Genomic DNA, 144070 nt, shown 5'->3' on the forward strand with positions numbered 1-144070 from the left:
TGTGAACAGAAGCCACAGCAGGGGCTAGCAGGGCTTAGGGAGATCTCCTCATATAGTACTGCAATGCCTTCAGGATCCGGTACAATCAGGAGGGCTCTACTGTAGGGATTCTCAGAGTACAGCTGGTGGGGCTCTACTGTAGAGATCCTCAGAGTACAGCTGGTGGGACTCTACTGTAGAGATCCTCAGAGTACAGCTGGTGGGGCTCTACTGTAGAGATCCTCAGAGTACAGCTGGTGGGGCTCTACTGTAGAGATCCTCAGAGTACAGATGGTGGGGCTCTACTGTAGAGATCCTCAGAGTACAGATGGTGGGGCTCTACTGTAGAGATCCTCAGAGTACAGATGGTGGGGCCAAAGGGAGATGTTTCCTCTGTTTGTACTATAAGGGAGTGTGATGGAACTTGTGATGTGAATGATGCTGTGTTCACAGATGTCACAGAACCTTAGCAGCAAACAAGACTGATTTACCACAGAACTGTTAGGGACAAAATATGATATGAACCCTGTTCAGTAAAGAATACAATATAACATTGGGGTTGAGGGGATTGGTGCGAAGCCCAGTGCTCTAGTGGCCCACAGCACACTACTAAACGGCGTCCACAGTGGTCGTTCTGTGCTCTGTGTTCTAAATGCTGCCAGAGAAAAAAAAGAAACCTGGCAGAAACCTGCTCTACTGGAAAAAAAGCTGTCAACAACAGGAACTCAATCATAACTGCCATGATTTCCGGTAAGTACTGCATTCTGGACTGCCCAGTCTGCCTCTGACACAGTCTGGCTGCTTGGCTGGACTCTGGCCTCCCCCACTGAATGAAACCTCAAACTTGGCTCTCCGGGACCACAGTCATTTGTATTTCATTCTGATGGGGTTTCTCTAGTCTTCTTATTCCGATGATTCTGCTGCTTGCAGCAAAGTAACAGCTCAACATTTTCCCTTGATTTTCCCATAGAAAGTACAGTGTTCCAACAGTGCAGGCAGGTTAATGTAACCCAAAGTGGATTTTTGATTTTCGAAGCTTGTTTTCCAGACACTTGCAGTGATAAAAATAGAATATTATTAAAAACAGAGCAGACACACGCAGGGTTTTGACTCATTATCTCATACTTTTGAGAATTTATCATAGATTGAGTCTAGAGCTAGACATCACTGTTTCTTGATGGACTCAAATGCTTGGGAAAGTAAACAGATGCACTCTGCCTGTCACAGCACCTAATCTTGGAAACACAGCACAAATCAGATGCTTGATTAAAGGCCCAATGCAGCCATTTTTATATCAATGTCAATCATTTCTGCGTAACAATTGACAGGTCAGTTGTTTAGCAACCAAACCGACGCGTGTGCAACTATGGGGCAAAACAAACTGTGTTGTTTTTATTGAAAACATACATACATTTGCACAATGAGCACTTGTTGTCTCTCAAATACATCGTTACAGTTGTTGGTTAGCTAGCTAGTGAATTTTAGCCATATTAGCATTGACATGAAATCGGTCAAAACATCTTAAAACAAGACATGGTATCAAGAACAAGATGAAACTAGTTGAAACGAGTCACTTTCGATTCCCCACATGGCAGTTTCTTGTCATTGTTATTTTTTATTATTGAATATTTAAACGTACAATCTACTTGCAGTGAAGCAGCTCAACAACTACACCACATTAGTCATCTAACAGACTCCCATCCAGAGCGACACACAGAAGCAACCAGGGTCAGCGTCCTGCTCAAGGGCACGTCAACAGATCTCCCACAAGGTAAAAAATGTGGACCCGAACCAGCGACCTATCAGCCACCGAACCACAATCCCAACCACCAGGCCACCAGCCCTCCAAGATCCCCCCCACAGTTCCCCAAGAGCTGCCCATTAACCATCCGAGACGCCCCCGTCCTCCAATGCACCAACAAATAACAAAATGAACAAAAGAGAAAAAAGAGAAAGACAAAGGAAAAAACTGAAAACAACTATGCAAAAAAAAAAAAAAGACATCAAGGCCAACTGAATATGTCTGAGTGCATGTATAGCACTATTTACATGTGTGTGTGTCCTTGTATGTGCACGTGTGCTTTTGAATGAGAGTGTGTGTATGTGAATGTGTACAAACAACTGCACTGCATCAGCCTCAGGCAAACAGGTATTATCTGTAAAAACACTGTCCCTCAGTGTCACTCAAACTTACTTCTTGTTCTGTTTTATTGTGACTTTATTTCTTTACTTTTATCTTTGACCGTCATTTTATCCCCCGCCCAGCAACTCCCACTCGTCTCCAATTAATTCCACATCCCAACCCTCAGCTTCCCTCAGCCCATCCCACCTATTTCTGCTGGCCACCCTCTTCGGATTTCTAAGCACCATACAGTTGACGTCGGAAGTTTACATACACTTAGGTTGGAGTCATTAAAACTCGTTATTCATCCACTCCACAAATTTCTTGTTAACTAACTATACTCTTGGCAAGTCGGTTAGGACATCTACTTTGTGCATGACACAAGTCATTTTTCCAACAATTGTTTACAGACAGATTATTTCACGTATCATTCACTGTATCACAATTCCAGTAGGTCAGAAGTTTACATACACTAAACTGACTGCCTTTAATCAGCTTGGAAAATTACAGAAAATTATGTCATGGCTTTAGCAGCTTCTGATAGGCTAATTGACATAACTTGAGTCAATTGGAGGTGTACCTGTGGATGTCAAACTCAGTGCCTCTTTGCTTGACATGGGAAAATCAAAAGAAATCAACCTGCTTCATCCTTGGGAGCAATTTCCAAACGCCTGAAGGTGCCACGTTCATTTGTACAAACAATAGAACGCAAGTATAAACACCATGGGACCACGCAGCCATCATACCGCTCAGGAAGGAGACGGATTCTGTCTCCTAGAGATTAACGTACTTTGGTGCAAAAAGTGCAAATCAATCCCAGAACAACAGCAAAGGACCTTGTGAAGATGCTGGAGAAAACAGGTACAAAATTATCTATATCCACAGTAAAACGAATCCTATATCAACATAACCTGAAAGGCCGCTAAGCAAGGAAGAAGCCACTGCTCCAAAACAGCCATAAAAAAGCCAGACTATTGTATGCAACTGCACATGGGGACAAAGATCGTACTTTTTGGAGAAATGTCCTCTGGTCTGATGAAACAAAAATAGAACTGTTTGGCCATAATGACCATCATTATGTTTGGAGGAAAAAGGGGGAGGCTTGCAAGCCGAAGAACACCATCCCAACCGTGAAGAACGGGTGTGGCAGTATCATGGTGTGGGGGTGATTCGCTGCAGGAGGGACTAGTGCACTTCACAAAATAGATGGCTTCATGAGGCAGGAAAATGATGTGGCTATATTGAAGCAACATCTCAAGACTTCAGTCAGGAAGTTAAAGCTTGGTTGCAAATGGGTCTTCCAAATGGACAATGACCACAAGCACACTTCTAAAGTTGTGGCAAAATGGCTTAAGGACAACAAAGTCAAGGTATTGGAGTGGCCATCACAAAGCCCCGACCTCAATCCTATAGAAAATGTGTGGGCAAAACTGAAAAAGCTTGTGCGAGCAAGGAGGCCTACAAACCTGACTCAGTTGCACCATCTCTGTCAAGAGGAATGGGCCAAAATTCACCCAACTTATTGTGGGAAGCTTGTGGAAGGCTACCCGAAACGTTTCACCCAAGTTAAACTATTTAAAGGCAATGCTAGCAAATATTAATTGAGTGTATGTAAACTTCTGACCCACTGGGAATGTGCTGAAATAAATAAAAGCTGAAATAAATCATTCTCTCTGCTATTTTTTCTGACATTTCACATTCTTAAAATAAAGTGGTGATCCTATCTGACCTAAAACAGGGATTTTTTACTAGGATTAAATGTCAGGAATAGTGGAAAACTGAGTATAAATCTATTTGGCTAAGGTGTATGTAAACTTCCGACTTCAACTGTATCTTTCAATTATACTGTGATGTTTAACATACAATTTGAAACTATTCGAAAATAATACACAGATTGCGAGTTGAAGATAAATACTTTTACTAAGAGTATTAGTATATTAGTCATTGACTGACCAGGTCTCTCCAGATCTCCCAACAAAACTATTTATAGGGTCAATTTTAGATCAATGTTATGCATTTTCAGCCATTCCTGAACCTGAGACCAGAGACAGGCTACCTGAGGGCAGTACAAAAAATAAATGGTCTAATGATTCTGTATCCTGTATCAAAATCTGCAGAGCAGCAATGAATGTACGCTCCAAATATTCAACATTTTGTTGGTGGCAACAATTCTGTAAAATAATAAGAGATATACTTTGAAAAAAAATCATTTTCAATTAATCGAAAATGAGACATGGCAATCTACACAAAGGTAAAAAGGCAATTTTTAAACAATGGATGGGCTTTTCTTAGTAATCTACTTGAGAACCATTTAGGGTTCAAGTAAAACTTTTGGATAAGCAAAGCTTTTAGAGAGAGGTTTAGTGCTTTTATATTTAATAATATCAATCCACCAAATTCATATTCATTATATAGATAGGCATGCTTTATTTTGTCTGGTTTAGCATCCAAGATAAAGCTCAATCTTTTTGCTCATATGATTTGAAAAATGAATCATCAGAAGTAGGCAACGCCATAAGTAAGTGGGTAAACTGAGATATGACTAACGAGTTAATCAGGCCAATTTTCCATAAATATACAGGTATTTACCTCTCCATGGTTGCAGGATCTTGACTATTTTTAAAGTTTTCAATTAAAATTCATTGTGGAGTGCTCATTTATATTATATTGTGATATGAATACCAAGTATGCCCATTTTATAGGTTAACTGCAGGGTAATGTAAAAGTTTTTTTGAAAGATCCAAACGTAATATTGTACGCTTATCATAATTAGGTTTTAGTCCAGAGAGTACAGAAAAGTTATCTAGATCTTCTATGAGACATTGCAGGGATCTAGCTTGCAGACTTATATAAAACTTGAGTCTTTGGCATACATGGACAGCTTTGTTTTTAAGCCTTGGATTTCTAATCCTCTAATGTTGTTATTGGATCTGAATGTAACATTTCGATGGCCATAACGAATAGATATGGTGACAGCAGACATCCTTGTTTAACTCCTCTTGACATTTCAAAACTCTCTGAGAAATAGCCGCTATTTACTATTTTACACCTGGGGTTGCTATACATGACTTTTACCCATTTTACAAAATTGAAAAAATCCAAGCATTTATAAATAAAATCCAGTCTTACTTTATCAAAGATATTTTCAAAATCCACTATAAATACCAGGCCTGGCTTCTTAGATGTTTCATGTTGTTCTATTATTTCTAGTAGTTGTCGTATATTATCTCCAATGTATCGTCCATGTAAGAAACCTGTCTGATCAGGATGAACAAAACCCGGAGAGCTATAGATTTCGCTAGTATTTTTGCATCACAACATTGAAGTGTAAGGGGCCTCCAGTTTTTTAGATAGACCAGGTCTCTATATTTGCCAGCTGGGTCTTGTTTTAATAATAGAGAAATCAGACCTTCCTGCTGAGTACCTGACAGACTACCATTTCTATAGGAGTAGTTAAAACAATCTAACAATGGAGCATATAAAAAAGTATATAAAAGTATATAATAGCCTCAAAAAGTTATTCCTCTGTAATTTATCATTCGCACTGATCTTTTTGTACATTTGTTAATTTTCCTTCTTTTATTATTAGTAAATAATTCCTTACAGTAATCGTCACTCAGTCGGTGAAGGAAAAAGGAAAATATTTTGCTTCTCTTTTAAAATATAATTAGGAGAATCAGAGATGACAAATGATTTCTACAAATTATTTTTGGTAACGTTCCTGTGTTGGAGATTCAGGAAGAATTTGGTACATTTTTCTCCATATTCCATCCAGTTTGCTTTATTTCTGTAATTGATTACATTAGATCATTCTTGAAGAAGTTCCTCCAGTTCTTTTTGTTTTTCCTCTAACTTCTTTTGTATCTCTGTAGTATTGTTTTTATTGCAATCTACCTGTACTATTAGTTAATGTATTTCCCTTGTTAGTCTTGTCTCTTTAGACAGAAACTGCTTTTTATTATTGATGAATATTGAATCGAACGACCTCTGAAGGTACATTTAAAGGTATCCCAAACATTAAGGGGATTTGCTGAATCTTCATTGTACTGGAACAATTCAGTTATAAATGATTTTGTCTTGAGTTATAAATAAATTATTCTCCAGTAAACTGATCAAATTTCCAATATCCCATCCATGTGGAAATTCTGTAAGAGTTATGAGAAGGCCAATTAGATGATGATCCTATTAATACTTTTATTTTCATTGTTGCTAGCTATTTGTACAGACTTCTGCCCCATTGAAATGTGTGCATAGTTTCTGTGACGTTGTCAGCTGACCCATCTATTACAGTTTTTTCCAACTGCTTACACACAAAATCTTTTCATGTCACACGATTTTTGAAACCTCTCACTCAAAGTGCAAAACTACACACCAAATGTGAAAAACAATAAGCTATTTCTCAGCCTTTGACTCAGTTGTCAATTGCATAAAACACTTTTTTCAAAATACTACACACAATTCTCAACCTAAAACACAAAAATCTAACAGGAAGTGACTTGCTTTCCTTTTCCAAACACAACCAATCAAAATGCTACACTTATTAACCAGGTCAGACACACACTCCTCACATGTGCAAACACTAATAGCTTAACTGATCACTAACCAATCACTGCTTTACTGTAGTATAGGCCTATAAATAGGTCAACGGTCAGATTACCTGTTTTGAACAATGGATGCCAACAATGGACAGAGAGCAAGAGGAGTAGGAGGGAGAGGAAGAGGACGAGGGCAAAGAAGAGAAGGAAGGAGAGGCATCTCTAATGAGATTAGGGCAAAATGTGTTGATCATGTGATCAACCACGGTTTGACCATGAGAGAGGCTGGACTGAGAGTCCAGCCCAATTTGAGTCGATTTACAGTGGCGTCCATAATTCGAACCTTCAGAAATGAGAACAGGTATGCAACTATCTAATGACTATTTTAGCATTACAGTAATGTACTGTAAAATACGTATGACTTCATAGTATTGCATAAACATTTGTAACTCTAAGCCATCCATTTCCTGCACTGCATTGAATGAATAAGGTTGGTTATCATGCTGTACTAAATTTTTTTGTACATTGTTTACAGTTCCTATGATGAACACATACTGTGTTTGAATTCTGTACAGAGTGGAAAGGCAAAGACATCATGGAGGACGAGGTTGCTTGTTTACAGATGTACAAGAGACTGCAATTATAAATATGGTCTATGTGGGGACATAGAGGCTGCCTCTGTCCAAGGTTGGATACGCCAATCTAGGAGATTCTTCCCTCGATGTTTGGCAAGAGAAAACCTATCTTGTGATGTGGACGAAGTATCGTGGCCAGACTCAGGCCGGAGAAGAGATGAAGCGTAGCTTAGCACTGGTGACTGCCCCCCCCCCCCCCCCCCCCCCCCTACCAATTCCTGTACTGCCCCCTTGGGACGCCACACACACAATTGTGTTCTTTACTGTATTCTAAAGAATATACTTTTGGTTTACATATGTCTATGGTTTTGTTGTATGCTACTGTATACAACAGTAATGTTTGGCCTAATAAATATGTTCTGTTTCTACATTGCATTGGTGTTTACAGTGTACTTGTTACCCCTCTCAGCAGATTACTTTCACTGTAGAACATTGTATTGAAATGTAGATATAAGCCTATGAAAGACCAAAGAGCTTTAGATTTAGAACAACAGTGTTTACATGGTATATCCAAAAATGTACTATTATGAAAGCAGTGTTTGCCATTTGATGCAAATGCTTCATTCTGACATGTGTTTATGGCATTTTGAATGCAGTGTTACATTTTGAAGGAGATGTGAGGCATTTTGCATTTTGTGTGTGCAGTTTTGGGAATTGTGTGTAGAGTTTTGAAAAAAGGAGACAGTTTTGAAAACTTGTGTAAGCAGTTGGAAAAAAAAACTGTAAGTACCTACTGTAATAGTTTTCCATTAAAATTTACAAAAATAGCTTTTTAGCAAAAAAAAACTATTTCTCAAGCAAAACTTGAATGTCTGGGAGTGGTCTGAGTGCAGAAAGGAAAACGTAAAATTAGCTGTTATTGGTCTATTAACCAATTTACCAGGCAAGCCGAAACTCCCGCCCAGGCAAACATTCTGTGTAAATTGTATATTCAACCAACAGCTGTCCGGAAATAACACTGATTATAAAAATCACACTTTAAAAAAATGAATTTTGACTGCACTGTTCTGTGGGCAGAAGCGTTTGAAAATATATTAGAATGAAGAGCGGAAACAGGGCGGTAACTTTGCCCTCATGTCTATGCAAGTTTCAGGCAAGTCTTCGGGCCAAATGTTCCCTCCGCTTCCGAAATTCTAAAGATGCGAGCATCTGCGAAATCGTGACGAAAAATCTGAGTACCAGAACAAAGTTCCTTGTTAGTCGTCGCATCTCACAGTCTATTGACAGGCGCTACGATGCCATTGATTGTACGTGCGTCTGTCCACGAAACATTACGTGCGTCTGTCCACAACATATTTTGTGCTATAGCAGAGGTAGGTAGGTATACGTGGCACAGGACAGCTAGAATGCCACGGCCATAGGCATTTATTTACCCATACAGTGACATAGACCGGTGGCAGGCAGGATGAACCATGACCATCTACGGTCAGATTCTACAGACCCTGTCATCACCGCAACCTTGTTTAGTCTAAGTGTCAATGTCTATAAATTCATTGTCCGTTGCACAAGAATATTCATATTTTTCCTACAGGCAGCGAAAGAGCAGACCTTTGGCAATGACATCCAGGCTGAGACAGTCTGTGTGTTATAGTTGGGATGTGAGATTGGCTGTTGGCTGAGGTGGGAAAGCATGGGAAAGCATTGTTTTTATATCTTGCTATTCACATCCTATTTGGTGTTTCAGGGTGAAGTCTAGAACTTCCCCTGAGAAAAAAATGGAACCTCTCTGGAACCATCTCTAACCAAACTATATTAGATTCTCAGGGGTACAGTATAAATGGGATTACTGCATTTAAAACTTCTAATTCTGAATCACAGATGACGAATATTGTAAACTGCAATGTCTGTGTATATAATTATATAATTGTCTTCACGTGTTCTTTATAATCTGGTGGATTTCGCAGAAGGAAGAATAATGTTTTGGTTCTTGGAATCAGTGCACCTCTCATCATCTGGGCTTTGAAGTCATAAACAGCCAGTTAACATGTGTCATCAAAGCGCCACCCTCTGGTTACAGTCCCAACCTGCACTGGGTAATGACTGATATGAGACAATAGCACATAGCTGAAACCAGTGCTGCAGTGTATGACAATGGCATGATATACAGAAGACTCTAGTAAATATTATCAAGTCGTTGACCTAAATTATTGCCAGAAAAAAGTATGTTTTCTCTGTAGTTTGTAGGTAATACCAGCTTAGTTATACACATCCCCAGCATTCTCTCTGCTCTCGGCTCCTCTGTTCACTCATCGCTCTTTAGTAAAAATATAAATAAAACCACACTGAACATAATTTTCAAACTGCCCACCCACCACTTCCCAACCCGCCAATTTCTCCACACTATCTCTCCTCTCTCTCACACTCTTTCCCGGTCCCCCCTCCCCTGTTCTGTTCAGTTTGGAGCCAGTTTGAGCTGGAGTCAGTTGGGAGCTGTGGAGCCGTGGGTTCAGGACTAATTGAATAAGCAGTGACCCTGTGGACCACCTCCCTGTGGGACCAGATACCATCTAAAAGAGCGCTCCTCTGAGGGCAAACACGGCCAATTTATAGTCATTTCATGCTCGCTGCTTCAGCATGCACACCAGGGACCAGTCCAGCACAGACCCCACACACGAGAAAGAGAAGTAATTGATGTGCTCTCTAATCAGGCATGCCTCAAATTCTGCTCTTTCTCCTATGAAACACAGCTGTTAATTTTCCCTGACTCTCAAGCCTACCCCCCTCACCCCACCAACCCCTCCTCTCCTTCCTCTTTCCTGAGACAAATGGATGAAGCAAAGACAATTGTTAACTGGAAATGATCTCGACAGAAGGTACTAACACACCTTAACTGCAACTGCATGCTTATCTGGAACAATGGTTGGATGTCTGTGCTTATTATGGGAATACGTACCGCTATCAGTGATTGTTGCACACTGTGCATAACGGAAATCAATTCAGTTGAAACATGTTCTAGTATTTACGGGGGGATCAAAGTGGACTTATTAGACTAATCAGATCCAGTGGTCAGTACGGTGGCCCTAAGGGGAAAAGTATCTCAGTGTATCATTTGCTTTAAAGACAATATAAACCTAGGACGTATCAATGCCATTGATGTAGGTAGGAAGGCCTACCTTTTCTATGCTATCCAAGTCAGTGTCTCCTGAATTACCCCACCATCAACTCTCCAGAGTCATAAACCCACTGGACACAAGCCAGAGCACTGTTTCATTAAATAGATTGCCCAAATCACAATCTTAATGACGCTTGCATCCATTATGTTAATTATGCTCCCTAACTGGACTGGTAGTGATTATGAAAACCTAAAGCTCTCCCCACTTACAGACATGCAGTCTTGTGGACCATAAAGCCATCTGGAGCAGTTGCTATAAGGTGAACTAGACGCATTCATGTTGCATAAGCCTTCTGATTCAGAGGGGTTGGGTTAAATGTGGGAGACACATTTCGTTTGAATGAATTCAGTTGTGCAACTGTCTAGGTATCCCCTTTCCCTAATTCATGTAACCTATTGTAAAGTGTTACCAATAATTGTATTACATGCTTTTTAATCCAGTTCGTTTTTCATCTCAATAAATACCCCTTTTGAACAACTTTTTATTATGGACAATAATGCCATAGATTACATACAAGCCTATATTATATTACTACTGATAATATAAGTATTATTAAGAATATGAATCCCTGTAATTTCTGAGAGGATATCAGCCACACTGATATACTGTAGCCACGCTGTAATCCCCAGATCTCCTGGCCCCTCTACCTGTCTACATGTCCTGCTACGGTTCTCTGCCCTTGACTGAAATATGGAATTCATAAAAGCATTCCCATCATATTACGGGCTGTTTCTGGGGCTGTAGGGTTCAGAGGAAGCCACTCTAACAGTGTGCCTTTTATTACACGCATCAGTAATCCTGGAAAGGGGAAGCACATGTCCGGGTGAAATAAGATCGATTTCAGATGAACTCGAACGGATCGTTTCTTCATCCATCCTTTAAATGTTTCTATGAAACACTCACACAACTACAGTAACTCTCTCCTGATTCACATACAGTATAATATCATTACTGTACTTTCTACACTGAGGCACACTGAGGTAAAATATATAAGTAATTCATTAGTCAACTAATTCACTTTCGGTTAATCAAACAACTCTCTCCTGGTTTTTAATAGCATAACTGTACTTTACACATGTTATATATACATCAGATGTTTTCTTTACAAGGTAGTGTCCACTGAAACAGTTTACCTTATGTCTCTATGTCTTCTAGCTCAACTGCCTATTGGAAGAGCAGCACACAGGCAACCCCCGTCGTGATGTATTTCTCCCTCCAGCTGGACGAGAAAGACAGGTGTGTCATTAGTTCATCAGGCTGGATATTACAGACGTACAGAGTATGTCTTTATTTCCTGGTTGAACTGGTTCCTTCTCTCGTCTCTCCCCTTGGCGCATTTAGCACAGAGACAAAAGCCAAATGACTGGTTCAAAATCTATGAAAACACAGAGTAAGTACACTGCTTTGGATGTGGATTCTGAAAGAAAAGAATAAAAAACCACTGGTGGAAAATGGTTTCTCCAAGGACATTAAAACGGAGAAGAAACAGTTTTGCTGTCATGCTCTGCTCTGTCGAATTGTGATGTGGTTGTCTTCTCATGTTTTTTCATTAATATCTATTATTCATTTTAGAACTGTTTTATTCTTGTATTTTCTGAGTTGTCACCAATTTGTGGCACTGAGCAATAAGAGATGATTTGCTTAGAAACCACATTATTCGTCTTAGAGCGTTAGCTACTAAAAGGGTAACACGACAATAAAGTATACTTCAAAATACTTCTATAATGTGGTTTATAAAAATGTTATTTTTACCAATGATCTATAAACAAATAATTGATGGTTTATAAATTACCCAGAAACCCCTTTATAAATCAATTGAAGTATACATTGTTAATGTTAACCCCCCCCCCTAAAATAAACATGTTGTAAAGAATCGTGTATTTTTTTGTTTTGATTTAACCTTTATTTAACTAGGCAAGTCAGGTATGACTAAGTACTGAATGTTATGAGAAATCATTATAATCACCTAAAGTCAGTGAGGCTAAACTAAACTGACCCCAACGTTTTTATAAACCAGTTTATAAGCACTTCATCCCAGGGATAGTTTTAGTCCTAATCCTCCATCTCATTCCACCTCATCTATCTCTATCTCTGGTGTCAGAGAGAAAGCAGTCGAAAGCCAACATGTCTATTTAGTATAGAACTCCAGCACCAGCCTGGAAAAGCCAGGATAGATGCCTTAAAGCAGCATAGGGAATGGTGCAAAAAAAGATTTGTAATAAAAGTCTGCTCCGGTAAATCACTTTTCAACCTGTCGTCACCCACGAGGGTCATATTATTGGAAACAGGCGGTGTGTTTAACATGTGAATACTGGCTACTCATTCTCTTCAACCAGTCCCTCTAGGCAGGAGAATGGGTGAATTCAAGACTTCTTTATAGATATAAAGTGTATTTTATTTGGTGGAGGACAGTGTGATATCAACAAAAATGACATAGTAAAATGACAGGGCTGTTTAGCATCCATCTAACCCTGGAGGATCCTGGACACAAAAGAGTATTCCAGTTAGTTGGTGTGATCTGATGCACTGTATCTACATCATTTAGGGGACAGTAATGAGAAAAAGGTTTTTTGTTTCATTCTTGGGTTTGGCAAGTACAGTGCCTTGCGAAAGTATTCGGCCCCTTGAACTATGCGACCTTTTGCCACATTTCAGGCTTCAAACATAAAGATATAAAACTGTATTTTTTTGTGAAGAATCAACAACAAGTGGGACACAATCATGAAGTGGAACGACATTTATTGGATATTTCAAACTTTTTTAACAAATCAAAAACTGAAAAATTGGACGTGCAAAATTATTCAGCCCCTTTACTTTCAGTGCAGCAAACTCTCTCCAGAAGTTCAGTGAGGATCTCTGAATGATCCAATGTTGACCTAAATGACTAATGATGATAAATACAATCCACCTGTGTGTAATCAAGTCTCCGTATAAATGCACCTGCACTGTGATAGTCTCAGAGGTCCGTTAAAAGCGCAGAGAGCATCATGAAGAACAAGGAACACACCAGGCAGGTCCGAGATACTGTTGTGAAGAAGTTTAAAGCCGGATTTGGATACAAAAAGATTTCCCAAGCTTTAAACATCCCAAGGAGCACTGTGCAGGCGATAATATTAAAAATGGAAGGAGTATCAGACCACTGCAAATCTACCAGGACCTGGCGTCCCTCTAAACTTTCAGCTCATACAAGGAGAAGACTGATCAGAGATGCAGCCAAGAGGCCCATGATCACTCTGGATGAACTGCAGAGATCTACAGCTGAGGTGGGAGACTCTGTCCATAGGACAACAATCAGTCGTATACTGCACAAATCTGGCCTTTATGGAAGAGTGGCAAGAAGAAAGCAATTTCTTAAAGATATCCATAAAAAGTGTCGGTTAAAGTTTGCCACAAGCCACCTGGGAGACACACTAAACATGTGGAAGAAGGTGCTCTGGTCAGATGAAACCAAAATTGAACTTTTTGGCAACAATGCAAAACGTTATGTTTGGCGTAAAAGCAACACAGCTGAACACACCATCCCCACTGTCAAACATGGTGGTGGCAGCATCATGGTTTGGGCCTGCTTTTCTTCAGCAGGGACAGGGAAGATGGTTAAAATTGATGGGAAGATGGATGGAGCCAAATACAGGACCATTCTGGAAGAAAACCTGATGGAGTCTGCAAAAGACCTGAGACTGGGACGGAGATTTGTCTTCCAACAAGACAATGATCCAAAACATAAAGCAAAATCTACAATGGAATGGTTCAAAAATAAACATATCCAGGTGTTAGAATGGCCAAGTCAAAGTCCAGACCTGAATCCAATCGAGAATCTGTGGAAAGAACTGAAAACTGCTGTTCACAAATGCTCTCTATCCAACCTCACTGAGCTCGAGATGTTTTGCAAGGAGGAATGGGAAAAAAAGTCAGTCTCTCGATTTGCAAAACTGATAGAGACATATCCCAAGCGACTTACAGCTGTAATCGCAGCAAAAGGTGGCGCTACAAAGTATTAACTGAAGGGGGCTGAATAATTTTGCACGCCCAATTTTTCAGTTTTTGATTTGTTAAAAAGTTTGAAATATCCAATAAATGTCGTTCCACTTCATGATTGTGTCCCACTTGTTGTTGATTCTTCACAAAAAAATACAGTTTTATATCTTTATGTTTGAAGCCTGAAATGTGGCAAAAGGTCGCAAAGTTCAAGGGGGCCGAATACTTTCGCAAGGCACTGTATATGTCACTATAATGAGGTACAGTATGTGCACCCCTGACGGAACCCAACACACAATTAGCTAGAAATACATTTATTGATCAGTCATTCAAACACACAACATTTTACACTATGATACAGTGTAATGTACTGTAACTCTTCTGGAGTTAATTCCCCAGCACTAAGACTGACTGCCTCCCCCTTCACCCACCTCAGGCCAAAGCCTTCTCCTCTCCTCCTCACTAAGCTCAGTGCGGCCCTCTCTGTTTGTGAGCACTGAATCTGTGGGCTTTGCCTTCTTTCCTCTATACCCCTGGCAGGCTGCTGACTCCACACTCTCATCCCTCCATCCCCCAGCGTCCTGTTTACTCTGTGCAGCCCTGCGGCCATGCCACCTCGGAGTCACTCAAGACCGCCAAGGTCCTAACAGCTGCGTGGGATTGGCCGGTTTAGCTGCCGTCGCCATGGGAATGGCAGGGAGAGGTGCCGGAGTGGGCGGAGGAGTGGCGCTGATGGTCGCTTAGTGGTGAGGTTGTTTTACGTTTTGGACCGGGGCGAGGACCAGGGAGGAAGGAAAGGTATGATTAAACTAAGACCAGTCCCTGACGTCCATAAAACATTGGGGATGGTATGGGAGTAGAGCATGTGGTGGGGTGACCTCTTGGTAGACCTATACGGCTTCACTATGGGTTCATTGTCTTCATCACGTGGCAAACACACAATGGCCAGTTCTGGAATTTATTGTTGAAAGCCAAGACATAAGTTAACAATTCAATTATTGAAAGATATGCCACTTTCCTGTCAATCTAACATTTAGTGGTTCTCTCTCTCACACAATCCTTCAATATGAGCAGATTTTATCCCCGACCTCTCCCATAAAATTTTGTTACAGCTCTCTGCTTGGTTGGCAGAAAGTGTTCATAACTCCCTGCTTAAATGTCCTCTTTAGTTATGAATGTAATTGAAGATGTTATGTTTGACACTAGGGGAAAACAGGAGGTCATGTTGGCTGTTATTCTTCCAGAGCCTTTGTCACCCTCTGCTGGTAGAAGTAAGAGGAGCAGTGTTGTGTGTTCCCTTCTCAGTCTGTCAGCATTTTAGTGTGTTTGTTCAGTGAGCTACCGCAAATGGGACCACAGCTAGCTCCATCGCAGCCTATCTATTTTTGCCTATATGGCCGAAGTCATGGGTGGTCCTGGCGCCTCTTTACATTGTTGAACTCCTGACAGCAGCAAAGCTCCAGTTCAGTCTTCTGAGTCTGCATTTCAGTCTTCTGCAGTGAAAAGAGTTCCACTGGGGTCAGTCTGTCAAGGACTCATCAAAGAAAACAGCCCTGGCCTGGGCAAAGCAAACGGAGCATGAAAATGTTGAGGACTTTCCTCACAACGATTCATTGCCAGAACATTCTATTCTCAACCAGAAGTTATGCTGCCATTGAGGAACTGACGAATGAATGGTGCTGCTAGAATAGGGGGGTGTTTAGCTTTTTGTATTGGAATGAGTTGTCCTGGATATCAGGGTGTTTGTAGCTAGGTTTAGGAAGAGGAGCCAGATATCCAAACAGACAGGGATGGTGGTGGGAAGGTTGCAGGGGGATAAAGGGTTTGAGGGAAGGATACATGTGTGGGTACATTAGCCCCTAACTCTGCACTCATTTCTGCTGAGTTTCTGTAAAGTGGGTTTCAGAGAGGGAGAGAGAGAGAGGTAACCAGCAGAAAGTTTCCCCCTCTCTGCTGATTGGTGCACCGCTGCGTGGGCCCGCAGGTCCTGATGTCCTCCTGATGGTCTGCCAGATTGGGCAGGGGAGAGAGAGGGGTCTGCTGAGACAGCGTTGGGGGTTGAGGGGGTTGGGGGTGAGGGGGGAAGGCAAGTGCCACAGGAGTGGAGAGCATGGAGGGTGGAGGTCAGAAGCAGCTGGAGCTTGTTTTCTAACTTACAAATCCTGCTTGTGTTTTACATACTTTCTGGGAGTACAGTGTTCACACCAACGGACTCTGACAGTGTCCCAAAGTGGTCCGTCTGTCTGTACAAGTGGACTGTATTCCCATTTTTGATGTTCTGAGAATATTCAACATTCCATTCGACTCCAAATACCCTGAGATTCCAGACAGGAAGCTTCTACTACTTTTACCTGTCATTGTGGTTGTCCTCTACGCAGCCTGGATGCTTTCACCCCGACTCTGACAAATTAGGGACACAAGACATTTTAAAAAGCTACAAAAAATAAACAAGATACTTTTCAGGGAAAGAAAAGCATTTGAGCCAAAGAGACAAGCCCAGCCAGTAACAGAGCCTGAAACAAATACCTGGAACAGTGGGAGAAGGGGGGACTTGTGTCTCCTGACTCACAAGTGTGTGTGTAGGGTGACTGTGAGTGTGACAGCCACAGGATCAGGATGTGTGTGGGCCATTGTTCCTCACTTCTACCTCAGTGCTACGCCTTCACTTCCTCCTCTTCCAGGGGTCGCGTGGTGTACCTTCCAGCCCACAACACACACACATGCACTGCCGTGTGTTCCAACTTGTTTGACATTTTCAAACTACCAACAATTAATGATTTGTAATGGCATTAAGGAATACTTTCTTATAAACTGCTTATAAAATGGTCAAAAACACAATTGCATGGTTTATTAAGCATATAATTAAGTAAGATACATGTAACACCTGTTGTTTATAATTTATAGATGATTATAGGTCATTTTAATCAAATGTATTTATTGTATTTACTAAATATATGAACACAAGGACGTAACAATTTCAACAATTATACTGAGTTACAGTTCATTTAAGGAAATCAGTCAATTGAAATAAATACATTATGCCCTAATCTATGGATTTCACATGAATGGGCAGGGGTGCAGCCATGGGTGGGCTTGGGAGGGCCTAGGCCCAGCCAATCAGAATTAGTTTTTCCCCACAAAAGGGCTTTATTACAGACAGAAATACTCCTCAGTTTCATCAGCTCTCCTGGTGGCTAGTCTCAGATGGTATTGCAAGTGAAGAAGCCAGATGTGGAGGTCCTGAGCTAGCGTGGTTACACGTGATCTGCAGTTGTGAGGCTGGTTGGACATACTGCCAAATTCTCTAAAATGACATTGGAGGTGGCTTGCCCCCCCCCCCCCCCCCCCCCCCCCCCCCCCCCCCCTTTTACGCTGCTGCTACTCTCTGTTAATTATCTATGCATAGTCACTTTAACTCTACCTACATGTACATATTACCTCGATCACCTCAACTAACCTGTGCCCCCACACATTGACTCTGTACCGGTACCCCCTGTATATAAAAAAAAGGTAGAATTACATTATTCTGGTGAACAAGGGTTTATTTAGTCTTGTGTCAACATGGAAGACGGGTTAGATTTTCATTTTATCACATAGGCCCATAGTAGGGCAGTTGCAAATGGGTCATTAGCAATTGCGGGTGAACAAACAGCTGACTCACACACCACTAGCATGTAGTAATAAAAACAGTATTTCCCAACAGTACTAAACCCCTCATCCCCATTATGTATAAATAACAGTAAGATCATCAACTACAACTGCCACAGAACAGACACACAGAACACTACATCTTTATGTATGTTCTGCCACACACACACAACACATAAATGTCTCTCTCACACAGGCTGCCTTTGTGTGGTCAAGTGAATATGGTCGAAAGAATGAACCGCAGAACTGTGTGGCTCTTTTCCTGTTTTCCTTGTATAAAAGCAGGGTGGACCCTGGTCTGACCAGAAATGCCAATCCAAGAAAAGACCAGCTATGAATTGTGAACCTGCTTTCACTCTGACAGGAGGGTATGGCCAAAGATCAGTGATCCCACCCAAGAGCCCAATCCACGAGCTGACGAGGTAAAATCTGTCGTTCTGCCCCTGAGCAAGGCAGTTAACCCACTGTTAACCCACGGACACTGATGACGTGGATGTCGATTAAGGCAGTCCCCAGCACCTCTCCGACTCAGAGGACTTGGGTTAAACGCGGAAGACACATTTCAGTTGATTGCATTCAGTTGTACAACTTACTACAGTAGGTATCCCCCTGTCCCTTTCCCACGACCCACACTAACCCCTCTACCCGCAGTGTGTGTGTGTGTGTATGTGTGTGCGTGTGTGTGTGTGTGTGTGTGTGTGTGTGTGTGTGTGTGTGTGTGTGTGTGTGTGTGTGTGTGTGTGTGTGTGTGTGTGTGTGTGTGTGTGTGTGTGTGTGTGTGTGTGTGTGTGTGTGTGTGTGTGTCCATCACTACAAATAGACCAATCACATCGAACATGGTAAACGTTCGATATTCTGTTTGGCATCTGGAACACAAAAGAATAAGGTTGTTTGGCTCCCCAATAGAACTGCAGGGTACAGTGCTTTAGTAACAAAAGCTGTGGACTGCGGTGCAAAAGGTTTCGTTCCAGTGAGATATCATTATGGCGTTTTAAGGCCGCAGTGCCAACAAGGGATAAATTGGTCTGAGGTAAAAACTAATGAAAACCAGTGATCTCTGACGTTACATCTCTCCACCACCTCAACCTATTCTCACTCTGACCCTGTCTCAACTTGTCTCATACCCATTTCAGACAGAAGATGTGGTATATTCCCTGTGAATGTTTATATGTTATGCTATGTTTATATGACCCCCTTTCAAACAGACCCTTATTTACCACTTTCTTGCATATTAATTGGTAACTGGCAATTTGGTAGGGGTGGGGGGTCTTTTTAAACCATGGGGGCTGTTTGTATTTCAAATTAGTGAGATGTTAAACAATGGAAGTGTTAATACACTTACCTGCAAAAAAAGCAGAGAACCATTCACACATACCCGATACCTGTATTTTGGTTACAGGGTAGGGTGTCTTCCCAATACATTTTGGGGGATGAAATTGCATTCCTTATGTTATAAAATACATTTTACCCCCCAAAATATGATTATTCATGATCTGAATCATACATCCGATAATAAGCACTGAACTCTGTTGACATAGTGGTGTAGCAACTTTTGAGGTTTTTACATTTTGTGGTCATGACTAGGTCCCTTTCATACTAAGACGTTTTCCTGCTAACTTTACCATACCTCCAACTATTTTCCTGCCTTTTCTTTATATCTAAAAGTTATTGTCAGTATCAAAGCCCAAACTTTTATTTCCGGCAAAGAACCTAGTAATCATTTCGGGTAAAGTTCTGCCTACGGCTTAATATAAATGCAGCCCTAATGCTGAGGTGGCATTTTCTGTTTAAACATGTATTAAGGATATGTCAATCTAGCAAGCAAGACAACTAAAAATAACTTTCTAAACATTCAACTTTCTAGCTTGTTCTTGCTAACGTTAGTTTGCTAACCAGATCATATAATTACCAGAATATATCTGACAACATTTTCAGTTTAACTGTGGCCAACTTTTTATTCAACAGGTAATTATTATTATTATTATACAAATTGTTTACAAATATGGCGAGCTGCTAACTTACTGTTGTGAATGTGAAGAAATGAAAGCAGGGCTGTATTTCTGTAAGAGAAATTTGCTGTCTGTCAAGAGCTTGTTGTCACTCAGGTTTCCATGACAACAGTCACAGCAACAGGGTCAAAGTTGAATGTCTCTTGCTCCTTCCTGGCAAAAGTAATGGTGATATAAAAGGTGAATGCCGGCAAGATTTTGAAAGAGGACCATGAACATTGCTCAATATTTTTGTTCAAGCAACATACGGTAAATCCTATGTGAATTAGGTATTCGTGGTTTTTAATTTGCCATGTTTTTTACCCCCAAACCCCTTTCAGAAAAAAAGCTGGTATAAAAGGCATGGTAAAATAGTGTGATATTGGTCTGTGTATGAAAGGGATACCAATCACCATGTCTCCTGTCTGTCTGTCTGTCTGTCTGGCTGTCTAGAAATTTGGAGGACCCTCCTCTCCTGTCTGACTTTTTTCGTGGGGAACCTTTTACGGCACAATAGCAGCGGCCGGTCAGGCCAGTCGGCTTGGGCTTGCCATTGGGTGCCTTACAGTACATGGTGTTTGTGTTGGCTGGGGAGATGTTTTTGTGAGTCATGCAGACAGAAAACAGACTGGAGCTAGAGGTTTTTTCCCTCCGTACTTACGGTCCCGGCAGCAGAGGGCTTCAGCTCATTGATCACTCAGCACTGGGAGGGAGAACAGCCTCCGTGGGTGGGATGGGAGGATATAGCAGAGAGATGTATGTATATGTACTGTATTTATGTAGCCTATGTACCAGTGTGTGTGTGCGTGCGTGCGTGCGTGCGTGTGCGCGCGCGTGTGTGTGCGCGCGCGCGCGCGCGCGTGTGTGTGTGTGTGTGTGTGTGTGTGTGTGTGTGTGTGTGTGTGTGTGTGTGTGATTCTACCAAACACAACAGAGGGGTATGTTTGTGGCCAGGATAAGTGGACATGGGTAGGAGGTCAGAGAGATGAGAGATGGCTACTTTATATGTCTGGTTCAGTAGTTCTGAGCTGAATACACACGAACACACATATTACAAGCATTTCGCTACACCCGTAATAAATATGCTAAATATGTGTATGCGACCAATAAAATTTGATTTGACACACACATAATCCTCTGGACTGCCTTGAGTTTGAGGATTGGCCTCCACTAGCATCCTGCCGCCTGGGCTCTTTTGATGAAGCAACCAGACCCATAACAGAGCAGACCAATGCCTGAACCTCAGCCCACATAACAGCTCATGATGGATGGAACCAGCTCTCCCTTCTGTCGTGCTGCTCAGAGGCCTCTCAACATGGCTGGCAGAACAGAGACCCCGGACAGGCCTAGGGGTTAGACAGGGGGACGGATAAACATTGAAAGGAGCCCCTAACACAAGGTAGGGCCCAGCTTAGAGATGATATGGAGCCACAATGGTGAGTGACCCAGCAGCAGCGACCCTCCCAGATCATTAAAGGGAACCTTGTCTCAACCATTTGATTAGCGCTCTGAAAACACTGGACACAGCAAGCCACTGTGTTTCCCCTAGGAATGCAAATCAATCTGTGTGTGGGTGGGGAGAGGCGGATGTTTTCATTTCATGTCATGTTTCAACCATTCTTGAAAGGCGGCTTGCTCATACATAAAAGTAACGCCATGTACTAACAACATTGAGGGTATGGGTAAAGTATGATTTTTTAAAATCCATCTTGCTAATGATGGTTAAACAAATATAATCAACAGCAATCATTCCAAGTTCAAAGGTTGGCCTAATTTTAACTTCTGCTGTCATGCAATATCTCAATTCACTGAGCAATGTATAGAATGCCATAATTCCAACAGTGATATCTTTATTAGAACACCGTGCTACAACACGGTTGTGAAAGGTGATAAGGTGAAAGGTGATAAATGAGGTTGTGGTCTGAAATGGATAATTGGACAGTGCTGTCTCATTGGTGGCAAACCTCAGCAATGTTTAAAACAGATCAGTCACCCAGCGTGTACCCAGCGCTGGACGGGACACGTGTAGTGCCATTAACTGAACATGAATGCTGTTCTGTCTGTTCCTGCTCCCCCCACGCAAATCAGAACCACCTTCCCTAGGGCCCTGAGAACAGAGCAGAAAGAGAGAGAAAGAGAAAGAGAGAGAGAGAGACAGACACACACACACAGAGAAAAAGAGAGAGAGAGACAGAGAGAGGGGTGATAGAAAGAGAGCGAGAGCGAGAGAGCAAGAAAAAAAGAGAAGGTGACAGAGAGAGAGAGATCCTGAAGGACGTCACCCTCAACCGTAGCCCCAGCACCTCACACAGGAGCAATAGAGTAATGGACACCCCGCCCAGACCAGCGAGACATCCTCCCAGACCTGCAAGACCCCCTCCTGAAGGACCCGAACCCGCGCTAAGAGGACTTACACCCAGGCCACAGCATCACCAGCCACACCCCAACTCGCTAAGACCAACCCAAGCAAACCCTGGCAACACCCTATATAGACCCCTCCCATATCAGACCTATACCCCTTCTGCCCACCCCATGCTCCCCACCCCTGCGGCAAGGACCGTAACATGACAGAAGGACATATGTCCATCAGCAGAGCAATATGCCAAACCCCCACTATTACACCCGCCAAGCCCCGTCCTGTGACCTTAGAGGTATGTATCAGATGCTCAACATGCTCTGCTCGCACCTACTGTGATGGTCCGGGCCTAAACCACACAAAAACAACACTATACAAGATGGAACACAAAGCTTATACTATCTCATCCTGGAATATACAAGATCTGAGGTCATCTGCCTTTGGCCTAAAGAGCAAGAACCCAGACTTCATCAAATAAATAAGAAATACAGACATTGTCATCCTAAAAGAAACAAGGTATAAAGGAGATGGACCCACTCTTTGCCCGCTAGGTTACAGAAAGCTGGTAGTTCCATCCACCAAACTACCAGGTGTGAAACAGGAAAAAGACTCAAGGGGTATGCTAATTTGGTATAGAGCAGACCTGACCCGCTCTATTCAATTCGTCAAAACAGGAACATTTTACATCTGGCTAGACAATAATAAGGAAATTATCTCAACAGAGAAAAATCTCCTCATGTATACTACTTATATCCCCCAATAGAATCCCCATACTATAAAGATGGCAGCTTGTCCATCCTAGAGGGGGAGATCAATAATTTCCAGGCCCAGGGACATGTACTAGACTGTGGAGACATAAATGTCAGAACTGGACAATAACCTGACACCCTCAGCAAACAGGTGGACAAACACCTACCTGGAGGTGACAGCATTCCCTCCCCATATTCCCCCCTTGACACAACTATGACAACATAACAAACAAAAATGGGTCACAACTCCTGCAGCTCTGTTGGATGCTGGGTATGTACATAGTCAACGGTAGGCTTCAAGTCTCTGAGTTCATTCACAGTCAGTCCATTGACATCCCTATCAGATCACAGCAAAATCCCACTTGAACAGAGCTATTCTCAATCATGAGGCATCAAAGCCAAAGCAACTGAATAATATTAAGAAATGCTATAGATGGAAGGAAAGTAGTGTGGAAATGTACCAAAAATCAATTAGCAAACAACAAATTCAATCCCTTCAAGACAATTTCCTGGACAACATGTTTCACAGTAATAGTGAAGCTGTAAACTTGGCAGTAGAACACCTAAACAGTATATTTGACCTCTCAGCTTCCCTATCAAATCTAAAAATTTCAAGCAGAAAACATAAGAAAATTACCAACAATGACAAATGGTTTGATGAAGAATTCAAAAGCTTAAGAAATAAATTGAGAAACCTATCCACCAAAAACATAGAGACCAGGAAAACCTGAGCCTACGCATTGCCTATGTTGAATCACTAAAACAATACAGAAATAGACTACGGAAAAAGAAGGTAAAGCAAGTCAGAAACCAGCTCATTGTAATTGAAGAATCCATAGATCTAACCACTTCTGGGAAAATTGGAAAACCCTAAACAAACAACAACACAAAGAGTTATCTATCCAAAATGGAGACGTATGTATAAACCACTTCGCCAATCTTTTTGGTTATATAGCAAAGAATAAACAGCAAAAACATATACATGATCAAATACAAAACTTAGAATCAACTATTCTCCAATCACATTAAATGAACTACAAGACAAAATACAAACCCTCGAACCCAAAAAGGCCTGTGGGGTTGATTGCAGAGGTGGGACCAAGTCATTGTTTTACAAGTCACAAGTAAGTCTCAAGTCTTAGCACTCAAGTCCCAAGTCAAGACAGGCAAGTCCGAGTCAAGTCTCAAGTCAAGACCGTCAAGTAGAAAGTCAAGTCTCAAGTCCTAAACTTTGAGTTTCGAGTCCTAAACAAGTGTGCTCTTCACCAAATCTAATACCATTTCATATTTTTAACAAGAGTAATAGTTAGTATATTACATTTACAGCAGTTCCTAAAACCATTGAGGGTATCAAGTTGGGGAAGGTATCAAGTCAGGTCGAGTCATAAGGTTCAAGTCCAAGTCAATTCACGAGTCATTGGTGTTAAAGTCGAGTTGCAAGTCATCATATTTGTGACTCGAGTCCAAGTCATATGACTCGAGTCCACACCTCTGGTTGATGGTATCCTAAATGAAATGATAAAATATACAGACCACAAATGACATTTGGCTATACTTAAACTCTTTAACATCGTCCTCAGCTCTGGCATCTTCAAAAATATTTGGAACCAAGGACTGATCACCCCAATCCACAAAAGTGGAAACAATAACTACAGTGGGATATGCGTCAAAAGCAACCTTGGGAAAATTCTCTGCATTATCATTAACAGCAAACTCGTACATTTCCTCAGCGAAAACAATGTACTGAGCAAATGTAAAATTGGCTTTTTACCAAATTACCGTACAACAGACTACGTATTCACCCTGCACAACAAGTGTGCGGTTAAAATTGTCAACAAAAACACACATTTCTTTTCACAGGGCTGGGGGGTGAGACTGGGATGCAGCTTAAACCCCACCCTCTTCAACATGTATATATATATATATATATATATACACTGCTCAAAAAAATTAAGATAACACTAAAATAACACATCCTAGATCTGAATGAATGAAATATTCTTATTAAATACTTTTTTCTTTACATAGTTGAATGTGCTGACAACAAAATCACACACAAATTATCAATGGAAATCAAATGTATCAACCCATGGAGGTCTGGATTTGGAGTCACACTCAAAATGAAAGTGGAAAACCACACTACAGGCTGATCCAACTTTGATATAATGTCCTTAAAACAAGTCAAAATGAGGCTCAGTAGTGTGTGTGGCCTCCACATGCCTGTATGACCTCCCTACAACGCTTGGGCATGCTCCTGATGAGGTGGCGGATGGCCTCCTGAGGGATCTCCTCCCAGACCTGGACTAAAGCATCCGCCAACTCCTGGACAGTCTGTGGTGCAACGTGGCATTGGTGGGTGGAGCGAGACATGATGTCCCAGATGTGCTCAATTGGATTCAGGTCTGGGGAACGGGCGGTCCATAGCATCAATGCCTTCCCCTTGCAGGAACTGCTGACACACTCCTGCCACAGGAGGTCTAGCATTGTCTTGCATTAGGAGGAACCCAGGGCTGCGCCAGTGGCGAATTTGCCAATCTTGGTGTTCTCTGGCAAATGCCAAACGTCTTGCACGGTGTTGGGCTGTAAGCACAACCCCCACCTGTGGACGTCGGGCCCTCATACCACCCTCATGGAGTCTGTTTCTGACCGTTTGAGCAGACACATGCACATTTGTGGCCTGCTGGAGGTCATTTTGCAGTGCTCTGGCAGTGCTCCTCCTGCTCCTCCTTGCACAAAGGCGGAGGTAGTGGTCCTGCTGCTGGGTTGTTGCCCTCCTACGGCCTCCTCCACGTCTCCTGATGTACTGGCCTGTCTCCTGGTAGCGCCTCCATGCTCTGGACACTACGCTGACAGACACAGCAAACCTTCTTGCCACAGTTCGCATTGATGTGCCATCCTGGATGAGCTGCACTACCTGAGCCACTTGTGTGGGTTGTAGACTTTGTCTCATGCTACCACTAGAGTGAAAGCACCGCCAGCATTCAAAAGTGACCAAAACATCAGCCAGGAAGTATAGGAAATGAGAAGTGGTCACCACCTGCAGAACCACTCCTTTATTGGGGGTGTCTTGCTAATTGCCTATCATTTCCACCTGTTGTCTATTCCATTTGCACAACAGCATGTGAAATTTATTGTCAATCAGTGTTGCTTCCTAAGTGGACAGTTTGATTTCACAGAAGTGTGATTGACTTGGAGTTACATTGTGTTGTTTAAGTGTTCCCTATATTTTTATATATATATATATATATATATATATATATATATATATATATATATATATACAAACAGTAGACATTTGACTTCTATTAGGATGTTCTAGTGCCCTCGCCAATTCCTTATATATATATGGTGTGGGGTGGCAGATATACTGTATTAAAAGGAAATGGCGAGGGCACTAGAACATCCTAATAGAAGTCAAATGTCTACTGTTTGCTGATGATCTGGTGCTTTTGTCCTCAACTAAGGAGGTTCTACAGCAGCACCTAGATCTTGTGCACAGATTCTGTCAGACCTGGGACCTGACTGTAAATCTCAGTAGGACAAAAATAATGGTGTTCCAACAAAGGTCCAGTTGCCAGGACCACAAATCCAAATTCCATCTAGACACCGTTGCCCTAGAGCACACACAAAAACTCTACATACCTCGGCCTAAACATCAGCGCCACAGGTAACTTCCACAAAGCCGTGGACGATCTGAGAGATAAGGCAAGAAGGGCCCCCTAATACATCAAAAGGAACAGAAAATTCGACATACATATTAGGAAATACTTCATTCAGTTACGTAAAACACAAAATAATGCATGCAGAGCAGAATTAGGCCGATACCCGCTAATTATCAAAATCCAGAAAACAGCCTTTAAATTCCACAACCATCTAAAAGGAAGTGATTCCCAAACCTTCCATAACAAAGCCATCACCTACAGAGAAATTAACCTGGAGAAGAGCGCCCTAAGCTGGCCCTGAATCTCTGTTCACAAACACAAACAGACCCCACAGAGCCCCAGCAACACAATTAGACCCAACCAAATCATGAGAAAACAAAAAGATAATTACTTGACACATTGGAAAGAATTGACAAAAAACCTGAGCAAACTATAATTATATTTGGCACTAAACAGAGAGTACACAGAGGCAAAATACCTGACAACTGTGACTGACCCAATATTAAGATAATCTTTGACTATGTACAGACTCAGTGAGCATAACCTTGCTATTGAGAAAGGCCACCAAAGGCAGACCAGGCTCTCAAGAGAAGGCAGGCTATGTTCAAACTGCCCACAAAATGAGGTGGAAACTGAATTGCACTTCTTCCAAATGTATGACCATATTAGATACATGTATTTCCCTCAGATTACACAGACCCACAAAGAATTCGAAAACAAATCCAATTTTGATAAACTCCCATATCTATTGGGTGAAATACCACAGTCAACAATCACAGCAGCAAGATTTGTGACCTGTTGCCACAATAAAATGGCAACCAGTGAAGAACAAACACCATTGTAAATACAATCTATATTTATGTTTATTTATTTTTCCTTTTGTACTTTAACTATTTGCACATCATTACAACACTGTATATACATAATATGACATTTGAAATGTCTTTATTCTTTTGGAGCTTTTGTGAGTGTAATGTTTACTGTTCATTTTTTATTGTTTATTTCACTTTTGTTTATTATTTATTTCACTTGCTTTGGCAATGTAAATATATGTTTCCTCCATGCCAATAAAGCGCATTAAATTGAAATTGAATTGAGAGAGACTCTTGCTTGGACAAACGTTGGGGGCTACCTCCAGGGCTCTTCTATGAACTGAACAGGGGGAGGTAAAGAGAATGTTCCCACTCACATTCAACCTGCCCTGGCCTCCCAGTCTCTCCTCCCTTATGAAGAGAGACAATATTGTTTAATTACGTACAGGAAACTCCTGTTACAAAGGACACTTAGCATATCCGTGGGAAGGCTGTGTGGGTTGAGACTTGTCCTCTCTCTCTTTTGCTCTTTTACTCTTTCTCTCCTCTCTCTCATTCCCTCCATATCTTTATCTCTCCCATTTTCTTTCTCTCTCTTCACCTTTCCCCTCCCTCTGCCCTTTCCTCCACTCCCTATCTTTCCTCTCTGTGTGTGTGGGCGGGTGGTATAGGCATATTGGCCAACAGACTGTGGACCATACCACCCAGGGGCCTTGGGTCACTGCTGACAGCCTGCTTTCTCAGTGCCTCCCCTCCACCTCCACCTTCAACCTGCACCCACACCACCACCATCCCCTGCCCTGACATAACAAACACCCTCCAGCCTCTTCAAACAGCAACCAGTCTACACACACAATAACACACACGCTACCCCGCAGCAGTTCAGTGGAGCTGGCCCCCAACACCCACCAGGAGATCATGGGATTCGACAGAATGAGCCACTTATATTATACCCCCTCCCTCACTCTGCTCCAGTGAAGACATTCAGACTTATTCACAGGAAGACATTTCTTATTTAACAAACAACGACAAAGAGGCATATATCATGTAAGTAAAGCTGCTTGTTTCACTCTTTGTGTCTTTGCTCCGGTGGTCTGTAACTGACAGGAACTCAGGCACTATTTGTTATCTTTAGGCCCAATAAGCACATCTGGTTCTGGTTTGGCTCCTCCACATCGCCCCTGGAGATGTGGATGGGGGGATGGAGGGGACGAAGGGGAGGGGGAGAGTGGAGGGGAGGGGGATTTCTGGGGTGGGAGTGGGGGGCTTTTTTCTCCTCAGTCTTAAATTGAATTTCTCACCATCCCAAGCTGGGCCTTGGACCAGGGATCTAGGGCTTCTTGAGTCTGTCACACAGAACTCTCTGTTTAGCTTGCTCCCAGCCCTCAGGCTCTCAAATGCAACTAGAACAAAAAAAACCTGGACAGAAATCAGTTTCACCTGTTTATCCAAATGACTGCATGTTCAAAGTAATATGACCTATTATCCAAATCGGATTCGCTCTGGTTTGCATATCTGAACTCTTTCTGAACCCTCCCTGTCTTGTGGTGAAATAATCAACAAATATGAAAACAAGTTAAATTAGGTTTTCAGTTGTCAGCTAGCGGGGAAGACAATAAGATATATATTGATATTCGTTAAATTATACTTATGATCTTGTCTTTGATTTCAATCAGGCAGAACTTTCCAAGTCGTTATCACAATTTAAAATTCAACTACATAATGTTATGGTTCTGGAGAGAGAGCAGTCATACTGGGAAGACCACCCTTGCCTGAGGGCCTCACTCTGTCTTGGTAGGAAAATTCACACTGGATGAATGGCAAAGATGGTCGCCAAATCAAATCAAATGTATTTATATAGCCCTTCGTACATCAGCTGATATCTCAAAGTGCTGTACAGAAACCCAGCCTAAAACCCCAAACAGCAAGCAATGCAGGTGTAGAAGCACAGTGGCTAGGAAAAACTCCCTAGAAAGGCCACTAGGGGCTAGCTGGCTAGCAGGTAGAAGATAGCTAGGCTAGCAGGTGGCTAGCAACAGGTATGTTTTTTTGCATATGTTTTTTTGAGTAGAGCTTCCTGTTGGTTAATTCTGATACTTTCCAAGTGGGAAACCCGTACCTCATCGTTCTACAATGAGTTTTTGGAGTTCGGAGTTGTCTTGAACGCAGCATAACATCGCTACAATGGTCCCATTCCCCTGCTCAGACATTGCATGCATCAACCAATGGTTGGGTGCCACATCATCGACTGTGCCGTTGGGTACCAGATTGCTATAACATATGATGTGGTTAGCTGATACGACGGAAAATACCTATCCAGGTGTTGAAAGATCTGGCATGTGTCAGCAACGCCTGGGCAGAGGAACTCACCCAATGTCAAGGCACTGATATTCAAACACAAAAATATGGCTAAGAATACAGACAACATTCAGATGATAACAATAACTACTATATAACCAATAACAAAAGGCTCTACCTTTTTCATTTCTTTCTTAGCTACCAGAGTATGAATCCAACAATGGTTGCCATTATCAGCATATTTCCCACTGTCCAGACAGCAGCCAGCCAGGGGAATGCCTCATATAGGAAGCATAAACACAGGCCAGACCAGACTAATCAATTCATAACAACAATTGGACACAGCCCCAGTTAACTAGACGCTAATGTTTCTCTCGCCTTGGCTGTCCTCTTAATTCAATCATGTTTCTCATGACATCATCAGGACCGACGAGCCAATCAGAGCTGGCCGGGCTAGCAGGCAAAGTGTTGGAGCGGACAGAGTTGATTGTTGTCCTTTGATTAACTCTACTTGTGTGTTACAGTCCGGCCGAGACGAAGAGCATAGCACATAACACTGAGCTAAGTGCCAAGTCCAGTTCTACTCAGGCACGGTTATTATAAGCTAAATTGAAATCCTAATTGTGGGAAAATGGAGAGAGAGAGATAGCAAAACTAGACGGAGGGGATCAGGTAGTTATGTGGATTCGATTAAGTAGCAGCAGATCGGAGAAGGAGATCTGAGATACCATAAGAACTCCTTCGACCTCCAGACCAACCTAGAGGCAATTTCTGTAACACACACGCATGCACACACCCTTGTGTGTGTGTTTTCATTACAGTAAAAACATTACCATACATATTTAAAAGTCTAGAAATGTAATGAAAATAAAACATCAAGTGGACATTTACAACACACACACACACACCTCTCTTTCTCTTTCCCTCTCTCTTTCTGTTCATTCTGTGTTTCTAAGCCCTTCCTCTGACCCCTGTTAAAAATCCCTGATTCCCGCTTTTTCCCAGCATAGCTCAGCTAAACCCCTTCCACCACCCCACCCCACACACTCTAGTCCTCTGTTTATTTTTTCAGGTGAACAAACTGTATCACATAGTGGCTTCCTCAGTTGCTTTTAATTAGGCTCCTGGAATCTTCTGTGCTTTAATCTGCTTGTGTGTGTGTGTGTGTGTGTCTGTGTGTGTGTGTGTGTGTGTGTGTGTGTGTGTGTGTGTGTGTGTGTGTGTGTGTGTGTGTGTGTGTGTGTGTGTGTGTGTGTGTGTGTGTGTGTGTGCTTGTGTGCATGTTCATTCCTTACAAATAATAAAATATCTACAGTGTTTATTAATGGTTTATATATAATTTGTTAATGCTTACTCATGAAAGTTATTATAAAGTGTTACCCAACAATGGAATGTAATTGTAGCCAAATAGCAATCCTAGCCACATAATCTGAACTAAAGAATGAAGAGGCATGTTGTTGCCTTTGATATATGATACATGCTATAGCAACGATAGCCATGCCATGAACAAATGTCTATTGACAACCCATTAAACAAAGGAGACCCTAACGGGTAAACAAACCTATACCATCAGACCTGGATTTTAAGGTACCTGCTGCAACTTTTCAAGATTGCTTTTGTTGACGAGAGCCTGATGAGCATGACAGAGTAGGCCTATGCTATACCATTTCAATGGTCTAAATCAGGGGTATTCAAATCTTACCCTACGAGATCCAAAGTATTGCTGGTTTTCTGTTTTATCTGATAATTAATTGCACTCACCTGGTGTCCCAGGCCTAACCAGTGCTTGATTAGAGGGGAATAATTTTAAAAAGCAGTGGAAGTGACTTCCATGTCCAGATTTGAATTTGAGGGACACTGAACAAAAATATAAATGCAACATGTAAAGCATTGGTCTGCAAATAGTCTGGGTAGCCATTTGATTAGCTGTTCAGGAGTCTTATGGCTTGGGGGGTAAGAAGCTATTTAGGAGCCTCTTGGACCTAGACTTGGCACTCCACTACTGATTGCCGTGCAGTAGCAGAGAGAACAATCTATAACTAGGGTGGCTGGAGTCCTTGACCATTTTTAGGGCCTTCCTCTGACACCGCCTGATATAGAGGTCCTGGATGGCAGAAAGCTTGGCCCCGGTGATGTACTGGACCATACGCACTACCCTCTGTAGTGCCTTGCGGTCGGAGGCCGAGCATTTGCCATACCAGGCAGTGATGCTCTCGATGGTGCAGCTGTAAAACCTTTTGTGGATCTGAGGACCCATGCCAAATCTTTTCAGTCTCCTGGGGGGAATAGGTTTTCTCGTGCCCTCTTCACGACTGTCTTGGTGTGCTTGGATCATTTGGTGCTTGGATAGTTTGTTCGTGATGTGGACACCAAGGAACTTGAAACTCTCAACCTGCTCCACTACAGCCCCGTCGATGAGAATGGGGGCGTGCTCGGTCCTCCTTTTCCTGTAATCCTATATCTTGATCACGTTGAGGGAGAGGTTGTTGTCCTTGGACCACATGGTCAGATTTCTGACCTCCTCCCTATAGGCTGTCTCATTGTTGTCGGTCATCAGGCCTACCACTGTTGTGTCATCAGCAAACTTGGTGTTGGAGTCGTGCCTGTCCGTGCAGTCATGAGTGAACAGGGAGTACAGGAGGGGTGCTGAGCATGCACCCCTGAGGGGCCCCCGTGTTGAGGATCAGCGTGGTGGAGGTGTTATTACCTACCCTTACCACCTGGGGGCGGCCCGTCAGGAAGTCCAGGATCCAGTTGCAGAAGGAGGTGTTTAGTTCAGGGTCCTTAGCTTAGTGATGAGCTTTGAGGGCACTATGGTGTTGAACGCTAAGCTGTAGTCAATGAATAGCATTCTCACATACGTGTTACTTTTGTCCAGGTGTGAAAGGGCAGTGTGGAGTGCAATAGAGATTGCATCATCTGTGGATCTGTTGGTGCGGTATGCAAATTAGAGTGGATCTAGGGTTTCTGGGATAATGGTATTGGTGTGAGCCATGACTAGCCTTTCAAAGCATTTCATGGCTACAGACGTGAGTGCTATGGGTTGGTAGTCATTTAGGCAGGTTACCTTAGTGTTCTTGGGCACAGGGACTTTGGTGGTCTGCTTGAAACATGTCAGTATTACAGACTCGGACGGGGAGAGTTTAAAAATGTCAGTGAAGACACTTGCCAGTTGGTCAGCGCACGCTCGGAGTACACATCCTGGTAATCCGTCTGGCCCTGCGGCCTTGTGAATGTTAACCTGTTTGAAGATCTTACTGACATCGGCTGCAGAGAGCGTGATAACACAGTCGTCCGGAACAGCTGGTGCTCTCATGCATGTTTCATTGTTACTTGCCTCGAAGCGAGCATAGAAGTATTTTAGCTCATCTGGTAGGCTTGTGTCACTCGGCAGCTCTCTGCTGTGCTTCCCTTTGTAGTCTGTAATAGTTTGCAAGCCCTGCCACATCCGATGAGCGTCGGAGCCGGTGTAGTACGATATGATCTTAGTCCTGTATTAATGCTTTGCCTGTTTGATGTTTCTTTGGAGGGCATAGCGAGATGTATTATAATCTTCCGGGTTAGAGTCCCACTCCCTGAAAGCGGCAGCTCTACCCTTTAGCTGAGTGCGAATGCTGCCTGTAATCCATGGCTTCTGGTTGGGGTATGTACGTACAGTCACTGTGGGGATGATGTCCTCGATGCACTTATTTATAAAGCCAGTGACTGATGTGGTGTACTCCTCAATGCCATCGGAAGAATCACGTAATATATTCCAGTCTGTGCTAGCAAAGGAGTCCTGTAGTTTAGCATCTGCTTCATCTGACCACTTTTTTTTAGGCCGAGTCACTGGTGCTTCCTGCTTTCATTTTTGCTCGTAAGCAGGAATCAGGGGGATAGAATTATGGTCAGATTTGCCAAATGGAGGGCGAGGGAGAGATTTTTACGCGTCTCTGTGTGTGGAGTACAGGTGGTCTAGAATTGTTTTTCCCTCTAGTTGCACATTTAACATGCTGATAGAAATGAGGTAAAACTGATTTAAGTTTCCCTGCATTAAAGTCACCGGCCACTAGGAGCATCGCCTCTGGATGAATGTTTTCCTGTTTGCTTATGGCGGTTACAGCTCGTTGAGCTCGGTTTTAGTGCCAGCATCGGTCTGTGGTGGTATGTAGACAGCTATGACAAATACATATGAAAACTCTCTAGGTAGATAGTGTGGTCTACAGCTTATCATGAGATACTCTACCTCAGGGCAGCAAAACCTTGAGACATCCTTAGATATTGTGTACCAGCTGTTGTTCACAAATATGCACGGGCCCCTGCATCGTGTCTTACCAGAGGCTGCTGTTCTGTCCTGCCGATGGAGTGTACAACCTGCCATCTGTATGTTCTAAATGTTGTTGTTCAGCCACGATTCGGTGAAACATAAGATTTTAATGTCCCGTTGGTACGTGCTTTCACTCGTCACCTGTTCCTTGCAAGGAACCCTGATCTTTTTCCACGAAATCTCAGCTTCCTTCTCCAGCAAATCACGGGGATCTTGGCCTGGTCGGGTGTCTGTAGTAGTATTTCCCTCCCGTCCGACTCATTGAAGAACTCTTCGTCCAGTTTGAGGTGAGCAACACAGTTCTGATGTCCAGAAGCTCTTTTCAGGCATAAGACATGGTAGCATCAACATTGTGTACAAGTCAAGTTACGAACAACGCAAAAAACTAACAAAATAGCATGGTTGGTTAAGAGCCGATAAGACGGCAGCCCTCCTCTCTGGCGCCATCGTTTCTGTCTGTAATAAAGCCCTTTATTGGGGTAAAACTCATTCTGATTGGCTGGGCCTGGCTCCCAAGTGGGTGGGCCTATGCCCTCCCAAGCCCACCAATGGCTGTGCCCCTGCCAAGTCTTGGGAAATCCGTAGATTAGGGCCTAATTCCTTTATTTCAATTGACTGCTTTCCTAATTTTACATGTAACTCAGTAAAATCGTTGAAATTGTTGCATGTTGCTTTTATATTTTTGTTCAGCATATATTGAAATTAGTTTCACTGCCCTCTGCTGGACATGTGGGCAACATTATCAGAAACCCATAGGAATTGGTTGAGCCTTGAGCTACAGGAGCTACATTCAGGAACCCACCAACACTGAGTGACGGAACTCAGATCTAAAGATGTATTCTAATTTAACATTGGCAATACAGCACAGTTTTGCTTTACAGATAATTTCAATGAAAAGACACTTGTGATAATAAAGGTGTTTTTCCTTTCTCTGTAATATTTATTTCATTTTTAATGCGACAACACTTCCAAATGCATATCGAATTCAAAATGCATTTCACTCTGTTGCTTGGATCAGAAAAAGGACATTGTTTTTTATAGAAAAGATTTTACAGAATCTATTCTACTCTAACCTTCAAAACAATGACGATCAATGTTCAGTGGACAAGAGAAAGCAATTTCACGGTCTATACATCTGTAAACCTGAGAAAATATATATATACCATAGAGGAAATGATAAAAAGTTGAAAACATTCAATACTAACAATATTTTAATCTAATAGGTAGTATACTTTCCAATAGCCAACCTTCATGGAAGGTAATAAAGTCGTTTTTATTTGATTACAATATGATAACATGCAGACAAGCATTAACAAACAACAATATTAACAATGCAAATTATTAAGCCCAACCCTACACATTGAAATAATGATGCATCATGTGTCATATATGTACTATTTTGGTTTTACTGAGCACATGCAAGACAAAAACATGCTTTCATCAATTAAAATTAACAACAAAGGCCAAATAAAAAAATACCTGCTTAATCTTAAACAAAGGTTTTTAAATAAAACAAAGAAAAAAACTGATAAGACTTGGATTATTTTAATTTAAAGTAAAAATGTTTGTTTTTTATACACACATGAACAAGTATAATGTAGGACATGACTACAGACATAGGAACATGTCACTTCTAACAAGGTATTTTTCCTTCAATGCTATGATTAGTTTGGTGAATTCATCTGATTGAAATAAATAACAATATAAAGTGGGCATACTAGAGCTTGAAAACAGACCACACCAATTGTTTGTTTATGAATGTGTGTGTGTGTGTGTGTGTGTGTGTGTGTGTGTGTGTGTGTGTGTGTGTGTGTGTGTGTGTGTGTGTGTGTGTGTGTGTGTGTGTGTGTGTGTGTGTGTGTGTGTGTGTGAATTTTGAAATCATAACGAGCTGTCTCTGGAACTTAACCCTTAGATGCAGACCCTGATTCTGGGAGGCATTTTTTTACTTTGCCAATCATCTTGTTACAAAACATTGTTCACAACCATTTCCATTTGTACAACTCTTTCCTTAGAGAAAGCACAGCTTTTCCAAAAATACAATATAGAATATATCAACAGCAATTAAAACAACAGATCAAATGATTTTAAGAAAATGAAAACAGGATAACAATGCCTTCCCAGACTAATGCCACCGAAAAAGTGTTAAGTACTCCAGATCCGCATTAAAGGGTTTAAGCACACATCTGCATATTTTATCTATTTACGCCAAATGTCACGAGAACAAAAAACAAACAACAAACATATGACATTTTTCTATCTATCAGTCAAATTAAACAGGAAAATCCCTCGGTTTGCATGAATACACTCACATTCAGAGGAAAAGTGGGGTACAGTACTCAACATGGAACCCTTTTACATTAGCAGAAAATGAAATTAAAAAGAGATCAGAGTCACATCGAAGCATATATTGTGAGGTGCATTGTGGATAACTGATGTGTGAATCAAAATGAATTCACACATGAAGGAAGAGAGCAGTAAAACTGTATGAGCAGGGAAACAAACACACTTCGGATAAAAGTTCAGCTAGTTTGTCTGACAAAATCCCCAAAGTATTTACAAGATCAGGGCAGTTAGGTGTTGGTGTTCTGTTATACTGTCTTGCATTGTAGATTACATTCACATATCTAGCTAAATATCTTTCACTACACCTTCCAGTCTTCAAGGGCTCTACGCTTTCACACTAAACTGTGGGAATAATACTTTTACTTTGTAAAAGTAAGATAACATGTATTGTCCATTCATCACACAGCTCTGGTAGTTCTACAGGTGTAGTTCAATAGGTGTAGGTTTTGTGAGCATCCGAGGGGTGTAGGGGTGGGAAAGCCGGCTTTAGGCCCCATCTGGTGGCTAAACAACCCATTACAAGGTGTGGAATCTCTCCACAGAGACTTAATTGACTGCAGCTGCACATCTTGTACAGCTGGCTGCAATTAGGGCGGCAGAACATGGGGAGGCAGTGGCATTCAGAGAGGGAGAGAGAAAGCCGTGAGGAGGACACACCAAAGTTTTATCGCAAATATTGGACCAGTTTGCACCCAATGCCGAAGGTTTGAAGTTCTCTCTGCCCTGGGGTAAAATATTATCTTCCCCAGTGACTTACGTTTATGTTCAGTTGCTGACATAAGGGCCAGTTGTTGATTTTGATTATTGGCCTCATTTCTTTGTGAGAACATTCTTTTGGGACATGAAGATTCCCCAAGCTACCTGTGAACCCTTTATTGATTTAATAAATCCTCTTTGAGTGCTGAATTGCCTTGTCTGAATTGCCTTGTCGGTTTTGCATTACCACACATGTGACACACTCCTCCATCTACGGAGTTGTTACACTGGTGGAGAATGTGAGTGTCCCCGTGTGGTAGTGAAACCTGAGACAACCATTTAGACAAGTTATGGTGCCCTGTAGGCTGTGAGGACAGGGTTTTTTAAGTCGGTTTTTACAAGAGAAAATGCTGCTGGCAGAAGAATGGATGTCAAGTCCCTCAACCTTGAGGTGGTTGGCGACGGAGGGGACTAAGCACCACACATAAGGGAGCTCTGAAGGTAGTCTTGAGTTTCTCACAGGCCATAAATAACTCTCGGCTCCCGGGTGGCGCAGCGTTCTAAGGCACTGCATCTCAATGCAAGAGGCATCACTAGAGTCCCTGGTTCGAATCCATGCTGTATCACATCCGCCCGTGATTGGGAGTCCCAAAGAGCGGTACACAATTGGCCCAGCATCATCTGGGTTTGGCCGGGGTAGGCAGTCATTGTAAATAAGAATTTATTCTTAACTGACTTGCCTAGTTTAGTAAAGGGGCTCCTTGTGGATCCAGAAATCACTGCAGCTATCAGTGACATGAAACATTTTGCTAGAAGACTGAACAGTGCTTAGCCAGACGTAAGTACCGCCACCTGTGGCTGTAACAAAGAAGTGCCAGCTGATACTTCAAGGGGGAAGGCAAAGGAAGAAGTGAGCAGATGCCTGTTAGCGGGCAGCAAGGGCACGAGGGCCTCCCTACTAGATGCTGACCAGGCCAAGGAAGCCTTCAAGAGGCAGTTTGAAGAAGAGAAGACCAGCAAAGAGGCCCTGAAGGAGCGTCTGTGCGCCGTCCTACAAGAAGAGCGTCATGGCCTCAAACGGCTCCATGAGAAGTCAAGGCAGCTGGCCACCTTGCAAGAGGAGACTTTCAGCAACAGGAAGAGGGTAACCTGGCTGAAAAGTCAACTGAAAGAGAATCAAGTATGGTCCTCAGCCTGCAGGAGAAGTGCAGGGACCAAGGGGAAGAGGTGAGAATGTAAAGATGTTGTAGTGACTTTGGAAAAGGGGTCACTGTTCTGAATCGTGAACATTTATCTTAAAGAGGTAGTTCACGCTGCCAATGAGCAATCTGAAAAGCTCATGAAAAGTAATGCTCGGCTCAGAGGAAAAGCTCAGGTGAGAAGAATTAGAGGCAGGAAAGCTGCAGCTGAAGAGGGTCCTGGAGATCTCTGAGGTAGCTCACGAGTGTGCAGAAAAGGAGCATAGGGAGCAGGTAGCCAGCACCCAGAATCTGATCTGCCGGCAGAGGGCAGAGCTACAAGGGGAAGCCCAGGCTTCCTGTTGGAAGAAAAGCTGCACCCCAGTTCAAAACGAACAGGGGTTTCCACAAAGGTGCTGGTAAAGCAGTAAGAGCAAGCAGACCGAGCAGGAACTGACATGAGAAGCAATGAAGAGGAACAATGTGCAGGCCTGTCTGGAAGAGGAGCAGGCAGCAAGAAGGCTTGAGCAGGAGGCAGTGAAGAGCCTCATAAGTGAATTGAAAAGGAATGAAGAGATGGCAAAGAAGTCAGCGATGGAAGCCAAGCAGAGAGTGGTGGAATTGATGGAGGAGAAGATGTCCCTGGCAGGAAAAGCCTCTGAATTGCAATCATAAGTGGAAAACGCAATGAGGTTCAGTAAATGCAGGATGTCGTTCACAGGCTGGAGACATCTAATATGGCCTCGAGGGCCAAGTGGGAGCAGATCTTCTTGTTGCTCAAAAAGGAGCAGGAGAGGCTAAGTAGCCTTGAGGTGCAACTGCGTGAAAAGCATCAACACAGCCATCTGCTGAGGCAAGTCCTGGACTAGGGGGGAGACGGAGCTCTGGTGGGATCAAATCCCACTCTCCATTTCAGGGGACATGTTTGCTCCTTCGTGTGAGTTGTTTACCCACACCACTGAACATCCCCTTGACCGAAGAGAAAACAGCCTGTATGTCCAGAACCCATGGTCAGAGAAGATTAAAGGAATCCCGAAAAAGAAAACCTGGACCAGAGCATGGTTACACAGAGGGTTCCCAGGACAACCACACCAACAAGAATGTCAGTCCAAATACATTCCACTGATGACTCTCCCACTTTGTTTTCCCCAGAAGAGGTTTCAAGGTCCCCTGATGGTGAAGTGGTGACAGGGAGATGGCGGTCCAAAGGATTCAGCAGCGACCAGGGAAGTTCCAGTGCTCCAAAATCAAAAACTGGTGGGGAGACTGGGGTGAGCCGGTAGAAGGGCACTACCAGCCAAGAGGGAAGCAGCCCAATACTCTGGTGAGTGAAGTTTCGTCATGAGTTAAGAGGTCTGAAGGAAGGTTGAATTGTGATTCAGAAGTGAAGAGGTTTAAAGTCTGAAGTGTCTAACCATGGTTGACGTGAGTCTTCTTTCCAAAACCCAGAAGACAGAACTGCCAGCAGGTGGATCACTTGCACAGAAGGCAGTGAGACAAAGAACCCAACAGGGCGGTTGAGGCAACTGGCTCACACTCAGGTCAAACCTCTGACACGACGCAGAGGAAAAAGTTACAGCCAGAGAAGAAGAATCCCCTTTAAAGACAGGAAGAGGCCAAGGAGGCAGTGGAGCTCTGCCAGTCATCCACCCAGTCAAACGTGAATGGAAGAGCTACAAGACATGGGTGAGCCTGACAAACCAACTATGTTACTGAGCCTCCCCAGGAGTGGTGGAGTGTTGGAGAGTGGGCCTGGGAGTCAGAGGGCCTACTATGGTCAGGCAAGTTCATTAAGATGGATGATGGTTATATGGTAACCCAAGACTTTGCCAAGCTCTTGGTTACCAGGGGGCCTCAGGGAGAGTCTTCCAACTCCACAGAAACTGGTCAACTACCATCAGGTACACCACCAGGGGACAGCGAGCCCCACCTTTACCATGAGGTAAAGGTCCAAGACGGCACTGTGGTGGTGAGTATGACCAATGAAAAGGGATGTTCAGAAATGGAGAAACCTCAAACTCCTGGCATGGACCTTCAAATGTTCTTTGACCAGAGCTGAGGCAGGTGGCATGCTGTCGGGGTGATCTATTTTGAAAATGTTGAAGAAGCATGGTTTTCCAAGAAGGGCTGGAGGTGACCAAAATAAATGCCCTGTGAAAGAAAAGGGGCTTGAGGGAAAACTGAGGTAAAAAAACAAACATTTCTGAACATTTCTGTGATAATAACCCAAGACTTTGCAGAAACCCTGAGGCCCAAGTGGAAAAAGGCGAGCCGCTGTCATTCAAAGGAGAACGGGAAAGCTGGTGAGGAGGCACAGACGCATGGAGGTGAGAGCCTTCCCCCTCTCAATAACCAGTTATCGTGTGTGCCCCAGAAGGTGGCCGAGAACCAAACCCATGAAAAGGGTGAACCATGGAGATGACGAACATCAACCTTTGTTGTATGACCCCTAGAGGTCCAGGGGTGTACCTCCATGGCCTTGGATTAGATGCCTGGTCAAGAGTTGACTTTATCGGGGCATTGGCCTGTACAAACCACGAGTTGAAGCAGGGATGGGCGGTGTGTGAGCATCTGAGGGGTGTAAGGGTGGGAAAGGCCGGCTTTTGGCCCCACTTGGTGGATAAACAACTCATTACAAGGTGTGGCATCTCTCCACAGAGACTTAATTGACTGCAGCTGCACATCTTGAACAGCTGGCTGCAATTAGGGTGGCAGAACATGGGGAGGCAGTGGCGTTCAGAGAGGGAGAGAGAGAGCAGTGAGGAGGACACGCCTAACCATTGGACCAGTCAGCACCCAATGACGACGGTTTGAAGCTCTCTCTGCCCTGGGAGAAAATAAATCACTGTGAAAGAATACTATTACATTCAGTTATTGCCATAAAGGGCCAGCTGTTGATTTTGATTATTGGCCTTATTTTTTTTTATCTGTTAATAAATCCTATTTGAGTGTTGAATTGCCTTGTCTGTCTCTTGGTTTTGCACTACCACACATGACACACTCCTCCACCTACGGAGTTTTAACAGTTTAAATGTGTTCATACAGGTAAGCTCTGGTAGTTCTACAGGTGTACAGCAGGCTTGGTCCAAGTGGCCACCGCTGGCTCCGTCAAGTCATCATGCTGCTCAAAACATAAAGGGATAGAAAACAGTTCAGTTTCAGCAATGTCAACATTTCTGGGCTAAATCTGATCTGACTTTCTTGTCATGGGAAAATATTGAAACAAGCCTACACCTGGTGGTCTCTAGGAAGACATTACTGTTTTGTTGAGATTGAAAGCTGAATCCTGACGTGGGATATAACAATATCTTTTAGGTAAAACATCCCCTTTGATTATATGAGGTATTTGCACAAATGTTCAAATATGCAGTAGGATTGTGTCATAGTGGAGAAAATGTGTGAGGTTTGATAAGGAAGGGTTAGAGACTTACCTCAACTATCTGTGGTGGGTACGCATGAAGATCTGCGTGAGCGGTTACACATGTTCTTCTGTAAAACCGAGGCAAAACACAAAGATAAGTCAATAACAATTTTTTTTAAACTTCTAAACGAGAGCAAACCAATCAGTAGAACTACACCACTTCATAATATGGTAGCAACATAAGAGCTGTGATCCCATCCTATCCTGTCTATAAGAAGTGAGTGGGTGCCCTGTACCTTTTCATGAAGACGGTGATGGAGGACTGCATCAGAGAGCCAAGGATGTCTCAACGCTTCAGAGGCACCTATCCTCCAACTGCAGAAAAACACACACAAACACACAGATATATATACAAACAGATGTAAAATGTCATAGAAGAAAAATAGATTTTAGATTTTTAATTGCAAAATATACAGTATACGTGGTGTAACATACTGTGCCTCAAGAAAGTATTCAGACCCCTTGACTTGTTACAATACAGCCTTGTTCTAAAATATATTCAATAATTGTTTTCCTCATCAATCTACAAACAATACCCCATAATGACAAAGTGAAAAGAGGTTTTGTTAAAATTTTGGCAAATGTTTTAAAATGAAAAAACAGAACACCTTATTTACATAAATATCCAGACCCTTTGCTATGAGACTTGAAATTGAGCTCAGGTGCATCCTGTTTCCATGATCATCCTTGATGTTTCTACAACTTGATTAGAGTCCACCTGTGGTAAATTAAATTGATTGAACTTGATTTGGAAAGGCACACACCTGTCTATATAAAGACGCATCTGACAGTGCATGTCAAAGCAAAAACCAAGCCATGAGGTCGAAGGAATTGTCCGTAGAGCGCCGAGACAGGATTGTGTTGAGGCAAAGATCTGGGGAAGGGTACCGAAAGATTTCTGCAGCATTGAAGGTCCCCAAGACCACAGTGACCTCCATCATTCTTAAATGGAAGAAGTTTGGAACCACCAAGGCTCTTCCAAGAGCTGGCCGCCCCGCCAAACTGAGCAATGTGTGTGTCCAAACTTTTGTGTGTGTGTGTGTATTACTTTCTAACCCTACCACCCCTCCTCTAATTGGAGTAAAGTAGTAAACAACAATGCTTAGGCCTCTACTTCCAGCTTATACATACTATATACATTTCATGGACACAGTCTATTTTATGATAGTTCTATTTTGTTTGTTTTTACTCCTGTCTTTCCTCTACCCTCAACCTCCCATTTATTTCTGATGTCCGTCTGGTTTGATTTCTATTTGCCATATCTTTCAAACTGTGCTCTTAACAAAAGTTCATAACCCATATACATTTCACGAACACACTGTTTTACATTAGTTATCTTGTTATTATTTGTTATTAGTTTTAACCTTCAGCTCCATTCAATGTGATAACTGTTTTTTACATTTTTAATACATTAGCAAAAAAAAAAAAAAATGTTTTTGTTTTGTCATGATGGTGTGTAGATTGATGAGGGAAAAAACAATTTAATCTGTTTTAGAATAAGGCTGTAACGTAACAAAATGTAGAAAAAGTCAAGGGGCATGAAGACTTTCCGAATGCACAGTATTTTGAAATCAAGCAGATGTATGATACCTTTTATTGATGATGAGGAGTTTGGAGATGAAGTCTTTGGCCTCCTCTGAGATGTCTGTAAATTCTGCCTCTTCAAAATTCCACTGGCAGGCCAGAATGTTATTCAAAGTCTCATTGTCGTCGTCACCTAGGAAGGGACACAGACCACTTAGCCTGTGGAAGAAGAGGAAGAGTCTTTATTGTGTGTGTGTGTGTGTGTGTGTGTGTGTGTGTGCGTGTGTACGTTTGGGCTCCTGAGTGGCGCAGCGGTCTAAAGTCACTGCATCTCAGTGCTAGAGGCGTCAATGCTATGGGAGTTCCATAGGGCAGTGCACAATTGGCCCAGCACCTTACGGGTTAGGGTTTGGCCAGGGTAGGCCGTCATTGTAAATAAGAATTTGTTCATAACTGTCTTGCCTAGTTAAATAAAGGTTAAATAAATAAATGAGTGTGCATGTGTACTCACAGCATATATGTAATCACTCCCAGGCTCCACATGTCGGTGTTGAATGACACAAAGTCGTAGTTGACAACTTCTGGGGCCAGGAACTCTGGGGTGCCGAAATTTATTCGTAACTTCTCTCTGGGCTTGTATCTAGGGGGAATACATGCTTATTTTTATTGGGAATCTATCAATACAAATACAATAGTTTAATGCTGCATGCACTGATACATCATATATGATATACAATTATGCTAATTCAAGTGGACAATTCATGTGAATATGAAACCTACTTTCTGGCAAGTCCAAAGTCGATGATCTTAATTTTATTCGTGACTCTGCTCACACATAGAATATTCTCTGGCTGAAAAAGGTGAAACAATAGCAAGACAGTAGTATATAGAAACCATTGTTGCCTGTTGTGTACAATCTGATATGCTATCAACAACATCAGTGGCTATGGAAAACAATGACCTCTGGCACATTAACACTGATCTGAAGCAATAAGTATATATATTTTTTGCTCACTGCCCCTATCAAACACAGTGTGGTAGTCTACCTTGAGGTCCAGATGGAGGATGTACATCTTGTGCATGTGCTGCAGGCCCTCACAGATCTGCCTGATGAACAGCACCGTGTCCAGCTCCATCAGAGTGTAGTTCTCATCGATGATCCTGTCAAAGAGCTCCCCTCCATCCACACTACAATCACACACACAAAAACACATTAGGATGCTGCAGAAACGTATGAAGCAAATTGCACAAAAACAGGACTTGATCTTGGGGTTGCTAGGAAGTAAAGACTGTATGTGCCATGGTCTGAATCAGAAGACTCAAAATGCTGCTGTACTTTCCTGAACACATTCACTATCATTTAATTTTATTCAAGTTTCCTCAAAATCCATTTATTTAAAGATACTACAAGACAGTGCACTGACCTATCGTGTATTCTCTATCTACAGTGGCATCATGGCATAAAAATGATGTCAAATGAATTTAAGCTTAAAGATGAGGGTTGAGAAAACATTGTGGGAAGAAACAGACAGCGAGGCAGAGAACCATAGACATACACTACATTACAAAAAGTATGTGGACACCTGCTTGTTGAACATCTCATTCCAAAATCATGGGCATTAAAATGGAGTTGGTCCCTCCATTGCTGCTATAACAACCTCCACTCTCGTAGGAAGGCTTTCCACCAGTGGAGGCTCTTTAGAGGAGGAAGGGGAGGACCATCCTCCTCAGTGAAATTTCATAAAAAATGTAATTGTAAAACATTTAAAAAGTTATCCTTTTTAGATAAAACTATACTAAAAATAATCACATCACCAAATAACTGATTAAAACACTACTTTGCCAAGAAGGTCTACAGTAGCCTCAACTGCTGTCTGTAGGGTAGCACGATGGTGTAGCCAGAGGACAGCTAGCTTCCATCCTCTTCTGGGTACATTGACTTCAATAGAAAACCTAGGAGGCTGATGGTTCTCACCCCCTTCTATAGACTTACACACTAATTATGACAACTTCCGGAGGACGTCCTCCAGCCTATCAGAGCTCTTGCATCTAGTACTGAAAGCATAAGCTTCAGCTAGCTAGCACTGCAGTGTATAAAATGTGGTGAGTAGTTGAATCAAAGAGAGAGAAAGGCAATAGTTGAACAGTTTTGAACAAAACAATTTCTTCCAAAATGAAGGACAAGCACTTTAAGCTTCACTTACTGAGCTAGCAAATGCAGCTAGCTAGCCCCAGACCATTATTCCTCATCCACCAAACTTTACAGTTGGCACTATAGATTGGGGCATTTACTTTTGTATATATAGTGTACAATATAATGCTGATATGTTTTATTTAGTTCTGTGGAGGGAACGTACTATTCCAGCACCAGGATGATGTCGTTCCTGGACTCGTAGGCAGCGTAGAGCTGGATCAGGTTGGCGTGGTCCAGCTGGTTCATGACCGTGATCTCATTCTTCACCACCTCCTACATGCCAAACACACACCAACCCCACAATGAGAGGTGTCAGATGTTCGCTTACAGCTAGCAAGCAGTGTACGGCTCTTCTATTCTGTGTCAAATTTAAAATGTATCAGAAAATGAGGAAGAAACATATTCCCCGTCCATCCACTTCTTTAGAGTGAAAAGGTTTTTAGAGTGTTATGTTCAGATGTCTAATTCCACATTTAAAAAAAAATAATAATACAGGACGTTCGCACTCAAAAAGTATTTCAAAATAACTTACTTTTTCAAGGAAGCTGCAAGGTGTGTAGAGGTTTTTTATATGCATGCAAAACGCACATAGCCTTCGAAGATACATTTTTAAACCTTAACAAGTGTAGTTTATTCAGTTTATATTCCAAGTACATTTACTCATTAAGAATTAGTACCTTCTCTTTCTGACTCCGGGCTTTGATGATCTTGGCAGCCAGGGTGAGACCCGAGGAGTTTTCCATGCATTTGTGCACCTGGCCAAAACGACCTCTAAGAGAGAGACGGAAAAATAAGTAAGGTGTCTTCAGTTTCTGACTCGTTTTCTTTTTTATAACGTAACCTTACTCCCTCTCCCTCTGACTAAGAGTTGGCACAACGATCACCTGTAAGTCACTAATCCTATAATGTTACTCATCCAGGTAATATGTCCCCTGAATGGAGGGGGATTGCACAGTCAGAAGATGAACTACTTGAACTATCAAAACTATTTCATCAGTATGTCCTCGGAAACTAAATCAGTTCTCCTCCAATACAAGAAAGTGATATCATTTTGTGAAGGTATTGTATTGTTCATTTCTCCTTTATTTCATTAAATGAGAGTAAGGGTCCTCTCTTTGAAAATGTAGATTAACACTTAGAGATTAGCTCCCAGCTGGCAGTGGGGGTATGGTTTCACATACCCCAAAGGCCTTCAGTAAAAATAACTGCCCTGACTCTGGAGTTATGAACCAGGGGAGAGGAGAAGAGAGGAGAGGAGAGGAGGGGAAGGTTACACAACTCAACATGGTTGAGGACCTCTGTTCCTCTCTGTCTATGATTTAGGTGAGATATAATTTGTTCCATGAGTTTGGTTCCAAAAGACAATGGAGAATCGACTTATAATTGACAAATGTATAATAACTCAGTACAATATAGGAAAGAGCTCGATGGAGAGGAGTCGTTGATGGCCTGTGCTCTCTGGGGAGCGATCGGCCTAAGCAGGCACTATTTTATGTTACTCTTTGGAACCTCACAATGGTCACAGCGGATGGATACAATTATTCTTGAATTTGAAGTTAAACAGTTGAAAAGTCATTTCAAATTTTACCTTGTGGTTCAAATCATTATGTATCGCTAGGAACAGGATAGGTACACTTACCCTCCGAGAACCTCTGCTCTGTTGATGGTGTAGAAGTTGCTGATCTGGTTCGGTTTGGCTGACACCATCCGATGGTTGAATGGAGCCGGAGGAGGAGAGCTTTTATCTTAAAGGAGATATGATACAAAATGATTTCATTTTTAACCATTTAACCATGGAAGTCACATAGAGATTGACATCTATTTTTCAAGTGAGCCCTGGCAAACAGTAGCATGGAGGGGAAATAGAAGCTGTATTGTTAATCAGTTAGCATGTGGCTCTATTAATGGTCCTGTGCTAACTAACACACTGTGGTAAACATGAGAAAGGAGATGTTGGTTATGCAGACTACAGTACTCTCCTACTTTGTTACTCCTAGGAAGCATGCTTTTTTATACCCTAATTCAATATTATTATGAATATTTTCTACAAAAAGAGAAAGAATAGCCACCATATCAAACATCTATTGGACTTCATATCAGGACAAATCCTAATATTTGTTTGCGTAACTCAGTTTTCCACTGAGATTAATGTGTGATTTATGGAATCGTTGAGTTGAGTGTGCGCATTTCAAGTTCCTCCCTCAGTACTTATCACCTTTCCCCCAGACTTAAAGCCACAGTGCCCCATAAAAATGCTGGTCCTCACCAATGAAGAACTGTTCCCCAGTAGACTGCCTGACTTCTGTAGACTGATCAGGCTTCTTCTCTTTTCCCATCCTCTCCTTCAGTTCCACACGGATATCCACCCCGTCTGCCTTGAAGATGCCCCATCCCTCATCCTCATCCTCTGGTCTTTCTCCTTCCTCTTCCTCCTCCTGCCTCTCCCCCTGCTCCTTCTCCCCCTGCCTCACATATTCCTCTCCTGCTTCTCCCTCCACCCGACTCTTCTTGTGGTCCTCCACTCCCAGGTCTTCCTCCGCCACGCGACGCTTACTGCTGGTGCTGCACTCTTCAATCTGGTCCTGTTCTGCAGCTTCCAGAGACTGAGAGGAGGCACTTCTGTTGTGGACTTCACAACTGGAATAGACAAACATAAACTCAGCAAAAAAAGAAATGTCCTCTCACTGTCAACTGCGTTTATTTTCAGCAAACTTAACATGTGTAAATATTTGTATGAACATAACAAGATTCAACCACTGAGACATGAACTGAACAAGTTCCACAGACATGTGACTAACATAAATTGTATAATGTGTCCCTGAACAAATGGGGGGGGGGGGGTCAAAATCAAAAGTAACAGTCAGTATTTGGTGTGGCCACCAACTGCATTAAGTACTGCAGTGCATCTCCTCCTCGTGGACTGCACCAGATTTGCCAGTTCTTGCTGTGAGAGGTTACCACACTCTTCCACCAAGGCACCTGCAAGTTCCCAGACATTTCTGGGGTGAAAGGCCCCAGCCCTCACCCTCCGATCCAACAGGTCCCAGATGTGCTCAATGGGATTGAGATCCAGGCTAGTCGCCTGCCATGGCAGAACACTGACATTCCTGTCTTGCAGGAAATCATGCACAGAACGAGCATTATGGCTGGTGGCATTGTCATGCTGGAGGATCATGTCAGGATGAGCTTGCAGGAAGGGTACCACATGAGGGAGGACATCTTCCTTGTAACGCACAGCGTTGAGATTGCCTTCAATGGCAACAAGCTCAGTCCGATGATGCTGTGACACACCACCCCAGACCATGACGGACCCTCCACCTCCAAATTGATCCCGCTCCAGAGTACAGGCCTCGGTGTAACGCTCATTCCTTTGACGATAAATGCGAATCCGACCATCACCCCTGGTGAGACAAAACCGCGACTCGTCAATGGAGAGCACTTTTTGCCAGTCCTGTCTGGTCCAGCGATGGTGGGTTTGTGCCCATAGACACTGATGTCAGGTGAGGACCTGCCTTACAACAGGCCTACAAGCCCTCAGTCCAGCCTCTCTCAGCCTATTGTGGACAGTCTGAGCACTGATGGAGGAATTGTGTGTTCCTGGTGTAACTCGGGCAGTTGTTGTTGCCATCCTGTACCTGTCCCGCAGGTGTGATGTTCGGATGTACCGATCCTGTGCAGGTGTTGTTACACGTGGTCTGCCACTGCGAGAATGATCAGCTGTCCATCCTGTCTCCCTGTAGCGCTGTCTTAGGTGTCTCAAAGTATTGACATTGCAATTTATTGCCCTGGCCACATCTGCAGTCCTCATGCCTCCTTGCAGCATGCATAAGGCAAGTTCATACAGATGAGCAGGGACACTGTGCATCTTTCTTTTGGTCAGTAGAGTCAGTAGAAAGGCCTCTTTAGTGTCCTATGTTTTCATAACTCTGGCCTTAATTGCCTACCGTCTGTAAGCTGTGAGTGCCTCCACAGGTGTGTGTTCATTAATTGTTTATGGTTCATTGAACAAGCATGGCAAACACTGTTTATACCCTTTACAATGAAGATCTGTGAAGTTATTTGGATTTTTACGAATTATCTTTGACATGACATGTCCTGAAAAAGGGACGTTTCTTTTTTTGCTGAGTTTATTTTAGAAATTAGTGTGTGTATTTGAAAGACAGGGATCACAGAGTGAATGGTACTGAAGTAGAGAGAGAAATAAAGAGAGAGAATGAGAGGGACAGAGAGTGAGAGACAGAGAACGAAACAAAGAAATACATAAAATAAAATAAATAGGAAGGGATTGAGGAGGGTAGAGGGGATACTCTACCTCTCTGGAATAGAGCCAGTCTCTCCTGGAGCTTCAGGGGAGGGTGGGAGAGGAGGGAGATCCTTAACTGACATATCAGCAGCTTCTGATGGGCCTGCACTGTCCTCCTCCTTTTTGTTCCCCTCTCTCTCCTCTGCTCCTCTAACCTCCTCAGGCTGCTCTGTGATTTTCAACAGCTCTTCCTCTCGCTCCTCTTCCTTGAACTTCAATTCACTGAGGTGGTCTTCCTTCTCTTGCTTCTTTATGACCTCCTCTTCCTCCTTCCTCTCCTCCACTTTTAGTCCATCTCCTGCTGCCTCCCTCTCCTCAGACAATGACTCCTCTTCGGTCACGGGGGCCTTGGGGCCCTTGAGGATCAAGTCCAGCAGGTTCGGGCTGAGGGACCCAGTCTGTGATGACCCCAAACCCTCTGAGGCCCTTCCAGATCCAGCCTCCAGGTCCAAGACGCCATCAGGGGTAAGCTGCTGCTGGTGACCTGATGATGATCTCTCTGCATTCTCCCTGTTGAGCTTCTGAACCTCCTTTAGCAGCAACGCCTGCTTCCTCAGGGAGATGGTGTCTGCATTGGAACAAACAGAATGGGCAAGGGGATACAGTTATAATTAATTCAACCACCTGCATGATTTTCACTTTAGTAACTATAATCAGATGATTGCACAATATCTCAGAATGTCAACACACTCCTAGTATCCTCCTAAGATGATGGCAGGTGGTTGTCTGAAGTGTCAGTCTGATCTTTTTTATTCTCTTTGATGTTTTGGTTTCATGATGTACTTGTTAGCGCAATACTGTTGTTTACATCTGACAGGAAGACTGCTGTGACTAGCCGGTTGGTTATCTTTTGTGTGGCTCCAAGATAGTATCATTCAAGGAAGTCTATTTTCTTCTCCCGCTCTCTAAGCTTTCAGAACACATGTTGTTTACATCTCACATGTTACATGTTGTGAGTGCTGCTGTGTGTGAGTTAGTTTGTTTTGACTGGTAAAGGTCACTGTGTGTGTGTTGTACGGCTGTGAGCTATTGTTGACACATTTTAATGTACTGTGAACACCTGCTGTATCTGGGGGTTTCTTCTTCTGTGTTTTCAGACCTTTTGTGCTCAGACTGGACTTCTCCTTCCCATCCTTCCCCTTGTGATCTTTTGACTAAAGGAAGGGAAGAACGAAAGATAAGATCATCGCGTTCTGCATTGGTTTACATTTCAACATTCTTCAAAACAAGGTAAAATATGTATATTTCCCTGAAACCGCTACCACTATGTAATTACAATATTTACTGCACAGAAACTTCATGATAAACATGTTTTCTTCAAGTTTACACGTACAAAGTTTCCGCAGAGTTTGCGGATTGTGAGAAAATGCTTTGGTCCGTGGAGCTTCGTTGTCTTGTGACTGTGAGTGGTCTCCGGTCTACTAGGTTTGGGTTCACATTTAGTGGTTATCATCCCTTGAGTCCCTTTAGTGGCTTTAGTAGAGGTAGTTTTCTGTTAAGGAGACAGACAACATGGCAATGCTAGTTGGACAATGGTGAATGGTATGCAACATGAGATGGATTATGACACTGTTAGAGAGGGTAAGGAGGAAGGGGAGTGGTAGTGAGAAAGGTAGGTTACAAATGAACATGAACATTTGACAGTATGAAAAATGAAAACACGTGTTACAATATGTGAAATTAATCAAATGAATGACTGAATGTGATGTGATGTTAAAGATGAAAGGAACATGAATGTAACCGTCAAAACATATAGCCTAGCCTGATTGTTGTTTTATTCAAGTTAGCATCCTTGTACTGTATTAATACAAACTACAAAGCCAAACTTGTTTCAGTCAAAGCATGATGTTGACTGTCCACAGCAGATGTATAGATAGGTTGGTACATATGTGCGAGGCTGTGAATTTATACTTAATCACTTGTCACAGTGAGCGATGGAATGCAATACTGACCCTAAGCGGAGAAATTGCCCGCAACCAACCAAACAAGTCTTCTCAAACAGACTTCGAACCCGAGGGGCTACCCAGTACTATAGTCAACACTCCAGTCCTTTAATGAGCAGGTCAACATCTTAAAAAATGTCTCAAGGCGTGTTGTTGGTTGTGAGGTAAGCACTGATCAGTAGTAAGGCAGAGGAGATATTTTGAGGATGGGGATTTCCACAGTGGTACGATATGTGTGTGGTTTGATATGTGTGTGGTTTGTGTGGTGTGTGTGGGGGGGACCACATTGACAAATGTCTGCGGTAGACAGTCATCTCACACCTTAGAGATGAATGGAGATGGCCGGAGGCTGGAGCCACCGCCTGGCGAGAGCTCTGACGACAACGAGAATTCCTGGTGATCTGAGTCATACAGTAGCCAATAGACAATCACAGAGGTATGTATGCCCTTACGTGTGGACTTATATGACCCCTTAGTTGCTGTTTGAGTTCTAACCTCAAGTCAAGCTGAAAATGTCAAGTCTGTATCGTAGTTTGAGGTGTTGTGCTAGAACTGTGTTGAAATGGAAAGACCCTTAACTCACCAAATAAGGGTCTGAATACATTGCAATTATCAGATACTGCACCAGTACCTATTTACAGGACCGCTTTCCTAATTTCCTAGTACACATACTCTACACTACTATGCACCATGACGTGGAAACTCTTACACTACAATGTATCTCATTCACCATCTAAATGAGTTGGTCTCTGCTTGCAGGTAATAGACCCTGGGCATGAAAACAGATACCAATCTGGCATCCACCCTCATGCCAGTAATGGAACGGGATGATAACTGGCTTTGAGGTACCTATAAGTCCCGCTTAAGGCTTTAATAACAGAAAGTACTAGCCATTGACCTTCAGTGTCTCTGTGTCTAAGACCACTCTCAGTGTGTTACTGCTGGTCACATTGAATCAACAACTTAAAGTGCTTGTTGAAGTTGGTAGGAAGTGACTGGGACTTAAGCCTAGAGGATTTGGGTTTAAGTTAACCTTCTACAACAAAATCAGTGCTACTCATTGTGCTTGGACTACTTAACCCAGTGCACTGGACAGTTGACATTATGATTCAAATTCTTCTCTTTCTGTAACCTAATCAGTCCAGTACCAAATGCTTCTAGTTACTTCCCTAAGATCACTGAGTCGTTAACTAATTTCACATGCTTACTAGTACATACAGATGTAATATCTTAATTTGATCACTCTGTCGTCACAGAGAACTTTCCTGCGTAGCAGGAAATGCAAATGTATAGTACATGCAAGGTTTAACTAGGCTTAAAACATTTTTAATTTCCACTTTAGAATTTCAGACTCAACCCCTACAAAAATGTCCTTGAATTATAATCCACATAATAATTTACATTCCTGTTGATGCAGGATTATTTAACTGCTGCGAGACACTGTTCAAATGAAGATATTTTATTTTACTGGCCCAACCTTCCATCCCAAGTAGGACCGATCACCTGAATAAAGCATCTACAGGGTACAACCACTCCACCGGTAAAAACACAGTGTCCTATACAGGTCAATCATCTCCTGCTTATTTTGTGCCACTCACATCTGAAGCAGTGCCAGCGTCTGTTCCAGCCTCTGTGCCAGCCTCTGTGCCAGCCTCTGTGCCAGCCTCAAATGTAGCACACAGTGTGAAGAACAATCATTTACTAGACCCTTTAAATCAATGGCTGTTTGACACTGTTGCCATGACTGGATTTCTAATGAAGAGTTATGAATAGATTTATCTGAAACAATGGGGGATGCTCTGAATTGTAATGCATATATAGGTAACAGATATCAATACACATCACTGAAACCATAGTACGTCTACAGTATATCCACGCTGGGACCTCTCAACATGCTATTACAGGACTGAGAGGGTGAGAGAGAAATACCGCAATAGAGAGAAAGATATACAGAAAACAAGAGAGAGAGACAGAGAGAAAGAGAGAGTGGGGAGTCCTTACACTCAGCACCCCAGATGCCGGTGGCCACATTATAGGCCAAGGACGAATGTAGAATGTTGGCTAATGTACAGTATGAGCAGAGCAATAAGTGTATTACTGTAGGTGGTGAAAGGTGGGGGCAAATTTGAGTTGTTGTTGTTTTTCATATACCACTGTACTTGATTGTGAGGTGGTGGAATGTTCCCCACCAATTCCAACACTGGGTATAAGTGTCAAGGCTTTGGCTCCTTCCATACAATATGGTGTGCTCTGCATGGCACTATACAAGCAGTGGAGATCGCTATGTCCCAAAGTCATATTGCTTTGACACATCTTCCACCACTTCATGAGGAAAAACAGCATGAGCCAAGCCACAATCCTTCCTTAGGAAACAGATCTCCACTTGACTAGCCAGCTTTGCTGCTCTGATCATTTTCCTCTGCAGTGCCAACATCATAAAACTAAACCAAATCAAAAACCAAACATGGAAACATGGAGCACCTTATCTCCGAGCCTGAATACAATGTGCACATTTTTGAAGGACATGTAATTTGCAGGAGCATGAGGAAACAGTGAACCCAGCAATTCATCTAACCTACGTTGCCCATCAAAACATCCATAACTTCAATCCATTCTAAATTAACACCTGAACATAAGTGTTTTATTATTAAATTCACATGAACATAATCCAGAGTTTTGTTAAGTAAAGAGTTCATAAAGTGTCTTAATAAAGAATCCTTAATACAGTCTACATAGACCTGCACAAACACACCTCTTTGGTTAGTGCAGTTTTAGCTTCCAGTCTCACCTTGTCGGTCTTCTTAGTAACTGAGCTCTCGCTCTTTTCTGCAGACGATTGCCTCTTAACGTCCACCTTGCCCTTACTGTCTTTGGACTTGGAGGCCTTGTGTGCTGCAGGACGCATAAACATCATCTCCATAACCCGGGAGCTCTTCACCGTCTCCCCAATGAATCTGATGACCTGCTGGATGCTGAGGACCAGATTCTCCATCCCGTCCAGCTTCTCAGCCTGCTTCTCCGAGCGCTGGTCCAACGCCATCATGATGGAGCTCATCTCATGACACATCTCTCTCACCTCGCCCACCACACCTGTACCCTGGGTTTGAGCCAGGGGAAGAGTTAGGGCTCTTGCAGGTATATGGATCTCCTCGTTGTCCACCTTCAGAGTTTCCACGTCCCTTTCGATACCATCGATGTCCTGGGTTATTCCGTCCAGCCGATTGAGGACCTTCTCCTGGATGTTGATGAGCCTGTCCATCTTACTGCTCAGAGACTCAATGCGATTCTGAATGAGGTCCAAGCCGGCACCAGTGCAGTCAGTTAGGTTATCCATCGTGCTTGGCTTTCCAGGGGATGAGTTAGAGTTCACTATCTTTGAACTCATGACCGAATCACGTTAGGACACCCAATCGAGACAGAAAAAGGGTCACAGAAAGGTTGATGACCAACGTCCGACTGACAGACGGGACAACTTTTTTGAAAAACGCAGCCAGCCTTATCCCTATGTGCTCCTCTTCAACTGTACAGACAAGCTGATTTAACGAAGTATATGTGAATAAAATGCTAATTTATCAACAACAAAAATGAAGAAAATCAAACTAACTAAATTCAAATCCATAAAGAGTGAAACCAGAAAAATACAGCCAGTAACTGTCAGTGTAACCTGTGGAAACACCTTCAGAGTTCTGACTTAACAGACATCCAGTCGTGAGATTGTCCCTGTCTCTCACCTACTGCTTGACACCTCTGCTCTTCTCCTTACTGGAGGTGGTATTAAGAATGGAATAAGCCTGTCTACATAAATGTAAACGGCACAGCCGACGTCAGCAGGGGACCGGCCAGGGGGGCGGGGGGCTGTGAGAGGCCGTGAGGGGCAGCAGTTTGGCTCTGGAGGGGCTGTCAGACATCTGAGCGCCTTTAAATGTTAAGCCCACCACCGTAGCCACTCTCTGGCCCACCTGCCAAGTGTCAAAATGGCCAGTGTACACAGTTCCTCTCTCTGAGGCAGAGTGGAAAGTTGTCTGGGACGACGCTAGACACTTTGTTTCGTTTTTTACTTTATTTGCATGTAAATGGTAATAGACTTTTCAGTCTCACTTGGTTGTTTCACCATGATTAGCCTGAACAGGTGCTTACAGATGGAGAGGGGGGTCACTGACCTGTTTTATTTATAAGCGGTCAGGGACATTTTTAAGTCAACTCAAAATATCCAACAATCATGTCAAAAGTGCCACTCTCACAGAACAGCTGTGTTTGCAAAAAAGGGAACTGTTTAAATTAGATCCTTATTAATGACTGGCATAGTAATTAACAGCTTCGCAGTGTTTACGAGTGGCTGGAAAAATAATGATTGTGATAACATCAGGGAAATAACTGCATGTGAGTATTGAGTCTCAGTATGTAAGACAGTTGTACAGTGCATTCGGAAAGTATTCAGACCCCTTAACTTTTTCCACATTTTATTACATTTATCCTTATTCTAAAATTGACTTTAAAAAAAAAGTTCCTTAATCAATCTACACACAAAACCCCATAATGACAAAGCAAAAACAGTTTGTATACATTTTTGCAAATGCATACAAAATTAATAACTTGAGATTTGTTGAAGCACCTTTGGCAGCGATTACAGCCTCTAGCCTTCTTGGGTATGACGCTACAAGACTGGCACACCTGTATTTGGAGAGTTTCTCCCATTCTCTGCAGATCCTCTCAAGCTCTATCAGGTTGGATGGGGAGCGTCTCCATTTCAGGTTTCTCCAGAGATGTTCGATCGGGGTTCAAGTCCGGGCTCTGGCTGGGCCAATCAAGGACATTCAGAGACTTGTCCCGTAGCCACTCCTGTGTTGTCTTGGCTGTGTGCTCTCAAGGATGATCAATGGAAACAGGATGCACCTGAGCTCAATTTCAAGTCTCATAGCAAAGGGTCTGAATACTTATGTAAATAAGGTTACAAAAAATTATACATTTGCAAAAATTACAAAAAGTTATTGTGTATAGATTGATTTAAAAATATATATATTTAACTTTTATTTAACTAGGCAAGTTAGTTAAGAACACATTCTTATTTACAATGACAGCCTACGGGGGAACAGTGGGTTATGTCACGTCCTGACCTTAGTTCCTTGTTTATGTCTCTATTTTAGTTTGGTCAGGGCGTGAGTTGGGGTGGGCATTCTATGTTTTTGTTCTATGTTTTGTATTTCTGGTTTTGGCCAGGTATGGTTCCCAATCAGAGGCAGCTGTCAATCGTTGTCTCTGATTCAGAACCATACTTAGGCAGCCTGTTTTCCCACTATGGGTTGTGGGTAGTTGTTTTCTGTTTTGTGTTGCTGCACCTTACAGGACTGTTTCGTTTTCGTTTCACTCTCTTTGTTATTTTGTTTAGTGTTTCTGTTCCAATAAAATAGCATGAACACTTACAACGCTGCGCATTGGTCAGATCCTTCATACTCGTCATCAGAAGAGGAGGAAAACCATTAAAGGTTAACTTCCTTGTTCTATGGCAAGACGACAGATTTTTACCTTGTCAGCTCAGGGATTTGATCCAGCAAACTTTCAGTTATTGGCCCAGTGCTCTAACCACTAGGCTACCTGATGAGGGAAAAAAATATATTTAATCAATTTTTGAATAAGGCTGTAATGTGACAAAATATGGAAAAGGTCAAGGGGTCTGAATACCTTCCACATGCACTGTATATTGCTACGGAAAGCTCTTTGCTGGCTGCGAAACGGCTATAACTTGCGCCCACCCATTGAAGGAGCAAGAAAAAGGTTCAGATTGTAGCCTGTAGTCCCCTGGCTGAGAAAGAGCTTAAGGTCTTTAGCCTCTGTGCTTAAATAGGAGAAGGGTAACAGCCATGATAATACTGTGTCTCTCCTCTGACTAACACATCAAGTCAGATCCTTCCCACACCATCACACACACTTAGCCTACTCATACAGAGTTAAGACAGTTAAGGATACATTTTAACATAGGGCCTGGTAATTGGACCTCTCAACAGTGTACCCTGTAAACCTATCCAAACGTGCTTGATGAAGTGGTCCGTCTGGGACAAACTGTCATAAACTATAATACATGAATTTAACCTTTTACTGCACTGTGCTAAATCAGGGTCAGAGAGTGTTTATTTAATTATAAAAAATGTATGGGATATATCAGATTTAATATTGCAGATAGATTGTAGCTTCCACCAATATAATTGTCTGGATCATATCCAATCCTCCATATAGATTTTTTTGAAATATATACAGTACCAGTCAAAAGTTTGAACACACCAACTTATTCAAGGGTTTTCCTTTATTTTTACTATTTTCTACATTGTAAAATAATAGTGAAGACATCAAAACGATGAAATAACCCATATGGAATCATGTAGTAACCAAAAAAAATACAGTTTTATATCTTTATGTTTGAAGCCTGAAATGTGGCAAAAGGTCGCAAAGTTCAAGGGGGCCGAATAATTTCGCAAGGCACTGTATATATGTATAAAGTATTCGGCCCCCTTGAACTTTGCGACCTTTTGCCACATTTCAGGCTTCAAACATAAAGATATAAAACTGTATTTTTTTGTGAAGAATCAACAACAAGTGGGACACAATCATGAAGTGGAACGACATTTATTGGATATTTCAAACTTTTTTAACAAATCAAAAACTGAAAAATTGGGCGTGCAAAATTATTCAGCCCCCTTAAGTTAATACTTTGTAGCGCCACCTTTTGCTGCGATTACAGCTGTAAGTCGCTTGGGGTATGTCTCTATCAGTTTTGCACATCGAGAGACCGACATTTTTTCCCATTCCTCCTTGCAAAACAGCTCGAGCTCAGTGAGGTTGGATGGAGAGCATTTGTGAACAGCAGTTTTCAGTTCTTTCCACAGATTCTCGATTGGATTCAGGTCTGGACTTTGACTTGGCCATTCTAAAACCTGGATATGTTTATTATTGAACCATTCCATTGTAGATTTTGCTTTATGTTTTGGATCATTGTCTTGTTGGAAAATAAATCTCCGTCCCAGTCTCAGGTCTTTTGCAGACTCCATCAGGTTTTCTTCCAGAATGGTCCTGTATTTGGCTCCATCCATCTTCCCATCAATTTTAACCATCTTCCCTGTCCCTGCTGAAGAAAAGCAGGCCCAAACCATGATGCTGCCACCACCATGTTTGACAGTGGGGATGGTGTGTTCAGGGTGATTAGCTGTGTTGCTTTTACGCCAAACATAACGTTTTGCATTGTTGCCAAAAAGTTCAATTTTGGTTTCATCTGACCAGAGCACCTTCTTCCACATGTTTGGTGTGTCTCCCAGGTGGTGACCATATGTAGTGTAAAATGGTCAATCTTCCAATGATATGCCTACAAATACGTCACAATGCTGTCGACACTATGGGGAAACGACAGAAAGTCTAAGCTCATTCGTGACCCATACACAGCCATATAAGGACTCATCGAAACACAGCGCCTTCAAAATCTGGGGGTACTTCCTGGTTGAAATGTCATCTTGGTTTCGCCTGTAGCATCAGTTCTGTGGCACTCACAGACAATATCTTTGCAGATTTGGAAACGTCAGAGTGTTTACTTTCCAAAGCTGTCCACTATATGCATAGTCGAGCATCTTTTCGTGACAAAATATCTTGTTTAAAACGGGAACGTTTTTTTATCCAAAAATTAAAAGAGCGCCCCCTATATCAAAGAAGTTCCTCTTGGCTTGGTTTTTACCCTGACATGCGCTGTCAATTTTACGGACACAATCTATTTAGCAATAGTTATCCTTTGTTTGCTTTTACTTCTATCCTTCAGCTACCCTCAACCCCTCCCATCTATTTCTGAAGTCCATCCAGTTCTATTTGCCATATATTTTCAACTGTGCTGTTTCACAAAAGTTCTTAACCTACTGTATATGTATTTTACGGACACAGTATATTTTACATTAGTTATCTTGTTGTCATTAGTCCTACCCTTCAGCTCCCCTCAACCCCTCCCATCTCTCTCTTAACACCATCCATATTGAATTTCTACTTGCCATATATTTTTCAACTGTGCTGCGATGTTTTACAAAAATTCGGAACCTTTCTATTCTCATAGTTTCTACAGATTGTAAATTAAAGATAAAATGTTTTGCTAAAATTATTATTATATTATTGATCGATTGAACATGACTTTTCAAATCACCCAGTAGTGCTATCTGCAGAGTTAGCTCCAGGTAAATTTTGCAATTCTTCAATCATTCCTGGACCAGTGACCAAAAACAAGCTTCATATGGGCAGTACCAAAACAAATTATATGATTCTGTGTTTCTTGGTATTCTTAAACAAATCTACTTTGAAACAAAAGTATACACCTCACACACATGATTATGGTCTTAACAAAAATAAGACACCTCTGTACCATGTCAGATATAGAGTTGAAATGTATTACATTTTGAGTTTGCATCCCAATATTACACTATATACATCTCAGAAGACTAAAATACAACAACATTTTGACATAGAAACACCGGATTTTCAGATATTTTCTTTTTAAATAATGTTGATTAATTATGAAAAATATCAAAAGCATAACACCCATGAGGCCATTAGAGGGCGATTTGAATGCAGGAAAGCGCTACGTGAAAAATACTCTATCTATAGATAAACATATTATGTTGTTATTCATATATAAACTGAACAAAAAATAAACGCAATATGCAACATTTTCAACATTTTACTGAGTTACAGTTCATATAAGCAGAGACCTGAGGACACCATCCAACCTGGAACTGAGTGTGTAGTGTTTGGTCTGATGCTATTTTGAAAGCAAAGAAGAAAAATAAAGTACATTACAAAGATTTATTATTATTATTTAGATTTGTTGATATATTTTACTTTATGGGGACTGAATGCTGAGTTAAGGCTTCCAGGCTTGCAAGGACAGACCAGATACAAATTTAATTAGCACCAAGGTGTGAAGTAAAAGGTGTCGAGGCCTTTGGCCCCAACAAGTGGCAGGACCCTTTGAAGCACCCTCTGAAGCCCCCTCCTGCTGTTCAAAGACCATCCACTGGCATTTTCTACAAGAAATCTGACTCCAGAAATAAAAGCTTCTCCCAAGTGGGTGTAATACCTACTGCTGTTGCCTGCTGCTGGGGTTCCACCTGGTGATCTGTTCACCGTCGGCCCTGGCCTGGCTCCCCCTGTCTGGTACAGGTACCCCCACCACACTCCCCCCTCTCTCCAGAGCTTTCACTCACCTCCAGCACACACACACTGTTGGGGCGAGTGACTCTGAACTTACAATGGCTAGCCCCAAGTCGTTATATATATATTGATTGTATTACTGTCGATGTGCATGTACACCCTGGCCCATCTACTGTTGCTAGCACTATTCGGACTTGTGCTCTGATATCTGCTTCACTGATTTCTGCTCTCGTAAAAGCCTGGGTTTTCTGCATGTTAACACTAGAAGCTTATTACTAAAAATGTATCAATTGAAAGTGTGTGTTCACAGTTCCAATCCAGATGTTAACCTTTCTGGTTATATACTTTACAGATCTTACAAAGGTGGGGGAGTGGCAATCTTACCAAGGATCACCTTCAGTGCTCGGTTGTCTCCACCAAGTCTGTCCCCAAACAATTTGATTTGCTGGTTTTAAGCATACAACTTTCAAATAGCTCTTTGTTGACTATCGTCCTCCATCAGCACCGACCTGTACCCTACCTGCCCTAAGCTCTCTCCTGGCCCCTTACACTAAGCCTGAATTTGTCCTGCTAGGTAAGACCTAAACTGGGACATGCTTAAACCACCTGACAAAGTCCTAAAGCAATGGGACTCCCTAAATCTTTCTCAGATTACTCCAAACACCCAGAAAAGGCTACTCTCCTCAATGTTATCCTCACAAATAATCCTAATAGATATCAGTCTAGTGTTTTCTGTAATGACCATAGCGATCACTGTTTTACAGCCTGTATCTGTAATGGCTGCTTATTGAAATTACATTTCCTGATTTGTCAGACGCTTGCTGAAAAACTTTAATGAGCATGCCTTCCTTCATGAACTGACCTCTGTAAAATGGTACAGAATCAGCTTGATCCCCTCTGTCGAAGACGCTTGAACCTTCTTTTTATATATTTTCAGTGGTATTGTTAACAAACACGCCCCCATAAAGAAAATGAGAATTAAAAACAGGTTCAGCCCCTGGTTCGACCGTGATCTTGCAGAGTTACTCCACCCCAAGAATAGCATTTGGCGAAATGCTCGGCACACGCATACTCAGGCTGACTGGCTATTGTTCAGGAAAATGAGAAATAAGTGCACTCAGGCTATCCGGAAGGCTAAAGTTTGTAACTTTAAGGAGCAGTTCTCTCTCTGTGGGTCTAACCCCAAGAAGTTCTGGAAAACGGTTAAAGATCTGGAGAATAAACCCTCCTCCTCACAGCTGACCTTGTCCCTTAATGTTGAGGATGTGGTTGTTATTTACAAGAAGCACATGGCTGAGCTCTTTAATCACCACTTCATTAAAACTTATTAAGGCTCAAATCCCGTTAACGGGATCGATTTGACAACAGCCAGTGAAAGTGCAGGCCGCTAAATTCAAACAGAAATCTCATAATTAAAATTCCTCAAACATACAAGTATTATACACCATTTTAAAAATAAACTTGTTGTTAATCCAACCACAGTGTCCAATTTCAAAAAGGCATACCATGCGATTATGTTAGGGCAGCGCCTAGTCACAAAAAAGAGCCATTTTCCAGCCAAAGAGAGGAGTCACAAAAAGCAGAAATAGAGATAAATCACTAACCTTTGATGATCTTCATCAGATGGCACTCATAGGACTTCATGTTACACAATACATGTATTTTTGTTCGATAAAGTTCATATTTATATCCAAAAATCTCAGTTTACATTGGCGCGTTATGTTCAGTAATGTTTTGCCTCCAAAACATCGGGTGATTTTGCAGAGCCACATCAATTTACAGAAATACTCATCATATACACTGTATATTGAATAGGCAATCACTTGAAAAACTACAAACTTCAGATTTCCCACTTCCTTGTTGGATTTTTCTCAGGTTTTTGCCTGCCATATGAGTTATGTTATACTCACAGACATTATTTTAACAGTTTTGGAAACTTTAGAGTGTTTTCTATCCAATGCATATTCTAGCTTCTGGGCCTGAGTAACAGGCAGTTTACTTTGGGAACGCTTTTCATCCGAAGGTGAAAATACTGCCCCTTTGCATAAGAGGTTTTAAGTCAGGATTCCTATTTGACTCCGCCATGTCTCCTTGCCTGTCCAATATTTCCTAATATTTCCTTTTTTTTACCTGTTTCTCCTTTCTGGGGAGGTTCCCATTGCTTGGAAGGCAGCCACGGTTTGTCCTGTATTTTAAGGGGGAGATCAAGCTGATCCTACCTGTTATAGGCTTATTTCTATTTTGTTTCCAACACTGTTTATCAAAAGTGTTGGAAAACGTGTCAATAATCAACAGACTGGCTTTCTTGATGTCTATAGTATTCTCTCGGGTATGCAATCTGGTTTCAGCTTAGGTTATAGATGTGTCACTGCAACCTTAAAAGGTCCTCAGTGATGTCACCATTGCCCTTGATTATAAGCAATATTGTGCTGCTATTTTTATTGACTTGGCCAAAGCTTTTGATACGGTAGACCATTCCATTCTTGTGGGCCGGCTAAGGAGTATTGGTGTCTCTGAGGAGTCTTTGGCCTGGTTTGCAAACTACCTCTCTCAAAGAGTGTAGTGTATAAAGTCAGAACATCTGCTGTCTCAGCCACTGCTTGTCACCAAGGGAGTACTCTAAGGCTCAATCCTAGGCCCCATGCTCTTCTCAATTTGCATCAACAACATAGCTCAGGCAGGAAGCTCTCTCATCCATTTATATGCCGATGATACAGTATTATACTCAGCTGGCCCCTCCCTGGATTTTGTGTTAAACGCTCTACAACAAAGCTTTCTTAGTGTCCAACCATCTTTCTCTACCCGTAACCTTGTTCTGAACACCTCCAAAACAAAGGTCATGTGGTTTGGTAAGAAGAATGCCCCTCTTTCCACAGGTGTTATTACTACCTCTGAGGCTTTAGAGCTTGAGGTAGACACCTCATTGAAGTACTTGGGAGTATGGCTAGACGGTGAACTGTCCTTCTCTCAGCACATATCAAGGTAAGGTAAGGGTGCTCTCGAGCGGCTAGATGTTCTTTACTATTCGGCCATCAGATTAGCCACCAATGCTCCTTATAGAACACGTCACTGCACTCCATATTCCTCTGTAAACTGGTCATCTCTGTATACCCGTCGCAAGACCCACTGGTTGATGCTTATTTATAAAACCCTCGTAGACCTCACTCCCCCCTATCTGCAATATCTACTTCAGCCCTCATCCTCCACATACAACACCTGTTCTGCCAGTCACATTCTGTTAATGGTCCCCAAAGCACACACATCCCTAGGTCGCTCCTCTTTTCAGTTCGCTGCAGCTAATGACTGGAACGAGCTGCAACAAACACTCAAACTGGACAGTTGTATCTCAATCTCTTCATTCAAAGACTCAATCATGGACACTCTTACTGATGGTTGTGGCTGCTTTGTGTGATGTATTGTTGTCTCCACCTTCTTGCCCTTTGTGCTGTTGTCTGTGCCCAATAATGTTTGTACCATGTTTTGTGCTGCTACCATGTTGTGTTGCTACCATGTTGTTGTCATGTTGTGTTCCTACCATACTGTGTTGTCATGTGTTGCTGCTTTGCTATGTTGTTGTCTTAGGTCTCTCTTTATGTAGTGTTGTGTTGTCTCTCTTGTTGTGATGTGTGTTTTGTCCTATATTTATATTGTATTTATTTTTTATTTTTAATCCCAGCCCCCATCCCCACGGGAGGCCTTTTGCCTTTTGGTAGGCCGTCAATGTAAATAAGAATTTAGTGATAAGAACTGACTTGCCTATTTAAATAAAGGTTAAATAAAAAATACAAAAATATAACAAATAATGAAATCAGTCAATTGAAATAAAGTCATTAGGCCCTAATCTATGGATTTCACATGACTTGGAATACAGATACGCATATGTTGGACACAGATGCCTTTTAAAAAAAGGTAGGGGGCTTGGATCAGAAGACCAGTCAGTATCTGGTGTGACCTTTTACCTCATGCAGCACGACATCTCCTTCGCATAGAGTTGATCAGACTATTGAGTGTGGCCTGTGGAATGTTGTCGCACTCCTCTTCAATGGCTGTGTGAAGTTGCTGGATATTGGCAGAAAGTGGAACATGTTGTTGGACACGTCGATCCAGAGCATCCCAAACATTCTCAATGGGTGACATGTCTGGTGAGTATGCAGGCCTTGGAAGAACTGGGACATTTTCAGCTTCCAAGAATTGTGCACAGATCCTTTCGACATGTGACATTATCATGCTGAAACATAAGGTGATGCAATTGTGTTCGTTGTCTGTAGCTTATGCCTGCCCATGCCCTAACCCCCATGGGGCACTCTGTTCACAATGCTGACATCAGCAAAGTGAGGCCAGTTGGACATGCCAAATTCTCTAAAACGACGTTGGAGGCGGCTTATGGTAGAGAAATTAACATTCAATTCTCTGGCATGCCAATTGAACGCTCCCTCAAAACTTTAGACATCTATGGCATTGTGTTGTGTGACAAAACTGCACATTTTAGAATGACGTTTTATTGTCCTCAGCAGAAGGTGCACCTGTGTAATGATCATGCTGTTTAATCAGCTTCTTGATATGTTACACCTGTCAGGTGGATGGATTATCTTGGCAAAGGAGAAATGCTCACTAAAAGGGATGTAAACAAATTTGTGCACAACATTTTAGAGAAATAAGCTTCATGTGCATATGGAACATTCTTGGGATCTTTAATTTCAGCTCATGAAACATGAGACCAACACTTCACATGGTGAATTTATAGTTTTGTTCAGTGGTAGATAGGTAATATATTTTTAACCATGCAACTTGAATTCAACAAAGAGGACACTTTAAATGATTGTTGTATCATTGACACGTGTGCCAACTAATGCCCTCCAAGCCCGTCCCTAGACCCAGAAATGATACGACTAAGGAGACATCCAGATAAGCTGGGCTCACATTTGCAGGACTCGCACCTGTCCTTGGACACCAACAGATGAATTTCGACAATGTAGGTCATTCGGCTCAGCTCGTGTCACTTTGAGAAGCGTAGAGGTTTACCTTACCTTACGCATGCAACACTTTCATGGAGTAAAACATTTCCATTGAGCTGGCCGGCAAGTGAGCAAGGGGAAAAGAAAGTCCAGGCTGCCTCAGAGGATTATTGCACAGCACACACATTGCTCATAAATCAACTTTGGATATTCAAATACTCACACTACTGACTAATTAAATTTAACACTGTGGTTGATCAACAGTGGAACTCAATAGTACATCTGAGAATATAGAGCTCTGAAGAATATACAGTGGATATTATTTACCCAAATATGTCTGTCCTCCAATACAGGCCTAGGAGGAGCATGCGGTAAACTCCATCTCGAAGTAGCGCACCACAAAACACTGAGAAAAACTGTGAAAGCTTTCCCAGATATGGAGAACAGTGTCCAGATCTACCCCTAAAGTCAATATGGCTTCACAGTAATAGCGCTGTATATCACTTGAGGCCAGGGGCACTGTAAGGCCATTTAACTGTGGGTGAGGCCGGGAGGAGTAACAGGCTTCAGTAGTGGGGCTGATTACATAAACCAGAGATCGAGTTCATCTCACTGACACTTTACATTGAAACTGGAGAAATAGCCTTCAGAGAGCCCAAACTCAAGTCCCGCCCCACCCTCTCAGTGTCTGCCAAATGGAGGTGCTATGTGTGGAGCATTTACAACATCCGCCACACCAACACACACACACACAAGGGTGTGTGTGCTTGTGTGTGTGTGTGTGTGTGTGTGTGTGTGTGTGTGTGTGTGTGTGTGTGTGTGTGTGTGTGTGTGTGTGTGTGTGTGTGTGTGTGTGTGTGTGTGTGTGTGTGTGTGTGTGTGTGTGTGTGTGTGTGTGTGTGTGTGTGTGTGTGTGTTTGCGTGTGTGTTTGTGTGTGAGTGAGTCTGTGAGTGACTGTGTGTGTGAGCGTGTCCTGATTGACCCTGTAGATTTGGAACACCTATTCACTTGGTCCACAGACTAAGAACAAACAGTTCTCTAGGTCAGCTGCAAGACAGTATTGGGGTAAATGGATATACCCTGAAGGCTTGTCACATAAATAGAATCCGCAAAGCCAAACTGTCATTCCTACATATTCTTATTCACATCCCAATTACCCACTTGCAAAAGACACAGATTGTCTCTATTGTTAGATGCAGAAAGGAAAGAACTTTCAACTGATATTGCTAAATCACATTACACTCCTTATTAGTAGTGAGTATTAGCAAGAACTGTAGTACTTATATCATGACACTACTAGGGCAAGCGTGAAAGCCGTGGCACAAACACACACACATCTGCATGCACACTCACAATCTATATAATGCTAATGTCTGCATAAATACAGTTAATTTTAACCAAGCGCTATACTTAGCAGGATAAACAATCTCTGCCGGGGAATATACTGTGTGGTGGAGTGACCTGTGTGGTATTAGAGGGGTGTTTGTTTGGCAAGGCGACAAACTTCACCGTTATAAATGGACCTCTGCCTCCCTCACCCAGAACACACTGTCCTGGGACGCTCCAGGGTCGTGTGCTGCCTGCTTGGGGGGCCTGTGGTTGGACACCTAGCCCCCTCCTCTCCCATGGCCCTGTCCCCCCGTCACACCATCCAGCCTTCCGACTCTCTCTCATTCCTGTCTGTCTCTTGGAAAGTAAGCGGCAGAAATGTGCGTGGCAGCCAAGAAACGTAACACCTGTTAACAGCTGAAATGTCCCCTCTGTTCCTTCTCCCGACACCCCAGTGTTCCCTCGTTCTCTCGACTAAAATGTGTAAACCTTGTGGGGTGAAACACTAGGCCATGGTCTCCAAGACAAGATGAGTATAAAATTGAGCAGAATTTAGTGTAAAATAAATCATTTAAATTCAATAAACACATGATTTATGTTTTATGCTAAATGTGTATTGTTAGGACATTACATTTTTTGGTTGATTGTGCAAGAAGACATATTACGTGTTATTAGGTTATTATGACATCATTACTATTTCATCATGCAAAACCAAGTAAATGGTAGTTGGTGATTTAGAAGTGCCACATTCTGCTTGATCAAATTCTGTATTTCTCAACACTTGACAGCAGGTGGTGCTCTTAGTTAAGCTAAAAGGAGACTCATTTCTGATTGGCCCAAGGACATCGATATGGTTTTGATGAGTCAGGGCAGTCCTCATTAATGATGGAATAGAAGTTAGGGTACGCCAAATGTGTTAATATTACTAGATCATATGGGGAAAAACTCAGTTTGGCTGATAAACACAAAAACTATCAAAATAAGGGCACAGGACGCAATGAATGAAATACAACTCACTGGCATGTTTAGAAGATAGTGGCCAGTCTGAAATGTAAGGCATCTACCATAGAGGACCCCATACTGGCTGCGTTTACACAGGCAGCCCAATTCTCATATTTTTTACACTAATTGGTCTTTTGACCAATCCAGTCAGATTTTTTCACATCAGATCTTTTTCAGAGCCTATCTGATTGACCAATTAGTGAAAAAAAGATCAGAATATGTCTGCCTGTGTAAACGCAGACACTGTTCATTTGTAACAAGCGAGTCGACTGGATGTTCTGAGTTCCATATTGGAAGCTTAGCCACATGTATTAATAGTGCTGCAGATCTTCCAGATACCACGCCAGAGGGAAACAGGAGAAACAGGAGAAGGTGATAGATCTCCATCTTGTCTTTGAAGCTTTACTGATTGGCTGCGTCATTGATCAACTTCAACTAAATCAGCGCCTACATTAAGAATGATTAATCGGTGGATGCAGTTATTTGAAAACAATTAAGTTTCACCTGTGTGCGATTATGGAGCCTCAATGCTATCTAAGTTTAGAGTCTGAACTATTTATGATACTATAGGACACAGACTGATAATGAGATACTATTCTGGGGTAACGATAGGCTACACTAAATCTATTGTCATTGGTTTTCTTCAGTTACGTAAAAAAATGCTTTGAGGGAGGCCATCTACTCCTTTGTTGTTACAGAAACACAGTGAGACACTGTCAAAAACAGCCGGTGCACAACAGTACAGACCAATGAGATGTAGTACACAGTTACAAAAAACAGATGCTGCAATGCCGTAACATGAACGGAGCCCTCCCACCTGGCACACACTGGTTGAATCAATGTTGTTTCCACGTCATTTCAATGAAATGTTTTTAGCAATGAAAAACTATTCAACTGGTGATAACTATGGAATCAAGTATCATAACTTCTGTAGTAGCCAACATACTTGTACTTCTTCTTCACCAACATACTCCTACATTCAAGGCCTATTGTACAGTGAGGTGGCTTAAAATCCATTCCCTGCTGGGCTTCTCAGCTCACATTACTCTTCAACACTACTACCACACATTCAATCAGCCCCGTCCAATGTGTTGAGCTCAGTAATTGAATGTGACATTTAGCTGAGGCACAAAATGTTCCAGTATATGATACACCCAGCCAGCAGAGCTGTGGTGGTTACCAGCGGTATCAGAGATGTGATTAGGACAACAGAGAGAGGCAGAGAGATTGATCTGGGAGTATAGGCCAATTTCCAGTAAAGATAGGAATGTCTACCCTGGTCATTTCAGGGCAATGATAACTGTACTGTACGTGAGGAGAACAAGGACGTGTACTTGGAGATCACCCAATTTGCATCAGTGGGAGAGAAAGGACGCTGTGCTCTGAGGGGTAACTATGAATAAAGTTTGTATTTTAATATAGTATCAGGTGTTGTGATACAGTGCAGACAGAGGAGTGGGATCTCCTGTGGCAGCGGGGAATGGCTTTCCTCTTTAATCACCCTATCATAATCACAATGCCCTCTGCTGCCTGGCAGTTACCATCTGTAAATAAACATTTCAATGTGTTCTTAACTGACTTGCCTAGTTAAATAATGATTCAATTTTTAAAAGTTCAAATGTTTTACCAACCAGCCACCAAAAATAACTATCCAGGGAATCTCATTGTATTTAGTTCCACACTACAGAGGAACTAAATACAATGACATTCCCTGGAGAGTTGTTTTTGGTGGCTGGATGGTAACTGCCAGGCAGTAGAGGGTATTGTGATTATGCCACAGGAGATCCCACTCCTCTGTCTGCACTGTATCAGAACACCTGATGCTATATTAAAATACAAACTCTAATCCTAGTTCCCCCTCAGAGCACAGCTTCCTTTTCCCCTCCACTGATGCAAATTGGGTGATCTAAAGGGCTTCATACCCACGCAACTGCCATCTGACAGGCACCACTCTAACTATGTGGCCGCGGGTGATGATGGACAACAGGTATATTCCTGCTCAGCTGCTTTAACTAACCCACACGACATTGAGCACTACAAATTGTTTTCCTGGAGTGGACACAACACACTGCTGATTTGTGACCTTGTGTTTACCATGGTAAAAACTGTGAGGAGATGAGGATACAAACAAGGATACAACAAGTGTCTCATTACGTCAATAAACAGAAGGGATGGCTGTGTAAACATAGGTATCTTGTGGGTATGACAGAACCATGTCAGCAGGCATCTTAGTTATATCACACAGTAGTCTTGAAATTTCATTTTTTCATGTTCCTAATGATGCTACTAGTAGTTCATCTCTGTGACCAATAAAATGTGATTTGATTTGATATTAAATGCCAGGTGCTAACAACCACTACAAAACTGTACTGTACTACTCCAGCTGCCTTGAAAGAGAGAGACAGAGATATAACTGTAGGCTTCTATCATTTCAATGGTCTTTTTCTCTTCCAAATCACCCATTTGCCATTATGTTTATGTCCATAATGTCTAAGACATAACTCTTATACTCTCCAACCAGTTGAGGGGCTATCCTCCATATACTTCAGTTGCATTTTACCTAGCCGGGACACCACAGATCGTGTTCCGTTACATCATTCCATCATGGGTCCATATCAACTTGAAGCTCTTACCATTCCGGGCTAAATGAATGGACACAGAATTATGTTTCCTATGTTTCCTCAGTGTGTAGGCCTACATGATACAAAAAACATGCTTGTCTTGTCCCCTTAAATATTTGTAATACACTTAAGTTAGTGTTGAAAGTGAGAAATGCTGGGGCATCTACAACTGTCACGGAATTGCTGGAAAGTTTTTCAGTGGAAATATAAGCTGGTGAAACAACACGTGGTCATATTACGTGTAAAGTGTAAGGTTCCAATGCCTAAGGCCTTCTCATATCTTACTACAGTGCTGACAGGTACCGGTGGGCTGTGTTCTACTTCAGACTTGTATGCAATGGAACATCATATCTGTGCCAGAACTGTGGGGGGTTTTATACTGTTTTAAAGCTACAGTAACAGCATGCCCTGCTCAAATGAACAAACTGAAATAGTGTAAAAGCAACATTCCAAAGCCACGCCTTTCTAGCTAAAGTCCTAAAGATGTCGGATTTTCATTTGACCGGTGAAAGTACAATACTGTTAATAAAACCGTGTGTTAGTGCGGGTTTTCAGTGAATTTATATAAATCACAAAGCTCATCTGCATTTCCCGCGGCACAGGAAAATTCTCACTAACAATAGTGTTATCAAATTAAGATCCTGCATCTGTAGGTCACATGACCCAGGTGCTGCATGCTTTCCAGTGCTTTGTGAGATAGCAACGAGTAGCATTTTCACAACAACCACTGTCATAAAGCAAACTCCACACTTTTCTTATTTACAAGACATCAAAAAGCCTTCTTCTCTACCTGCACATTAGAGGGAATGGATTCTTTAGCCGTCCTCCTGTAGCAGAGTAAATCCCAGAGCCTGTGCCAGAGGTATGAAGCCATCAGACACATACTGCTCACTAGCCAAATGTCCCTGCCCTTGAAGAATCTCTCCATGTCTGCACTCCTCTACTTCCACCTGCTTTTACCCTTTCCTTTCTTCACTCTCTTCTTTCCAGTCTACGCTCTGTCTTTAATCTCAGTGACCAACGGGAGCCTCTCGAAGAGAGAGAATTCAGAGGCTTCAGAGAGGAAGGTTAAGAGAGATGGCAGCAGTACACTGATTAGGAGAGAGCGAGAGAGGGTTAGCAACGCCCAAACATTACTACACCGTTACCTCTGCTCCACCGCTCCAACTCTGTCAACCCCCACCCTTCAGCTCCATGTTGCCCAAAGGACAGAAGGGTTTGACCCACTGACAAAAGAGTGACAGGTGACAGCAAAGGGTGTCTAAGAGACACACCTGCTGAGAGGTCGTTCTCTCTCTCCATCGCTCTCTCTCCTTCTCTCGACACCCCGCCTCTCTCTCTTTCTCTCGACACCCCGCCTCTCTCTCTTTCTCTCGACACCCCGCCTCTCTCTCCTTCTCCCTCACTCTCTCTCTCCCTTTTACCATCGTATACTTTCTGATCAGACAGTCAGCTCTCTTTGGCATGTGTGTACAAATGGCCTGTTTGGGTGCTAAGTATGTCAGCAGACATGATAATGATCTTAGTTTGCAAGGGTAAAAACCACTGGTTAGAGGTGTAGTAGTAGAGGTGATGATAATAGCACAAGGGAATGATTAATAGATAAAAACAACATGTCAACAAATGTCACAGTAACTCGTAAAACTAACAAGAGCTGAGGCAAAACATGACATACAAGTAAGCAAATCTGAGATTATTGGGGTTCTGTAGCTTGCTTGCAAATTTGGAGACTTGGGTCCGGGTGTAAATAGCTAGCGCTATTGGATAACTGTTGTAAATGTCGCACTGCAATTCACGTGTTTTGATTGGACCATGACCTTTACACTTCAATGAACGATTATCAGGGGACTCTCTTTAGTTGGGCTGTATTCACGTACTTCAACATCATTAGATTTGCTATCAATACACACCAATGGCGGAGAATTTATAATGTACACTAAATAGCATATCATTACAAAATTCCCCGTAAATAAATTATTATTATATAAATGATTATTATTTCCCCCCTGTGGTGTCTGTTAATGTCAGGCAGCTGTATTTAAAATGTAAAATCTCTCTATAAAGTGATTGCCTCAAAACACACTCCCATATGATCAGCAAAGCAGAGCTGCTCAACAATGACACATTTTGGCTGTGAAAGGACATGGAGGCTGGCACCACATCATCTGGCTAATGCTGCCAGCCTGACACTGGGGGGTAGCATGGTAGCAGAGATACCAAAACAACTGTGGCAATGTGTGGCATGTCTGGAAAAGACCCTGGATTCCATTGCATTTGCCACAGGCCAAAAGAGTTCACTGGTCTGGTGAATAGCAGCCTACCCCAATCAACTGCACTTGGACACTGTGTTAATAAACCTCCAAATGAGCTTAAAATACTCTTTCCGTGGCCTCCAACTGCTTTTAAATGCTAGTAAAACTAAATGCATGCTCTTCAACCGATTGCCGCCCGCCTAGCATCACTACTCTGGACGGTTCTGACTTAGAATATGTGGACAAGTACAAATACCTAGTGGGTCAAAAAAGTATTTAGTCAGCCACCAATTGTGCAAGTTCTCCCACTTAAAACGATGAGAGAGGCCTGTAATTTTCATCATAGGTACACTTCAACTATGACAGACAAAATGAGAAAAACAATCCAGAAAATCACATTGTAGGATTTTTAATGAATTTATTTGCAAATTATGGTGGAAAATAAGTATTGGGTCAATAACAAAAGTTTGTCTCAATACTTTGTTATATACCCTTTGTTGGCAATGACAGAGGTCAAACGTTTTCTGTAAGTCTTCACAAGGTTTTCACACACTGTTGCTGGTATTTTGGCCCATTCCTCCATGCAGATCTCCTCTAGAGCAGTGATGTTTTGGGGCTGTTACTGGGCAACACAGACTTTCAACTCCCTCCAAAGATTTTCTATGGGGTTGAAATCTGGAGACTGGCTAGGCCACTCCAGGACCTTGAAATGCTTCTTACGAAGCCACTCCTTCGTTGCCCAGGCGGTGTGTTTGTGATCATTGTCATGCTGAAAGACCCAGCCACGTTTCATCTTCAATGCTCTTGCTGATGGAAGGAGGTTTTCACTCAAAATCTCACGATACATGGCCCCATTCATTATTTCCTTTACATGGATCAGTCGTCCTGGTCCCTTTGCAGAAAAATAGCCCCAAAGCATGATGTTTCCACCACCATGCTTCACAGTAGGTATGGTGTTCTTTGGATGCAACTCAGCATTCTTTGTCCTCCAAACATGACGAGTTGAGTTTTTACCAAAAAGTTATATTTTGGTTTCATCTGACCATATGACATTCTCCCAATCTTCTTCTGGATCATCCAAATGCTGGATGGCGCAGTGGTTAAGGGCGCTGTACTGCAGCGCCAGCTGTGCCATCAGAGTCCCTGGGTTCGCGCCCAGGCTCTGTCGTAACCGGCCGCGACCGGGAGGTCCGTGGGGCGACGCACAATTGGCCTAGCGTCGCCCGGGTTAGGGAGGGCTTGGTCGGTAGGGGTGTCCTTGTCTCATCGTGCACTAGTGACTCCTGTGGCGGGCTGGGTGCAGTGTATGCTAACCAAGGTGGCCAGGTGCACGGTGTTTCCTCCGGCGCATTAGTGCGGCTGGCTTCCGGGTTGGATGTGCGCTGTGTTAAGAAGCAGTGCTTGGTTGGGTTGTGTATCGGAGGACGCATGACTTTCAACCTTTGTCTCTCCTGAGCCCGTACGGGAGTTGTAGTGATGAGACAAGATAGTAGCTACTACAACAATTGGATACCATGAAATTGGGGAGATACCATGACATTTTTTTATAAAAAATCCTACAATGTGATTTTCTGGATTTTTTTTCTCATTTTGTCTGTCATAGTTGAAGTGTACCTATGATGAAAATTACAGGTCTCTCTCATCTTTTTAAGTGGGAGAACGTGCACAATTGGTGGCTGACTAAATACTTTTTTTGCCCCACTGTAGGTGTCTGATTAGACTGTAAACTGTCCTTCTAGACTCACATTAAGCATCACCAATCCAAAATTAAATCTAGAATCGGATTCCTATTTCACAACAAAGCATCCTTTACTCATGATGCCAAACATACCCTCGTAAAACTGACTATCCTACCGATCCTTGACTTTGGCGATGTCATTTACAAAGTAGCCTCCAACACTCAACTCTGCTAATTGGATGCAGTCTAACACAGTGCCATCCGTTTTGTCACCAAAGCCCCATATACTACCCACCACTGCGACCTGTATGCTCTCATTGGCTGGCCCTCGCTACATATTCGTCGCCAAACCCACTGGCTCCAGGTCATCTATAAGTCTTTGCTAGGTAATGCCCCACCTTATCTCAGCTCACTGGTCACCATAGTTACACCCACCCGTAGCATGCACTCCAGCAGGTATATTTCACTGGTCATCCCCAAAGCCAACACCTCCTTTGGCTGTCTTTCCTTCCAGTTCTCTGCTGCCAATGACTGGAACGAATTGCAAAAATCACTGAAGCTGGAGACTTATATCTCCCTCACTAACTTGAAGCATCAGCTGTCAGAGCAGCTTACCGATCACTGTACCTGTACACAGCCCATCTGTAAATAGCACACCCAACTACCTCATCCCCATATTGTTATTTTTTTGTTGTTGCTCTTTTGCACCACAGTATCTCTACTTGCACATAATCTGCACATCTATCACTCCAGTGTTAATGGTAAATTGTAATTATTTTGCCACTATGGCCTATTTATTGCCTTACCTCCCTAATCTTACTACATTTGCACACACTGTACATAGATTTTTATATTGTGTTATTGACTGTACGTTTGCTTATCCCATGTGTAACTCTGTGTTGTTGTTTTTTGTCGCACTACTTTGCTTTATCTTGGCCAGGTCGCAGTTATAAATGAGAACTTGTTCTCAACTGGTCTACCTGGTTAAATAAAGGTGAAACCAAAAATGTGATAAAAACTCATTCAAGTTGGTACCAATCAACCATAAACTTAAACAAAGGAAAAGGACGCATTAAATCTGCTATATACATGGTGTCGTGATGTTGGCCTGGGGGTAGGTTTATGATATTCAAGTTTTTACTGTCTCTGGTGAAATTGAGGAACTGCTCTCAAATGCGTTTATACTATAAGCTTGTGAACCATACCACTGGTCTTTGACTACTTATAGAATGCAGTATAGTGCACAAATTAATTCTATGTAAAAGGTATATTATTCTATTTTGGGATACTGCATAATGGTTTCTTATCAAGTCCGAACTAAACCGTACAGCAGAGTATGGAGTCAAACTATTGGCTCCTTTTTCAAAGTGGAGAGAGATGCCACCCTGTGGCTAAAACGCTGACTGCATCTTGGTTCTGTTCTTTTTGGGGGGTTGTGTTAAAGCCCCCTCTTGGTGACACAGTAGATTGCAGCATGCTGCAGTGAAGGGACTATGACACTAGATGGTACCAATCAACCATAAACTTCATAGGCGTGACAAAGGAAAAGGACGCATTAAATCTGCTATATACATGGTGTCGTAATGTTGGCCTGGGGGTAGGTTTATGACAGTCATAAATACCTATTCCCCCCCTTTTCCTCTCTCTACCCTACTGATGTTACATTTACAAACCCTTTGGTTAACATAGAGATTCTGGGAACATCAGAAGGTGGGGGGGAAATGAACTATATTCTGGTAATCCGACCAATTGAACATATGCGGTGGTACTTAATGAATAATGTCATTTCGGTTGTCATCTGAGACATTCTCATCAATAATAAGATGACATAAACTCTACAGTGGAAAGTCTACACATCAGAGTTATCGGATTCACATGGAATTGTTGTTCAAATTAAATGTTTGAATATGAAATTATTCGTGATGGGATGAAATGTGATTTTAGCTTCTAAAATGTGAGATTTGGGTTTTCATAAGGTTAGGGCTATGCTCTATCAGTGGCCCGCATCTGTAAAGGGACATGGGCTATAAAACTTTTTAAACACGCCCTCCTTTCCCTTCCTATATAAAGCCTTGACGACAATGTAACCTCCTGTTCCGAGGATGTGAGGACGACTGTCCGATGTCAGAATGGTTCAGATAATAACTACAGAACGAAGCCAACATCAGCGTGAGCTTTGGTTGCGAATGGTATGAACGTTGAACTCTTATTACTACAGAAGTGATACCTCCTAGCCGTTGAGTTAGCAACAGCAGCTGCAAACGCAGGTTAGGAAGGAACAGCCAGAGTATCCCATCTACCACACAACGACGTTACTACAACGTATCCAATTTACCAGCAGAGACATTCTTCAAAGGACAAAGGACTCGGTTGGGCAACACAGCCTTCCATCTACCACCAACCTACCGAAGCGCAGCTCAGAGTAAATATTTATCGCATTTTCCTCTTCCAAATGGGCGGTAATTTAGAATGCATAAGATTCTGTATTTACCATAGCACAACTTCGCCCTTTGTTCCTCAGTCTTCCCGCTCTTTCACTCAAACTCAGTCCTTTTCTTTTGTGTAACCAGCTGTCATATCGGTTCTGCCCGCTAGGGACGTTTTCCTTTATGACGTCATTTGTAATCAAGTTATGATTTAATTATGTGTATGTGTAATTCTGTGTGATTAGTTAGGTATTTAGTAAATAAATAATTAAACCCAATTTTGTATTGCTGATTCAACTTGTTAGCCAGGGTTCGTGCAGATAACCAAGAATTTACAACTTTCAGATGAGACTGAATTAGGATGACGATTAATATTGACTGCTATTGATGTAAAATATGACTAGGTCTTTAAGAGGTTATTCGGAAGATAACAGCTCTATAAATATTATTTTGTGGTGCCCCGACTCTCTAGTTAATTACATTTACATGATTAGCTCAATCAGGTAATGTTAATTTGTCGATGTAATTTTATAGAATAGCATGTCATATCACTTAATCCGGCATAGCCAAAGACACGGCAATGGAGTGTAAAAAACATTAGGAACACCTGCTCTTTCCATATCATATCACCAGGTTAACCAGGTTAATCCAGGTGACAGCTATGATCCCTTATTGATGTCACTTGTTAAATCCACTTCAAATCTGTGTAGATGAAGGGGAGGAGACAGGGTAAAAGAAGGATTTTACAATTGAGACATGGATTGTGTATGTGTAGTGAATGGGCAAGACAAAAGATTTAAGTGCCTCTGAACGGGGTATGGTAGTAGGTGCAGGGCACACCGGGTTTGAGTGTCAAGAACTGCAACACTGCTGGTTTTTCATGCTCAACAGTTTCCCATGTGTTTCAATAATGGTCCACCGCCCAAAGGAAATCCAGCCAACTTGACACAACTGTGGGAAGCATTGGAGTCAACATGGGCCAGCATCCCTGTGGGATGCTTTCGACACCTTGTAGAATCCATGCCCCAACTAATTGAGGCTGCTCTGAAAGCAAAAGGGGTGCAACTCAATATTAGGAAAGTGGTCCTCATGTTTTCTATAGTCAGTGTATAATATGCCTACCAAAGGAGGTTGGTGACACCTTAATTGGGGGGGGGGGGGGGGGGGGGGGGGGAATCAGTGGAATGGTATCAAATAGCTGATGCCATTCAAATAGCTGATGCCATTCCAAACAGCTGATGCCATTCCAAATAGTTGATGCCATTCCAAATAGCTGATTCCATTCCAAACAGATGATGCCATTCCAAACAGATGATGCCATTCCAAATAGCTGATGCCATTCCAAATAGCTGATTCCATTCCAAACTGATGATGCCATTCCAAATAGCTGATGCCATTCCAAATAGCTGATTCCATTCCAAATAGCTGATTCCATTCCAAACAGATGATGCCATTCCAAACAGATGATGCCATTCCAAATAGCTGATGCCATTCCAAATAGCTGATTCCATTCCAAACTGATGATGCCATTCCAAATAGCTGATGCCATTCCAAACAGCTGATGCCATTCCATTCGCTCTGTTCTAGACATTATTATGAGCCATCCTGGTCTCCACCCTCTCCAGGTAGTAGAAGAAGGCCAGCTTGGCTACGTTGTTCTGGCTTTCAGCAAGCTGGCAGACCCCAACTATGGTGGGCCCTCTCTGTCCTCCTCTGCAGAGGGACCTCTGGTGCCTGTCTCTCATGGCTGCTGGGCGTCTTGTCTGAGCTGAAGAGAGGAAATACAGACAGTCAGACATGCATGCAGGCTATGTTACTCCTGGCAAGAGATGTTGATATACATTTGGATAATGGAGAAAATGAGAATTGATTTATTCCATCTGTCACCTGTTCCATTGCATCTTTGTTTGTAAAACTGAAGTGGCTTAATTGATTTATCGACTGTAGCCCAGAAGCCCACTATCTGCAGACCATAAACTACAAATCCCATAATGCTTCAAATAAATTCTGACCCCGTTCTAGGCAGACAGAAATGGCTCACACGCTGCAAGTGAACACAAATCTTAAGTGATCTTTTTTATTTTTTAAACTGCTATAATAAATGTAAAATATTATATTTTTATAAAGTGTCGGTGTTATGGTCACGTGGTGAGGTCAAGTTTAGCGGGAAAGAAAACATGGCGAGCGAAGTAACAGGTAGCGTTGCGGAGCCAGTACAATGTCCCGTTTGTTTTAAGGATTTTGCGGCGTCAGAAATCAATGCCCATCTGGACAGATGTTTGTTAAACAATGACAGTTGTCCGACATCAACCAGTCAAGAAATGAACGGACCACCTCTCAAGAAACCTCGCATTTCTAGCGAAGCGTCTAGTCCAACAGTCAACACGACAGACTCGTCGGAGGCGAGGAAAAGTACCACGCCGCCCTCTCCGATTTTCAGGATGTTTCAGACCAACATAAATAAGGGTCCAGTTCAAAGTGAACGAAATACATTTTTATCGAATAAACCGATTGCCAGCACTGCTGTCAGCAAAGGAAAGAAACGTCATTCACCGGACGAGATGGGGGCAGGTAAGGCGATGGGACAGTTTTGCATCGACCCCCCTGCATCGAACACACTGATAAAGACCCCGCGTGATACAACACCTGTGCGCGCACTGCTGAATATCGATAAGCCACTGGCGGATAAACTGCGACCAACCACGCTAGAGGAATATTTCGGCCAAAACAAAGTAGTAGGAGAACACACCCTTCTCAGGTCGCTGTTGGATTCTCAGGAGATACCGTCATTGATCCTATGGGGACCACCTGGATGTGGGAAGGTGTGGTGTTCTACTTTGTAAACATATACATATAATCTAGATTGTATTTCCATGTTGTAAACGAAAGTAACACGTGAGTGATGATGAAGTTTGTGACTGACAAGCAGAAGTTGTCATATGCTGAGGCAGTGAAGAAAGTAAAGGAAGATGGGTCAAGGGGGAGGGATCCTGAGAGGTGTGGTGTGAGTAGTAGATCTGTACCAGTACGGAGGGATAAACCAAGTGATATGTTTCAAGTAAGACTGTAATTCTGGCATTTATAACAATGGTTATCAACTGTCCTGCAGGGATGGAACATAAATTGCAGAAAATAGAGGTATTTGGCAGCTGCAGAGAGGTATTTGGGTGTGTGAGGTTTGATGTCAGAAGAGGTGTGTTAAGTGGTGGTGGCTCATACTTTCAGGCTGTTGGCCTGAAGTAGGACTAAATAGATTTAACCCTTGTGTGGTGTCATGTTTTTGTTATTCACCCAATGTTCGCGGGTCTGATGGACCCAAAACATTATTGGGTTTTTAAACAATACAGCCATAACAATTTATGTAAAATTACTTAATACTTAGATGTTGACTTGCATCAATTACAAGCAATACACAGTCATTGTAAATTAGAATTTGTTCTGAACTGACTTGCCTAGTTAAAGGTTAAATGTAAAAAATAATGACAGCATAGTTAATATTTGCCATTTACTTCTGCTAGGTAAAATGTATCAATTAAAGCGCTATCATTATTTTAAAAATAAAATGTGATTTTTTTTAAACACAAATTAAGGCTGGTCTACACACCACATGAGGGACAGAGTTTTGCTGTGTGTGTGTGTTGCAAATGTATTTCTTGCACTTGATGCATGTGTACTGTGTCTTCCTGTCCTTGGGTCCACACTCATCGCAGCGCTTCTTCATGTTGCTACCGGCTGCAATCTAGAATGATGAAAACACTTAGTTCAGGAATTTTACTAACATCTCACTCACATATATAGTTACAGCAGGCCATGGTAGAAGAGTCAGACACACATCAAATCTAATTTTATTTGTCACATACACATGGTTAGCAGATGTTAATGCAAATTTAGCGAAATGCTTGTGCTTCTAGTTCTGACCATGCAGTAATATCTAACCTCTAACAATTTCACAACAACTACCTTATACACACAAGTGTAAAGGAATGTATGAGAATATGTACATAAAAAATATATTTGATTGCGTGATGGCCGAAAGGCATAGGCAAGATGCAGTAGATGGTATAGAGTACAGTATATACATATGAGATGAGTAATGTAGGGTATGTAAACATTATATAAAGTGGCATTGTTTAAAGTGGCTAGTGATACATTTATTACATCAATTTTTCCATTATTAAAGTGGCTAGAGTTGAGTCAGTATGTTGGCAGCAGCCACTCAATGTTAGTGATGGCTGTTTAACAGTCTGATGGCCTTGAGATAGAAGCTGTTTTTCAGTCTCTTGGTCCCCGCTTTGATGTACCTGTACTGACCTTGCCTTCTGGATGATAGTGGGGTGAACAGGCAGGGGCTTGGGTGGTTGTTGTCCTTGATCTTTTTGGCCTTCCTGTAACATTGGGTGGTGTAGGTGTCCTGGAGGGCAGGTAGTTTGCCCCCGGTGATGCGTTGTGCAGACCTCACTACCCTCTAGAGAGCCTTGCGGTTATGGGCGGAGCAGTTGCTGTACCAGGCGGTGATACAGCCTGACAGGATGCTCTCGATTGTGCATCTGTAAAAGTTTGTGAGTGTTTTTGGTGACAAGCCAAATTTCTTCAACCTCCTGAAGTTGAAGAGGCGCCGCTGCGCCTTCTTCACCACGTTGTCTGTGTGGCTTCTTCACCACGTTGTCTGTGTGGGTGGACCATTTCAGTTTGTCTGTGATGTGTACGCCGAGGAACTTATAACTTTCCACCCTCTCCACTACTGTCCCGTCAATGTGGATAGGGGGCTGCTCCCTCTGCTGTTTCCTGAAGTCCACGATCATCTCCTTTGTTTTGTTGACGTTGAGTGTGAGGTTATTTTCCTGACACCACACTCCGAGGGCCCTCACCTCCTTCCTGTAGGCCGTTTCGTCGTTGTTGGTAATCAAGCCTACCACTAGTCAAACTTAATGATTGAGTTGGAGGCGTGCATGACCACGCAGTCGTGGGTGAACAGGGAGTACAGGAGAGGGCTGAGAACACACCCTTGTGGGGCCCCAGTGTTGAGGATCAGCGGGGTGGAGATGTTGTTACCTACCCTCACCACCAGTTGCACAGGGCGGGGTCGAGACCCAGGGTCTCGAGCTTAATGACAAGTTTGTAGGGTACTATGGTGTTAAATGCTGAGCTGTAATCGATGAACAGCATTCTTACTAGAGGTCGACCAATTATGATTTTTCAATGCCGATACCGATTATTGGAGGACCAAAAAAAACGATGCCGATGAATCAGCCGTTTTGATTTTTTTTAAATGTGTAATAATGACAATTACAACAATACTGAATTAACACTTATTTTAACTTAATATAATACATCAATAAAATCAATTTAGCTTCAAATAAATAATGAAAATGTTCAATTTGGTTTAAATAATTCAAAAACAAAGTGTTGGAGAAGAAAGTAAAATTGCAATATGTGACATGTAAAAAAGCTAACGTTTAAGTTCCTTGCTCAGAACATGAGAACATATGAAAGCTGGTGTTTCCTTTTAACATGAGTCTTCAATATTCCCATGTAAGAAGTTTTAGGTTGTAGTTATTATAGAAATTATAGGACTATGTCTCTATACCATTTGTATTTCATATACCTTTGACTATTGGATGTTCTTATAGGCACTTTAGTATTGCCAGTGTAACAGTATAGCTTCCGTCCCTCTCCTCGCCCCTACCTGGACTCGAACAAGGAACACATCGACAACAGCCACCCTCGAAGTGTCGTTACCCATCGCTCCACAAAAGCTGCGGCTCTTGCAGAGCAAGTGGAACAACTACTTCAAGGTCTCAGAGCGAGTGACATCAAATCAAATGTATTTATATAGCCCTTCTTACATCAGCTGATATATCAAAGTGCTGTATAGAAACCCAGCCTAAAACCCCAAACAGCAAGCAATGCAGGTGTAGAAGCACGGTGGCTAGGAAAAACTCCCTAGAAAGGCCGAAACCTAGAGAGGAACCAGGCTATGAGGGGTGGCCAGTCCTCTTCTGGCTGTGCCGGGTGGAGATTATAACAGAACATGGCCAAAATGTTCATAAATGACCAGCATGGTCAAATAATAATCACAGTAGTTGTCGAGGGTGCAGAAATACTCTAGATATCGACTCTTTTCTCTGTATATATCAATGATGTTGCTCTTACTGCGGGCGATTTGCTGATCCACCTCTACGCAGACGATACCATTCTGTATACTTCTGGCCCTTCCTTGGACACTGTGCTATCTAACCTCCAAACGAGCTTCAACACTCCTTCCGTGGCCTCCAACTGCTCTTAAACGCTAGTAAAACCAAATGCATGCTTTTCAACCGTTCACTGCCTGCACTCGCACGCCCGACTAGCATCACCACCCTGGATGGTTCTGACCTAGAATATGTGGACATCTATAAGTACCTAGGTGTCTGGCTAGACTGTAAACTCTCCTTCCAGACTCATATCAAACATCTCCAATCTAAAATCAAATCTAGAGTCGGCTTTCTATTCCGCAACAAAAGCCTCCTTCACTCACGCCGCCAAACTTACCCTAGTAAAACTGACTATCCTACCGATCCTCGACTTTGGCGATGTCATCTACAAAATAGCTTCCAATACTCTACTCAGCAAACTGGATGCAGTTTATCACAGTGCCATCCGTTTTGTTACTAAAGCACCTTATACCACCCACCACTGCGACCTGTATGCTCTAGTCGGCTGGTCCTCGCTACATATTCGTCGCCAGACCCACTGGCTCCAGGTCATCTACAAGTAAAGGTAGGTAAAGCTCTGCCTTATCTCAGTTCACTGGTCACGATGGCAACACCCACCCGTAGCACGCGCTCCAGCAGGCGTATCTCACTGACCATGCCTAAAGCCAACACCTAATTTGGCCGCCTTTCCTTCCACTTCTCTGCTGCCTGTGACTGGAACGATTTGCAAAAAAATATATATATATATAACAGACTGACCCTAGCCCCCCGACGCATAAATACTGGAAGTCCCTGTTGGAAGTCCTGATGAACCATGTCCAGATAAAATGTCCGGAGTGAAAAAGTTGAACGGAAAAAAAGTTGAGTGAGGGAAAAATTAAAAATATAAACGTTAATTAAAAAGTAAAAACCGTAAAGTTGTCAGGTAGCAAAGAAAGGTTGGCAACAGACCGCACAGCAGCACGTAAACAAGTCTGCAAGTTGTGACCGGAAATGACGCTATGACGCTCCCTGTCTAGAGCCACCTGTTTCCATCACCGATTGAAACGCTATCAGCGCGCACCCCACTAACTAGCTAGCCATTTCACATCAGTTACACCAGCCTAATCTTGGGAGTTGATAGGCTTGAAGTCATAAACAGCTCAATGCTTGAAGCACAGCTGCTGGCAAACGCACCAAAGTGCTGTTTGACTGAATGCTTTCGAGCCTGCTGCTGCCTACCATCGTTCAGTCAGACTGCTATATCAAATCATAGACTTAATTATAACATAATAACACACAGAATTACGAGACTTAGGGGCCTCCCGGGTGGCGCAGTGGTTAAGGGCGCTGTACTGCAGCGCCAGCTGTGCCATCAGAGTCCTGGGTTCGCGCCCAGGCTCTGTTGTAACCGGCCGCGACCGGGAGGTCTGTGGGGCGACGCACAATTGGCCTAGCGTCGCCCGGGTTAGGGAGGGAGGGCTTGGTCGGTAGGGGTGTCCTTGTCTCATCGCGCACCAGCGACTCCTGTGGCGGGCTGTGCGCAGTGTACGCTAGCCAAGGTGGCCAGGTGCACAGTGTTTCCTCCGGCGCATTGGTGCGGCTGGCTTCCGGGTTGGATGTGCGCTGTGTTAAAGAAGCAGCGGCTTGGTTGGTTGTGTATCGGAGGACGCATGACTTTCAACCTTCGTCTCTCCCGAGCCCGTACGGGAGTTGTAGCGATGAGACAAGATAGTAGCTACTACAACAATTGGATACTACGAAATTGGGGAGAAAAAGGGGTAAAAATTCAAAAAATAAAAATAAAAAAAATACGAGACTTAGGTCATTAATATGGTCAAATCCGGAAACTATAATTTCGAAAACAAAACGTTTATTCTTTCAGTGAAATACGGAACCGTTCTGTATTTTATCTAATGCCTAAATCTAAATATTGCTAAACATTGTACAACCTTCAATGTTAATTCTGGCAAATTAGTTACAGTCTTTGTTAGGAATAAATGGTCTTCACACAGTTAGCAATGAGCCAGGCGGCCCAAACTGCTGCATATACTGCTTGCACGGAACGCAAGAGAAGTGACAATTTCCCAAGTTAAAATAAATTCATGTTAGCAGGCAATATTAACTAAATATGCAGGTTTAAAAATATATACACTTGTGTATTGATTTTTAAGAAAGGCATTGATGTTTATGGTTAGGTACACATTGGTGCAAAGACAGTGCTTTGTTCACGAATGCGCTTGTTAAATCATCACCCGTTTGGCGAAGTAGGCCTCGATTCGATGAGAAATTAACAGGCACCGCATCGATTATATGCAACGCAGGACACGCTAGATAAACTAGTAATATCATCAACCATGTGTAGTTAACTAGTGATTATGTTAAGATTGATTGTTTTTTATAAGATAAGTTTAATGCTAGCTAGCATCTTACCTTGGCTTCTTGCTGCACTCGCGTAACAGGTAGTCAGCCTGCCACACAGGCTCCTCGTGGAGTGCAATGTAAGGCAGGTGGTTAGAGCGTTGGACTAGTAACTGGAAGGTTGCAAGATCAAATCCCTGAGCTGACAAGGAACAAATCTGTCGTTCTGCCCCTGAACAGGCAGTTAACCCACCATTCCTAGGCCGCCATTGAAAATAAGAATTTGTTCTTAACTGACTTGCCTAATTAAATAAAGGTAAATTTTTTAAATTATGTTGAAGAATACCCGTAGGCGGCTACATTGCGCAAGTGGTCACCTGATGCTCCCAGAGAGATTCTTGCGTAAAATACAGAGGTAGCCATTACTCCAATCGGTCCTACTGAAAAACGAATTGTCCCGATGAATATATTATCGAATAGATATTTGAAAAACACCTTGAGGATTGATTATAAACAACGTATGCCATGTTTCTGTCGATAATATGGAGCTAATTTGGAATATTTTTCGCAGTTTTCGTGACTGCAATTTCCGGGCTTTTCAGCCAAACGTGAAGAACAAACGGAGCTATTTCGCCTACAAAAATAATATTTTTGGAAAAAAGGAACATTTGCTATCTAACTGGGAGTCTCGTGAGTGAAAACATCCGAAGCTCATCAAAGGTAAATTATTTAATTTGATTGCTTTTCTGATTTCCGTGACCAAGTTACCTGCTGCTAGCTGGACAAAATGCTATGCTAGGCTATCGATAAACTTACACAAATGCTTGTCTAGCTTTGGCTGTAAAGCATATTTTGAAAATCTGAGATGTCAGGGTGATTAACAAAAGGCTAAGCTGTGTCTCAATATATTTCACTTGTGATTTTCATGAATAGGAATATTTTCTAGTAATATTTATGTCCGTTGCGTTATGCTAATTAGTGTCAGATGATGACAACGGTCCCATTCACGGGATGGGGTGTCACTAGAGGTTAAAATAAGTGTTAATTCAGTATTGTCATTATTACAAATACATTTTTTATATCGGCCGATTAATCGGTATCGGCTCTTTTGGTCCTCCAATAATCGGTATCGGCGTTGAAAAATCATAATCGGTCGACCTCTAATCTATATCCACAGTAAAACGAGTCCTATATCGACATAACCTGAAAGGCCGCTCAGCAAGGAAGAAGCCACTGCTCCAAAACCGCCATAAAAAAGCCTACCGTTTGCAGCTGCACATGGGGACAAAGATTATACTTTTTGGAGAAATGTCCTCTGGTCTGATGAAACAAAAATAGAACTGTTTGGCTATAATGTCCATTGTTATGTTTGGAGGAAAACGGGGGAGACTTGCAAGCCAAAGAACACCATCCCAACCGTGAAGCATGGGGGTGGCAGCATCATGTTGTGGGGGTGCTTTGCTGCAGGAGGGACTGGTGCACTTCACAAAATAGATGGCATCATGAGGAAAGAAAATTATGTGGATATATTGAAGCAACATCTCAAGACATCAGTCAGGAAGTTAAAGCTTGATCGCAAATGGGTCTTCCAAATGGACTATGACCCCAAGCATATTTCCAAAGTTGTGGCAAAGTTGTTGGCTTAAGGACAACAAAGTCAAGGTATTGGAGTGGCCATCACAACGCCCTGACCTCAATCCTATAGAAAACTTGTGAGCAGAACTGAAAAAGCATGTGAGAGCAAGGAGGCCAACATACCTGACTCAACCTGACTCACCAGCTCTGTCATGAGGAATTGGCCAAAATTCACCCAAGTTGGAAGGCTACCCAAAATGTTTTACCCAAGTTAAACAATTTAAAGTCAATGCTAACAAATACTAATTGATTGTATGTAAACTTCTGACCCACTGGGAATGTGGGGGTGGCTTATTGTCAGTCTCATCCTCTTCATCCAACTCCCTGTCAGACTCCGAATTGACAGGGACAAAATTCATGATTTTCCAAAGTGGAAGATGCTTCTTTCACACTAGCTTCTCTCTCTGCTAAAAAAATTCTAAGGCCCTCTGAGAAGAGATACTTTTTGCCATACTGATTGATTGTGTTAAGTAGCCACATATGCAAAGCTATTTATTTGTTGTGTCCCTCCCCCAATTTGCACCTGGTTGGGGTAGAGTGTGGGGAAATAATATTTACAAATTAAAATAATATATTGTAATAACATTGTACATGTTCTCACAAGACATTGTGTAGTTTCACACACTACAAAGGGTAAAGAGTGAGAAAAGAGGGCGACGGGCAGGGAAAGGTTCTTGGTGCTATGTTGAAACAGCAGGCCCAGGGAGGAGGAAAACAGATTGAAGGCACACAGCAAACATTTTTGTTTAATTTTTACTTGTTTTCACCCACACACACACTTTCCCACACTTTTATTACCCTGTAATAAATATTACCCATGTAATATAAATGTGTAGGGGAGTGCACAGTGTGAAAATGTGTTATTTTACATGTTCTTCACAGAAAATTAGCCAAGGTCAATGAGTTTGAAAAAATTATTAATTGTATAATTTTTCTTTTAGTAAACATTGAAAATGGGCCCACAGACCCAAACACCACACAGGGGTTAAATAGTGGAGTATGATATATATATATATATATATATTTTTTTTTTGTGAGTGTTGTGTTAGACGGTAGGGTATTTTAAAAAAATATGCTTTTTTTCAGCAAAGTATTATGGAGTTGTATTCCAGTCTGGTAGGTGACGGGAATGCAACATTTATTGGATGCCAACCGCAGGTGGGACTGACAACAGCAGCAACAGCAACTTCTCATATCAGCATCAGCGCTGTTTTTTTTTTTTTTTAGACCAGACCAATTAGTGTTACTCAGTTGCAGCTTGTTAGAAAAATAATCTATAAAGCAGACAAATATTGATTTCAACCAACCATCCCCCTGAGGTCGTCGCTGCTCAAGAACACGAGACCCCTGTGGGCAGGGAAGACCTTGCAGCAGCCTTGGAATGTAACAATAGGGCATATGCCCAGTGCCTACATAACGTTAAGCCTAAAGATAAGGCCATTTCTGCAGTTTTTTGATGATGATTGACTGAGTTCATGTGATTATTGCAATGCCCACGGATGGCAGTCACATAATTGGAACTGCTTGAAATTCTCCCATTAGGCCTAGACTGGCTGGAGTCTTGCGTTATCTGCACTGTTAACGCCATAATAGGCCAGCTACCTCTGACTTGACTGGCCACCATAACAGCATGCCTCTTAACACTTTCCCTTTCTCGCTGACTCCCTTTGTCAGCCCCCTGGTGTCAAGGGTCAGTTTTCATGAGATTTATGGAGCTGGACTCCAGGATTTACAGTGGAGGCTAGATTTATGAATCTGTCTTCAGGGTCTTCTAGGCAGGGACCAGGGGACTTGGTTCCATCTGTGGATTATAGGGACTGGAAAATGCATTATAGGCCTATAAAATACAGATGGAAATGCTGTGACAGTGGCACGCAGCAGGATCAGTAGATGCATGATTTTAGGTGCCTGCCTGCATTCCCAAGGATTTAATGAAGAAAAATAAGTTTCACATAGGGCCCCACACATAAGAGGGAATCATGTAATGTATCTATCTTCATCATTAGTAGTAATCATATTTTGAACGAGAAGTATTCACAGGTACTCGCTTTCTTCAGATGGATAAGAATTCTAAGAATTAGATATGGTGTCACTATGAACTCTTACGTTTATGTATCTCTGTCCTTCCTTCCAGACCACCCTGGCCCACATCATAGCCAGCGGCAATAAGAAGAGGGGCACGGCCCGCTTCGTTTCTCTCTCTGCCACCAGCACATCCACCAATGAGGTGCGAGAGGTCATTAAGCAGGCCCAGAATGAGTTAAAACTGATGAAGAGGAAGACCATCCTCTTTATAGATGAGATCCATCGCTTCAACAAGTCACAACAGGTAATAACAACCAAAGTGCTCCAGCCAATGAGAAGAATTGGGCTCAGGTTTCAGCCAATAATAATGACAAAAGGTAAAGGGTATCACTCCAAGATGCAAATTCCAATGATGACATTTATTTTTATGAAAATGTGTAGGTCTAATTTCACTCATCTTATGTCTTATCACATTTTTCATAATGAGTAGTGTACTCCATGGAGTTGTAGGCCAAATTATTTAGTTGCCCTTGCCTAGCTACAGCCACACATTTGTCAGAAATCTCTGTACACGCTATCATGTCTGTCTGCGCGGTCTCAACCACACAAGTATAGGAATGTCCATCTCATGATCCCAAAATAAAGACTTAATTCCCTCAAACAATACCCATTATCCACCCTCTTTGTATCTACCACAGATTCTTGGAAATATTCATAGATTTTTAGAGTAGCATCTCAATCAGATTCCCTGAAGCCATTTGAGAGAGAGATTGTTTGCATAATTCTACTATTAGAATATGGTATCACATCACCTAACTAGCCAAGATAATGCCTCAGATTTATGTTGAATGTTAGTGGCCATTCTTTTATTGTAGTAACAATGGTGTGTACTTAATCTGCATCTGTGGTCCACATCCCTGACCAGTACATATCGACTAAAACATATTTACTTCTAAATGTAACATAATGGACTAGTGCTGAATGATTAACTGAAATTTCTGTTATTTTTTTTGTTTTTTTGACAACTAATTTACCAACTTTGGTTCAAATATATGAATTCTATTTCGTTCTGTTTTTCAAGAGATAAATCAGATCCAGCCTGAACTGTCCGATGTAGTTGTAGTTTCCAACAGGCCAATATTCTACATAGTTTAGCACAGAAAACATGGTAATTAACTACAATGAGCATAATGCATTGAGCCAGCTACTTGTCCGGTCTGTATGTGGCAGACACAGAGACGGAGAGAAGAGACATAAGAGCGCTCGATCGAGAGTAGTTGCTTCGCAAGGTATCTCTACTTCTCAATACATGATCTAAGTGATTTATATTTGGTATTTAGCAGTCAAAAGTATACCTTTAGTAAGAACTACTGAGATAGTGATTTTGTCAGACAGCGTAGGCATCAGCTCTATAGAGATGAGATGATGACTTGGAATGAAATAAAGTCATCAAATGTATTATACACAACTGAAATATTTTATTAAAGTAATGTGAGTAAATGATGGTTAGTAAGTGATAAGCAGTAAGAGCAGTGACTACCATCATGGGGCTTTTATTAATTCTCTTATTCTTATTCTGTGTTACAGAATTCAACCCACATAATGCATGGTTAATGCACAGTTAATGTCTTTAAAAAAAAGTTATAATCGAACCGAAACCGAACCAACCTCATAAAGAACTAATCGCTCAGCACTATAATGGACAGATGGGTTTTGATAGAAAATCCGATCTGAAATAATTGCTTCGTACAGCATGCCACAATTGTTTTAAAATACCTACAAAGTTTAACAAACTATAGTAACAATAACATAGTAAACAAGTATCACTCTGAAAATAGCAATACATATCCTTATCAGTTACTGTCTTCATTTTGTGTAGTATAATATGAAGGACTCACTGTGGCACAGGACGACCCTTTTATAGGGGAGGCAGGGTAGCCTAGTGGTTAGAGCGTTGGACTAGTAACCGGAAGGTTGCAAGTGCAAATCCCCGAGCTGACAAGGTACAAATCTGTCGCTCTGCCCCTGATCAGACAGATAACCCACTGTTCCTAGGCCGTCATTGAAAATAAAAAAAAATTCTTAACTGACTTGCCTGGTTAAATAAAGGTAAAAAATAAATAAATACAAAATATTGTGTCTGTGTAAATTCTGATAACAATTAACAGGCAGTTAGAGCCAGGGCCGACTCTCTACACCGTGCTCGGGCTAAAGCGGTGCTAAGAGGGAAAACATAGTCATCATAGCGCATGCGTGAGATAGATTTGTATTTTAACCATGTACCCTATAATGCTTTTACACAGCTACCCTATTAAACCAATGTACAGTGAGGTATAGTGCCAATGGTATTTCATGCACAGGTAATCAAAGCCCTGTGACTCACCCTTGATATTGAACCACTTTTGGGATGCTCAACACCTTCTTCTCTTTTCTTCCCATGTCTCTCTTCACTCTCTTTCTATGTCTCTTGTTGTTTGCCTGTATGTAGGATACCTTCCTCCCTCATGTGGAGTGTGGGACAGTGACTCTGATCGGGGCAACCACGGAGAACCCTTCATTCCAGGTGAACGCGGCTCTGCTTAGCAGGTGCAGGGTCCTGGTTCTGGACAAGCTGTCTGTGGAGGCAATGGGGTTGATCCTGCTCAGGGCCGTCGCTACACTGGGGATCAGTGTACTGGGAGAAGATCTCAACGACCGCATAGATCAAGACGAGTTAGACCCAACCGAGCTCAGATCAGAGTAAGTAGCTCATACCCCCTCCTCTCGGAATGAGCGCCTTGTTATCACGGAACGTGCCGTGTAGACACGTCATCCTTAAGTCTTGGATTCCTGAACCCTGATTGGTCAAGGGGGACGTCCTCTCTCTACTCTGTGCCCACCTTAAAATGTTTTCCTTTAGGTCATTTATGGCCTAGCAGGCCTGACTATAGGCAGACAGCCCTGGCAGTTGTGTTCTCTCTCTCTCTCCTTTCTCTCCTCTCTCTCACTCACTCGCTCGCTCTCCTTTCTCTCTCTTTCTCTCTTGGAGAAAATATCCTTTCTATTTTATTCAGCTTTGTTCAATTGTATTCTTCATATTATAAATAATATACTATAATGCCATGGAATTCTAAGCAAATCTTGTCTGCTAAATGAACTAGTAACCTCTCGCTCACGCTCTCCTTTTTCTCTTTTTCTCTCTCTCCTCTATCTATTTCTCTCTCTGTTGACAGAGATGGAGGGGAGTGTGTCGGTATAGCCTAGCCTGTTTAAGTGAGACAGCTGTTAACTGCTGGCAGCAGATGAGGGCTCAGTTTTAACAGTGTACCAGATTCATGGCAGAAAGCCTTCATGGTCAACATGGGTGTGATTGAGTGGTGGTGGTGATTGAGCTAACATTAGATGTTATATTAAATATTTGTGTTTAAAGATCTTGGTACAGGTGCAAACCATGGAGTGAAATGCTCTTTGGTTGTGTAAAGATCTTTACGCTCAGGTGGACCAACCCTTTCTATTACATCACATCTTTACATCCTATCTTGTTCTGTCAAATTTATTTTATCAAACTATACATGTGTTCCAAGGAACATTTTAAACCAGACATTTTCCACACTGCATCAGCAAAAAATGGTCTCAGCCCTGGCTTTCCTCTCTCACCCCTATCAAATTAAAAAGGGGCTATCGTCTTGTCTGGAGTCCAAGCCAAGGGAGGAGACAGGCATGTTTGGCTGTATGTTTCACAGGAAGGTCCCACTGGGACAGCTAGATGAGACTAGTTTAGTATGTGCCCTCCCTTATCACCCTCCTCACATCATTTAATTGTATGCCAAAAGTAATGAATAGAATTGAAAGGTTGGTAGGATATCCAATGAGCTGTTGGTGTCACATAGCTATGGCATGCGGTTCAGATGTCACACTTAGTGGCTTAAATGTCAACATTTAAACAGTATATTTTATTCATCTACCCGCAGGTATTTACTATATAGATCTATTGTTTCATTTAGGCTCATGGATCAGAATCAGCACACTGGTACCTAGGGCTGTGGCGGTCACAACATTTTGTCAGTCTGTGATTGTCAAACTGCCAGGTACCAGTATGGATTCCACATGTAGCCTACAAGCCGCCGATGCAGAACTTTGAAACCTCTACATTTTTAAAAGTCTAATAAATCCATGCCTACACCTTCTCAATATAATCATTTTTTATTTTATTTTAGACAGGTCTAAAGAAACATGTAGTCTATTTCAGAAGAACAGAATAGGATACTCAGATGTCCTTATGTTAGGTCCTGATCTGGCTATGCCATATGGCTGTGGGCTACACTAGTTAATTTAGCAGACAATATTTGCTTTGAATTTCATGGCATTATTTTAGATTTTATAGTATGAAGAATGCAATTGAACAAAGCTGTATAAAATAGAAACGATTTGAGGGAGTGCACACATGCGGCTATTCTGTGTTGTGGTTATCAAAGAAATAGGTTCTCCTATATGCTTAATTTAGAGGTATTAATGTAACTTTAGTTGTTCTACAAACATTGGGTTATATGTTTAGATTTGCAATACATTCTAAGACTGCATGATGCGACTAATGATGATATGAAAAAAGTTGCTTGAAAGGCTTGAGTTTTTTTGCACCGGCTGTACACACTTCATCAGTCTCTCATTCACAATTTGACAAGCACTTGATAATGCCTCAAATTTCCTGGCGGCATCCCCTTTGTGTGGATGTAATGCCCCCTAAAAAATCCCATGGCTTTTGCGGCCAGTGGCTGTTGTGCCTTTGGGCTGAATATAATACTTATAATTCCCTTCTCCCTGAGTGCTGCGCGCTCCGAAGCACCTCACTCACATGGCTCTCCATCACCTGATCGGGTCTTTCCCACAAGCTAAAAGTGAAGACCGACACATCGGGACGCAACTGCGCGTGTCCTTATCCAATTCCGAGGTGTCCACATTTACTGTCCACATTTACTTTTCGTCAGCCAACAAGATGAGTAGGCCTAAAGAACAGAAAAAGCACTAGCCTATGTCAATCTACTATCCCCCATAGTCCTAAAGTTGATCTATTCTGTGCAATAAATAATTATTCCAAACATAGTCTTGGACAGTTGTGGGACGTGATTGATCCCAAATTAATACAACCATTAGCATTAAAAAAAATCATTTTTACGCAAAGAGGCTGATGCCACAGATCAGAACATTTAGCTTAAAATGTTGATAAACTATTAGGCTATTTCTTCACATTCTAATCGCAGCAATGTGCACACGGCAGTAGGCTGTAAGAGAGAATGTTCTATTAGCGGGAAAACACCATTATCAAAAGTGACCGCAAATGCAATTATGCATGTTTCTTGCCTCACGCTAGGCATCATTCAAAAGTGATAATATATCATTCACAAGTGATCGGCTAATATTGTCACCCATCAGACAATTCTTTATTTAATCTTGTCTTTACATAAACCAAATAATATATGTGTGATATTTGTTTTGATTTAGAATGGACCTTTATCATGTCTCGAGATAGATCTATGCACTTAATAATACGGTCACCGTAACGGTAACCCTACCGGTACCTCAAATGATTAGAAAGATGAACTTCATAAATCAACTTGATAGATGATTACACATGTCGACTAGAATATATGCCAAATTAAATGGATAAATTTAGTAATGATTAGGTTTCTGGAGGCCACTCAATAAACTGAAATTCTAGTCAAGAATGATGCGTTTTTCAGGTGGCAAGTCCCTGGCATGGTGGGTTAGGTTTGAGTTATGTGGATCAGTATTAAGGGGGTCGGTATCGGTAACAAGAGACGTTTACATGTCCTGACCCACTTGGAGCTGGTGGAGGGTGTTTGCATCGCCCCGGGGACCAGGGGCCACGTTCCACTCTCCCCGTTAGTTCTCATGTTGTCACAGGACTGTCGGCTCAACACTGTCCTGACTGTCTAACCTGACACCCAGACCAGAAGAACACTCAGGCTAACTTCTCTCCAGCTCCTGCAATGACATTATCACCCAGGCCAAGTCCAATAAAGATGCTCCCCTGCTGACTCCATAATGTGGTTTTTGGTAAGGGGTTGTTTATTTGTCACCTTAGTGGCCAATAGGGCTGTGAATTGCCAGAGCTCTCACGTTACGATATTATCACAATACTTAGGTGCCGAAGCAATATGTATTACGATTCTATATGTATTGCGATTCAGTACTGTAATTTTATTTTGGTGCCGGTTCAGCCAACTAGCGCAAAAATAATATTGTGATATTGTCAAAACAATACAATATATCTGCCTGATATGTAACTATCACATTTTTTTTTGTTCATTTTTTTTGTTCCATCACTAGTGGCCAAGTCGATCAAGTCTCTGTTGTGTACTTGTTTTAGAGATGGGATTATTTGAGAACGAAACATGGTATTAGACCAGACGCTGGTACAAGGACACTGCCCATCATGCCTTGGCAAAATTGAAGAGTGCCCCTCGTGTGGGTCTGGTTTATGTCACCATACATGGAGGGGGGGCCTGCCCCTGTGAGAGGGTCTCGAAGTGTGGCGTCGTACCGGTTGCTTTTCATCAGGGTCAACCGTTTGGATCTGGGGATGAACGATTAGGTAGTTGGCTGGGGGATCTGGAGGATCATCCAAAAACCATAGCACCCTGTTTGCAGGAGTCAAATTCTGAGCAGCAAGGTCTCTATTTGATGTTGGATGAAAACGCTTCTATGTGCAGTATAGCAAAAATACAGTTATTGTCACTTTTCTCTGCCATTTAGGCCTAATATAATCGGAGCTAAACATTTCTTATTTGTTATTATTGAATGCGTTTCTGTTTTCATGTTTTGTAGACCAAAGGTCTATATTGAGCAGAAGGCTCTGGACACCATAGCCCACCTGTGTGACGGCGACGCCCGGGCGGGGCTCAACGGACTCCAGCTGGCTGTCCAGGCCCGGGTGGGTGCAGCCCGTCCTGGCCAATCAGGATCTGGCAGTACCCCACATGACATTGTGGTGCAGGAGGAGCATGTGAAGGAGGGCCTTCAGAGGTCCCATATCCTCTACGACAAAGCAGGTGAGTCCAATGGTTCAATAGAAAAGAGTATAGGAGTCGCACACCTATCATACTAACAGGTGCATGGAGAAAAACTGTACACTAAATTGAAACTCCAGCATACTGATGATCTTGATGCTCCTCAATGGTTCAACCATAACATTAGAGTACATTATTTTCAATTGATTCAGCTGTAGTCAGTGGACATTTGACATTTTTCTAGGATGTTCTTTTACACTGCCCCTCACTGGACTGACAGACATTTAAAAATGTAGATGACAAATGATGTTACTTGTCATGATTCAATTTGATAATTACAGAGTGGTGACATCCTGTCTGGTTGGCTCCACAGCAGCAGCCCAGAGATAATAACCCAAGCAGTCTGTCTGTCAGCTCATGGGAATGGACCTGTGAATAGTTTAGGTGTATTTCAGAGGTCTCTTGTGAAATGGTGAATGTGCTGGTCCTATTGGTAGAGCTAACTTCCCCTTTGCTCTGAGTCTGAGATATGCAGCCAGATCCAGCCAAAGAACACTTTGCCCTCTAATACGTACAGTAGACTCTTTCAATATGCCCTACATTAGCTGGCTCAGCCAGACGGCTAGCGCTAATTAGGTTAAAACCCTCAGACAGTGACTGTACAAGTGATGTCACCGTGGTGCCAGCCTGCCAAGTGCTAGTGTGGCTCACTGCCCTTGATTGATGCTTTAGAAGCATGGACTGGTTGTTGTCAGCGTCATCTTACTGGAATCAATGAATATCCAGAATATGTTAGTCAGAGGACACTTAGGAGATTGATAGACTCCTTGGTGTGGTCGTAGAGTATGTAGTACCCGTCATAACTCTTATATTATGTGCATTAGTGTCTGAAAAGTGAAGGTGAAGGGACTTGATCCCAGTCTCTTTTAACCTCTGGTTCTCAGCTTTACTTTTTCTGTCAACCTCAGTGGAAGATGGGTAGAGGAGTCTTCTCAAAATTCCTGGTATTTTCCCTCTCAACACTTCCCTGTCAAACTTCTCAGGATTTTACTAGTAAATGGATCAACCACTTCAAACATGCCATAGAGTGTATGGCTCTTTTGCAAATGAGAGGATAAATGGGTTTTTGGGGGGATCCTGGGGACCCTTTTACTCTGACTGCTGCTGCCAACACACCACCAGGGACAGAGGGCTGTCTGCCATGGGCTTGAAAAGTTTGTGCCAGCTGGCGTGGCAATTTATTATGAGACCCCCTGAGCTCCATCATCCTCCATGGCCTGGTTGATTTACAGGACGCCTGCCTTGTTTCCATGTGTCCTATTTTGGGTGCTGAAGGAGGCCTTCAGGTGGATGAAGCCTTATCCAAAATAGCTGTATCAACACACTAATGCCTCGGGAGGTGGGATGGGATATGGAGGGTTGAGGTGGGCGAGTTATTCATTGGTGAGAGAGGTGAAAGAGGGACCACCTGAGTGACAAATGAGACATAGGTTCGAATTAGGACGGCTGTCTCATAATGGGACATTGCCCATTGCCCACTGGAAGCAAGGGATAGACCCTCACTAGCCTGGCACCAGACCTGTTTAGTGCTGTCTTGTCAACTCATATGGTCATTGTCACGCCTTACAATGATGCTAAGACGGGTCAAACAGACAGGACCAGGCTAGAACATCACCGCAATGGTGGGTTAATTGGTCTGGGGAGACTGAGGCCCCCAGAGAGAATCCAGAACCTAATTAAGCCTATGGGGTTAAAGGAGCTAGCCAAATTTAATATCGAACCGGAATTTCCTCTGAAGATGCCCCAGAAATGATTAATGTACATCAACTATACAGCAGGAACACAAATATAGCCTAGACCCAGCCCAGCAGCCTCTTAACTGTTATGTCAACTAGCTAGACATCCAGGATATATGGTTTTACCAGCTATAGGCCTAACTCTACATTTACTCTATTTAAAGTTGTCATAAAAAAAACAGTGATGAAATTCATTCACATCATTGCATGTAGACTAATCTCAGTTACCCGGAAGTAAAATTATTTCGCGAAAGTTTGTCATTTCCTGTTTTACATCTGGAAGGGAATGCCGATAACAATTGTGATTACCTTTTGTGTAAAGGAAGGAAGCAAAGTCTCCTCACTCGCAAACGAAAACCATTATCCTCACACAGGCTTGACAACCCACGCACCAGTTTAAGCTCACCGTCTTTGCCCAATCCTGATTTCTCCAAATAATCCATGCCAAAAACCCCAAACCAGGAACTACTGCTGCTTGTGGTCACATTCTACGTGAGCCCTGACAGATTCTCGTTGTTTCATGTTCATGAGAATCTGTCCACAAGAGATGACATGTAGACCTCCATCACTATTCTGTTGTGTGAACTGAACCTGATGCTGCTCTATTAAGTTTTGTTAGTGTGAAAGATATTTTGATGAAGCAATTTTTTTATCTATGAAACTAAAAACAAATGACTTGTGTCAAGCAGGCATTGGTCTGGATTTGTTTCTAAGCCCTCTACAGTTAACCAGTAACTTTTGTGTATTATTCTTTGCCTTGGAAAGCCGCCAGTGAAGCTCTGGCCAATTTAGGCCTCATGTCACTCTGAGTAGCAACTATCTCTGATTGATGGATGGAATGTGGGTGTGGACTGGAGGGAGATGGATGGATCACTAGGGATCAGAAGAAGAAAATACTTTCTTTTTTTTTCTTACAAATAGGCTACTTTGAGCATTTGATTGAATTTTGCCAGGAGAGCCACATGGGGCAAGGGTTTGTACTTTTAGGACTATTTCATTGTTTACATTGTGCCCCGAAAAATCATAATATTATTTGAACCCAGGTTTGCCAGTCCAGGGAGAAACATTATAAGAAACATATGGCCTTATGTGTAACTAAAACAAGACAATCATTTGTATTATTTATATATTTTTGGATCCCTTATTTTTCTTCATCCCCACCCCACCTTAACCCCTCCCCTCCCCTCCTTTTGTCCACTACATTATATGTACACTACATGACCAAAAGTATGTGGACACCAACTCCTCGAAACGTCTCATTCCAAAAATCATGGGCATTAATATGAGGGAGCCAAGTTGAAGGTCACTGAGTTCTTCAGTAATTCTACAGCCATTCTACTGCCAATTTTTGCCTATGGGGATTGCATGTGTTTGTGCTTGATTTTATACACCTGTCAGCAACGGGTGTGGCTAAAATAGCCGAATCCACTAATTTGAAGGGGTGTCCACATACTTTTGTATATAGTGTATTTCTATGCATTTCTATTTCTCTCTAGATCTATATGGTCATTTTCCCACCCATCCAACCCTATTTTGTTGTTTGTTACATAAAGGTGAGGAGCACTATAACTGCATCTCAGCGCTGCACAAATCAATGAGGGGCTCCCATGAGAACGCTTCCCTCTACTGGCTGGGCCGCATGCTGGAGGGAGGAGAGGACCCCTTGTACGTGGCTCGCAGACTAGTCCGCTTCTCTAGTGAAGACGTGGGTGTGTGATGCGTCTCTGTTTACATCAAACCATTGTTTTAATCAGTTATTGACCCAATTACATGAACCATTGCATTGGCGCAACCTCAGAAAACACTGTAAGGAGGAGAATGTGCTTTTTATAAAAACATGTTGGTCAAGCACTAATTACCTGTACCAAACTATTATGTCAACAAACATGATCTAGCGTCTTTGGTATCATCCCAGACTAATCTTATTTTTAACCTGACATTTGTATGCAGAGTCTATTTTCTGTTGGTCTGCACCTGTCAGAGCCATGGAAGGAGTCTTCCCTTAAAACTCAAAGGCCTAGACAAGGTTATGGTGTGTTCTGACTGGATGTCCTGTCCCTTTTGTTCAGGTATGGCAGATCCCTCTGCCCTTCCTCAGGCTGTATCTGCCTTCCAGGCCTGCCACTTCATCGGGATGCCAGAGTGTGAGGTGAGACTTAAATCTTGTCACCAAGGGCAACCAAGAGTTGTCCTTACATCTGCCTCTGTTAAATATCAGCTCTTTGTTATGTTGTGGATACAATAAAGAGAGACATTGGATTTTACCTGAGGAACTCCTTATTTTCTGACCATGGTATCCGGTATGCCTTTTGATATTTGGCCATATCAAAACACTAATAAAGGTAATTCTCCCTCTACTCCCTTTCCTCCCCTCGCTCCTTCCTTCCCTCCCACCCTCAGGTGATCTTGGCTCAGTGTGTGGTGTACCTGGCCAGGGCTCCTAAGTCGGTAGAAATCTACAAGGCGTACGGTAACGTGAAGGCCAGTCTGAGGAACCATAAGGGCCCCCTACCCTCTGTTCCCCTGCACCTTCGCAACGCCCCCACCAAGCTCATGAAGGACCTGGGCTACGCTGAGGGCTACAAGTACAACCCTGCCTTCAGTGCCCCTGTGGAGCAGGACTACCTGCCTGAGGAGCTCCGGGGAATGGACTTCTTCACCTGGAAGTCACCTCTGACCTATAACCTTTGAGGTTGACCCATGACCTCTGGCATCTGAGGTGAATGTTACTGTGAGAGTTATAATGCTAAAGATCCATTTTTGTGCTATGAGGACCTCTGAAAATGCTGCTGGATCTAACACGAATAGAACACTTAAGTATAAGACCAATTTTGAGTTCAATGATATCACTTTGTTAAATAAATGTAATCTTGTATTGTAGATTGTTACCATTATGTTGATATATTTTGTTCAATAGACTTATAAATAAACAGAGGGACAGTAATTGTCACCTTTTCTATTATAATACATTTTATCATCTAGGACTTACACTGAGTGTACACAAAATGAGGAACACCTTCCTAATATTGAGTTGCACCCCCTTTTGCCCTCAGAACAGCCTCAATGCATCAGGGCATGGACTCTACAAGGTGTTGAAAGCATTCCACAGGGATGCTGGCCCTGTGATGCTTCCCATAGTTGTGTCAAGTTGTCTGGATTTCCTTTGGGTGCTGGACCATTCTTGATACACACAGGAAACTTGAGCGTGAATAACACCGCAGCGTTGCAGTTCTTGACAGACTCAAACTGGTGCTCCTGGCACCTACTACCATACCCCGTTCAAAGACACTCGTTTCTTGCCCAAATGTCCCTCTGAATAGCCAATCTATCAGTCTCAATTGTCTCGAGGCTTAAAAATCTTTATTTAACTTGTTTCCTCATCTTCATCTACACTGATTGACGTGGATTTAACAAGTGACATAACTAAGGGATTATAGCTTTCACCTGGTCTCACCTGGTCAGTCTGTCATGGAAAGAGCATGTTCCTAATGTTTTTTACACTCAGTGTATATGGGAGGTTTATTCCGTTTTGAGCCATTGTCTGTAAATGAAAGATAAATTACATTAAAGGTAATCTCATGCAGTACCACTTGTTTTACACCAACTCACTTAACCACCCATGTGTTGCACCAGTTCTGCTGCACCATGGTACAGTCAGTTAATCCCTACAAGGTCTCAGGTGCCATTATTTCAACTATGTGATCTTATTCAGCAGCTACACAGCCTAGGCCTGAGGCGTCATGAATGATGAGTCCTAACTCACCTGACTGATCCAGGGAATTAAAGAACCACCGTGGGTGAAGACAGTAGGTTTTTGAGTGGTTTTGCAGCCTTTACCATTCACAAAGCTGGTAACCCCCCTGGATGTACCACCTACCATCTTTACCCTGACAGTTCAGGTGCCCACCTGAGTAACCCTGGGGAGACACGAAGACCAGGGTGGAGGAGATGGAAAGATGCAAGTAGCCACATTGAAAATAATCTGAAGTATGTCTGATGCTACAGCATACATGAATCACACAAAAATGTACTGTACATTGTTAATAGTTGAGATAATAACATCTAGAATGTTTGACTAAAACAATTTCAAACTTTGCTTACATTTGTATATGATCGCGTGTGTCTCTATTATGTTAACACTGTCTACCATTCCTTATTCAGCTGCATGTCTATGAAAGTGACTCAGGTTAGTCACTCTTCCCAATGACACAGTGGTGATATCTCTAAAAAAGTTTACAGACCTATTTTTATTAGAAACAGTTTGCACTATACTGTATGTCTAAGCAAATCATGAGGTCCTTGTGTGGCTCTTTCTTACCCACAGAAGACGATTATAATTTCAGTCAGGATGGCAGATAATCTTTTCCACTATGATGGACTGCTCATAGCCTTCCTTTGTCTTTATGTCATGCTCTACCAGGATCAGTCTGTACATGTGCAACCAGGATCAGTCTGTACATGCTCTACCAGGATCAGTCTGTACATGTGCAACCTGGATCAGTCTGTACATGCTCTACCAGGATCAGTCTGTACATGCTCTACCAGGATCAGTCTGTACATGTGCAACCTGGATCAGAACAGATGAGAAAGACATCCAGAAATCATATTGTATTTTGAATTAAAGTGAATGTTTCTACACTGAACATAAATGTAAAGTGTTGGTCCCATATTTCTTGAGCTGAAATGAAAGATCCCAGAAAAGTTCCATATGTACAAAAAGCTTATTTCTATAAAATGTGCCTACATCCCTGTTAGTGAGCATTTCTCCTTTGCCAAGATAAACCATCCAGGTGTGGCATATCAATAAGTTGATTGAACAACATGATCAGTACACAGGTGCACCTGGTGCTGGGGACAATAAAAGGCCACTCTAAAATGTGCAGTTTTGTCACACAACACAATGCCACAGATGTTTTGAGGGAGTGTGCAATTGGCATGCTGAATGCAGGAATGTCCATCAGAGCTGTTGCCAGATAAATTAATGTAAATTTTTCTACTATAAGCTGCCCTCCAATGTCGTTTTAGAGAATTTGGCAGTACGTCCAATCAGCCTCATAACCGCAGACCATGTGTAACCACGTCAGGCCAGGACCTCCACATCCCACTTCTTCACCTGCGGAATCGTCTGAGACCAGCCACCCGGACAGCTGATGAACCTGGGGGTTTTCACAACCAAACAATTTCTGCACAAACCTCCAGAAACCGTCTCAGGGAAGCTCATCTGCCTGCTCGTCATCCTCAACAGGGTCTTGACCTAACTGCATTTTGACGTCGTAGCTGACTTCTGTGGGTAAATGCTCAACTTCGATGGCTGCTGGAGAAGTGTGCTCTTCACGGATGAATCCCCATTTCAACTGTACCGGGCAGACAGCGTGTATGGCGTTGTGTGGGCGAGTGGTTTGATGATGTCAATGTTGTGAACAGTGTCCCATCGTGGCCGTGGGGTTATGTTATGGGCAGGCATAAGCTACAGACAATGAACACAATTACATTTTATCGATGGCAATTTGAATGCACAGGGATACCGTGACGAGATCCTGAGGCCCATTGTTGTGCCATTCATCCACCGCCGTCACCTCATGTTTCAGCATGATAATGCAGAGGCCTGTGTCGCAAGGATCTGTTCACAATTCCTGGAAGCTGAACATGTCCCAGTTCTCCCATGCCCTGCATATTCACCAGACATGTCACCGATTGAGCATGTTTGGGATGCTCTGGATCGACTTGTACGGCAGCGTGTTCCAGTTCCTGCCAATATCCAGCAACTTTGTACCGACATTGAAGAGGAGTGGGACACCATTCCACAGTCCACAGTCAATAGCCTGATCAACTCTATGCGAAGGAGATGTCGCACTGTATGAGGCAATAGTAACACCAGATACTGACTGGTTTCTTGATCCAGGACCCTACCTTTTTTTTAAATGTATCTGCGACCAACAGATGCATATCTGTATTCCCAGTCATGTGAAAACCATAGATAGGACCTAATGAATTTATTTCAATTGACTGATTTCCTTATATACAGTGCCTTGCGAAAGTATTCGGCCCCCTTGAACTTTGCGACCTTTTGCCATATTTCAGGCTTCAAACATAAAGATATAAAACTGTATTTTTTTGTGAAGAATCAACAACAAGTGGGACACAATCATGAAGTGGAACGACATTTATTGGATATTTCAAACTTTTTTAACAAATCAAAAACTGAAAAATTGGGCGTGCAAAATTATTCAGCCCCCTTAAGTTAATACTTTGTAGCGCCACCTTTTGCTGCGATTACAGCTGTAAGTCGCTTGGGGTATGTCTCTATCAGTTTTGCACATCGAGAGACTGACATTTTTTCCCATTCCTCCTTGCAAAACAGCTCGAGCTCAGTGAGGTTGGATGGAGAGCATTTGTGAACAGCAGTTTTCAGTTCTTTCCACAGATTCTCGATTGGATTCAGGTCTGGACTTTGACTTGGCCATTCTAAAACCTGGATATGTTTATTTTTGAACCATTCCATTGTAGATTTTGCTTTATGTTTTGGATCATTGTCTTGTTGGAAGACAAATCTCCGTCCCAGTCTCAGGTCTTTTGCAGACTCCATCAGGTTTTCTTCCAGAATGGTCCTGTATTTGGCTCCATCCATCTTCCCATCAATTTTAACCATCTTCCCTGTCCCTGCTGAAGAAAAGCAGGCCAAAACCATGATGCTGCCACCACCATGTTTGACAGTGGGGATGGTGTGTTCAGCTGTGTTGCTTTTACGCCAAACATAACGTTTTGCATTGTTGCCAAAAAGTTCAATTTTGGTTTCATCTGACCAGAGCACCTTCTTCCACATGTTTGGTGTGTCTCCCAGGTGGCTTGTGGCAAACTTTAAACAACACTTTTTATGGATATCTTTAAGAAATGGCTTTCTTCTTGCCACTCTTCCATAAAGGTCAGATTTGTGCAATATACGACTGATTGTTGTCCTATGGACAGAGTCTCCCACCTCAGCTGTAGATCTCTGCAGTTCATCCAGAGTGATCATGGGCCTCTTGGCTGCATCTCTGATCAGTCTTCTCCTTGTATGAGCTGAAAGTTTAGAGGGACGGCCAGGTCTTGGTAGATTTGCAGTGGTCTGATACTCCTTCCATTTCAATATTATCACTTGCACAGTGCTCCTTGGGATGTTTAAAGCTTGGGAAATCTTTTTGTATCCAAATCCGGCTTTAAACTTCTTCACAACAGTATCTCGGACCTGCCTGGTGTGTTCCTTGTTCTTCATGATGCTCTCTGCGCTTTTAACGGACCTCTGAGACTATCACAGTGCAGGTGCATTTATACGGAGACTTGATTACACACAGGTGGATTGTATTTATCATCATTAGTCATTTAGGTCAACATTGGATCATTCAGAGATCCTCACTGAACTTCTGGAGAGAGTTTGCTGCACTGAAAGTAAAAAAATTCTTTTTTTTTTTTCAGTTTTTGATTTGTTAAAAAAGTTTGAAATATCCAATAAATGTCGTTCCACTTCATGATTGTGTCCCACTTGTTGTTGATTCTTCACAAAAAAAATACAGGTTTATATCTTTATGTTTGAAGCCTGAAATGTGGCAAAAGGTCGCAAAGTTCAAGGGGGCCGAATACTTTCGCAAGGCACTGTACAATCTTTGAAATTGTTGGATGTTACATTTATATTTTTGTTCAGTGTAGCTAACTGTCTTGTTGCTTTTCCCCCTTTGACGTGCGAGCCTATAGCCTTACAGTGCCACATCCTGGCTGAGGTACAGAAAGAGTATCAGTGTTAGTGTTTCTTGTGCTGTGGCCTTGAGATTGGTGGGTATGCAAGAGTGTTCCTTCGGTAACATTAGGAGAACAATATGAAAACAGTCTTTGGAAGGGTTTCATATACCACCAGGATATATATGGGTGTTCAATCTGTTTGGGATTACTCCTCGGATGCCTAGTATGTTACTATATTTGATATAAATCCTACAGCCAATTTAATGGCATGTTGCATGCTGGACTCACGTAATGCAGTGTGCATCTGTCATGACCCAGTTATCCGTGATGAGCCTAAGTCCGCAGGTGGGGAAGAACGACTCAAGAGAAACTTAAGAATAAGTGGCAAACCCAAACATGGCTGTAAACAGTAACATGCTGTCGTCATCGGCAGATCTATTGTAAGAAATATCTTGGTTTCCGAGGCAAAAACCCTGTGCTATCCTGGAGCATTAGTACAGGACATTACAAGGCTGTTTCCGATCATTCTTCGACAAATGCCGGGACCTGATGCTGTCGTGGTCCATGTGGGGTCAAACGGCATCAGGAGGGCTAGCTCAAAACTTCTGTAAACACACCAGCCAGCTGGTCTGCGCATGCTCTGAGGACGCGGCTAGGGATGCCGTCTGGGTCGGCAGCCTTGCGAGGGTTGACACGTTGACTGCGGTGAAGGAGAGCCGCAGCCAACGGGGGGTTTTGGTAGCGGGCCGTGTCAGTGGCACTGTATTGTCCTCGAAGCGAGCATAGAAGTTGTTTAGTTTGTCTGGGAGCAAGACATCGTTGTCCGCGACAGGGCTGATTTTCTTTTTGTAATCCGTGATTGACTGTAGACCCTGCCACATACGTCTCGTGTCTGAGCCGTAGAATTGCAACTCCACTTTGTCTCTATACTGACGCTTAGCTTGTTTGATTGCCTTGCGGAAGGAATAGCTACACTGTTTGTATTCAGTCATGTTTCCGGTAGCCTTGCCATGATTAAAAGCAGTGGTACGCACTTTCAGTTTTGCGTGAATGCTACCATCAATCCACGGTTTCTTGTTGGGGAAGGTTTTAATTGTCACCGTGGGTACAAAATCACTGATGCACTTGCTAATAAACTCGCTCACCGCTTGCCGGAACATATCCCAGTCCACGTGATCGAAGCAATCTTGAAGCGGGGAATCAGATTGATCGGACCAGCGTTGAACAGATCTGAGCACGGGCGTTTTCTATTTTAGTTTCTGTCTATAGGCTGGGAGCAACAAAATGGAGTTGTGGTCAGATTTGCTGAAAGGAGGGCGAGGGAGGTCTTTGTATGCGTCACGGAAGTTAGAGTAGCAATGATCCAGAATTTTGCCAGCCTGGGTTGCGCATTCGATATGCTAAAATCCCCAGCTACAATAAATGCAGCCTCATGATACGTGGTTTCCAGTTTACATAGAGTCCAATAAAGTTTTTTCAGGGCCATCGAGGTGTCTGCTTGGGGGGGATATACAAAACTGTGATTATAATCGAATAGAATTTTCTTGGTAGATAATGCGGTCGGCATTTGATTGTAAGGAATTCTAGGTCAGGTGAACAAAATTACTTGAGTTCCTGTATGTTGCTATGATCACACCACGACTCGTTAATCATAAGGCATACACCCCTGCCCTTCTTACCAGAGAGACGTTTGTTTCTGTCGGCGCAATGCGCGAAGCAACCGGGTGGCTGTACTGATTCTGATACCATATCCTGAGTGAGCCATGTTTTTGTGAAACGGAGAATGTTATAATCTCGGATGTCTCTCTGGAAGGCAACCCTTGCTCGAATTGCGTCTACCTTATTGTCAAGAGACTGGACATTGGTGAGTAATATACTCGGGAGCGGTGAGCGATGTGCCCGTCTACGGAGCCTGACCAGAAGACCGATCCATCTGCCCCTTCTGCAGCGCCTACTGGGATCCGATCCATTGTCCTGGGTGGTGGTCCAAACAGAGGATCCGCTTCGGGAAACTCGTAAAGTTGGTTAGTTGACCTTCCTCTTATATCCAGTAGCTCTTCCCGTCTGTATGTAATAAGACTTAAGATTTCCTGGGGTAACAGTGTAAGAAATAATACATAAAAAAAACAATATACTACATAGTTTTCTAAGAACGTGAAGAGAGGTGACCATCTCTGTCGGCACCAGAGATGACTGATGATTGGCTGGGAGCAATTGATGATAAAAAGATTGTGGGGGCGGTCTTGTTAGACTTCAGTGCGGCTTTTAAAATCGTTCATAGTCTGCTGCTGAAATAACATATGAGCTATGTCTTTACTCCCCCTGTTATATTGTGGATAAAGAGTTAGTTGTCTAACAGAACACAGAGGGTGTTCTTTAATGGAAGCCTCTCCAACATAATCCAGGTAGAATCAGGAATTCCCCAGGGCAGCTGGGGCCACCGGCTTTAGGTTAAGCCAGAGTTTCTATGTATGCAGACGACTCAACGCTATACACGTCAGCTACTACAGCGACTGAAATGACTGCAACATTTAGCAAAGAGCTCCAGTTAGTTTCAGAATGGGTGGCAAGGAATAAGTTAGTCCTAAATATTTCAAAACTAAAAGCATTGTATTTGGGACAAATCATTCACTATACCCTAAACCTCAACTTAATCTTGCAATGAATATTGTGGAAATTGAGCAAGTTGAGGTGACTAAACTGCTTGAAGTAACCCTGGATTGTAAACGGTCATAGTCAAAACTTGTTAATACAACAGTAGCTAAAATGGGGAGAAGTCTGTCCATAATAAAGCATTGCCCTGCCTTTTTAACAATACTATCAACAAGGCAGGTCCTACTGATATAGAATTTTGTAATCAATGTTCATAAATATCAATTATCCTTATAGGTCTGCAACCCAGAGTGTGTAAAGTTCTGATTTAAATGAAACAGACAGAATTCCCAGCTCACAATTAGTCAAATCCAAGTTTATTCGCGAGAGCTCTGCTGTGCATATACAAAGACGTTCCTTTTATACATTCTTCCTTATCTACACACACACTTGCATACTAACATTAGGATTCTATCTTTTTCTCCTGAAGTCTCACCACAGTTTATTACCACTCAGCTGACAGTCCCCCCCCCCCCCCCCCCCCCCCGAAACCTGGAGGGGCTCTCCCTGTCCTATCTCCCCAGAGTTATAGCCGGGTCGGTTCAAACATAGGTTAAGGAACCTCTTTGTTTTCTTTCGGCACACACATACATTTCTCTGTCCCCAGTCCAACCTAGTTGGACATATGTTTATCAGCTTTAATTACTCCTTGTCTATGCGACATAACCTCTAATCCCTAATGGTTAAGTTTCCGGGTAGAATTATTTAATAATTTATCTTCATCTTTTATAAATTATTTTAACACCTACAGGCCCTAGTTTTGTCGCACCTGGACTACTGTTCAGTTGTCTGGTCAAGTGCTACAAAGAGGGACTTAGGAAAATTACAATTGTCTCAGAACAGGGCAGCACGGCTGGCCCTTGAATGTGCACGTAGAGGTAACATTAATAATATCCATGTAAATCTCTCATGGCTCAAAGTGGAGAACAGATTGACTTCATCGCTACTTGTTTTTGTAAGAAGTGAATGCAAACTGAATGCATCGAGCCGTCTGTTTAAACTACTAGCACACAGCCCGGACAGCCATTGATACCCCACAAGACATGCCACCAGAGGTCTCTTAAACAATCCCCAAGTCCAGAACAGACTATGGAAGGTGCACAGTGCTACATAGAGCCATGACGACATGGAACTCTATTCCACATCAGGTAACTGATGCAATCAAATTTAAACAGACAAAAATACACCTTATGGTGCAGCGGGTACTGAGGATTGACACACACAGGTACCGACACACGCATATGCACACAAAGGCTAGCACATGCACTCTACACGCACATACATTGTAATATTGTTGTATGGTGGTATTGCACATTTTGTATTGTAGATATGTAGTGGTGTAATAATGTTATATGATGTAATGTTTTATATTTTGTTTTATGTGTAAGTGCCTTAATGTGTTTGGACCCCAGGAAGAGTAGCTGCTGCTGCTGCCAAATACAAACATCATTTTTAATACCAAGATAATCTACAAAACAGATGGTTACTGGGTCCAAACATGTTAATAAACCAGGATGGAATGGAAACTATGAATCATGCCTATCACCACCCGCTGTGCTCTCATCGGAGAAGTTACAAATCAAAAAACAGGCAGGTCACTAACCAGCCTTTCAGGTCATTAAGGTACTTATAGGTCAGAAGGTCAATATCTGTTATAATTAGTTCATGACTGGGGACAGTCTGTTTACAGTGCCATCCTTTTTATTGTAAAACAGTTGTAATCATTTCTAAATACCACAATCAATTAAAGTTTATCATTATGCGGTAATGTTATTACTAAGACAGACTGGAATTTCCAGTCTTACCTGCCATGAGTAGCAGGGCAAATAAAATACAATTGTAATGGCAGATCTCCTCTTCATCTGAAGAGGAGTAAGGATCGGACCAAGATGCAGCGTGGTAAGTGTCCATAATGTTTTTAATAAAGACAAATGAACACTCTAACAAAAAAAACGATAACGTGAAATCTACAACAAAAAACAAAAAAAACAGTACCATGTGGAGACAAACACACACATGGAAACAAACACACACAAACCAACAGTGAAACCCAGGCTACCTAAGTATGATTCTCAATCAGAGACAACTAACGACACCTGCCTCTGATTGAGAACCATACTAGGCCGAATCAGAAACCAAACATAGAAAAACAAACATAGACTGCCCACCCCAACTCACGCCCTGACCATACTAAATAAAGACAAAACAAAGGAAATAAAGGTCAGAACGTGACCAACTTTTTATTGGTCACATACAAATGGTTAGCAGATGTTATTGTGAGTGTAGCGAAATGCTTGTGCTTCTAGTTCCGACAGTACAGGAATATCTAATAAGTAATCTAAGAATTCCACAACAACTCCCTAATACACACAAATCTAAGTAAAGGGATGGAATAAGAATATGTACATATAAATACAAGGATGGGCCATGACCGACAGGATGCAATAGGTGGTATAAAATACAGTATATACATCTGAGATGAGTAGTGCAAGATATGTAAACATCATTATTAAAGTGGAATTATTATAGTGACTAGTGATCCAATGATTTCAAGTCTGTATGTAGGCAGCAGCCTCTTTGTGTTAGTGATGGCTGTTAATACAGTCTGATGGCCTTGCGATAGAAGCTGTTTTTCAGTCTCTCGGTCCCAGCTTTCATGCACCTGTACTGACCTCGCCTTCTGGATGATAGCAGGGTGAACAAGCAGTGGCTCGGGTGGTTGTTGTCCTTGATTATCTTTTTGGCCTTCCTGTGACATTGGGTGGTGTAGGTATCCTGGAGGGCAGGTAGTTTGCCCCCGGTGAAGCAGTGTGCAGACCGCTCCACCCTCTGGAAAGCCCTGTGGTTGTGGGCGGTGCAGTTGCTGTACCAGGCGGGGATACAGCCCGACATGTTGCTCTCAATTGTGTATCTGTAGAAGTTTGTGGGGTTTTGGTGACTAACCAAATTTCTTCAGCCTCCTGAGGTTTCAGTTTTAGTTACAATACAGACTGGCAGTAAGTGGTCTTTCAAAAAGAGCATCACACAAATAGATTTTGCTTTAGGTAGAGACACTCCACTATTCCGTATTTTATGAGCTAAAAATCCATGTTTTGTAAATCACATAGGATTCTAACATTTCAGTTAGTCTTTTTTTCACTTTTTAAAACATTTGTATTTTTATTTTACCTTTATTTAACTAGGCAAGTCAGTTAAGAACAAATTCTTATTTTCAATGACGGCCTAGAAACAGTGGGTTAACTGCCTTGTTCAGGGGCAGAACGACAAATTTTTACCTTGTCAGCTCGCGGATTCTGTTACATTTTCTGTTACATCTTTTTGAATGAACAGTTTAAAAATATAGTTCTAATGCCTAATCACCTGCAGTGACTTCTACTACCAAAACAAGAGTCAGTTCCATCAGTCAAGGGTATAATGTCTGAGCTCATAGACCATTATATACCCACAACAACCTCTAATCACCAGGCCTTTTTATTTTTATTTAACCTTTATTTAACTAGGCAAGTCAGTTAAGAACAAATTCTTATTTACAATGATGGCCTAGGAACAGTGGGTTGTCTGGGAACTGCCTTGTTCAGGGGCCGAATTACAGATTTTTACCTTGGCAGCTCAGGAATTCAATCTAGCAACCTTTCGGTTACTGGCCCAATGCGCTAACCACTAGGCTACCTGCCACCCCTGGCTGGGATGAGACCATCCACTCTCCAGCTGCTTGTCAGTTTCTGACAGGTGGCATCACATTGAAGACTGATTGGCATCATACAGTAATTTTCTAACTGTAATAATAATTGCCATGTGGGCATTTAAGACAATGGTCATTTAAGGTCCATTGGCATTGCCTTATGGACAATTTTAAGGGGGTCTTCTAAGAACTTATCTGGTTAAATAAATAAATGAGTTAATGAATGAATAGAAACTAACTGTACTTTCATTTTTAACTAACTAACTGATAATTTTTTGTTTGTAAAATGCCACTTTACAGCAGTAACGTATTGTGGAGTGGCACCTTTCCACTCCACGCCAGATGGTGGCAGTGTATGCACGTGTCATTACCTATTTCGTGTTGTCACTAAGGAAGTGCGAAGCAGCCGGCGTTTGTATTTCAAACATGGCGCAGCCCGGTTCAATACTCGTGCGATTCAGAGCGTTGTGTAACCTTGGGAAATCTTTGGATACAGGGAACACAATTGGACAAAATTACAATCGGGTCCGGTGGTACAAGACAAAAGCCAAGAGCAATCAGGATACTGCAGCGTCAGCGGGCCAGACAAGACGGGGTGAGTGAGAAATGCTGTTGAATTGAGTTGACTGGTGCTAGGTCCAAGCCGGAGAAAAGCACCTTGAGACATACGTTCAGAAGTAATCGTCATTAAAAGCTAGCTAGCTTACTGACCGAAAAGTTGCTTACATTGCCATTAGCTAGTTATCTACATGTCTCTATTTCAAGTTGTATGACAATGATATCTTGCTAAGTTGTCAAGATAGCTAGCTGAGTAATTGACCTCCGTCTTTCATCATTCATATCAGGTAGTGAGCTGCTGAAAGAGTTCCCTGAACCGAAGAGCCTGCTGTTTACCACCATATCCCGGTCGCTTGGGGTGTCTGACCTCTCCCAACACATCCAGTACCATTGCACAGAGGATGGGGGTCTCAAGGTCAGAGAGACAAGGCATTAGGTGGACTATTGCAACCACAGGAGGCTGGTGAGGGGAGGACGGCTCATAATAATGGCTGGAATGGAACATGGAAATTCAGAGTGCCGCAGCGGTCTAAGGCACTGCGTCTCAATGTTAAAGGCGTCACTACAGACATCCTGTTTCGAATCCAGGCTGTATCACAACCGGCCGTGATTGGGAGTCCCATAGGGTGGCACACAATTGGCCCAGTGTTGTCTGGGTTTGGCCTGTGTAGGCCATCATTGTAAATAAGAATTTGTTCTTAACTGACTTGCCGAGTTAAATAAAGGTTACATTTAAAAATATATATATTTTTAAGTGTTTGATGTGATTGATACCGTTCCAGCTGTTACCATGAGCAGGTCCTCCGCAATTAAGGTGCCACCAGCCACCTGTGATTGCAACACATCTTGTTTGACAGATGATGCCTTTTCCCAAACAAAGTCCATTGTCTAAGAATTGTTTCACTGTTGCTATACGTGTCTGTTTTCAGAGAGCCACTGTCACACTCCTCTGGCCCAGCAAGATGGAGGTGGAGGGCTTTGCTCGCAAGAAGATTGATGCTGAACGATACGCTGCTGCTGCTGCCTGTCACAAGCTGAGGGTAAGAGAAAAGCCCTGCCCTTAAATAATTACAGCAGGACCTGTCTCACTTTGTCTTTCACTTCTTTCTCTCCCTCTCATCGCTGCAGGAGATGGGTGTGCTGGGTCCAGACAATCAGGTGGCCAGGAGGAGTGTGGGACGAGGGCGAGGACCGCCACTGTCAGCCTTACAGGACCTGGAGGAGTGTCGGTGGACAGATGTCCATGTGCCTAGAAGAGACCTCCAGAATGGATCCTTGGAACCTCGCATACAATCAAGGTATTACAATCCTCCTGTTACTATGGATCCTACTCATTACCACTGTATTATGGCTTATACTTTGCTGATTTTGCAGGGGACCTGATTAACTTTTTAGTTGATGGTTTGGTTTATTGTGCTGCACATGTCAGTGTATACAGGGCACCTGAGGAGAATTCTGAGCTCTCCCAGGCTCTTTCCATGTTCGTAAATCCTAAAGCTCTGCTGACCAGGGTCATCCAGGTGGCCACGTCCTCCAACAGATTCAGGGTCAGTAACTGTCTCTGTCTCCTATAGGTCCAACATGCGCCATAATGCAGCCTGTCATAGCACTTGTTATAAGCTATCATACAACCTGTCTAAAGCTAAGTCACTTATCTCTGAACTGTCACTCACTCTCCCGTTCTCCTCTACAGGAACTGGTACAGTACAAGACGGTGGGCGGTAAGATGAAGAGATGTGAGCTGACCATGCGATGGCCAGAGGAGATTACGTTTGTGGCCTCGGCTCTTCGCAGAGTTGAGGCAGAGAGGAGAGCTGCTGCACTGGCCTGTCTCAAACTGAAGGTGAGGACCACAGATGAAAGAGCACAGAGAATTAATCATGCATTTGTTTATAATATGTCTGTTAGATTCTGTTTTCAAACATGCATTCCCATACCAGGGTTGTGTTCATTAAGGCATGGAAAGGAACGTTTATGATAAAACATTTTGCAAAGGAATACAACTATAGGTGTCTTATTGCATCCATTTTGTTCCGTTTGGTGCTCAATGCTCAACTTTGTCTATACTCTCTCCAGGAAATGGAGCTGCTAGATGAGGACAACCAACCTCTGACCCATGCTAAGTACCACAAGGAGGAGATGCGTGAGGCGGGGCAGAGAGACAGAGAGCCCTGCCATCTGGAGATACCCGAGTACTTGGAGCATAGCACCAGAGAATACCTCACACAGGTTGGTTATCCTGCATCATCAACACTGGAAAATCAGGCTGTGTAGCTAACGACATTGGCCAGGAATTTACTTCATTGCCTCTGTTTGTGCTCATGTCTTGAATTGTCCAGTATCCAGTGGCGACAGAGATGCAGAAGCTGTGGGAGGAGGAGGAGGAGAGAAGCCAGCAAAGGTTGAACCAGCAGGACGAAGAGGAGGAAGAGGACCTCGTCACAGACGCCATCACAGGCAGGCCATACCGGCCCCTCTCTACCCAGGAGGCCGAGCAGCTGAGCTCCGACCTACAGGAGGAGTGGGAGAGGGCAGGGCCTGGCCTGGGGGTGGAGCTCCCAGTCGACTCCCACCGGGAACGCGTTGTGTCAGCGGTGGAGTCCTCCAGGGTCATCGTGGTTGCTGGGGAGACGGGATGTGGCAAGACAACGCGTATCCCGCGCTTCCTTCTGGAGGGGCGTGTGCGGGGCGGGGAGGGAGCGGAGTGTAACATCTTGGTCACCCAGCCTCGGAGGATTAGCGCTGTGTCAGTGGCTCACCGTGTTGCCCACGAGATGGGCCCCGCCCTCAAACGCTCTGTAGGGTATCAGGTGAGTTACAGGGAGCATGCTGTTTATAATTAGATCAAATGCTGTTGTCACCAGAATCACAGACTAACTAACCATTAGGGCCGGTACAATACCATTATTGCAATACTCGTTAGTATCCTGGCAAGGAAACAAAACATGAATTGGATTTAACCTCTAGGAAAATGGCCCTGATGTTGGAAACACAACATTATGTTGTCATTCAGTCACATGTATTTATTTTACAAGCTGTAGCACACAATATTTTACAGACAGCAAGATTTTAAAAGACCGAAGAGTTCGGTTTGCTTCGTGTTTACGTTTTTGCCATCAACATTTTTTTTGCGATACTGGTATCGTCCCGCCCTACTAACATTTGAGCTGTCACTCCCTCTACTGTAGGTCAACTTCTCTCGTTCATTGGACATTTGCGCTGTCAATCACTCTCCCATGACCCCCCCCCACCCTCTAGGTGCGTCTGGAGAGCCGTCCCCCGGAGCACAGCGGTGGGGCCCTTCTCTTCCTGACGGTGGGGGTGTTACTGAGGAAGCTGCAGGGTAACGCCTCCCTGAGGGGGGTTAGCCATGTGGTGGTGGATGAGGTCCACGAGAGGGACGTCAATACGGACCTGCTGCTGGCCCTACTGCGACCCGCCCTAAGGGACAACCCCAACCTCCGCGTCGTGCTGATGAGCGCCACAGGGGATAACCAGAGGCTGGCCCAGTACTTCGGGGACTGCCCCGTGGTCAGTGTTCCCGGGTTCATGCACCCTGTCAGGGATCGGTACCTGGAGGAGGTCCTTAGGGAGATGGGGAGACCACCGCCACCCCCGGCAAGGACAGACCTGCAGGGACGGGTGAGTAAGGTGATAACTGCTGAGGGGTGGACGTTAGTAGTTTTCAATAATTGACGGCGCTTGTACATTCCTGCCTGTTTTCTTTCATATGTACACTACCGTTCAAAAATTTGGGGTCACTTAGAAATGTCCTTTTTTTTTTTGTCCATTGAAATAACATAAAATTGATCATAAATACAATGTAGACATTGTTAATGTTGTAAATAACTATTGTAGCTGGAAACGGCAGATTGTTAATGGGATATCTACATAGGTGTACAGAAGCCCATTATCAGCAACCATCACTCCTGTGTTCCAATGGCACGTTGTGTTAGCTAATCCAAGTTTATTATTTTAAAAGGCTAATTGATCATTAGAAAACCCTTTTGCAATTATGTTAGCACAGCTGAAAACTGTTGTCCTGATTTTAAAGACGCAATAAAACTTGCCTCCTTTAGAGTAGTTGAGTATCTGGAGCATCACATGTGGGTTCTATTACAGGCTCAAAATGGCCAGAAACAAAGAACTTCCTTCTGAAACTCGTCAATCTATTCCATGCGAGAAATTGCCAAGAAACTGAAGAAGCTGGCTCTAACCAGAATAGAAAGTGGGAGTCCCCGGTGCACAACTGAGTAAGAGGACACAAGTCCTCACAAGTCCTCAACTGGCAGCTTCATTAAATAGTACCCACCAAACACCAGTCTCAAAGTGAAGAGGCGATTCTGGGATGCTGGCCTTCTAGGCAGAGTTCCTCTGTCCAGTGTCTGTTCTTTTGCCCATCTTAATCTTTTATTTTTATTGGCCAGTCTGAGATATGGCTTTTTCTTTGCAACTCTGTCTAGAAGGCCAGCATCCCGGAGTCACCTTTTCACTGTTGACGTTGAGACTGGTGTTTTGCGGGTACTATTTAATTAAGCTGCCAGCTGAGGACTTGAGGTGTCTGTTTCTCAAATTAGACACTAATATACTTGTCCTCTTACTCAGTTGTACCCCGGGGCCTCCCACTCCTCTTTCTATTCTGGTTAGAGCCAGTTTGCGCTGTTCTGTGAAGGGAGTAGTACACAGCGTTGTACGAGATCTTCAGTTTCTTTGCAATTTCTCGCATGGAATAGATTGACGAGTTTCAGAAGAAAGTTCTTTGTTTCTGGCCGTTTTGAGCCTGTAATCGAACCCACAAATGCTGATGCTCCAGATACTCAACTAGTCTAAAGGAGGCTAGTTTTATTGCTTCGTTAAATCAGAACAACAGTTGTCAGCTGTGCTAACATAATTGCAAAAAGGTTTTCTGATGATCAATTAGCCTTTTAAAATGATACACTTGGATTAACTAAATCTGCCGTTTCCTTTCAATAACGAGGACATTTCTAAGCGACCCCAAACTTTTGAACGGTAGTGTATATGTTTGTTCATAAATTGACTGTGTTTCTATGTTTTTTAGGAGAAGGATGATGCCACGCCAGACCTGGACTTAGTAGCTAATGTGATAGAGCACATCCACAGACAGGGAGAGCCAGGTAACCAACAGTTCAACACTCCCCTAGTTTTACTCTTTGTTCCCCTTGTCTCTCCATGTCTGTTAAGCTAAGGTCTGATCCAACTGATGGTTGATAAATTCATTGATGATTTCTCTTACAGGTGCAGTGCTGTGTTTCCTACCAGGTTGGCAGGACATTAAGGCCGTCCAGAAGAGACTAGAGGAGAAGCCAACTTTCCAGTCTGGCTCTCAAATGATCCTACCATGTAAGGACTGGATAAGGGGTCTGTCTTTGGTTTCTGTCCTGCTGCCCATTCACAACATGCTACCTGTATTATTCCTGGTCAGATCACATTGTGACATAGTAAGGAAAGAATTCTGAACCTAATTAAAATGTAGTGCACAAGGAACGGTCTTGAGACTGGATTATAATAAAGTAATGTCTCTACTCCTCCTCTGTCTGTCCAGTACACTCAAGTATGTCAGTGTTAGCAATTTGTTATTCTTCAATAAACAAACTCCAAAGCAAATCAGGGGGAGAAAAATAGGTTTATTTAGAGAGGATAAATCAAGATGTAATGCTGGGAGGTAGATGTTCAGTCTCCCCTGTTCTCAGCTTTTCCCCACTGAACGAAGGAACAGGATGCCATTTCCCCCCACCACCCTAGCCTGGGGTTAACCAATCAGAAGTCCTTGCAGTACAACTTGGCCAATGGCCAAATAACAAGTATCCTGCCCCCGACTCAATGTAGAGGACATAGTACACGCAGCTCTGAGTTCAGGAGTGACATTCCAGAGATTCTAAACCGCTGTTGAACTGAGACCCAACTCCTATTTACAAATCCCTATTAACCATTAGTACTATATTTAGTTTGGTACTCTCGTCCTCGCATCCTCTCAAACTCTGTTTATTTATCTTCAAAATATTCTTATATTAGTGACCCCATGTTCTCTCTGTCCAGTACACTCAAGTATGTCGGTGGGTGACCAGCAGACCGTGTTCCAGCGCCCTCCTGAGGGCCGGAGGAAGATCGTCCTGGCCACCAACATCGCTGAGACCTCTATCACCATCGACGACATTGTTCACGTAGTAAACGCGGGCTCTCAGAAGGAGCAGAACTATGACACACGGACCAAGGTAGGTGACGGTCACTTCTGGCACAGTGAATAGATGATATAGCCATTAATGCAGAAACGGTATCTTAAAGCACCTCAATAGTGCTCTCCTAAAAAAATCCCTGTTCCCAATTTTTTAAGATTGTGTATGGAAAACATTCCTAGTACTTACAGGAGCCGCCAAGCTGGGGTTCGCAAATCCAACTGGTGATGGACTATAATATACTAGTGTGGTGTTGCAAACCTCTGTCTTGCTGGTCCCCAGGTGTCATGTCTAGACACAGTCTGGATCTCGCGCTCCAACGTCACTCAGCGTAGAGGGAGGGCGGGGCGATGCCAGCCCGGACATGCCTACCACCTGTTCCCACGGCAACGCCTGGAATCAATGACGACCTTCCCTGTGCCTGAGATCCTACGCACCCCTCTGGAGAGCCTGGTGGTACAGGCCAAGATCCACAGCCCCCACTGCAAGGTGAAGGAATTTGACAGAGGAACGATGTAGTGGTGTAAGAGCCAGTCAGTGTAATTGTGAGGTCTCTGCATGTAGTCACACATTGATGTTCCCTTGGTGGGTCTCTCCAGGCAGTGGATTTCTTATCGCAGGTGTTGGACAGCCCAGAGCGAGAGGCTGTGACCGATGCTGTTCGCAACCTGCAAGAGATTGGTGAGACTCTCTAATGATCTGTCCTCACATGATGAAAAACATTTTCATCCAGATTGTTTCAGTTGGGATTTAGCAAATCATTCAAAAGGCCAAGTATAAGTGTGTGTGTGTTACTGGTGTTTTTACTGGTGTTTTGTTCTTAGTACTCCTCTCCCCTCCCTCTCCCTAGGTGTTCTGGACAAGACAGAGGCCCTGACTCCCCTGGGGGAGAGAGTTGCCTGTCTGTCCTGTGACCCGCGCCTGGGGAAGGTGCTGGTGCTTGCTGCTCTGTTCCGCTGTGTCCTGCCCCTGCTGTCAGTCACAGCCTGTCTCACCAGAGACCCTTTCCACAACAGCATGCAGAACAGAGCCCTGGTCTCTAAGGTCAGACACTGACTTAGTCCACGTCCACTTGGGCAGTTTTAATTATAGATCCATAACAACCTGCAAAGTTCACATTTCTATTGCAGTGTAAATGTCTGCTGGTCATTTCAGCATTTACCTGTTATTTATGATCTAAGTTAGTCTTTTATTTTGAATTACACTAGTTGATTTTCTGTCACATTTTATCAATATTTTCTTCCCCTCCATCTCTCTCCCTCTCTCTTTCTACTTCCTTCCCTCCAGGCTAAGGAAGACCTGGGAGGTTCAAGCTACAGTGATTACCTGGTGTTCAGTCGAGCCGTGTTGGGCTGGAGGAGTGTTCAGCAAGAGAGGGACAGAGAGACCAGACAGGACTACTTGAACAGATACACACTGTCTGGAGCCGGCCTGCGCTTCATCAATGGTGAGAGAGCCATTGGGTAAACTCCTGGTTGTCGGGTTTTTCCTTACCTTGTGACCTGACCAGGTAACACTCCGTGCCCTCGTCATTGGTTCAGTCAGTTCTCCGGCTGACCCAGGTTGTTGTGTCTCCCATAGATATTCATATTCCATATATTTTCATACGTTTTTATTAATCATTGATGTCTTGTGTGTTCCAGGTCTGACTTCCCAGTTCAGTGAGAACCTCCTTGAGGCTGGGCTGGTGGAGCGTTCAGCTGACTGCCAGAGATCCTCCTCCCTCTACAACCAACACAGCCACCAGGACGAGCTGGTCAAGGCTGTGCTGCTGGCCGGACTCTACCCCAACCTCATACAGGTACACATCTAAATCTCAAACAGAAGAATGACTGTCTGCGGGTTCCTATAGCTTAAACTTTGCACTCAGTATCCTGACTCACTTGTTATGTTTCTGTGCCTCAGGTGAAAAGGGGAGCAGTGACCAAAGGTCGCTTCCGCCCCAACAGCCTGTCCTTCCGTACGCAGAGTGGCCCAGTGCTCCTACACCGCTCCTCCGTCAACAGGTGTGTGTTAAGCGCTGCATGGTCAATCTGACGTCTGCAGTGGCCGTGCAACGTTTACGGTGTTACGGCCTCTGCAGAAGTCAGGGCGTTCACACTTCTTGCGCTTTGTGGAGCAGAGCTGTTGTGAAGGAAGTTGTCAAGGAAGTGAGTTTGTGTTTATACAGGACCTCCCGCCCCCACCTACCATCAACCAAACATGTTAATGCGGAGCTATATCAAATCAAGTTTGATTGGTCACATTCACGTGGTTAGCAGATGTTAATGCGAGTGTAGCGAAATGCTTGTGCTTCTAGTTCCGACAATGCAGTAATAACCAACGAGTAATCTAACCTAACAATTTCACAACAGCTACCTTATACACACAAGTGTAAAGGGATGAAGAATATGTACATAAAGATATATGAATGAGTGATGGTACAGAACGGCATCGGCAAGATGCAGTAGATGGTATCGAGTACAGTATATACATATGAGATGAGTAATGTAGTGTATGTAAACATTATATTAAGTAGCATAGTTTAAAGTGACTAGTGATACATGTATGGCAGCAGCCACTCAATGTTAGTGGTGGCTGTTTAACAGTCTGATGGCCTTGAGATAGAAGCTGTTTTTCAGTCTCTCGGTCCCAGCTTTGATGCACCTGTACTGACCTCGCCTTCTGGATGATAGTGGGGTGAACAGGCAGTGGCTCGGGTGGTTGTTGTCCTTGATGATCTTTATGGCCTTCCTGTGACATCGGGTGGTGTAGGTGTCCTGGTGTTCTGGAGGGCAGGTAGTTACGGAGCCCTCTGCATTGTTATAAAATTTGAGTGGCACACGGCGATGCAGTACGGAGCTCATTTTGACCTCTGCATGCCCCCGGAGCCTCCGCAATTGCATCACATGGAGTCTCCTACCACATTTTCGCATCAAGCATAAATTGGCTCTTAGTGTGTGTGTATTTTACGATTAGAGGTCGACCGATTAATCGGAATGGCCGATTTTAATTAGGGCCGATTTCAAGTTTTCATAATCTTGCAACCTTACAGTTAACTAGTCCAACGCAATAACGACCTACCTCTCTCTCGTTGTACTCCACAAGGAGAAGCGAATGCAGTAAGCCAAGGTAAGTTGCTAGCTAGCATTAAACTTATCTTACAAAAAACAATCAATCATAATCACTAGTTAACTACACATGGTTGATGATATTACTAGATATTATCTAGCGTGTCCTGTGTTGCATATAATCTGACTGAGCATACAAGTATCTAAGTATCTGACTGAGCGGTGGTAGGCAGAGGCAGACGCGTAAACATTCATTCAAACAGCACTTTAGTGCGTTTTGCCAGCAGCTCTTCGTTGTGCGTCAAGCATTGCGCTGTTTATGACTTCAAGCCTATCAACTCCCAGATGAGGCTGGTGTAACCGAAGTGAAATGGCTAGCTAGTTAGCGTGCGCTCTGAGCCTTCTAGTAGTTGTTCCCCTTGCTCTGCATGGGTAACGTTGCTTCGATGGTGGCTGTTGTCATTGTGTTGCTGGTTCGAGCCCAGGTAGGAGCGTGGAGAGGGACAGAAGCTATACTGTTGCACTGGCAATACTGAAGTGCCTATAAGAACATCTAATAGTCAAAGGTTAATGAAATACAAATGGTGTAAAGGGGAATAGTCCTATAATTCCTATTAATAAATACAACCTAAAACTTCTTACCTGGGAATATTGAAGACTCATGTTAAAAGGAACCACCAGCTTTCATATGTTCTCATGTTCTGAGCAAGGAACTGAAACGTTAGCTTTCTTACATAGCACATATTGCACTTTTACTTTCTTCTCCAACACTTTGTTTTTGCATTATTTAAACCAAATTCAAATCAAATTTATTTATATAGCCCTTCGTACATCAGCTGGTATCTCAAAGTGCTGTACAGAAACCCAGCCTAAAAACCCAAGCAGCAAGCAATGCAGGTGTTGAAGATGTTTCAGCGATGAACATGTTTCACTATTTACTTGAGGCTAAATTGATTTTATTGATGTATAATATTAGGTTAAAATAAGTGTTCATTCAGTATTGTTGTAATTGTCATTATTACAAATACATTTTAAAAAATCTGCCGATTTAATCGGTATCGGCTTTTTTGGTCCTCCAATTATCGGTATTGGCGTTGAAAAATCATAGTCGGTCGACCTCTAGTTACGATGTGATTGATCTGTGTCTGGGCATGTACTTTTGGTCATGTAGTGTATGTGGACACCTACTCATCGCACATATCATTCCAAAATCATGGGCATTAATATGGAGTTGGTCCACCCTTTGCTGCTATAACAGCCTCCACTCTTCTGGGAAGGCTTTCCACTAGATGTTGGAACATTTCTGCAGGGATTTGCTTCCATTCAGTCTCAAGACCATTAGTGAGGTCAGCACTGATGTTTTGTGATTAGGCCTGGCTCGCAGTCGGTATTCCAATTCATCCCAAAAGGTGTTCGTTGAGGTCAGGGCTCTGTGCAGGCCAGTCAAGTTCTTCCACACCAATCTCGACAAACCATTTCTGTATGGAGCTCACTTTGTGCACAGGGGCATTGTCATGCTAAAACAGGAAAGGGCCTTCCCCAAACTGTTGCCACAAAATTGGATTCACAGAGTTGCCTAGAATGTCATTGTATGCTGTAACTTTAAGTTTTCCCTTCACTGGAACTAAGAGGCCAAGCCCGAACCATGACAACAGCACCAGACCATTATTCCTCCTCCACCAAACTTTACAGTTGGCACTATGCATTCGGGTAGGTAGTGTTCTCCTGGCATCCCCCAAACCTAGTCGTCTGTTGGACTGCCAGATGCTGAAGCGTGATTCATTACTCCAGAGAACGCGTGTCCAGTGGTGGCGAGCTTTACACCACTCCAGCCGACGCTTGGCATTGCTCATAGTGATCTTAGCCTTGTGTGCGGCTGCTCGGCCATGGAAACCCATTTCACGAAGCTCCCAACGAACAGTTATTGTACTGACGTTGCATCCGGAGGCAGTTTGGAACTCGGTAGTGAGTGTTGCAACCGAGGACAGACCATTTTATACGCACTTCAGCACTCGGCAGTCCGGTTCTGTTAGCTTGTGTGGCCTACCACTTTGCGGCTGAGCCGTTGTTGCTCCTAGACATTTCCACTTCACAATAACAGCAGTTACAGTTGAGCGGTGCTGATCTAGAAGGGCAGACATTTGACCAACGGACTTGTTGTAAAGGTGCCATCCTACCAGTGCCAATGCCATTCTACTGCCAATTGCATGGCTGTGTGCTCGATTTTATACACCTGTCAGCAATGGGTGTGGCTGAAATAGCCGAATCCACTAATTTGAAGGGTGTCCACATACTTTTGTGTATGTATAGTGGGTGTTCTCATATATTCGCCTATATTTTATGGTGTGTGTGTGTGTGTGTGTGTGTGTGTGTGTGTGTGTGCTTATTAAGAACCCATTCTTGTCTTATTCCAGGGGAAAGGAGCAGTTCCCCAGTCGCTGGCTGACCTTCTTCAGTGCAATCAAGTCCAACGGTAACGTCTTCATCAGAGACTCCTCAGCAGCCCACCCCCTCGCCCTACTGCTGCTCACCGACTGTGACATCACTGAGAGAGGTATAATTCAATTCAGCACCATTTTATGAATCCTAGAGTGGCATTAAACTGCTGGTACTGTAGAGATATCACCATTCACCAACTAATGCACGTCGACTTGCGCTGACGCTACAGATATGTCGTTGAGGGCCTCACTAGCTTTATCGATACCAATGACTATTGAGTGGAATTGTTATAAAGGATGCTAGAATCCAGTCAAATAGTGGAAAAGGGATATTTCCTTGTTTCCTCTCTTTAACACTCTCCTGCCTCTCTCAGTGAATGGTGACCGTGTGGAGGTGGCGTTCCCGGGGCGGTCGCTGGTACGCTGTGAGCTGTCTGTCCAAACATGGGAGCTGCTGTGGGAGCTACGCTCCTCCATCCAGACCATGCTGTACCGCAACCTCCGCCCACACAGCTCAGCCAATTACATCACACAGGATGGCAAGCTCATCTCGCTATTGGTGGAGCTGCTGAACAATACTGAGTCCAATACAGACCCCCAGCCAAACGGTGGCCACAGTGACTCTGAGGTAGACTGATTCACTCGCATTGGAATAAAGGAATGTCAAAGCACTGTGGATGGAGTACTGCTTTGTGACCTGAAAAAACTCTGTGGATGGAGTACTGCTTTGTGACCTGAAAAAACTCTGTGGATGGAGTACTGCTTTGTGACCTGAAAAAACTCTGGCCGTAGCAAGAGTCCATAGATTTTTCTGGTCAGGAAAAAAGTACCAAAGCAAAATGCTCGGGGCACGGTCTGCTGACAAATCTGAGAAGACATGTAATATCGGTTAACTGTACAATACTATCCATAGTTCACTACCCATTCTAAATGTCCTCTCTCCGCACCTGAGATACACAGAGAAATAATGAGAAAATGTTTGGAAATATAGATGAATGGGAACACTGAGTTTACAATGGAGTTCAGGAAAATACATCATGCCCTGAAGGTTTGACTTAAACTATATTTCAAGAGCCCCATTTAAATAGGAGTGAACTCATGGTACTGTAAATACTACTGTGATTGCTCTCTATATGGGAGGAAATCCATTTGTTTGACTAGATTATGGACTCAAGTATATTTGTTTTTTGAAAAGCAGAAGTTGAATGAATCTGACTGTTAATGAGTGTCTAGTGACCTGTGCACTACAACGAGACGGTGTCAAGATGACAGCGAGACGGTGTCAAGATGACAAAAATAATGATTACATGAATGTATTGTTAACCATTATTTTTTATTTAAATATGGTCTGTTGAAATATAAAGATGTTAAACAATGTTACTGGTTGCAATTTTCTTCTCTGTACTGTGATCGTGTCTGAAGTTAAATGTATTATTCATCTTTGGGCTGTAAGGTGAAGCCAGTTTTCAGGAGAACTCATTGAGGAAGTGCAGGTGGAAGTTCTTCAGGCGTTTCAGTACCTCTTCCATGGTCTCCACTTTGGTCATGACACACAGTCTACAGAGAGAGATGAGAACAAATCAGTGGGGAAGTAGAACCATTTAAATAGAATGATGAGGCTAATGCTATGCTTCCCTGTTCATTTGCATAGGATGAGTAGTGGATATGGAGCCATTGACTACTGGAGTGTTTTATGGTGACATTTCTATGTCCAGAAGCTGTTGACAGAGAGAGGATTGTACCTGATGTGGTGGGTGCCTTCCTTCTGTCCATACTCACACCCCGGTCCCACACACACTCCTGCCTCCTCTAGTAACCGTTTACAGTACCACAGGTCAGGCTGCATCCCCACCACCTGCAATAGAAAACAGAAAACTAACATATATATATAAGAGATCAAATCATTAACTCCAGAGTATTTAGAATTAATCAGATGTTGAATCACATGTTTTTCCTCCAAAAGGTGAATGTCTCTTGAAATGCCCATATGACAAACAGCAGTAGTCATTCTAGTGCTCTACTTGACCATACAGTGTACTATTTGCCCCATGACTAACCTTGGCCTTCTCAATGGCTGCTTGGGGTAGATACAGCCGGGGGAATACGAAAGCTCCTCCCATCATCGGCTGACAGCTGATCCCTTGGATATTGTTCAGAAACTCTGGGACCCAGTTCATGTTATGGACCAGCATGGCACGGATAGACTGGGTCTCCTGGCGGGGATGGGAGAGAAGACGGAAAAGAACGACACGGGGAGAGCATATTGTATGGGACACTGAGGTGCCGTTGTGAATAGGGAAAGGAATACATTTGTTTGATTTTGATGAACTATTTCTTATTTTAGAGACTTCAATGATTGTAGAGCACTATCATTAAACTACTTATGACTAAATGTTACATGACATATGCAATCTATTGAGCCTAACGTCATACTGTAGTTTGATCTATTTTGATGGATCTCACCTGGGCGTAGACCGGGTATGAGGGGTCCCCTGGCCTGGGAGGGTTAGCCATGAGCTCCAGGGCTAGCTGACCAGTCACAGGGGCACAGATGTCAGTGGAAAAGATGGTGTAGGCGTACTTCATGACGGCGGGGTCAAGGTTCACCAGCTCCACGTACCCTCCGCGTAGCCCACATCTGTGCAGGGAGGAGAGACATACAGAGTAGTGGTCAAACACTGGCCTGCTCATTTCAGTACAGGCTTTTACACCATAGGAAGCCTGAAGTGGATCTCTTAGGGAACTGCCAGCTATTTTATTTACTTTTGTCCCTATTGAGTTTGTGTTGGCAGCTCATACATTGTCTAAGGCACTAATCCATGTTTGCTCTAACGCTCATGCTGAAGGAATTTGACCATTCTAAAGAAGTAGTAGGCTAGTATCTAATTACTTAATTAAGTAGTTAATGGGGTAATATGATCCAGATCATTGTAGAGTACAGTAGGCTATAGTATGTATGTATTGAAGACCACTCCTCTGTTGATGTGACTAATTGGGCCATGCCCCACCCCTTCCCACTACAGCTGTTCTCACTGACAAATCACCACTCCTCCTAACCTTACCATTTAACCCCCTTCTACCCTTCTGAAAACGGCAAATCCTTTCATGGTGATGCCAGTGGGTGGCATATTCTGTTTGCCTTCCTTTTGTGCATGAAATAATCAACCACCACAACCATACCTAACAGCCTTACAAGCCAATAAAATCATCACCCCTCTGCTGTGTGTGTGAAATAAATCAGATAATTGAATCCTTCCTCATCTCATTCATCCAGCAGCATTCTAATAGATGCATCATGGTGGCATTCTGAACTTTAGACCAGTCAATTACAAAACCTCCTAATACAGTTCACCTTCAGTTGAATGCATGAATCCGTTAGTCTATTGCCTTAGAAGACAGACAGTGCTGCTGTACAGTACTCACTCGCCCATGAAGCCTTTGGATGCTGAGTGGAAAGAGGCCAGCTCCACTGTGTGAGAGAGATGAGGCCCCATTTCAGACAGAACCTTCTTATAGGAGACAAACTCACTGCCCTCCCCGAACACACTTTCCTGATACACCTGTGGATCGAATGAAACAGCGAGGGGTGCGTGGAAGACAGAACAACTCACTACATAGTCAATATAGAGGGAAGTGAAATATTTGTCATTGAAAATAATCGATTTGCCAGGAGAAAATATAGACAGGAAGTCACCTCATCAGCCATGAGGAAGAGCCTCTCCTCAGCAGCGAATCGGATCACCTTTTCAATACACTTCCTGCTCTGAACATGACCTAGCAACAACAAAACAAATGAGACTATCCATAAATACTGCTGAGGTAACTTGGCTGCAAAACGGTTTACGTTACATTCTTCATAGGGACAAATAGTGTGGTACTACTGTATCAACCATCATGGAACCGGAACAACTCGTTACCTGTAGGATTCCCCGGGTTGATGACATACAGGGCAACTGTGTTGCAGACACCCTTAGAGGCCTGTAGTGCTCTGCGTAGCTCCTCCACCTCCATTGCCCAACCCTGCTCCTCATCTAGGTAGTAGGGAACAATGACTGCCCCGAGCCTTTGCAACATCATTTTGAAGGAAGAGTAGGTGGGCACAGCCGTCAGCACACCTGTCGGAAGTGAGGTCTGATTGTGGAAGTCAGCCAGCATCTTCAACACTTGCTAAAAACAGAAAATAGAGAGGGAAAGATGAATGAGAGACATGGTGATGATGATGATGGTGGTGAAGATGATTCTCACCATTATTGACCTTTGAGAGCCAGAGGTCATGAAGATATTCTCGGGGGACGATGGTACACCACCATCTCGTCGAGAGATGAAGTTGGACACACTGCACTGTATATAAGAGATACCACCAGTGGGCGTGTATGAGCCTGATAAGATAGAGAAGAAGAACAAACACAGGTAAACACACATCACATATACCAGCCAGGTATACCAGCCGTGATACAAGTCAGTATTCAACATCCATCCATGTCTGAGCATGTCGGGAGATGATGTGGAAATCGTCCAGTAGAGGCAACAGTGAGCACTTGCCTTCAAGTAGTTTTCATTTTGCTAGGGTGATGGCTGTGAGCAACTGCCTCTGGTGCCAAATTTTTTGTTTTAAGCCTATCCTAACCTTAACCATTCAGAGTTAATGCCTAACATTAAAAAGTCAGAGTTAATGCCTAAACTTAACCCTAAGAATTCACAGTTAATGCTTGTAGCATATACTGGATTTAACAGCTAACAGGACCCAATTGCAGTCCACCTTACCTACACTCCCCCCATCACATGCTCCCAGCAGGCTTTGGACCCTCTGTCTAACGTCCCCTGGCAGTTTGTAACTGTGGATCAACTGAGGGTAGAGGCAGGCTGCAAGAACCTGGCGCGAGCGCACACACACACGCACACACGCACGCACGCACACACACACACACACACACACACACACACACACACACACACACACACACACACACACACACACACACATACACACACACACACACACACACACACACAAACACATACAGACACATACAAACACAGGTTTAAAGCAAAACAGCAAATACACCATATTTAGACAGGCAGGGTTATCAGTGGACACTCAGACAGAAAGGTCGAATGTCAGGAGGACATTACCTGTCGGACGAAGGTCAAGGGTTGGACCCCTCCTCTGTGTTTGTCTCCCCAGCTGACATCTATCACATCCTTACAGGGCTTCCTCCCTCCCTATCAGAAACAGATGATATACTGCAGTGTAAGTCCATGTATATATATTAGCTGTATACTATATTGTGTTTTACGTGAATATGCAATGAACTGCATGCACAAGTCAACATATATCTAGCTATTCTATGTCTGAAATAGTAGGCATACATGTGACTTGAGAATCAAGGTCACTAACATCAGATCAGGGTCCGGTTTCCCAAAACCTAAGGCTAAGTTCATCTTTAGAACCTTCGTAGGAGCATTATAAAATATCCGAGCTGTTTCCTAAAACCATTGTTTCTAAAGTTGCACTGGAAGACGCTCGTTGTTTACCGACTGACTGCCTCAAGCCACTAGTAGAACAACTAAGTGCGTTGTCAGAGGCTTTTTTGCCCTTGCGCATCACTTTATACACAGACGATCTAAACTTAGAATCAAGATGTTTATCTGTCTCAGAACAAAGTTGACTACAAAAACAAAGTTGCCATTGTCTTGGGTAATTGTTGCAAACAAACACAGGTTAAAAAGATTATTCAAATGAAACCTCAAAGGCCAGTTTATCAGATTCACCCATCTAGGGTGTACACTGTGGGGGGGACACTGCAAATAGTCTGGGTAGCCATTTGACTAGATGTTCAGGAGTCTTATGGCTTGGGGGTAGAAGCTGTTTTAAAGCCTCTTGGACCTAGACTTGGCGCTCTGGTACCACTTGCCGTGCGGTAGCAGAGAGAATGGTATATGACTAGAGTGGCTGGAGTCTTTGACAATTTTTAGGGCCTTCCTCTGACACCGCCTGGTATAGAGGTCCTGGATGGCAGGAAGCTTGGCCCAATGATGTACTGGGCCGTTCGCACTACCCTCTGTAGTGCTTTGCGGTCGCAGGCAGAGCATTTGCCATACCAGGCAGTGATGCAACCAGTCATGCTCTCGATAGTGCAGCTGTAGAACCTTTTGAGGATCTGAGGACCCATTGCCAAATCTTTTCAGTCTACTGAGGGGGAATAGGCTTTGTCGTGCCCGCTTCACAACTGTCATGGTGTGCTTGGACCATGTTAGTTTGTTGGTGATGTGGACACCAAGGAACTTGAAGCTCTCAACCTGCTCCACTGCAGCCCCTTCGATGAGAATGGTGGCATGCTCTGTCCTCTTTTTGCTGTAGTCCACAATCATCTCTATGTAGCAAGTCACGAACTTGTGACTCACTGTCTGAATGGGTTGATATACCTAATAAACTGACCACTGAGTGTGGGCATAGGCTTATACACTGCTCAAAAAAATAAAGGGAAGACTTAAACAACACAATGTAACTCCAAGTCAATCACACTTCTGTGAAATCAAACTGTCCACTTAGGAAGCAACACTGATTGACAATACATTTCACATGCTGTTGTGCAAATGGAATAGACAACAGGCGGAAATTATAGGCAATTAGCAAGACACCCCCAATAAAGGAGTGGTTCTGCAGGTGATGACCACAGACCACTTCTCATTTCCTATGCTTCCTGGCTGATGTTTTGGTCACTTTTGAATGCTGGCGGTGCTTTCACTCTAGTGGTAGCATGAGACGAAGTCTACAACCCACACAAGTGGCTCAGATAGTGCAGCTCATCCAGGATGGCACATCAATGCGAGCTGTGGCAAGAAGGTTTGCTGTGTCTGTCAGCGTAGTGTCCAGAGCATGGAGGCGCTACCAGGAGACAGGCCAGTACATCAGGAGATGTGGAGGAGGCCGTAGGAGGGCAACAACCCAGCAGCAGGACCGCTACCTCCTCCTTTGTGCAAGGAGGAGCAGGAGGCGCACTGCCAGAGCCCTGCAAAATGACCTCCAGCAGGCCACAAATGTGCATGTGTCTGCTCAAACGGTCAGAAACAGACTCAATGAGGGTGGTATGAGGGCCCGACGTCCACAGGTGGGGGTTGTGCTTACAGCCCAACTCCGTGCAGGACATTTGGCATTTGCCAGAGAACACCAAGATTTGCAAATTCGCCACTGGCGCCCTGTGCTCTTCACAGATGAAAGCAGGTTCACACTGAGAACATGTGACAGACGTGACAGAGTCTGGAGACGCCGTGGAGAATGTTCTGCTGCCTGCAACATCCTCCAGCATGACCGGTTTGGCAGTGGGTCAGTCATGGTGTGGGGTGGCATTTCTTTGGGGGGCCGCACAGCCCTCCATGTGCTCGCCAGAGGTAGCCTGACTGCCATTAGGTACCGAGATGAGATCCTCAGACCCCTTGTGAGATCATATGCTGGTGCGGTTGGCCCTGGGTTCCTCCTAATGCAAGACAATGCTAGACCTCATGTGGCTGGAGTGTGTCAGCAGTTCCTGCAAGAGGAAGGCATTGATGCTATGTGACTCCAAATCCAGACCTCCATGGGTTGATAAAATTTGATTTCCATTGATAATTTGTGTGTGATTTTGTTGTCAGCACATTCAACTATGTAAAGAAAAAAGTATTTAATAAGAATATTTCATTCATTCAGATCTAGGATGTGTTATTACATATTGGTTTCCTTCCCCTATAAGCAGTCTTTGGACATGATTTGACAGCAATCAATGCTTTGGTTTTGTTTTAGCATTTGTGGCACAAATCCTAGTCTTAGTACCAATATTAGCATTTTTCACACATCATGTCCAAATCATTCGAAAGTATAATTGATTGTGAAGCTCAACAAAGTCACTTGCAGATAATTTGAACATGATATGTGAAAAATGCTAATATTGGTACCATGACTTGAATGGGATTTGTACCACAAATGCCACAAAGTCATAGTACCAATAGCCAATTAGTATTTTCTGTGCGTCATGTTCAAATCCCTCTGGTGGCCCTTGGGGCTGATTTAGCAATAGACTAAGCCTCCTCTATTTGCAAACATATACAGTAGGTGGTCATAGCTCTCTAAGAGCTGACTCGTAGTCAGTATTGTGGAATAATTATAATGTTAAGGTAAGATTTGAATGGAGAAAGCTGATCCGAGAGCAGCGCTGAATTAGCTGGCAGGTGGAATGAACGCATTATTTCAAACTTAGGGTCAGCTTGCGTTTCTGAACACTTATATTGCAGTTCGAAACGTTCAAATCATGAACGTGTTTTGTTTTACAAACCAAGGAGCTTGTTGTGTATAGGCCTAGGCTGTACACTGAGTGCACAAAACATTAGGAACACCTGCTCATTCCATGACATTGACTGACCTGGTGAATCCAGGTGAAAGCTATGATCACTGTTTACAGGAATTAAATTCCTCTATGTTTTAATACCCAATTAAAATTAAACACTCTGTCAATTCATACAGTGCCTTGCGAAAGTATTCGGCCCCCTTGAACTTTGCGACCTTTTGCCACATTTTAGGCTTCAAACAAGATATAAAACTGTATTTTTTTGTGAAGAATCAACAACAAGTGGGACACAATCATGAAATGGAACGACATTTATTGGATATTTCAAACTTTTTTAACAAATCAAAAACTGAAAAATTGGCAGTGCAAAATTATTCAGCCCCCTTAAGTTAATACTTTGTAGCGCCACCTTTTGCTGCGATTACAGCTGTAAGTCGCTTGGGGTATGTCTCTATCAGTTTTGCACATCGAGAGACTGAATTTTTTTCCCATTCCTCCTTGCAAAACAGCTCGAGCTCAGTGAGGTTGGATGGAGAGCATTTGTGAACAGCAGTTTTCAGTTCTTTCCACAGATTCTCGATTGGATTCAGGTCTGGACTTTGACTTGGCCATTCTAACACCTGGATATGTTTATTTTTGAACCATTCCATTGTAGATTTTGCTTTATGTTTTGGATCATTGTCTTGTTGGAAGACAAATCTCCGTCCCAGTCTCAGGTCTTTTGCAGACTCCATCAGGTTTTCTTCCAGAATGGTCCTGTATTTGGCTCCATCCATCTTCCCATCAATTTTAACCATCTTCCCTGTCCCTGCTGAAGAAAAGCAGGCCCAAACCATGATGCTGCCACCACCATGTTTGACAGTGGGGATGGTGTGTTCAGGGTGATGAGCTGTGTTGCTTTTACGAAATGGCTTTCTTCTTGCCACTCTTCCATAAAGGCCAGATTTGTGCAATATACGACTGATTGTTGTCCTATGGACAGAGCCTCCCACCTCAGCTGTAGATCTCTGCAGTTCATCCAGAGTGATCATGGGCCTCTTGGCTGCATCTCTGATCAGTCTTCTCCTTGTATGAGCTGAAAGTTTAGAGGGACGGCCAGGTCTTGGTAGATTTGCAGTGGTCTGATACTCCTTCCATTTCAATATTATCGCTTGCACAGTGCTCCTTGGGATGTTTAAAGCTTGGGAAATCTTTTTGTATCCAAATCCGGCTTTAAACTTCTTCACAACAGTATCTCGGACCTGCCTGGTGTGTTCCTTGTTCTTCATGATGCTCTCTGCGCTTTTAACGGACCTCTGAGACTATCACAGTGCAGGTGCATTTATACGGAGACTTGATTACACACAGGTGGATTGTATTTATCATCATTAGTCATTTAGGTCAACATTGGATCATTCAGAGATCCTCACTGAACTTCTGGAGAGAGTTTGCTGCACTGAAAGTAAAGGGGCTGAATAATTTTGCACGCCCAATTTTTCCGTTTTTGATTTGTTAAAAAAGTTTGAAATATCCAATAAATGTCGTTCCACTTCATGATTGTGTCCCACTTGTTGTTGATTCTTCACAAAAAAATACAGTTTTATATCTTTATGTTTGAAGCCTGAAATGTGGCAAAAGGTCGCAAAGTTCAAGGGGGCCGAATACTTTCGCAAGGCACTGTAAGAATTTGTAAGACCCTTATTTGTATAAAATGGACAGAGACCAGTCTTTGAAATCAACCAGCTGCGTTTATTCTCGTGAGTACTGCCCATGATACATTTTATCACAGGTTATAAACTGAAAATGACGTCAGCGTTTTCTAAACTGTTCCGTCTCTTCTTGACACTGGTACAAAGGCTGTATAGTTCTCAAGCTTTCCCACATCATCTAGAGCCAAGGTCAGCCTGTGTAGATAAGCATTCTAGCCAGTCTGGCGATATAGTTCATTCAATTCTACCAAGGAACAGACAGTCATTGTTCTAATTCTTGATTATATTTACACACATTATATTCAGTACTAGGATTAAAAAGAAAATGCATACATATACAGTAACATAATAGTATTCTGATTAGTCGGTCCTGATTGAAATGTATACATAATTAGTCATTATTGATAAAAATTCCCTTAACAATCACTTATTGATGTTACCTGTTAAATCCACTTCAATCAGACCAGATAATCTTGTTTCTCATGGTCTGAGATTCCTTTAGGTGCCTTCCGGCAAACTCCAAGCGGGCTGTCACGTGCCTTTTACTGAGGAGTAGCTTCTGTCTGGCCATTCTACCATAAAGGCCTGATTGGTGGAGTGCTGCAGAGATGGTTGTCCTTCTGGAAGGTTATTCCATCTCCACAGAGGAACTCTGGAGCTCTGCCAGAGTGACCATAGTGTTCTTGGTCACCACCCTGACCAAGGCCCTTCTCCCCCGATTGTTCAGTTTGGCCAGGCAGCCAACTCTAGGAAGAGTCTTGGTTGTTCCAAACTTCTCCCATTTAAGAATGATGGAGCCCACTGTGTTCTTGGGGACCTTCAATGCTGCAGAATTACTTTGGTACCCTTCCCAGATCTGTGCCTTGATACAATCCTGTCTCCGAGCTCTACGGATAATTCCTTAGACCTCGTGGCTTGGTTTTTGCTCTGACATGCACTGAGGGACTTTATATAGACAGGTCTGAATACTGATGTAAATGAGGTATTTCTGTTTTTTATTTTTACTAAATCATCAAAAATGTATTTCGCTTTGTTTTTATGTCTTTATAAATAAGTCTGTAACGTAACAAAATGTGGAAAAGTCAAAGGGTCTGAATACTTTCCAAAGGCACTATACATCAAACTTAGTAGGACACTACTACAATATATCAGTTCAATTGGTACAGCATTCTCACTAATGGGTGCAATGAAAGCATTTTTTCAAACTTAGGGTCAGCTTGCGTTTCAGAACAATTATATTGCAGTTCGAAACATTCAAATCATGCACGTGTTTTGTTTTACAAACCAAGGAGCTTGTTGTGTATAGGCCTAGGCTGTACACTGAGTGCACAAAACTTTAGGAACTTCTGTTGAATCTGACAATTAATCTTAATGGTTGTACAGTCGTCTCAAATAAAACTGTGAAGGACCTCGGCGTTACTCTGGACCCTGATCTCTCTTTTTTCCATCTACGTAACATTGCAAAAATCAGAAACTTTCTGTCCAAAAATGATGCAGAAAAATGTATCCATGCTTTTGTCACTTCTAGGTTAGACTACTGCAATGCTCTACTTTCCAGCTACCCGGATAAAGCACTAAATAAACTTCAGTTATTGCTAAATATGGCTGCTAGAATCCTGACTAGAACCAAAAAATGGATCATATTACTCCAGTGCTAGCCTCCCTACACTGGCTTCCTGACAAGGCAAGGGCTAATTTCAAGGTTTTACTGCTAACCTACAAAGCATTACATGGGCTTGCTCCTACCTATCTCTCTGATTTGATCCTGCCCTACATACCTACACGTACGCTACGGTCACAAGACGCAGGCCTCCTAATTGTCCCAAGAATTTCTAAGCAAACAGCTGGAGGCAGGGCTTTCTCCTATAGAGCTCAATTTTTATGGAATGGTCTGCCTACCCATGTGAGAGACGCAAACTCGGTCTCAACCTTTAAGTCTTTACTGAAGACTCATCTCTTCAGTGGGTCATATGATTGAGTGTAGTCTGGCCCAGGAGTGTGAAGGTGAACGGAAAGGCTCTGGAGCAATGAACCACCCTTGCTGTCTCTGCCTGGCCGGTTTGCCTCCTTCCACTGGGATTCTCTGCCTCTAACCCTATTACAGGGGCTGAGTCACTGGCTTACTAGGGCTCTTTCATACCATCCCTAGGAGGGGTGCGTCACTTGAGTGGGTTGAGTCACTGATGTGATCGTCCTGTCTGGGTTGGCGCCCCCCCTTGGGTTGTGCCGTGGCGGAGATCTTTGTCTCAGGATGGTAAGTTGGTGGTTGAATATATCCCTCTAGTGGTGTGGGGGCTGTGCTTTGGCAAAGTGGGTGGGGTTATATCCTTCCTGTTTGGCCCTGTCCGGGGGTGTCATCGGATGGGGCCACAGTGTCTCCTGACCCCTCCTGTCTCAGCCTCCAGTATTTATGCTGCAGTAGTTTATGTGTCGGGGGCTAGGGTCAGTTTGTTATATCTGGAGTACTTCTCCTGTCCTATCTGGTGTCCTGTGTGAATTTAAGTATGCTCTCTCTAATTCTCTCTTTCTCTCTTTCTTTTTCTCTCTCGGAGGACCTGAGCCCTAGGACCATGCCTCAGGACTACCTGACATGATGACTCCTTGCTGTCCCCAGTCCACCTGGCCGTGCTGCTGCTCCAGTTTCAACTGTTCTGCCTGTGATTATTTTTATTTGACCATGAAGGTCATTTATGAACATTTGAACATCTTGGCCATGTTCTGTTATAATCTCCACCCGGCACAGCCAGAAGAGGACTGGCCACCCCACATAGCCTGGTTCCTCTCTATGTTTCTTCATAGGTTTTGGCCTTTCTAGGAAGTTTTTCCTAGCCACCGTGCTTCTACACCTGCATTGCTTGCTGTTTGTTTTTAGGGTGGTTTTCTGTACAGCACTTTGAGATATCCGCTGATGTACGAAGGGCTATATAAATACATTTGATTTGATTTGCAACAAATATAGCCAGTTGACAAGGCACGCCTCAAAATATGTTAATGTGCCACTGATTCTTTCTCCTTCCACAAAATGTTTCCACAATGCACTATAATTTACAGAATGATGCAGTAAATATATAGCAAATAAACAATACAGTACGTTATTGTTAAGTTGTATTGTAATAATATTACACCAATTGCTAACAGTGAATATGTATTTATATATTACAGCATACCAATAAATATTTTGGGTTTTATATCACTTGTTCTTGTAGAGGCCTTAACAAAGGCTTCTAAACTGTCATGACTACTAGCAGGGCCGGATTAAGGGCAAAACAGAGCAAAAGGACCTGGCTAAACTCTCAATCATTAAAGGTTTGAGACTTGCTTCCACTCTGATGTGTTCCCTATGTACATTTAATTGTTAGGGAACTACTACCGCATATCACTTAAATTGGTACAGCACTCTCATTAACAGGTGCAATGAGTATAGCCTCTTACAAGGCATGCCTCAAATGTGTTAATAAGCCACAACAATAGCATGCAGCCACCAAAGGTTTTTGGCACTCCATAGTTACAGTATGGTATTGCTTTCTTTGGGGTGGTACTAAATTACTGGCAGCACAGTAGCCAGTAAATTACTGTAGATTTACAGGACAAATATATATATATGTATTAAAAAAATATGGTACTGTATATTCTGTGGGGTACAACATTCTCACTAATGGGTGCAACAAAATACAAGGCATGCCTCAATGATTCTTTGACCGCCCACAACATTTTCCCACAATGCACCATAATTCACAGTATGCTACAGTAAATTACTGGCAGCACATTAGCCAATAAGTTACTGTAGATTTACAGGACAAATATTTTTTTTAAATGGCATGGTACTGTATATTCTGTGGGGTACCGTATTCTCACTAATGGGTTCAACAAAATACAAGGTATGCCTCAAAATATGATCATGAGCCAGAGATTATTTCGCCGCCCACAACATTTTAATTAATTTTTATTTTATTTAACTTTTATTTAACCAGGTAGGCCAGTTGAGAACAAGTTCTCATTTACAACATTGCACCATAATTCATAGTATGCTGCTATAAATATACAGCAAAACAGGTGATACAGTACTTTTACAGCAGTGCAACACCATTGAACCCCTATAATGCATTGCTTTTTACAGTACAGTACTGTAAAATAGAATTACAGTAGCTAACTGTGAAAGTTTTGTAGTAAATTTACAGCAATCTGTTAACGTGTGTCGCTGGGATACTGTTAACAGCATTCTATGTTCTATATAGAGCTAGGATAGGCCACTGTGATGTCTTACCTGTGTGACTTCAGTTCTAATCTGATTGGCTCGTCTCACCAAGGGCTCCAGCTCTGTCTGTTTGATGCTCCTCATCTTGCGGCAGATCTCTCTCAGGCAGAGGACTGACATTCTACTATCACACCTGCTGGTCCTCTCAGATAAATAGAATAGAATCTGATGAGATGCCTATTGACTTGTCCACTTCTATGGTTCCTTGATCTTTTCTCATGCTGATGGTGAGGAAGTGAGTAGGGGTAAAGCTCCCTCCCAAAGTTATTTTTTGTATAGGAACACGTAAACGGATCAGTTTTGCAAGTTGAGCCTGCTTTAAAGTTGCCCCAGGCAAATTTCAGTAGGCCTGGCCTAAAACAGATATTTCTGGTTCATCCACATTGTTAGTTTATTTTTGTGGAAAAATTGTGTTTATTATATTTCTTTCCACATAGAATTCAATAATTCAATTATACAAGTACAACAAACAAAGCAAACACCCCAAAAAACATACAGTACATCCCAATTGCACATCATACCATACAATAACACCTGCATTCATATGCCATCACGCCATTTTAGTTGTTACCTCAGATCACATATCCTACACATATCAATTAATAAATGTCTATAATGACTCTGTATATTCTAACCAGGGATCATAATTCTTATGAAAAGACTATGGACTACCTTCTACTAGTGGCATTGACCTCATTAATCCATTGAGTGATATTGGAAGGATCCTCATGGTTCCACAGTTATACATTTTTTTGTCATAGTCATAGCTAAGCAAAAAAAAAATCTTACATCTCTGAAAAGTAAGTTGTAGATCAGATCGATCTCCAAGGATTGTCATCGTGGGAGTTAAATGCAGGCCTACTTCCCTATGAAGGACCTCATGTCAAATTCTTTCCATCTCCAGCCTCCTTTATTAATGTTTAGGGCAGGCCCATGTCATGTGTAATGAAGTACCCGTCTCTGTTTTACAGCGAGGGCATTGTGGAGATAAGTCTTATTTAAAGACGCACCATTTCCATTAAAGTAGCTTGGGTAGACTGGAAGATAGTGTTGTTTAAGTTAGAGACATTATATTCCAGTTCACCCAAGGTACTTTTATGGAAATGGTGTCATTTAAGTTGGAGACATTATAGTCCAAAGTGTTATGCACATTGTAATACTAAATGAGAACTTGGATGGGACAACAGTTCTACAGAGTAGCACATAGTCTAGTTTAAATACAACCATCGATTTGGAAGAGCATGCCTTTCTATGTTTTAGTTGTTAAACGATGGACACTTCAAATGAAGTGAGAGCTTTAGGCTTCATGTTTCAAAATGAAAAGCCACTCCACTGGAATGTCATCATTTGAGCATTACACAGCACACGCTGTGAAGAAATGGGTTAAACAGCTATCCGTTACAGTAGTTTATTGATTAAGAGCCTACCTAGTGCATCCCTCTGCTATTTCTCTTTCACCCTTGTTGTGGTAGCTTTGGAATATTTCGATAATAGGCTATAGGTTTGAGATATCTCACTGGGCACACACTGGTTGAATTAACGTTGTTTCCACGTCATTTCATGCATGTCAACAAACACTTACCATACAATAAAAGTGTATTTATTAAGATAAAGGCAGACTTCTATTTCCCTGGTTCTACCAGGCGAGACTTTAATTACCTTAGCTATGATTTCACAACTCCAAAGACAAGAATGTCTATGGAGTTATGAACGTATGGTTTCCAGGAAAATGCAGCACCAACTACGAAGGTCCACTATCACTCAATATTTGTAAAAGTGTCCACTGCATACTATTACTACTATATCCTTATCATAAATTATAATTTACATACTCAATAGGCGGTCCGCGGTACGAATCCAGACTGAGTATGGGATCAATACAGACCAGGGGGCCCAACTAACTCAGAAACTCAGTTGGGCTTTCAGTTTACTGCTGTAGAGAGTTGTAATAGTGTAATGCAAAATGTGCCATTTCGAATTTTGTTAGTGCATGGGCAGTGTTCCTCTTGTTATGTCATTCACTGACAGACCTGTCAGAAAAACACATGGCAACATGTGTAAAACTGCAGGAAATTAGATTTTAAAGTGTAAACTTTTCTCTGGATTAGAATGTCTGCTAAATTACTATAATGTAAAATGTACTTTTATGGGCCAACTGTAGTTTTCCTATGTTCTTCTTTGTGGCACTTGACAATATAACTGGGGAGTAGTCCAGGTGTGATAAAATTAGGGCCTGTAGGATTGTTTGGTTGATTGTGATGTCAAGAAAGCAGAGCAGCACTTTATCAAGGACAGACCTCTTTCCATATTAGCAGCTGTTGCATCAATATGTTTTGACCATGTCAGTTTACAATCTAGTGTTACACCATTATATCCATTATATCCGCCGCAATTGTTGCAACCCCTATTACTAGCCTGTTCAACCTCTCTTTCGTATCGTCTGAGATCCCCAAAGATTGGAAAGCTGCCGCGGTCATCCCCCTCTTCAGAGGGGGAGACACGCTAGGCCCAAACTGTTACAGACCAATATCTATCCTACCCTGCCTTTCTAAGGTCTTCGAAAGCCAAGTTAACAAACAGATCACCGACCATTTCGAATCCCATCGTACCTTCTCCACTATGCAATCTGGTTTCCGAGCTGGTCATGGGTGCACCTCAGCCATGCCCAAGGCCCTAAATGATCTCATAACCGCCACTGACAAAAGACAATACTGTGTAGCCGTATTCATCGACCTGGCCAAGGTTTTCGACTCTGTCAATCACCGCATTCTTATCGGCAGACTCAACAGCCTTGGTTTCTCAAATGACTGCATCGCCTGGTTCACCAACTACTTCTCAGACAGAGTTCAGTGTGTCAAATCGGATGGCCTGTTGTCCGGACATCTGGCAGTCTCTTTGGGGGTGCCACGGGGTTCAATTCTTGGGCTGACTCTTTTCTCTGTATACATCGAGGATGTCGCTCTTGCTGCTTGCTGCTGGTGATTCTCTACCCACCACTGCGACCTGTACGTTCTTCTGCTGGCCCTCGCTTCATATTCGTCGCCAAACCCACTGTCTCCAGGTCATCTATAAGTCTTTGCTAGGTAAAGCCCCGCCTTATCTCAGCTCACTGGTCACCATAGCAGCACCCACCCATAGCACGCGCTCCAGCAGTTATATCTCACTGGCCAGCCCCAAAGCCAATTCCTGCTTTGGCCGCCTTTCTTTCCAGTTCACTGCTGCCAATGACTGAAACAAATTGCAAAAATCACTGAAGCTGGAGACTTATATCTCCCTCACTAACTTTAAGCATCAGCTGTCAGAGCATCTTACAGATCATTGTACCTGTACATAAGCTCATCTGTAAATAGTCCATCCAACTACCTCATCCGCATTTATATATATTTTATTTTTGCTCCTTTGCACCCCAGTATCTCTACTCTATATTCTGCACATCTATCACTCCAGTGTTTATTTGTTAAATTGTAATTGCCTTACCTCCCTATTTATTGCCTTACCTTCCTAATTTTACTTCATTTGCACACACTGTATATTGACTGTACGTTTGTTTATTCTGTGTAACTCAGTGTTGTTTGTGTCGCACTGCTTTGCTTTATCTTGGCCGATTCACAGTTGTAAATGAGAACATGTTCTCAACTGGCTTACCTGGTTAAATAAAGGTGAAATAAAAACATTTAAAAATACTGTGAAGTAGCATTGTATCTGGTCAAACACTATTTTTTCAAAAAGTTTACGAAGGGTCGGCATTGAGGCTTATGGAATGGAAGGAGTAAAAGGCCAGGAACACTCTTATCCAGTCCTCCACGAAAGAACACCATATATAGAGTCTACAGACCCTACTAAATACTCCCAACCCCACTTTTACATTGGTAAAAAATAAAAATCTCTACAGCACAACATTGTAAATAGACCATGAAAATTAGATTTAACAGTGGTTACAATCTCTTTAAAAAAAAATAAAGTCTTGCAATTGCATATAATCACCATAAAGAATTGCCATTGATTGCCTGGTTCACCAATTACTTTGCAGACAGAGTTCAGTGTGTCAAATCGGAGGGCATGCTGTCCGGTCCTCTGGCAGTCTCTATGGGGGTGCCACAGGGTTCAAATCTCGGGCCGACTCTTTTCTCTGTATATATCAATGATGTTTCTCATGCTGCGGGCGATTCCCTGATCCACCTCTACGCAGACGACACCATTCTATATACTTCCGGCCCGTCCTTGGACACTGTTCTATCTATCTATCTCCTTCCGTGGCCTCCAACTGCTCTTAAACGCTAGTAAAACCAAATGCATGCTTTTCAACCGTTCGCTGCCTGCACCCGCACGCCTGACCAGCATCACCACCCTGGATGGTTCCGACCTTGAATATGTGGACATCTATAAGTACCTAGGTGTCTGGCTAGACTCTAAACTCTCCTTCCAGACCCATATCAAACATCTCCAATCGAAAATCAAATCAAGAGTCGGCTTTCTATTCCGCAACAAAGCCTCCTTCACTCACGCCGCCAAACTTACCCTAGTAAAACTGACTATCCTACCGATCCTCGACTTCGGCGATGTCATCTACAAAATTGCTTCCAACACTCTACTCAGCAAACTGGATGCAGTTTATCACAGTGCCATCCGTTTTGTCACTAAAGCACCTTATACCACCCACCACTGCGACTTGTATGCTCTAGTCGGCTGGCCCTCGCTACATATTCGTCGCCAGACCCACTGGCTCCAGGTCATCTACAAGTCCATGCTAGGTAAAGCTCCGCCTTATCTCAGTTCACTGGTTACAATGGCAACACCCATCCGTAGCACGCGCTCCAGCAGGTGTATCTCACTGATCATCCCTAAAGCCAACACCTCATTTGGCCGCCTTTCGTTCCAGTTCTCTGCTGCCTGTGATTGGAACGAATTGCAAAAATCGCTGAAGTTGGAGACTTTTATCTCCCTCACCAACTTCAAACATCTGCTATCTGAGCAGCTAACCGATCGCTGCAGCTGTACATAGTCTATTGGTAAATAGCCCACCCATTTTCACCTACCTCATCCCCATACTGTTTTTATTTATTTATTTTTCTGCTCTTTTGCACACCAATATCTCTACCTTTACATAACCATCTGATCATTTATCACTCCAGTGTTAATCTGCATAATTGTAATTATTTGCCTACCTTCTCATGCCTTTTGCACACAATGTATATATAGACTCCCCTTTTTTCTACTGTGTTATTGACTTGTTAATTGTTTACTCCATGTGTAACTCTGTGTTGTCTGTTCACACTGCTATGCCTTATCTTGGCCAGGTCGCAG

The 144070-nt window shown here is 42.8% G+C and overlaps 4 protein-coding genes across 9 annotated transcripts; 2 read left to right on the forward strand and 2 right to left on the reverse strand.

Annotated features, from left to right (window-relative positions):
• Window positions 1-35083: 35083 nt before the first annotated feature.
• LOC139386520 (myosin light chain kinase 2, skeletal/cardiac muscle-like) lies at window positions 35084-72245 on the reverse strand. 6 transcript variants are annotated; one of them, XM_071132111.1, is made up of 16 exons: window positions 54572-55532; window positions 51174-51332; window positions 50940-50994; window positions 49850-50408; window positions 47804-48174; window positions 47177-47282; window positions 46215-46308; window positions 45701-45810; window positions 44390-44531; window positions 44124-44194; window positions 43855-43983; window positions 43410-43562; window positions 42056-42134; window positions 41830-41887; window positions 40151-41519; window positions 35084-39995 (listed from the first exon to the last, which is right to left on the reverse strand). In XM_071132111.1, the coding sequence occupies exons 1-14, from the start codon at window positions 55166-55168 to the stop codon at window positions 41831-41833; spliced, it is 2682 nt and encodes an 893-aa protein (XP_070988212.1). In that variant the 5' UTR covers window positions 55169-55532; the 3' UTR covers window positions 35084-39995; window positions 40151-41519; window position 41830. The 6 variants fall into 6 exon arrangements, with proteins under 6 accessions (XP_070988212.1, XP_070988215.1, XP_070988211.1 ...); XM_071132110.1 differs by having other exon boundaries at window positions 35098-39995; window positions 50901-50994; window positions 54572-55559; XM_071132114.1 differs by lacking the exon at window positions 51174-51332 and having other exon boundaries at window positions 50901-50994; window positions 54572-55559.
• A 6999-nt stretch (window positions 72246-79244) lies between these two features.
• Window positions 79245-101801, forward strand: LOC139386521 (ATPase WRNIP1-like). The gene is made up of 7 exons (XM_071132117.1): window positions 79245-80040; window positions 89522-89716; window positions 91901-92151; window positions 96238-96461; window positions 99769-99924; window positions 100285-100364; window positions 100616-101801. The coding sequence occupies exons 1-7, from the start codon at window positions 79396-79398 to the stop codon at window positions 100904-100906; spliced, it is 1842 nt and encodes a 613-aa protein (XP_070988218.1). The 5' UTR covers window positions 79245-79395; the 3' UTR covers window positions 100907-101801.
• A 10866-nt stretch (window positions 101802-112667) lies between these two features.
• LOC139387129 (DEAH (Asp-Glu-Ala-His) box helicase 30) lies at window positions 112668-125880 on the forward strand. The gene is made up of 20 exons (XM_071133150.1): window positions 112668-112857; window positions 113108-113235; window positions 113750-113860; window positions 113949-114118; window positions 114250-114367; window positions 114514-114663; window positions 114897-115049; window positions 115160-115630; window positions 116079-116462; window positions 117880-117955; window positions 118077-118181; window positions 118878-119053; window positions 119297-119503; window positions 119614-119695; window positions 119865-120058; window positions 120302-120461; window positions 120658-120815; window positions 120920-121020; window positions 124479-124618; window positions 124877-125880. Exons 1-20 carry the CDS (start codon window positions 112689-112691, stop codon window positions 125137-125139), a joined length of 3516 nt encoding a protein of 1171 aa, XP_070989251.1. The 5' UTR covers window positions 112668-112688; the 3' UTR covers window positions 125140-125880.
• Window positions 125881-125968: 88 nt separating this feature from the next.
• Window positions 125969-138886, reverse strand: LOC139387130 (alanine aminotransferase 2-like). Its single transcript, XM_071133151.1, has 11 exons — window positions 138776-138886; window positions 129636-129725; window positions 129267-129375; window positions 128748-128881; window positions 128420-128669; window positions 128197-128276; window positions 127926-128062; window positions 126966-127140; window positions 126560-126715; window positions 126245-126357; window positions 125969-126059 (listed from the first exon to the last, which is right to left on the reverse strand). Exons 1-11 carry the CDS (start codon window positions 138884-138886, stop codon window positions 125969-125971), a joined length of 1446 nt encoding a protein of 481 aa, XP_070989252.1.
• Between the last annotated feature and the right edge of the window lie 5184 nt (window positions 138887-144070).

Source organism: Oncorhynchus clarkii, chromosome 28 (genome assembly GCF_045791955.1).
Source record: "Oncorhynchus clarkii lewisi isolate Uvic-CL-2024 chromosome 28, UVic_Ocla_1.0, whole genome shotgun sequence".
Lineage (NCBI taxonomy): Eukaryota > Metazoa > Chordata > Actinopteri > Salmoniformes > Salmonidae > Oncorhynchus > Oncorhynchus clarkii.

Bases quoted from the DNA above. Each gene is read 5' to 3' on its own strand.
- LOC139386520 (XM_071132110.1), bottom strand. From the start codon at position 55,168: ATGAGTTCAAAGATAGTGAACTCTAACTCATCCCCTGGAAAGCCAAGC. The intron at 47,283-47,803 runs GTGAGGACCAGC...ATCTCCTTTAAG, and splicing joins TGGGGAACAGTTCTTCATTG to ATAAAAGCTCTCCTCCTCCG. The intron at 44,532-45,700 runs GTACGTTCCCTC...GTGTGATTGTAG, and splicing joins ATCATCCTGGTGCTGGAATA to TGTGGATGGAGGGGAGCTCT.
- LOC139386521 (XM_071132117.1), top strand. From the start codon at position 79,396: ATGGCGAGCGAAGTAACAGGTAGCGTTGCGGAGCCAGTACAATGTCCC. The intron at 89,717-91,900 runs GTAATAACAACC...GCCTGTATGTAG, and splicing joins GCTTCAACAAGTCACAACAG to GATACCTTCCTCCCTCATGT. The intron at 92,152-96,237 runs GTAAGTAGCTCA...CATGTTTTGTAG, and splicing joins CCAACCGAGCTCAGATCAGA to ACCAAAGGTCTATATTGAGC.
- LOC139387129 (XM_071133150.1), top strand. From the start codon at position 112,689: ATGGCGCAGCCCGGTTCAATACTCGTGCGATTCAGAGCGTTGTGTAAC. The intron at 112,858-113,107 runs GTGAGTGAGAAA...CATTCATATCAG, and splicing joins AGCGGGCCAGACAAGACGGG to GTAGTGAGCTGCTGAAAGAG. The intron at 119,696-119,864 runs GTGAGACTCTCT...CCCTCTCCCTAG, and splicing joins TCGCAACCTGCAAGAGATTG to GTGTTCTGGACAAGACAGAG.
- LOC139387130 (XM_071133151.1), bottom strand. From the start codon at position 138,886: ATGTCAGTCCTCTGCCTGAGAGAGATCTGCCGCAAGATGAGGAGCATC. The intron at 129,376-129,635 runs GTAATGTCCTCC...CGCTCGCGCCAG, and splicing joins CCTTGACCTTCGTCCGACAG to GTTCTTGCAGCCTGCCTCTA. The intron at 127,141-127,925 runs GTGAGTACTGTA...CTCCCTGCACAG, and splicing joins TCCAAAGGCTTCATGGGCGA to ATGTGGGCTACGCGGAGGGT.